Source organism: Natrix helvetica, assembly GCF_964273705.1.
Source record: "Natrix helvetica genome assembly, chromosome: Z".
In the NCBI taxonomy this organism is placed as follows: Eukaryota; Metazoa; Chordata; class Lepidosauria; order Squamata; family Natricidae; genus Natrix; species Natrix helvetica.
In genome coordinates this window covers 130,714,672-130,858,850 of record NC_138554.1, presented here as the reverse complement: position 1 = coordinate 130,858,850, position 144,179 = coordinate 130,714,672, and the positions used below count along the sequence as shown (strand labels likewise).

Here is a 144,179-nt window from a genome sequence, read left to right as displayed (position 1 = left end):
ATGTAAAAAATGCAAGTAGAAAAACGCAAGTAGAAAAACAGGGAACATCTTTGGTGGGAAGGTAACAGCGTTCCATGCACCTTTGGTCACATGACCACAGAAATATCTTTGGACAGCGCTAGCTCTTCAGCTTTGAAACAGAGATGAGCACCACCCCCTAGAGTCGGAAAGGACTACCACATATGTGCAAGGGAACCTATAGTTAAGAAAGGAAACTGTTGTTCCTTTTTGCGGGGGGCATGTAATTTACAAGTTCCAAAACATATAGATTCATGCAGAAACAAACAGGCAGTTCCTCTAACAGAGGATCCAAAAAGACTCTTCTTAATAGTCTGACATAGCTCAACATTAAGCAATCAGAAAAGATCTTCTGATATATCTTCATGCATCAGGAATTTATCAGAGAAGGCAGAATGATGTCATGCATTGGGCTGTCTTTGTTTCCACCAAAAACATTATCAAGTGTTCAGAAATGAGAAAACGGCCTCAAAAGCTCTTTTCTGAAATTTAGGATGTCCCTTTTTAAAATATTTTATATAACAGTTATAGTTCCTGTCATAGTTTATATTAGGAACTATAACAGGAACTAAAACACATTGTTTGAGAATAATTTAAACTTCAAAAAGAAGCACAATAAAGATGCCATAGAAACTTTGCTACGTGATCTGAAATTTTGAATTTCAGGATATTAATAGTAATGGAAAATAATTAGTACATTTAACTATCCCAAATAAGAAGAAATAGTTCAGGTAGATTGTTAATCACTCATAAATTTGCAGAAATAGCATTGGAAAAATACTATTGTTATAAAGCAGAAAGCTAAACGATAACAAAAATATACCTAAGTTCTGATCTCAGAAAGTCAATTTTTTGCTTTATCAAACCAGTTTTTAATTTGATAGCTTCAACAGAAAATAAACTTCAGAAATTCTGATACCAACTGATAAACCGAAAGCATACGGCAGAGAGAGAGAGAGAGAGAGAGAGAGAGAGAGAGAGAGAGAGAGAGAGAGAGAGAGAGAGAGAATGAATATATATTATAATTAGCCTAATGACATCAGTCAGAGAATTTCATGTAACTAAAGCTGAAAGTATGAATGAAGGAGTCTAATGCTACTCCATCTCACCTGCCTCACACCCCCTGCTGCGGAATTAATACTATAGAGACCCATAAAAGATTAATCAAGGTAAGCAATCAATAACTTCTCAAGGGCTAATAAGCACTGTCATGTTCCATGATATGTTGAGCACTTTATCATGTTTAACCATATGAAGATTTATGGAAAATCCATTGTTAAAACTAAAGGATGAGGTAATGCAGCACTTAGTAAATGAAGTGCAATTACAATTTATGCTTTATATTATACATTCCAAAGATTTGCAAAAAAATCATTTTCATTTCTCCCTTTTTTAAAGACCAGAAGCAGAATTACAGCCATGCTACCAATATGTTCTTTGTACAACTCAGCTAGAAAATCAAAACAGAATCCAAATTAATAATCCTTAAGAAACCTGCAAATCATGCTTTATTTTTTCAAAAGTGGAGAGGAATCCCAATATTTATACTTTGGTAATTATTTTCTTACACGACAAATCTAGAAAATATAAAACCTCTGATGATTGTAGAAGTCCTTTTAATTACCCATTATTCTGGAAGATGTGTGAACCACTTTAGTGAAGGTTTTGATGGCTTTTTAATAGCCCATAAAACCAAGGTCATGACCCATAGGTTCACTGACTGGGATCCTGTGGGCTTTTATACATCCTACCGTATATTATTAACGAAGGCTATTAACGTTTAAGAAGAAAAGCATTTTGTCTAATATACCAGTGCATTTGTTATGGCTTTTGATCTGTAAACAACAGGTTATTTATTCTTCATACCAAGTGTGCAATAAGTATTTATTTTACAGTTATATGTTTTAATTGATTCATCAGTGACTATAACAGATTTTAATAAATCAAATGCTATTCTGGCAGGAACTGACAACATTCTCTGGCCAGGTTCCAAATAACCATGAAATTACTCTCATGCATTCAAAACAAGCTCTGGACTTGTATAGATTATACATTTGTCTTCTGTCTGAAAATTAGTTCTTATTTTGATAATTTCTATAACCTTTTTCAACACATCACATTTCCCAAGACTGCTTAAGATGGATGTATTCACCTCAAGATCTAAAATGTTAGAAATTAGATTGTTTCAACTGAGCAATCTCATAGAACATTAGGGTGGGGTGAATTTCTTCAAACAGAGTTATCTTTGAAATATTCATTTGCATGAAAGGAGAATTGATTCAGAAGACCCAAGAAAAATACTCATGAATTATTGCATAAGCTTTCGATAGATCTATTTTGCCCCTATCATGGGAATATACGTTTTCACAGATTTCAGTTTCCAGCACAGATCTGTCATGATCTGTCAGAAGCCCACAACAATATATTAGGTAGGACAGGTTAAAAAATAAATAAATAAATAAAATATGAATCATCAATAGGTAAATTAAAACAAATTTATGTGTTTAATTTTACAATTTAGTCTCAGCCTGATGAATTAAAGCAGGGCTGGGGAACTATGGCCCCTTTATGGCCTGTGGATTTCAACTCCCAGAATTCCTGACCCAGGAATAGCAATCAACCAATGGAACAGAAGTTGCCTTCGGTAGTTGTGGGAGCTTAATCACTGGAGGCTTTCAAAAAGAGACTGGACTACTATCAGTCAGAAATGGTGTGGGGTCTCCTGCTTGGGTGGGGATTAGACTAGATGACCTGCAAGGTCCCTTCCAAATCTGTTATTCTGTTAAAGTACATTTCTTCCCTCACTCGGTCCCCTTTACACCCCAAGAAATTAGGGATAGTCCTTTCTGAGCCACATGCCTGCCCACATTCCTGCCGAGAGCTAAGTATCCTTCTATCTTACCTTTCCCTTGGCTGTGTTTCTTTGCCCTCCCTGGTCACTCCCACATATCGTTACAGATTGATGATAGGATAGGATAGGATAGGAGAGGAGAGGAGAGGAGAGGAGAGGAGAGGAGAGGAGGAGAGAGGAGAGGAGAGGATAACAGTATTGGAAGAGACCTTGGAGGTCTTCTAGTCCAAGCCCCTGCCTAGACAGGAAACCCTATACCATTTCAGCCAAATGGTTATCCAACATCTTCTTAAAAACTTCCAGTGTTGGAGCATTCACAATTTCTGGAGACAAGTTGTAAAGAGGGTGTTAAATAGTGCATCCATGGGAGATTAAAAATGTGAAGATGGCAGCTGCTACTACATTGCTAAAGTCTTCCCCTTTTTTAAGTGCACATAAATGAGCAGGGCTTCAGCCCTGTAAGCACAGCCGCCATCTTGACTTTTCTGACTTTTTATGGCTACCGTAGTTTTTAATATAGGCATGAAAAATTGGAATGTTGAAGCCGTAAAAGCCCTCTACATCATACATCTTATTACTAAGAAGACTCTTTAATTAATCTTCTAGCAATAAATGCACACTTTGAACACATCAAAGAATTGTTCATATATTGTTGTCTGGTGCATTGCATTACTCTTTATACTGGATTTCTGTACTGCCAATTCATCATTGCAAAATTCTGTGATTCCCAACATGTAAAATGGAGGTCCAGATCAGAGCCTTATTGAAGCAATATTCACTTACCAGGGCACTTGTCTGAAATGGATATAGAAGGATCAGCCCTGGAGCTTTTTGTAGGAATTAATGGGATCCTACTTTGAATTCTCTTACACCTGTCTCTTTAACAGGAGCATACTATGGGCAAATCTCCTTAACATTATGTGGACTTTTTGACATTGGCGATCAATCTTGCTGTCACTCAACTAGCTTCTGAAATTGGTACAATCCCACAAACATAGTATCAAGTGTTTGATTATTCTTGAATATATGAACCCAAACGTAAACGCATTTTGTAACAAGGCTAAAGTAGATGTCAGAAAAAACTTACCTAAGGTAATAAAAGACTTTAGATACAAAGGCATGCCAATTATTTGGACACCACAATTGATCTTAATAATGAAACTACAGTGGGTTTCAGAGTGGCAGACCATAATTATCTGGCTGGCACAGAGCCAGGTCACCAAGTGTTAACACCTTTGATCTTCAATTAGCCAACCCGTCACAAAAAGAAGGTTTTTTTAAAAAAAAATTATCACAAGAGTGAAAAGACAGCTGGGAGAGGAATGCTAACATTCTCCTTTCTGCATTTTATATTATTACATGTTGGGTATAAAGTAGGACTTCCTAAATATGGATTACCGAGGAGTGTTTTCAGTTTCTAAAATCATGGTGTATTATAATCTCATAATTTAATATTTTGTTTTAATCCAGGTCTGACACTTGCAAACCATTGAAATGGGCTTTTTATGAGCTTCTCAACTGACAGGAAATAGTGTGGATGGGAAGATTTTAAATTAGATTAGAATTTTTAAAAAATGATCCTATTGCCAAATATTCCTAAGGAAACCTACATATTGATAATACAGTACAACCCAAAAGGAACACTACACATAGTCCTCAACTTACAACCATTCACATAGCAACTGTTTGAAATTACAATGGCACTGAAAAAAGTGATTTACGATGGATTCTTGGACTTATGACCATTGCAACATCCCTACAGTCAGGTGATCAAAATTTGGTTGCTTGTCAATGGACGTTTATTTACAATAGTTGTAGCATCCTGGGGTCTTATGATTGCCATTTCCAATCTTCCCAGCCGGCTTCCAACAAAGAGAATGGAGAAAGCCGGATTCTCATAATGACCACAAGATTCACGTTAACAATTGCAGTGATTTGCTTAATATAAAATCAGGCACAAGTTACTTAACAATTGCCTTGCTTGTTGAAAAATCTGTTTGTTTATTTGTTTATTAGATTTATAAAAAAGATAAAGGTTCCCCTTGCACAAAAGTGCTAGTCGTTTCCGACTCTAGAGGGCGGTGCTCATCCCCGTTTCAAAGCTGAAGACCCAGCACTGTCCAAAAACGTCTCCGTGGTCATGTGGTCGGCATGAGACACCAAAGGTGCAAGGAAAGCTATTACCTTCCCACCAAGGGTGGTCCCTATTTTTCTACTTGCATTTTTTACGTGCGTTCAAACTGCTAGGTTGGCAGAAGCTGAGACAAGTAACGGGAGCTCACTCCATTACACGGCGCTAGGGATTCGAACCGCCGAACTGCCGACCTTTCTGATCGACAAGCTCAGCGTCTTAGCACTGAGCCACCGCATCCCTTATTAGATTTATAACCTACCTTTTATTCAGGAGAATAAGTTGATACTCTCTCAGCCTTATGAGGCAGTTCAGAAGGGAAGCACATTATCCAGATGACCTAATTTCACTTTATTAAAATATTTCTTCTATGTTGCATCATGCAATATTATGCAGTATTATGCCCTGATGATGTTACCTGGTGGGGTAATGAAACATCTGCAAATAAACCATCAAGCTCATTCAGTTCCAAGGACTCCATAGTGCAGACCTGAGCTAGATATATTTTCTTTTATTGATGCAGTTCTCTCTGCTCTACTTCTTCCCTCAACAACTTGTAAAAGAAGTTTGGCTGAGGGAGTGACTGGTTCCCCTGCCATCCAATGAACTTCCATGACTGAAGGTGGACTAGGACCCGAGTCCTAGAATCATTCCAAATCTAACATATTAACCACTCCACATATTAACCACACTGCTATTTCATTCATTCATTCATTCATTCATTCATTCATCAAATATATATGGCCACCCATTTCACAGAAAGTGACTGGCTAGTTTATTGATGGCTTATCAGCCACATTTAATAAACTGCCACATTGCTGGGAAGATCAGACATCAACTTTTGTTTCTTAATAAGCTTTTCCAGTATAAGCTTCTTTGTTTCACACTAGATGCCACCCTTACTGGTATCCAGATAGGAGACATGACCAGATGAGCTATTTCTACTTTATTATAAGGCTATATTAATAGACTAGGGACGCAGTGACTCAGTGGCTAAGATGCTGAGTTTGTCGATCAGAAAGGTCGGCACTTCGGCAGTTCCAATCCCTAGTGCCGCATAACGGAGTTAACTCACATTGCTTCTCCCAGCTTCTGCCAACCTAACAGTTCGAAAGCATGTAAAAATGCAAGTAGAAAAATAGGAACCACCTTTGGTGGGAAGGTAACAGCGTTCTGTGCACCTTTGGCGTTTAGTCATGCCGGTCACATTATCACGGAGACGTCTGGATAGCGCTGGCTCTTTGACTTTGAAGCAGAGATGAGCACCGCCATCTAGAGTTGGGAACGACTAGCACATATGTGTGATTTACACATTTACCTTTTTATATTAATAGAATCTTGCAAGTCTGAAAGTACAGTTATAACCCAATAAATCAGGGAGGTCTCTTCTGATTCTCTTACTTCACCTACTCTCCAACTACAGACTATGCTGTTTCTTATCTAACCGTTCCCTAAGAAGTCTCTTTGGATTCAGTCTCTCAAGATAATTCTCACACAATTACATCAGAACTAATCAACTCCTTTATTATTCAACTATAGGGCTGTTGGGAAAGCCATCCCTCCTTCCCCCTAGGTAATTTTGTTATTGGCTTGCTAGACCTATTACCAGAGGATCTCGTTTGATTATCTAAAGCAACAATCAATTCCCTTGAGAGACTGATTTTAATATTTTTACTTTATTTTATTTATTTCTTTTTTTTTTTTTTTGGTTATATTGGGTTTTTCTCTTTGCAAGCTGCCTCGAGTTATTGAGAGAAAGTTGGGTGGCCATATACATTTTCTTATATATGACTATCTCTCTACTCTACAACACAGAAATAGCAGCACTCCAAACAACTAGAGAAAGGAACAGCTGAATAGTATTAATCAGGATATAAAGAAGGTCACTTTCCTGAGATTCTCTTCACATGTTATTTTACTTAAATAAATGTCATGAAATTGTTTTAATTTGAATTGTCTTTCTTTTTACATTTGAAATTCATTTGTAAGTTCCCTCTTATTTCTTCCTTTCCAAAAATTAACTCTTTTTTATATGCAGAGATTTGGCAGTTGTGAACATTAATTCTCACACAGTTAAAAGAAACACCTTTTTAGTATAGATTGACCCCATAAGGTTATTACCAAACCAAAGAACTGGTGGAAACTATAAGAGAATTACTTATACTCCTTTGCAGAGAACAGATAGGAAAAGCATCAAGCTGAACTGGTATAAACAGAACTTACATTTGATACCTTATCAAAAGTTAATGAATCCCTCCATGGAACTTTGTACTTTGTTTTAGCATTGTGAGGAATGAAATGGGGAGTAAGAGAGTTCTTAGCCTGATCCAGAATGGTTGTTGGTACTTTGGACAGAGTGATGAAGGCACTTTCACAGATGTTGCTCAGTGGAGCTTTTCAAAGCCAACACATCTGCAAAGGTGGAGGATGCTAATAGGGCAACACTCTTACTATAACGCTGAGAGTTGCTCTCTGTTGGTCTTCTATTGCCATAGGGTACTCTTGGCTACTGTAGAGTACTCTTAGCTATTTTTCTGGCCAGAGGATCACGCTCCCCCTCCCCAAAAAAAGCACTGGGCAGAACGATCTGGCGACAGCCTCCTTCTCGGCGCTTTGGAGGCGCGGCAGCGGGACGCGGGCAAAGGCATGCGACGGAAAGGAGGTATCGGAAGCAGATACAGCGGGTCGATCCGCCAAGGGGGCAGCTGGGACGAAGCAACGAGCGGTACAGCTTAAAGGTGACCCAGCCCGCTTCCCACACCTGGACCGGGGCAGAAAAACTGAACTTCGATGCAGCCAAACAGGAGATGCAAAGCCGAGTGGACCGCTTCGCTGTAAGTCCCCTGCGAAATTTTGCAAGCCTTCCGAACCTGCTAGCACTTCTTCCCGCGAGTCCCGGTGACGGGCAGGGGGGGCTGCGTTTAGAAAGACTCAAATCTTTCCCCCCAACAAGTCTTTTCCCCGTGCAAGTAGTTTTCCCGAACTTCATTCGCTGCCGGTGATTGATGAATTCGAAGTAAGGTGCTGCATTAGGAGTAGGGCTAAGAAAAGCCAAGACCCTCTTGCCCCCAGGAAAAGCTTTGTTATAAAGCCTACCGCCCGCGCACCGCTTCGGATAAATCTATTAAAAATATGGCATCTTCCTCTCAGCCATCTGAGAAACTGAAAATTAAGCAAGATGATAGAGATGCCGGAGCTAACAAGCCCCCGGTCCCTGAAAATAAAAATGCCTTAAATGAAAAGCCTACTGAAGGTGTTCAGAGAAGAATAAAAGGCCAAAATCAGGATGAAGGCTCTCGAATAATATACCAAAAAGCTCTGCTGGGTGCATTTGGGGGAGAATTGCAAGTTCGAAGAAGAACTTCATCTATAAACGAAATTCATAAAGAAAGCTCTTCTGGAAAAGAGGAGCTGGGACCAGCGAAGAACCTGGGACAATTTTCAACAGTATCAAAAAGTAGAAGGCAAGAAATTGGAGAGCATTCACATCGTTTGGAAACTGCACCACAGGAAGATAACATTTCTGTCAAGCAAGACAATAAAGAACCATATTGGGCAGGTGGACCTGTAATGTCAGGTTCAGGAGGGAAAGCATCAAGATCCAAGGATGAAAAAAATATCCAACAGGCTCCCAACAATGTGAAAACTGTTTCAAAAACTTCTGGAGATAGTGTTGAAGAAGATTCCAAACCAATGCTATATTCAAAGCAAAGTTATAAACTATCAAGACCTGAATATGAATTGGAACCTCAACAGATTTCCAACGTTAAGAAGACTGTTACAGAAACAGGAAACAAAGCTAGGTATAACATGAGAGAACTTTCCAAGACAGTGATTACTTCCAAATACGTACATACAGGATCAAGTTATCAAAATGAACTTTATCAAGGATCAAATGACTCACATGTTCCGGTAAAAGAGAAAACGGATGTTCAACAGAATAAAATGTTTTGGAAAGAAAATTATGGACCAAAACACAAATTTAAAAGCAGTTTTTCACAAATTGGAGCGCACAAAAATACCCAAGTCTCTCCTACACAGTTAAGTAAAACTTCCAATTGGAATACTTTGGCTAGCCAAAGTAAAAAACAATATTGGAAATCAGAAGCCCATTGTAGATTGATCTCTGGAGATTCAAAATACGAAGGTGAAGAGACCAAGCAGAATAGTAACAATCAGAAACCTTTCGTAAATAGCTTTAGAGCTGGCGCAAAACAAAAAAACATAGCAAAGGACAAATGCATTCCCTCCACTTTATCTAATGCACAAAGTGATGCTGCAGAAAAGTTTGTGAACTTCCAGAAGGCAGTTGTTGCTGAATCCACTCTAGAACCAGTGTTTACAGGTGATTCAGAAACAGATCAAAAGTGTATAGAGCACAAGAAAGAACTTCCATCTGAAAATGATAGGTCTAACATGGAAGATGGAGGACTACTGGTTACCTATTCACAAGAAGATTCCATCTGTAATCATAAACTTTCAGAAATGATGGAAATGTCAGCATCAGCAATGGGATTTGTAATCTATCCTCCTCATTTCTACAGTCAGAAAATGAATGATTATTCAAAACACCGGACAAGCAATGCAAAGCCAACACATTGTTTTACAAGATCCACTGGAAACATTTCATATTCCAATAATCTCTATGACGTTTCTTTAGAAAGAAGAACAAATGCAGCAAAAGACAAAAAACCTTCAGTGGAAAGGGTGCAAGATAAAATGTGGTCATATGGTTCTTTACAGGACTACAAAGGGGGAAAAAGACCCCAAAATATGGAAAGGAGAACATATGTTCCCATCTTTTCTTCATCATGTAAGTCAGATTCTTTCACTATGCAACCTACTAATTGTATAGGCCAGGATGTGCCTATGAACTTTCCTAAATATTTAGAAGGCGGCTTTATTGACACACACTGCCATTTGGACATGTTATATTCAAAAACATCTTTCAGGGGAACTTTTTCTGAATTTAGGAAAAGATACAGCAGCACTTTTCCTAAAGAATTTCAGGGCTGCATAGCTGACTTTTGTGACCCTCGTTCTTTAAGAAACAACTTATGGGAAGATTTATTAAAGGAAGATATGGTTTGGGGGGCATTTGGCTGCCACCCCCACTTTGCTTCTTATTACACAGATCTTCATGAAAGAAATCTCATGCAGGCAATGAGACACCCCAAATCTATTGCCTTTGGTGAAATAGGACTGGATTACTCTTATAAATGTCGTACAGAAATTCCAAAGCAGCACCAGGTTTTTGAAAGGCAACTGAATCTAGCTGTTTCTTTAAGGAAGCCATTGGTCATTCACTGCAGAGATGCTGATGGTGACCTGTTAGAAATCATGAAAAAATGTGTACCAAAAGACTATAAAATACACAGGCATTGTTTCACTGGACGCTATAGTGTCATTGAACCACTTTTAGATTACTTCCCAAATCTAATGGTTGGATTCACAGCATTGCTGTCTTACCAATCAGCAAATGAGGTTAGAGACTCTGTTCGGAAAATACCATTGAACAGAATAGTGGTAGAAACAGATGCACCTTATTTCCTTCCTCGACAAGTGCCAAAATGTGTAAGCCAGTTTTCGCATCCTGGATTAGCTCTGCACACAGTGAAAGAAATTGCCTGCCTCAAAGAAGTGTCATTACCTGCCACTTTAGCTGTTCTAAGGCAAAACACCAACAAAATATATGACTTGTAAGAAGGTCAAAAGAAAGGAGGGAAACTAAGAGGAAACTCTTATAAAATGATTAGATCTCTTTAAATTTTATTGTGTAATGTAAGTATAGATTTGGGCTTCTACACTAATACTGAATACCCTTTCATAGCTTTTTTTTTTAATTCCACCAATTCTGTTACTTCCTTCTGCTGTTTAAGTGCCTCAGTGATAATTTCAGTTCTAATAGCTTTATGTTTAGTTGCTAATCCTTGTCAATGTTTTAATTTTTTAAAGAAAACAGTGCTCTTAAAACTGTCTAAACCTAAGTTTTTCTTCTGAGCTGCAGGCCTCTTAACTGCTGCAGTAAAAACATTACCTATTCATGTAACGTTTGCAGAAATAGCCTTAAAAAATATCTCTTGTCCTTTTTTTATTGGTTTTTTCAACATGTTAACCCATTTGCTCTTTTCAAAGATAAAATGAATGATGAATCATTTTTAAAGAAAAACTAATATTGTACAGTACATAAATATTGTTTACAAACACTGTTAGTGAATGACACAGGTGTCCCCTAGCTTCAGTCTGCTGAAATGAAAAATACCCACATACATGCAGAATAATAAAGCAAAGTTAAGAGATGAAATAGGATGTCAAGGTTATTCATAAAAAACTGACTGAGTTTTAATTTACATTTGGATTTTGTAATTTTAATCTCTTCAGAGAGTTCTTCATTCGGTAAGTGATTATATATTTGTATAATTTTATGTATTATTTTGACTTCGAACAACTTATTATCAACTTTCATTTTAATTTTTCAACTATGTCTCCAAGCCTATGTAGACCTCATTCATTCATGGAAATAAGGGTTATGGTTGAAACAGAATCATTCAATCTTTTGGGGTTTTTTGAAAATGGAAAAAATGTAAAGAATCTAGAACAAAATCTAAAAAAATATTCAGGCCAGTCACCACACCACCAATCAGGAAGTCTTCCCAGTATAGAGCTATTACTGCCAACATCACTGGCAAGTCATTTGTAAGAGCCCTACAGCAGGGGTGTCAAATTCAAGGCCCGGGAGCCAGATCCAGCCCGTGGGGGGCTTAGATCTGGCCCAGGGGGCCGCCCTGGAAATAGTAAAGGACCAGCCCACAATGGGCTCCTGAATACATGGCCCTCCCGAGCTCCATTTTCGCTGGCAAAGGGTTGCAGGAGCCCGTTTTCACTGACAGAGTGCTTGGGCGCCCACAGGAGCCCACGACAAAAGTGATGTTGAGCTGGCCATTTCCAACCTGATCATGCCCATCCCGGGCCCCCAAGGTCAAACACAACCCTGATGGGGCCCTCAATGAAATCGAGTTGGACACCTCTGCCCTAGTGTCTGGCTCCCAGCTGCATTAATTGCCATAAGGCTAAAATAAGTATCTATTTTCAGTTTCCTACAATATCAGTTTCTATTTTAAATTACAGGTGGTCCTTGACTTACAACCATTCATTTAGTGATTGTTTAAAGTTACGATGACACTGCAAAAAGCGGCTTATGACCACATACACACACACAACTATAGGTAGTCCTCGATTTACAACCATAATCGAGCGCAAATTTTCTATTGTTAAGTGCAACATTAGTTATGTGAATTTCGCCTCATTTTATGACATTTCTTGTCACAATTATTAAATGAATCATTGCAGTTGTGAAGTTAGTAACCTGGTTGTTAAGTGAATGTGGTTTCCCCATTGACTTTGCTTGTCAGAAGGTGGCAAAAGGTGATCATATGACCCCAGGACAGTGCAACCATCATAAATATGAGTCAGTTGCCAAGCATTTGAATTTTGATTATGTGGCCATAGGGATGCTGCAATGGTTGTAAGTGTGGAAAATGGTCATAACTCACTTTTTTCTGTGCTGTTATAATTTTGAACAGTCAATAAATGAACTGTTGTAAATCAAAGACTACCTATATTGTAGCATCCCCTTAATCATTGCTCAAAATTGGGGCACGTAGTAATGTCAGTTGCACTGTCCCAGTGATCACATGATAATCATTTGTAACCTTCCCAGCCAGCTTTGGACAAAGTCAATGGGGAAAGCCAGATTCATTTAACAACTGCATGATTCACTTAACAACTTCTGTGTTTCATTTAACAATTGTGGCAAGAAAGGTTATAAAATGGGGCAAAACTCACTTAGCTTAGCTTAGTAGTGGACATTTTGAGCTCTATTGTGGTTATAATCCAGGACTACCTATACTCTCTAGGTCACATTAATTATATGCATAAAACTGTTGAACTCTATATGACAATTTTAGCTTCACATGTTCATTCAGTTTTTCAGATGAAGTTTAAGAGTCTTCTTTCCAATTCTCCAGATAAACTTCACAACTTGCAAATGTGCTTTTTAAGCCAGCGACAGGATGTGTCTAAGAGATATCCATCTAAATAAGAGATTCTATGCTACAAAAATGCACACTCCCCAATTCCATCCACAGTTGAGTATCAGGGAATAATTGAATGTTTCTCTTTTAGCAAAGTTGACGGCCACATTCATTCTTCAGCTATTCTAATATAAAGTCTGCCAGCATGCTATGTCACCAATGCTTTACTGGCAAGGACTCATTTATCACAAGTTCCAAGCCCACAGTAAATGAAGTTATGCTTTCAAGAATGTTTTTTATGTAAAAGGGTGCTTTGAACCTAAAATTCCCTCAAAGCGGAGTCAATAACTGAAGAACTGAGGGAGAAAAAATAAGGGGGGAAAAAACAATTTTCAAACAAAATGAGAGGAGCAGTTTAAGGTGTTTATTTTAAACTGATTTTTCCAAATCTTTTTTGGATTTAACCTGCAAACCTATTAGCTAATTAAAGAGGAAACACATGGTAGGGTTGTTGTTTTTTTAACTTGTTGCTCCATTTTGAATTAACTCAAATCCCAGGAAGAACAACAAAACATTTTCTTTGTCCTGTTTAAATTAAGACCCAGGAAAGGCATGTAATTGTTTACAAACAGCTTAACTGCTTTAGTACAAATATTGCTTTACATCCTTATATCCAGTTTAAAAAAAAATCCATTTGGATTTCTTCAAAGAAATCTTCAAGGGGCAAAATGATTTGCAAGCAAGTTGGGATCAGTGCTACTGCTGGGCTTTAATTTATTTGTATAAATTAAGGGAGAAAAGCCTTTCAAGCAAACCAGGAAGAGGACTTTTTCCACATACTGGAAAGGACAGGGATATAACCATAGGAGCACATTCTTGTTAAGCAATTGGGAACAACACAGGCATGGAAAACAGCTGAGGAAGCAAGGGTTAACAAGTGAGGTCACTTGTGTTATTATGTCATTTCAACATTTATTGACCCAATGCATACAATACCATTGTGTTGTACTGGATTATTATTAAATGCTGATCTTAGAGTGGAGGCATTATATAATACATGTCCTTTGAAACTGTAAACAGCCTAGCAGCCCAATTTTACACCAATTGTATCGATTTGCACCAATTTTACACACTTCTCAAGGGAAGTTCCACATACACGCATAGTAAAGATATGCATAATGTTCACAGATTGAGAGAAGAAATCAATTTATCCAATGTCCGATGGCTATAGCTGCAATGAAAAGAATGAAATTGGCCCTTTTTTATTCTCTTACATATATTGTTCTCTCCTGAGGGGAAATCAATACGTTTTGCTAAACACACATTTCCCTGGAAGTTATTTCTGATACAGACACAATTCAAATAATATTTCTACAAATGGGACAGCTTAGCACTTTTAATAAGTAATATAATACTTTTATAATATAAATAATATTGTTGATCGCTCAGATTACCTCTAATCTACAAATTTACATGGGGTTAATAGGATAAATAGAGGCCCAGAGAATGGTATCTATCTCATTTGCTTAGGAAGGATTCAATAGGCGGATAAAAATGCCAAATTCATTCTAAATATCGGGCTAACTGTGTTATCAATCATAATTCCATAGTGATCTTCTGCATAAAACTTAAGAGTTAATTCAATCCACAGCATTTATATATTCCCAGTTCAACATCTGAGGCCATATCTTGTTCTGTGTTGTTTTTATTTTATGGCAATAGGGACATTTAACTCTTAAAAGCTTAATGGAAAATGTGCTTGTGGGGGCGTAAAGGATGTGGAAAGTGAAGGCTATATGTGTGTGTACACACACACGCACGCACACACACGCACGCACACACACGGAAAGAATATGGAAAGTAAAGGCTTTATATAAATATGTGTATATATGTGTCTCTGTATGTGTGTTTGTGTGCATTTTCTTTTCTTCTTTTTTTTGAAACCTGAGAACAAGCTGCTTATCACTGGATGGACGCTAGCTTTGATGCTGATGTAAAAATGTACAGAATGTGCCTAAACTCAATTAAGAATTGTCTGCAAAGGGAGAGAAATCACTTAACCGCTTCAAAACACTTCCTTTCTCCCATTCTGGAAGTGATCTTTGAACAAGAGGAGGGCAGGCAAGAGCTGTCCTTATTTCTGTCTCTTTGAAGTAAATTGCCTGCCGACTTAAACTATCATCTCAATGCAATTATATAATGTCCCCAGATCAAAACTGACAAAGAACATCATGTTTAGAACCAAATAATTTATTTATGACACTTCTATCCGTTTTTTTTTCCTTCAATGAAGAAAAGCACTGGCTTCATATAACTTTCTTGGCAAGGAGTCAGGAATTGTTTTCCTTAATCTGGACCAGGAGCATCCCCAGAGGGGTCAAAAAAGTCAAGATGGTGGCTACAATTGTGTAATCAAAGCCAAGCTGTTTTTACATGTACCACCTTAAATATAGATGGGGCTTCAATTGTAGGGTTGTGGCTACTATTTTGACTTTTTTTGACACCACCACCTTCCTGTGGATATCCCCCAGTGTAGATTAGGATATTCACTATCCCACATTACAAAACAAGATTGGGTGTGCAAAGGACGAAAGGATTTGTAGTCAAACACAGAACGGCTAGCAAATAAGTTATCTTATACTGTAATATATCAGAAGGTATTCCCATTACAAGCACACAACTTTGTTGTTGGCATTGCTTCATGCGTTAATAGTTTTCAAGGAGAAATGCATATACGTGCACATACTTACTCATAAACACACACACACAGACAGACAGACAGACAGACAGACATAAAATACTTAATTAAAAAGAATCACTTCATACCAACTAACAGGCTCTTTTTGTTATTATTTAAACTCGTATACCACACAACTCTCTATGACTCTGGAAGATTCACAACAATGAAACAAAGAAAATACGAAAGCATCAATAAAAGACAAAGGATAAATCTAAATGATTGCAAGACCCACAGACCAGAAAGAACGAAGTGAAGGGTCTCACTATCACCAAAGGCCTGGTTTCCCCAAGATTTTGGGGGAACCTTGTTCCAAACGGAAGGTGCTACTATAGAAAAGTAGTACTAATTTCCCTATGGTCATAGATCAAATAAGAGAGGCAGATACAATAATCAGGCAACATGGTTAAAAGAAGAGTCATAAAAGAAAAAGACAGAAAAAGAAGTAATCGGCCAAATTCAAACCCAACATTTACTAATGGTAATCATAACCTATCAGAATGAGCTGCTTTCATCAAGTTGTCATAAAGATATTCTCTGGTAATATGCAGAAAATATACTCTGATGCAGTGACGTGCGGTGAGGTTTACGCCTGGTGAGGCTGGTGACATCATCAGGAAAGCGGGGAATGGGACCACGTGTGCTGGAGGCTGAGGCTGCCTCAGTCTCCAGCACACGTGATCCCATTCCCCGCCTTCCTGAGCGCGCTCCGCCGGCTCACGCTCCCCAACAGCAGCTGCTTTTTAGTGCTTTTCTGTGCGTCTAGTGTTTAGGACATCCGGCTATCTACCTAAACGCCAGACGCACAAAAAAGCACTGAAAAGCACTTCGCCTCCAAGCCACTTCGTCTTGATGACGTTGCCGACGTCGCTGCTGGGCACGGCCAGACGGAGGTAACCAGAGTGGCGCCGAGGGGTCCGGGCGGACGAAAGAGCAAGCGAGCGAGCGATGGAGGATCAGGCAGCCTGATCCTCGGTCGCTTGTCCGCCGGACTGCCTTGGCGCCACTCTGGCTACCTCCGTCCATCCGCGCATGGCAGCTGCGGCGACATCATCAAGCCCCTGCCACTTCTGGACGTTGATTGCAGTCGCGAGGAGCGCGCAAAGTACAGCGAAAGCAGGAAGGTTATTGGCGCTTCCGAGAACCCTCCTGCCTCCGCCGGTTGCCCAGCTGGCACCACCCCACACACGCTCCTCCTCCCTCCTCTTCCTCTTATATATATGAAACTCCCTCGTGGATATTATTATTTTATATATTATTATTTCATGATGAGAGGTGAGGCTCTGCCTCCCCTGCCTCCAATGACCGCACGTCCCTGCTCTGATGTATAATTCATTTACACATTGAACAAAACAACACAGTTCCAAATGGCTGAGGCATCAAATTAATGGGGCAACAATAATGTAAATGGTTCAATGAACTTACTGTAAACATTCACATATCAAAGGCAAAGAGCCAATTCATATATTTTAAACATTAATGGGAATTGAATGAGAATGTATGAAAAATAAAACATAGTTGCTGTTATGCTAGCTATTTCTAAATGCAAAGAAACAAGTTGTATTAAGCTAACATTTCATTTCTCTATAGGTCCTATAGATTCTAGAGTCTTTTTTTAGGAGAAAGAAGAAGGGGAAGAGAATAGAAACAGCACATTTTAACAACTTGAAATTGATTTAGTTGATATAAAATATTAAAAATTGGAGAGGCTGACAGATGAACTTTCACATGCCCCACGTGGTTTTGTATAAAATATTCATTTTAGGCCAAGATGATGGAGAGACATCTATATAAATATTTAAATATATATACTCAACTGACATAACAAAATTCTGTTTAGCAATAATGGAAAAGAATGATGCTTAAATATAGGAAGAATAGTTGAAGAGCTAATTATCCACTGAAAGATGCTTGTCTCCTTCAATAGTACAGAAATTAAACAAATAATTTGTTCACCTGTAAGTGAAGTTTTAAAAAAGTTTAATTGCTATGGAAATCAGTCAATTCCACTCAAATTTAATTGAGCATAAAGAGTTTGCAAAGCACACACATGTTCGCTTATGCAAATGTGTGTGCATGCACGCGCGCACACACACACACACACACACACACAGCATCCTCTGTTGATAAAGAAGGAAGACAATGACTTTCACAGATGACAATTCTATAGGAGGAGGAGGAGCTTCCGAGGCAGATGGCGGCTGCCGTGTGAGCTCCGCAAAATTGCGGAGGGGTTTTCCATCTGGGAGAGGTGCTGCCGACCCCTAATGCTACTCTGAGGGTCGTGCTTTGTCGACGACCACCCCCCGATTCTGCCCTGGCCAGGAGGGGCCGGGCAGGGCGTTTGGGGCGGTCAGCTGGCTAGCGAGAAGCTGAAACACCGAAGGACGCCGAGGACGCCGAACGCGCCAGCGCTTAGGCGGAGAATGGAATGGAGAATGGAATGGAGTGGAGAAGGAGAAGGAGAACGGAATGGAGTGGAGAAGGAGTTATGGAATGGGTTGCTGGCTGTGGCTGTGGCTTCCCATCTGGCTAGTGAGAGCACCAGATGGGGAGCGTGGAGCGCGGAGCTGATCGTGGAGCGTGGAGCGCGGAGCTGAGTGTGGAGTGTGGAGTGTGGAGCTGAGCTGAGTGTCAGGCGGCTAGAGAGGAACGGAGGAACGGAGAAGAACGGAGATACGAAGTGGGTCTCGTTTGGCTGTGGTTGCCCGTCTAGCTGGTGAGAGCGCCAGACGTGGAGCATGGAACGGATCATCTGGCACCAAACAGAGAACGGAGTGTGGGAGGCGTGAGGGAGAAGCGCGGAGAGGCTGGAGAGACAGGAAGATGATGAGAAAGATTGCAAGTATGTCGGTCTGTTGGTGTGCTGGCGTGTTGGCGTGTGGGCGTGCTAGCCGGGGCGTTGGCCAGAAACCTGGAGGACTGCCTCGTTTTGTGAGAGGCGAGAAGGGAGATGGAGGAAGATCTGAACGAAGCAGCTATAGGAGGGGTGAGCCGGTTAAAGTCTCTCAGAGCAGAGCAGACACAACTAAAGGGCAAACCTAGAACCTAGGTTTGAATCCTTGATACTATTCTGATTGTGACCTTGGCGTTTGCTTTTAACATCTTTTTAAACATCTTTTAAATATCTGCTTTTTAACATCGTTTTAACATCTGCTTTGCCGGTTCCTACACCATCTTGAAACTCTCCTGAATGAAACCCGGGGAGGCGACTAGCCCATCAACTCACCCTTTTCATCTTGGGTCAGGAAAACCTTCTCGACAAACAAATGATTTTACATCTATTTCTTCAGCACCAGTTACCAACTAACTGTACCCCATGATTCCATTTCTATGTACACGAAGCCGGAATTACTGCGGCTGCGGGAATCCCCTTTCTCGCAGGTCTGGCCTTCAGCCCTTTCGAGGGCCCACCTTGAGGATGGGTTTATTAACCCTGAGAGGTGGAGGAAGCGCAAATTAAGGGGTTTTTTAGTAAAATATTTTTTAAGAATTTGTAGGGATCCTGGGGTTGGGGGGTGGGAGGAGGGGGGGGAACAGGTCAGGAGGGATGGTAGAGCCAGGCATCTAGGTGTGGTCGAAGGAGGAGGGAGCGGAGTGGGGGAGGAGAAGGAAGATAGCATTCCTGTGCAGGGCACTTTAATACCAACGGTCGTAGGGAGGGGCAGGTGCGAGGACAGTTTAAGAGCACGTAGTCGGTTGGGAGACCGGGGTTTTTGGTCATTCCCGGTCGTTTGTACCAACCCCTGCATACTAGGTGGTCAGGATCTACAGACCCAAGGCCTGAGACTGCTGTTATGCAATGCGAGGTCCGTTGTCAATAAGGCCCCCCTCATCCACGATCTAATTTTGGAGGGGGACCCGGACCTCGCCGGAATAACCGAGACCTGGTTGGGCCACGAGGGAGGTCTACCCCTTGTGGAAATGTGCCCTCCAGGTTATCGAGCATTTCACCAGCCTCGGGCCCAGGGAAGGGGCGGTGGGGTAGCAGTGATTATCCGGGAAGACTTAGAGCCGAGAGAGTTCACTGTGCCGCAGACATCCGGGTGTGAGTCCCTCGTCGTGAGATGGGGCCCAGGGAGGCAGTTGGGCCTGCTGATAGTATACCTGGCTCCTCGCTATACTTCAGCGGCCCTGCCCGAACTCCTTGAGCTGATCTCATCGGTGGCGGTTGAGACCCCCAAACTTTTAGTGATGGGGGATTTTAATCTGCCGTCGATGGGAGAAGCGTCTGAGGGGGTTCGGGAGTTCATGGCTTCCATGACAGCCATGGACCTGACCCAGTTAATTCAGGGCCCTACTCACGAGGGAGGCCACACCCTGGACCTTGTTTTTGTCTCTGGCCAGTGGACGAGTGATCTGGGAATAGGGGATCTAGACATTATTCCCCTGTCATGGTCGGATCACTCACTTCTCCGGCTGGACTTCCCTGGTGCCACCCCCCGCCGCGAGGAGGCGGAACTGGAAGGTATTAGATGGTTCCGCCCCAAGCGCCTGATGGAACCGGATAGGTTCCAGACGGAACTTGGGCCACCTACTGTGGACCTGACCCGCCCCCGAGTGGAGGACCTGGTAGACGCATGGAATAGTGCGACTACCGGGGCCCTAGACCGGGTGGCGCCTTTGCGGCCTCTCTTGCGGCGACGAACCACCCTGGCACCTTGGTTTACCGAGGAGCTAAGGGTGATGAAACGCCACAAGAGACGCCTAGAGAGTCGTTGGAGATCCTCCCGTTCCGAATTTGACCGAGCACAGGTACGAGCATATTTGAAGACGTACCTTGTGGCATTAAGAGCGGCCAAACGTCAACATTGTGCCGCTCTTATTGCGTCTGCAGATAACCGCCCTGCTGCCCTGTTTCGGGTGACCCGTTCCCTCTTGTTTGAGAGACCACGGGAAGCCCCATTACAGGGCAGAGCAGAGGAGTTTGGGAATTATCTACAGGATAAAGTCGCTCAAATCCGGATGGGATGGACCCCTTTCAGTGATTCAGTAGAGACGCCCGTTGCGAGTCTTGAGGGACCGCTTTGGGAGGAGTTCGACTCGGTTGCCATCGAGGATTTGGACAGGTTGCGTGGACGTCTGCGACCTACCACATGTTTATTGGACCCGTGTCCCTCCTGGCTTGTACTGGCATCCTGGGAGGTTACGCGCGACTGGCTCCTGGGCCTGGTGAACGCCTCGCTGGGTGAGGGTTCTCTACCGGCCGCCTTGAAAGAGGCGGTGGTGAGGCCCCTGCTCAAGAAGCCTTCCCTGGACCCAACGGACCTAGTCAATTATCGTCCAGTCTCCAACCTTCCTTTTTTAGCGAAGGTTGTAGAGAGTGTGGTAGCACAGCAGTTCCCACGTCACCTGGAGGAAAATGATTATCTAGACCCGCGCCAGTCCGGCTTCCGACCCGGGCACAGCACAGAGACGGCCTTGGTCGCATTGGTTGATGATCTCTGGAGGGCCAGAGATAGGGGTTGTTCCTCTATCCTGGTCCTATTAGATCTCTCGGCGGCGTTCGATACCATCGACCATGGTATCCTGTTGCACCGGCTAGAGGGGCTGGGAGTCAGGGGCACCGTCTTACGGTGGTTTGGCTCCTACCTCTCTGATCGGACGCAACGTGTGTTGACAGGGGAGCAGAGTTCGACCCGGAGGCCACTCACATGTGGAGTGCCACAGGGATCGGTACTCTCGCCTCTCCTGTTCAACACATATATGAAACCGCTGGGCGAGATCATCCGTGGTTTTGGGGTGGGATATCATCTGTATGCTGATGATACTCAGCTATACATTTCCACCCCGAACCACCCCAATGAGGCCGTCGAAATGATGTCCCGGTGTCTGGAGGCCGTACGGGTCTGGATGGATGGCAACCGACTAAAACTCAACCCTTCCAAGACGGAGTGGCTGTGGCTTCCGGCCTCCCGGTTCAACCAGGTGTTTCCATCTCTGGCCATCGGGGGCGTCCAACTAGCCCCCATGGAACAGGTGCGCAATTTGGGCGTCCTCCTGGATGCCCGGCTGTCCATGGATAACCATGTAACAGCCGTGGCAAGGGGGGCGTTCCATCAGGTCCGCCTGATGCGCCAATTGCGCCCCTTATTGGACCGGGATGCCCTACGCACAGTCACCCATGCGCTAGTGACGTCTCGCCTGGATTACTGCAATGCTCTCTACATGGGGCTTCCCTTGAGATGCACTCGGAGACTACAGTTGGTCCAGAACGCGGCCGCGCGGGTGATTATGGGGAGGACTAGGTACTCCCCTGTAACACCTCTCCTGCGCGAGCTGCACTGGCTTCCTGTGGTCTACCGAGTGCGTTTCAAGGTTTTGATTATGATCTTTAAAGCGCTTCATGGCACAGGGCCTAGTTATATGCAGGATCGCATCCTGCCCCACACATCCCTACGACCAATTCGCTCACACAGAGAGGGACTTCTCCGGGTGCCGTCCGCCAAACAGTGCCGGGGGGCGACACCCAGGAGCAGAGCCTTCTCTGTGGTGGGCCCAGCCCTGTGGAATGACCTCCCCCGTGACATCAGGATTACTTCCGATCTCCGCTCCTTCCGTGTACAGCTGAAGACCCACCTCTTTCAATTATCTGGCCTGGCTCAATCGTAATTATTCTTATTCCTCCTAACTGTTTTTAAATTGTATTTTAAACGTTAAATCTTAATTTTATATCGGGTTTTTACAATTGGGGTATTTTAATGCGGGTCTTTTAACTGTCTATATGATGTAAATTGTTTACCTCCTCCGAGTCCGTGTTTGTGTATCTGTATGTATGTTCTGTATGTACGCCTATGTGTTTTATATATTTTCTGTGTTTTATATGCCCCATTGTACGCCGCCCCGAGTCCTACTTGGAAAGGGAGCGGCTAATAAATTCAAACTTATTATTATTATTATTATTATTATTATTATAAGACAGAGATATTTGGGGAACTCAAGACAGAAAATATGAAAACTCTATTTACAATTAAAGTCTCTGCTATATGAAGCGAGCTGAGACAATCGTACTTGTATCAGAATAATAATCCTCCTTTTTCCAGGTAAAGCTAGGAATGGCTAATTAAGCAGACTTTTCTCAGCTAAAAAAATTCCCACACTTTTCACTCATCTGACTGACCATCTTGATATTATTTGATGCCATGTTGTTCAGTATGTTACTGAATTCTTTAATTGGCTCTTACCCTTTTTTCAGAATTAAGCTGAAAATTAAGCATATAATTAAGCCCTCCAAAATCTTTCAATAATGAGATGGGTGGCATATAAATTTAATAATAAATCATTTTAAAAAGCACAAGATGTCTGAGCTTCCTGTCATAAGCTTAATTTGGGAGAATAGGTGTAATTAAGGTATAGTCTAGTTTAGACAGTAACATTTCACTTTTGCGCAGAGACTAGAGTACAAAGAAAAGCACATGTATTATTTGTTATTTAAATGTTACTTAAATGTATATGTTGACTCCAGCAATTCTGCATGGTTTACAAGTTGTTAAAAGACTTAAAACCAAAAAGATAAAACAGAATACAAATGGTAGATGAGCCAACAAATCCAGATGAGAACAAAGAAAGAAAAAGAAACATTGCTCCAACTTCACTTTGATTCTTTGACTAATATCAAAGAAATAGTGGAAGAGAATCATTAAAGAAAGGATGAAAAAGGATGGACAGAATGAAATGTGAATGACAAAAATTAAAATATTTTAAATTTATTTAAATAATTAAATCGAATTGTTAAATTGCCCTACAGCAAGTTGTCGTGTGGCAAGTTGGCCGTAGTGAGTTGGCCATGGCGAGTTGGCCGTGGCAAATTGGCTGTGGCGAGTTGTCCCATTCCAAGCCAGAGCATAGAACAACTCAAAGAAGTAGTACAAGAACTTAAGATAAGGAAAGACTTGGCCCATAGAATCACCAAGAGTCAAGCATGACTGAATGAATAACAGCACCATCAGTTTTGAAGATTTTTCTTAACATTTTTTTTCAGTTGGAATGACAGTCATTTGATCTTTGTACTTCCCATTGTCCATTTGAGCAGCCATGCCTGTATTCAACCGTGTAGTCGAGAAAGTTAATCTCACTAAATGGCATATACAATGGAGTTTACAAAACCTCTCGAAAAACCAAATATGGATCAATGTATTGGTGACAGCTTCAAATAAGAACTTTTGGTGTTAATTCATTTATTCAGTGACATCATCATTACTCATACTGGGAAAACTTCCTTTGATCGTTTTTTTAAAAATTACTTATAATGTGAATGTAATTCAAAATGTGAAGTTTAAAAGACATCAATGTCAACTCTGGAATCACCAAAGCATGTCCTGAGATCTATTGAGCTGACACTTTGAATAAAACAGCTGCTACATGACACAAATGCTGCTTTTTTAAATGGGATTGTTTGCCTAGAAAAGCAAGCAAAACCTAGGCTGAAATGAGTTACCTTTTCATTGTACATACTGGACTGAATTCCTGGCTAATAAATTTCCCCACACCTTTGTCTGGACGAAGTGAGGCAAAGGTCTGCATTTTCTCACAAGCATGCACAAGCCTCATCCTAAGTCATATGGCTTTCTACCTCTAAATCTCGCCCTTTATTGACTTAAAGAGTTTGTCTGAGTGACAATGGACATTGTGGATTTGTTACTTCTGTCATCTTTTCTACCAGTGCACTTTGCTTCAGATCAAAGTTGAAAGCTCTTTAAAAAAATACACAAACCACAGTGACAAATAGCTTGCTTTGTTTGACATAGCAAAGCAAACAAGAAATTGCTTTAATTAACAAAAAAAAATCCTCTCTTTTCTGCCTTAACTCTGAAGGCTAAGATGCTAAAAACTACACGTGTATTTCATGATCAAGCAATTAATCTTTTTAATATTTTCAGTAGGTTAGCAAAAATAAAATCAACCTCTCAGTTTTAAGTTTTTTAAAACTCAGAAAATACATTTCTAGTTTCCTTAAAGGAGGCATCTTGACTTTTAAAACATTTTCTCTGTTTTAATATGTAAAATTACATACTATAAAAATCTATCTATAAAGTAATATATTAGAATATAACAAATGAATAAGATTTTTAAAAACTTAATTTATTTATTGTGGCATACCACAAATCTGGCTACATTTCATAGCATTGGAAAACAAAAACAAAATTCAACAATTTGAATTTGATCACAGAAATTCAATCCAGGTAAAATAGACCATGCGAATACACTGCTATGCCTTCTTTGACTGCACAAGATTTGGCTTGCTTTTTACAAAGCAATAGAGAACCATTGTTCCACAGATTTTTGGTGTAGGCAATATTTTCCAGGGTCATTGACGAAATAAATAAAATTAATTATTATTATTTATTTATTTATTTTATTGAACTTATTAGTCGCCCCCTCTCCCCACAGGGACTCGGGGCGACGTACAGAGCAATAATCAAGATAGCACCATAAAATCGTGCAGAGGAGGTAAAAAAGTCCATAAATAAGCATACTTACAAAGTTTAAAACCCCAAAAATATTAAAAACAAAATTTCCCATTGTAAAATGACCTGGGGTGGCAAGATAGTAACGTTATGCCAGGCCGGCTTGACAAAACAGGTAGGTCTTCAGCTTCATACGGAAGGAGCGAAGATCGGTTGTTGTCCGGATGTCTGGGGGGAGGTCATTCCAAAGGGTAGGGCCCACCACAGAGAAGGCCCTACTCCTGGGCACCGTCCCCAGGCACTCTCTAGAGGACGGCACCCGGAGTAGCCCCTCCCTGTGTGAGCGAGTGGGTCGCAGGGATGTATGGGGCAGGACGCGATCCCGCAGGTAACTAGGCCCTGTGCCATGGAGCGCTTTGAAGATGGTAACCAGTACCTTGAAGCGCACCCGGTAGGCCACAGGAAGCCAGTGCAGCTCGCGCAGGATAGGTGTTATATGGGAGAATCTCGATCTCCCCATAATAACCCGCGCGGCTGCATTCTGGACCAACTGCAGTCTCCGGGCGCACCTCAAGGGGAGCCCCATGTAGAGAGCGTTACAGTAGTCCAGGCGGGACGTCACCAGCGCGTGAGTGACTGTGCGCAAGGCCTCCCGGTCCAAAAGGGGCCGCAACTGGCGCACGAGGCGAACCTGGAGGAACGCCCCCCTTGCCACGGTCGCCACGTGATCTTCTAAGGTCAGCCGATCGTCAAGGAGGACGCCCAAGTTGCGCGCCCCTTCCACCGGGGCTAATTGCTCATCCCCGATGGTCAGCGATGGAATATGCTGATTGAATCGGGAAGCCGGGAACCACAGCCACTCTGTCTTGGAGGGGTTGAGCCTGAGCCTGCTGTCATCCATCCAGACCCGTACGGCTTCCAGACATCGGGTCATCACTTCGACAGCCTCGTTGGGGTGGTTTGGGGTGGAAATGTACAACTGAGTATCATCAGCGTACAGATGGTAACTCACCCCAAAACTACGGATGATCTCGCCCAGCGGCTTCATATATATGTTGAACAAGAGAGGCGAGAGAATCGACCCCTGTGGGACCCCACAAATGAGGGGCCTTGCGGTCGACCTCTGCTCCCCCGTCAACACACATTGCGTCCGGCCAGAGAGGTAGGAGTGGAACCACCGTAGCACGGTGCCTCCAATCCCCAACCCCTCCAGCCGGCGCAATAGGATACCATGGTCGATGGTATCGAAGGCCGCCGAGAGATCTAATAGAACAAGGATGGAGGAACAACCCTCATCCTTTGCCCTCCAGAGATCATCCACCAACGCGACCAAGGCCGTCTCCGTGCTGTGACCGAGTCGGAAGCCGGACTGGCGCGGGTCTAGATAATCATCTTCCTCCAGGTGACGCGGAAACTGCTGAGCCACCACACTCTCAACAACCTTTGCTAAAAAAGGAAGGTTGGAGACAGGACGATAATTTGCTAGTTCCTTTGGGTCCAGAGAAGGCTTCTTGAGCAGGGGCCTGACCACCGCCTCTTTCAGGGCGGCCGGCATCCGGCCCTCCCCCAACGAAGCGTTCACCAGCCCCAGTAGCCAGCCTCGTGAGCCCTCCCAGGAGGCCAGCACCAACCAGGAGGGACACGGGTCCAGTAAACATGTGGTGGTCCGCAGTCGCCCGCGCAACCTGTCCAAATCTTTGATGACAACAGGGTCAAACTCCTCCCAGCATGGTCTCTCAAGACTAGTCCCGGACGTCCCCACTGGAGCACTGGAGTGGGTCCAACCTCTCCGGATATGATCGATTTTATCCTGCAGGAACTCTCCAAATTCCTCTGCCCTGCCCTGCAATGGGGGGTCCCGCTGCTCCTGTGACAGAAGGGAGCGGGTCACCCGAAACAGGGCAGCAGGGCGGTTCTCTGCGGACGCTATAAGAGTGGCACAATACTGACGTTTGGCCACTCTTATTGCCACAAGGTAGGTCCTTATGTAGGCTCTTACCTGTGTTCGGTCAGCTTCGGAGCGGGAGGATCTCCACTTACTCTCCAGGCGTCTCCTAAGGCGTTTCATCGCCCTTAGCTCCCCGTTAAACCAGGGGGCCCGGGTCGATCGTGGCCGTCGGAGAGGCCGCAAAGGCGCCACCCGGTCCAAGGCACCGGCAGCCGCACTATTCCATGCGGCTACCAGGTCCTCAGCCCGGGAGCGGGACAGGTCAGCAGGAAATGGCCCAAGCTCAGCCTGGAACCTATCCGGTTCCATCAGGCGCTTGGGGCGGAACCATCTGGGATAGTCTGGTTCCGCCTCCCCGCGGTGGGGAGTAGCGCCAGGGAAGTCAAGCTGGAGAAGTGAGTGATCTGACCATGACAGGGGCGTGATGACTAAATGCCCTCTTCCCAGATCACTCGTCCACTGGTCGGAGACAAACACAAGATCCAGAATGTGGCCTCGCTCGTGAGTGGGGTCCTGAATTACTTGAGTCAGACCCATGGCTGTCATGGAAGCCATGAATTCCCGGGCTACCTCGGATGCCTTTCCCGTTGACGGCAGGTTGAAATCCCCCATCCCCCAATTGATTAATTGATGTAATATATCTAACTATTTTTGTAATTGATTATCTCTTTTATGTGGGTTGACAGATGGTTTTATTTTTTGTTAAATTATAAATTGACTTCCAGTCTTTCAAAGCAGTCAATATGGAAATCACTGGAGGGAGGGAAGGACAGATGGCCAGATTGAGTGATTGATTGATTGATTGATTGATTGATTGATTGGCTGGCCATATACTACCCAAAGTTAACTAATAATAGATGCAGTATTGCAAAATTGCAAAGGAAAGCATGAACCCATGTTTCATATTAAACAAATGCATAGTTTGCGTTTTTGTGATTTAGCATGTTAACACAGCCAGTTGTGGTTTATTCAATAAACAACAATGAAAACAAATCCTGGCTTAGTATTATGTATGAATTCAATGAGTACACTGGAAGCAAACTGTGCTAAGAAAATTAAATCTGAACTTCCAACATACCTTAGAAACAGTTATTTGTTCTTCATAGAACAATCTTTGTAATTTTTAACCTCAGAAAAAACACAAGAGTTTTTATGCTTGTTGTATGCATAAATGTTTATACACAGTGTTATCTGTCATATATTATTTATAATATTAATATAATCTTACTATAGCATTGTTGACTAAATGGTAGTAGAGATGTTAAAACGAAACACTTTGATCTAAAACCAAAGAAACACACAATTCATTGATTCACACTGTATTAGCCCATGGTTTGTTTAACAATTAGCTAAGTTCACACAACTTGCTAAGTTACATCTAGCAAACAATCTTATGGCTAAGCATAGAATTTGAATCCCACAGCTATATAATGTACGCCCATTAGATTTTAATTGTATGTTTTCTAAGCAAAATCCCCATCTCTCTCTCTTGCATAGCAAATTCCTGTTGATATTAAAATCAGTTTCAGAAATTATTTTCAGTAAGCAAAGAGGCAGCTGCTCCAAGAATGCTAATATTTTAATTTCACTCTATAGTTACCAATAATAGTATAAGTAATTTTATGCCACTCAATTATCCTAAGTGTTTTTCAGAACTAAAGCACAGGAATGATCACATACATTAAGTAAACAGAATTTGCAAAAAAATAATAATCAGAAAGCTTCTTGTTTATTATTATTATCATCATCAAACTTTTGAAAGAATAGTTTCAGTTCTTTGTTGATTATGTGTAATCAATTTGTCTTTACATGCCAGAGGAATGTTGGCTACATACTAAAAATAAAAAAATTGAGCCAAAAATCCTACTAGGCTAAAGTAAAATATTGGGATCCTCAAACTATATGATACTGAAATAAATATCAAACATAATAAATGAATAGTGGTTTATAAAATTCATATTTTAAAGACACACTTTAAGTCATTAAATGAAATAAGTGTAAAATGTAGAATACAGATTAAAAATTGTCATTGATAAAACCTATGCGCAGAAAGGTATATTGAAGTTTTTTTCTCAGAATGTTGCACAAACATGACTTAATCAGTTGTACAAATCCCATCTTTTCAAGTGGGAATTAAAATATTTCTGCATGCAAATCATGAATCCTATTTAGGACCAGGTGGTCTGAGAATGCTTTTTTCAGCTTTGTGTCCCCCAACTGTTTAAGTTTCAATTCCCTTAATTCTATGTCAACAGTCCAAAACAGCTGGATAGCATCCCAGAAAAGGTATCTTTAACAAGAAAGGGGAATATGTATGCTCAGGCAAAATGCAATTTAAGAAATTGTATGCAAAATTTGAGAAAATTTGGGTTTTAGGTAAAACATGGTTGATGTTTTAGTGTTTTGTGCAAACCTGCCAGTTCTGATTTAATTAATAGATTATGGCTAAATAAACCATGGTGTAGCATGCATTCTGTATGCCCACTCCTTTTTTTTAATCAATTCTTGCAAAATCTCCATTCCCGCCACATTCTGGGGCCAGCCAGAAGTGATATTTGCCGGTTCTCCAAACTACTCAAAATTTCCGCTACTGCTTCTCCAGAACTGGTCAGAACCTGCTGAATTTCACCCCTGTGTGGCACATAATGGATCTTGGTTAATCTCAATAAAGAGATTAAATAAAGTTGGACCTGGTTAGTCTTTAGATATATCTTGGGTAAGAAGTCAGTCAAAAAACTCATTGGGAACCATACAGTTTGGAAAAATCTGCACTGCCATGAAGTCATCAGGATTTGAGCTTCATTTGACAGCTGCTATTTTATAGTTCCTCATATTCAAAACTAACTGATTCCATATTGTCTCAAAATAAGTCCAATCCAAAGAAAAAGCTTTTTTAAAAAATTTTTGTTTCTTTTAATTATACCATCCCATTGCTGCACCTCATTTGGACAGTTTACAATAAACACACCAACATTTTTTAAAAATCCAATTTGAGTTTAAACATAACCAATAAATGGAAAATAAAGACATCATACCAACTAGGCAGCAGCCAGGGAGTGGTCAAAATCTAAGGTAACAGGAATCTGCAACCCAACAAGACAGACAAAAGATAATTAGAACTGCAGAAAAAACAATTACTACCAACCTACCTTCCATTGAGGACCCGTACACTACACGAGTCAAAAAGAGGGCTGTGAAAATATTTACCGACCCCTTGCATCCTGGGCATAAACTGTTTCAACTCCTATCCTCAAAACGACATTAGAGAGCACTGCACATCAAGACAACTAGACACAAGGACAGTTTTTTCCCAAATGCCATCATTCTGCTAAAGGATTAATTCCCTCACCCTCACCATTCACTAAGGTTGCATTACTATTATTATTAGTCTTCTCATTCTTCCTATCACCCATGTCCTCCCACTTATGACTGCAGGACTTTGTATTTATATTTATTGTTTCCTGATTGTTGATTTGTACCCTATGACTATCATTAAGTGCTGTACCTTATGATTCTTGATGAATGTATCTTTGCCTTTTTATGTACAATGAGAGCCTATGCACCAAAGACAAATTCCTTGTGTGTCCAATCGCACTTGGCCAATAAAGAATTCTATTCTATTCTAATTAGAGCACCATGAAGAAACTTGGGAAAACAGCCCCTGGCAGCCATGGGATGCCTCCAGAGAAAAGGATCTCTCACTGGTAGAGACTCACCTTTATTTCAAGTGAGATTCCCTTTATCCCAGGTCTCAAAGTCACCAAACCTGGGGGAGAGCCTAAGGGGCAAAGCTCACCCACCCACCAGTGGTGGGTTCCTACCAGTTCGGACCAATTCGGCCGAACCAGTAGTGGTTTGGCGGCCTGGGTCACTGGAACCGGTAGCGACCCAGGCCTGCCACACCCCCAAATCGGTTCCCCCGCAACGCCATCTTGTTTTTTATAGTACTATGCATGCGCGCTGCACGGCCACAAACAAACCGGCAGTAGCAGCTGCCGGAACCCACCCGCCACCCACCCACCCTATGTCCCAGCATCAGGCCTGAGGAAAGGAGAGGTACAGCCGCTACATTGTTCCGGGGCCCATAGAGCTCAAAGATGGCCCATGAAGAGAATTTTTTTTCAAAAAAAATTACAAAACCATTTTTTTAAAAAGAAAAACAACATTGGCTATATATTTCATACTCTATACTTCGTTTGTATAGCAAAACCGCCTTGCAGCGCCTTGTTTGAGATAACCTTTATTCATCTGAAACAGTTACTTATTAAGTTTGCAAGCTCAGTTTCATTTCATTTATAAATATATTTTATATTTCATTTCAGTTTATGAAGGGTGATGAAATGTCATCTCAAAAAATCTGGAGCTCAGAAACGTGTGTCCCTGTGTAAGTGAGGGGAAGGCCCATATTAGTCTTGTTCCAGCACTTAATAATCCTCTGGGCGGCCCTGCCCAGCATCATCCCTGCAAACTATCAAATCTGGTCTGCAAACACCCAGACGACCGCTAGATGGCTGCAAAGAGGCGCCAGAATTCTACCTGGATTCCCTCAGGTGCTGCTTAACAACCTTCGTACGTGAGGCCTCCATAGGGAGGGAGCGCGCGAGACAGCGAGAGGACAGGCAGTTAGGTCCCTGCGCGCGCGCCCCAAAGAGGCTCGTCCGGCCTTCCGGGGCTGTTGTGAATCTGGTTGCTTAGCAACCTGGTGAGCGCTCTAGCCGGGCAGCAGCGGCACAGCAAGAGCGGGTGAAATGCGTCTCTCTCTCTCTCTCTGCAGCGAAGGGAACCGAGTGTTTCTGGTTCTTGAAGGGAAAGAAGGAAGCCCTTCGGAATAATATTAGCTCCCGAAGCGCCTGCGGTGGCGGCAAGTGCTTTGGGGGCATTGGGGAGAGGAGCCGGAGGGGGGGAGGGGGGGTGAAGAAAGCGGAAGAAGTGCAAGAAATACCTATTCTATACATAGGGGTGTTTTTTTCTAAACTTGGGCATTTTGGGATGCGTGGACTTCAACTCCCAGAATTCCTCAGCAGGGAAATTTTGGGAGTTGAGGTCCATACGCCTTAAAGTGAGCATGTTTGAAAAACACTGTATTATAGCAGAGGTCTTCAAACTTGGCAACTTTAAGACTTGTGGACTTCAACTCCCAGAATTCTCCAGATAGCATAGCTGGCTGGAGAATTCTGGGAGTTGAAGTCCACAAGTCTTAAAGTTGCCACGTTTGGGGACTCCTGTATTATAGGGTGCCATTATCATTGTAGATGAGAGACAGTGTCCTAGCATGCTGCCTTCAAGGGTGGGATTGGGGAGTTTTCATATCCAAGGTAGTAAAGATTGGGGGCAACTGGATACACTCGTGTTCTTCAAATCCTCCACCAACAATGGTCGGTGTTGGAGTTGCAATCTCCAATGTTTGCATTCCCAGGTTTTTGGGAAGGACTCAATAGGCAGACAAAAAATTTCAAATCCAGTCTAAACATCTGGTTGACTGTGACAAACCATAGTATTAGGTTGCTAAGCGAGACATTGGTTAACTGAGTTTTGCCTCATTTTATGACCTTTCTTACCACAGTTGTTAAGTGAATCAAAATGGTTATTAAGTTAGTTACATGTTAAGTAAACCTGGCTTCCCCATTGATTTTGTTTGTCAGAAGGTCACAAAAGATGATCACATAACCCCAGGACACTGCAACCATCATAAATATGAGTCAGTTGCCAACTATCTGAATTTTGATCACGTGACCATGGGGATTCTGCAATGGTCGGTCCTAAATATGAAAAATGGTCATAAGTCACTTTTTTTCAGTGATGTTGTAACTTTGAATGGTCACTAAATGAATTGTTGTAAGGACTACCCGTACTTTTTTTTTATCCAAATCAATAGCAAATATAAACTCAGAACTGAACCTCTCTCACAAGAACTTTTACATTACAGAAATAGGTCACTAAGAACATATGTCAAAGTACAGTCCTCAACTTGCAACCACTTATTTGGTAACTGTTATCAGATTGAATGTAAAACTCTGTACAGATAGTCCTCGATTTAAAATCATTTGTTTAGAGATCATTCCAATTTACAACAGCACTGAAAAAAGTGACTTATGACCAGTTTTCACACTTAGGACCATTGCAGCATCCCCATGGTCATATCATCAAAATTCAATCCCTTGAAAATTGATATGTATTGTATTTATAACAGTTTTACTGTCCCGGGGTCATGTGATCATCATTTGTGACTTCAGCTAGCTTCCAACAAGCCAAGTCAATGGAAGAAGCCAGACTCAATTGCCACATGATTCTCTTAACAGCTCTGGCAAAATAAACGTCTTTAAATTGGGCAAAACTCACTTAACTGCCTTGCTTAGCAATAGAAATTTGGGGCTCAATTGTATTTGTAAATCAAGGATTATTTGCAAACACCAACCATATATTTTAATTGCCATGCTGTTTATAATATTCAGTGTTTTTAATTTGATGGTTTTTTGTTTGCTTGTTTTTAGGATTGTAGTAATTTGGTAGTGCGCACAGGACCTCTTTGTATATTGAAGATAAAGAAATTATCACTGCCTCCTGTTCCATGATGCAAAAGAAATATTTCAAGGTGCACATATCATCTCGTTGTAAAACACATGCTAAGAAAGAGCTTTGAAAATAAAAGCTTTATAAATAGGCCGATTTAATGCATATAAAATATTATCTACTGCTATAATTGTTTTAATGTGCAGTTGCTTTGGAAGGGAGAAGTAGCCTTAGGTTTTATTTTTAATTACACTGAAACAAAATATGTTTAGGCATGTCAAACTTTTATAGTTCATAATGAGTTTATTGCACACAATAATTATGTGTTCAGTAATTAAAAGTTTAAAATTGCTGCTATTTTATTTAATATAAATGATAAATCAAAGATTTCTTTTTGCCTTTATATAAGTTGAAGTGGGATGTGTCAAATATCAATCTTATGTTTCATATTGTGGTAATTGTATATTAGTAAGACTTCAAACATGGGAGTTGTATGGGCATAAAGGTTCTGTCAGGCTAAAAAAATCATTGGCTAAAGGCTGAATTTCTTTTGTTGTTTAATGTGCTGTACATATCATTCATATATAACAGTAATTTATAAAAAATAATTATGAAATTTTATTTTAGGGGAGTTCCTACAAACCAGAGTCTGTAGTACTTACTGCTGTGGCATTACAAGATCATATTTTACATGATCTCCAACTGCAAAATCTTTCATTAGCAGATCCTTTAAAGTCAAAGACATGGAATAAAATAAATAAATACAGACGTGTGAACAAAGAGAAAATCAAAGCAGTTATAGATACTGGATTAAAACAAACAAACAAACAGCCAAACAACCAAAATAACCCACAAAGCGAAGATCCAGAAAAAGAATATGTTCTTGATCCAAGTCCTCAGCCTCTGACTTTAGGTAAAAGCTTAATTTCCCAGTCTGTTCTTGTTTGATTTTAATAAATGTTTAATGCCTCTTGGGTATGGAAGGATTTGGTGGCATATGAATTTAATAAATGTAAATAATTGCTTATATTATAATAAATAGATACTTTTTCCATATGGCACAATAGCATCACAATTTATTTGAAGAGCTGCTTGTTCTTACAAGTAGTTTTCTCTGCTTTCCTTTTCAGCTTCCATTTGCAGCAGATAACTATTTCCTGGAAAGTTACAAGGGGAGAGGGGGAAACAGCAATTACTGTATTTCTTCTTTGCCTAAACATTTTGGATTCAGAGTTTTTCTATCTGTAAGCATTATATAAAAGTAACTCGGTATAACTTATTTTGGATGAGAACATATATGTGAACTGAATCACTGACTAATTTTAAATGATTAGAAAAAAATAACATTAACATCATTAACGTTAAAGACATTGCTGCTGACTGTGTCATTGATATCACATTTTCTCTTTGCATTCATAAAGAAAAATCTGAGAAACAGTAGGAATATATTGCATTAAATAACCCCTGAAACTATCAAAATCTTGTGAATCTATCTTAAATAAAAGGTAATGCCACCAAGTTAAGGAGAATTACTTAGAGAATAAATATTTTCTTTGCCTCTTGATATGTATGTTAAATTGATTTTCACTGTGATCAATAGCAAAAGATTTTACCATAGTGCAAGCACAAATATTTTTGCCATTAGGAAGGAAAGTCTTCATACAGAAAGAAGCGAGTCTACTACCCAGTGAAACTACATTAGCACCATCTAGAGTTGCCTTCTACTATAATTGGGATAAGTACTTGGGTAACACTTGCTTTTAGAAAAAAGAAAAATTAATTTACTAGGCTGGGCATAGTTTTTTATTAAAAAACAACCCTTCACCTTTAACTACCCTTTGCTCAAAAATTTACAGGTTATGTTTTTGTAATGATTTGGGGGCAAATCCATGAATAATGCCTGTAGCTAAACACCCAGCTTCAAATCAAGAAACAAGAGACTTACTGTATTATATTATTATAATAAAGTAGATGGATGCATAAGCTTCCTGCCTGGGGAAACAGGAGGGGCAGCAGCAACATATTATACTGTCATGAGATAATAACATTACATGGTCTGACTAATAACTAGGAAGAACTACCGAGCTGCTACTTTTACACTTTTTACATTTTGTTTACAAGAGTTTTCATCCTTTAAAATCACTAGTAAAGATCTCTGGGGAGCTAGTTTGATGCAAGAGTTAAGACACAGGATAGAAACTAGACCCGAGTCCCTTTTGGGAGAGGGGGCGGTCTAGAAATACGAAATAAAGTAAAGTAAAGTAAAGTAAGAAGATGGTATATTACTGTCCTTCCTTAGGCAAAAATCCATCTGCTTAAGCCCCCCACCTCCTTGGGCCAATACCCCTTTCTCAGTCTTTGAAGAAGGCAAGGGCAAATCATTTTTGCAAAGCATTTTTTAAAAAAACTTACAGCAACTTGTTAATCTAGGAGTCAAGATTGATTTGAAGATTGATTTGAAGGCAAACACACATAAAAATAAATGAATTGAGTTAGGCAACACTTTATGGCATGGTCAAGGCTACCATCTCATCCCAATGTGATTGCTGCCACTCACTCCAGCAGAAGAGGCACGCTGGGTCCATCAAAAAAATTCAGCAGGCAGGGTCCAGGAGATGAGCCTTTTCTGCCACGGCCACTGCCCTTTGGAACAACATGCCCCTTAAGATGGCATCTGCCCCCACCCTCTTGGCCTTTCAGAGGATCCTGAAACCTGTTTCTGCTACCTGGCTTGGGCCCCTGATGAGGGCATCCCACTCTGGACTTGTTTAGAAAATTAGAATCCCATCTCTACCCCATTTGTATAATAGTCCCTTTTTATCCTGGTTTTGTTGTTGTTGTTAATTGTAAAGTTTTAATTGTAATGCTTAATGTTTCATGATTCAATTGTGTTATATTGTTGTTTTATAACATTTTAAGACACTAAGAGTTGCTTGATATTGAGCTAGGTGGCATATAAATTTAATAAATAAGTTATCTCCTCCTGCCTCCTATTTTGCCTCCCATCCATTCTTTTTTTTTAAAAAGCAGCATGTTTCTATTTCAAGATTTGAAACAGGAGCTCTGCAATCATATAAATAGTTAGGCAGATGTAGAAGAGATATTTTTGTATAAGTGTGCTAATGCACATTGGTATGTTGATACTTTAACTGTTTGCCTCTGTCTGCAAACTGGAATATTTGATATGCACTAATGGAGGAGGATGGAGCTGCTGGGAATTGTAGTTCAATCACATTCAAATATTCACATATTTCCCAGCTTTGCCCTGTTGGAACACATCATTGCAGAACATTTAAGAACTATTAAAATCTGCTAAATCTTAAAAAAACATTTATGAATGTGCTTTAAAAAGTGCTTTGTTTACCTATTTTTATAATAAATCTACTTGTTCATTGAGTGGTCATTTTAAATCTAAATCACATCTATTCAGATAAACTCTTGGTTTCTGAGAAAATTAAAATGACCAAATTAGTATTTGTCTTTTAAAAAATACTACATTATGAAGTAGTTTCAGTGCTGAAGTGGGCAAATAAAAACAATTAAGTAACAAAATAGGTTTTAGAATCTAGGAAATAAGATATTAGGGTGGCCTGTTTAATTTGTTTATTTTGGGTTTTGCTCATTATCGCTCAGCCCTGCAAATATTCTTTCAGATAGAAACCCCAGTGTGGAATCCAGAAGTCTTGGTTGCCTGAGAAAAATGTGACATACCTGTCAAATTCCTCTGTCATATGGCACATCTGCTTACTTGAACAAGGGGAAGTAAATTTAGTTCCAATTCTGTACAGCGTATTGTGCATTTATACCTGGGAGTATCCCTTTTACACTATGAAATGCCTTTCTAAATAGATACGCAGAAGATTTCACTGTTGATGAAATAGAAGGTTATGCTAATATACTAGGAACGGATGAAATATGGATGTTTCTGTGCATTTGTATATGTTCTGGATATGTGTCGTTCTTTTTCTGTCAGTAGTGATCCTTGACAATTATTTACAAGAAAAAAATAAATAATAAAATAAATAAATAAATGCTCCTAAGAACACTCTCATTAGGTTTTATTCTTTCCATAATAAACCATCTCCAAAAACTGTACTTAGAATAGCAGAGTTGGAAGGGACCTTGAAGGTTTTTCTAGTCCAACCCCCTGCTTAGGCAGGAAACCCTACACCATTTCAGACAAATGGATATCTAACATCTTTAAAATGTGTTGGAGCATTCTCAACTTCTGGAGGCAAGCTGTTCCACTGATTAATTGTTCTCACTGTCAGGAAATTTCTCCTCAGTTCTAAGTTGCTTCTCTCCTTGATTAGTTTCCACCCATTGCTTTTTGTTCTGCTCTCAGGTGCCTTGGAGAATAGTTTGACTCCCTCTTCTTTGTGGCAGCCCCTGAGATATTGGAACACTGCTATCATGTCTCCCCTAGCCCTTCTTTTCATTAAACTAGACATACCCAGTTCCTGCAACCGTTCTTCATATGTTTTAACCTCCAGTTCTCTAATCATCTTTGTTGCTCTTCTTTGTCCTCTTTCTAGAGTCTCAGCATTAATGAAATTATTGTTATGAAATTACTTTCATTGAACCTGTGACATTTAGATTTATAATTAAATATGAGCTAGAAAGTATTAATTCAAGTTTATCCCCAAAGAACATTACTAGCCATAAAAATGCTTATGTTTCTGTAGAACTATTAAATATGCACTGCAACACAGAAGATCCTATATGGAATAAATTAAGAATTAATTTCATTTGCTGGACTTTACCTGCAGCTCAGAAATTTGGATTGGTGGAGCTTCCTGCTATGCCACTAACTCTAGACGACTGGGAATATGTGAAGCAACGATCCATAAAGCAAGGAGATTCTGTTCAACCCTGTGCTATATGCAAAGAAGAATTTGCCCTTCAGCCACAGGTATTTTATCTTCCTCTTTTAATATTATGGAATAGTGATAGAGCTCAATTTACAACTGGCTGCTTAACAACCAGTTCCAAGATGCCCAAGAGCCCTCCTCCATTCCAATCATTTCACCACATCTTAATAGCTTCTTCAGTTATATGGCGCCATTTACAACATTTTAATAGAATTGGCATTTACTTCTGGTTTCTGGTGAAACTTCATAGTAAGCAATCGGTTTCGTCATGTTTGCTTAACAACCATGGTGTTCATTTAGTAACTCATTTGCTGCAATAAAGGTAATTTCAAGTAAAGTCATGTGATGACCCACTTAACAACCATCGTGACTTACAACCATAATTGTACACTCAACTACAAATGTAAGTTGGGAACCCCCTGTATATCTGGTGGAACTGGAAACACTGCAATTTTCAACTTTGAAGAGATGTTTTCAGATATATAAGGGCACCTATGTAGCACCTGTCTGCAAGACATTAAAGCAGCTGCTGCTTTTTCCAATCAGTCAGTCAGTTTCCAGTTTCCCCACCAAAGCCACAAAATTCCAGATTGAATCCAAAGCATCTCATAGTCCTGGAATCTGGTAAAACACAAAAAAATTACCATTGGGAAAAATGAAATAAATTAACTTGTGTTTTAGTCATATGAAGTTAAGGGTTAGGGGACGGTAGTTTGTTATGTAAGTTGCTAATTTTCAGAGAACCTTAGACTTTCCTTTACCATGACTATGACATAATAAAAGCCAAAAATCCACTCACTCATCACAAAATCTCCAGAACCGTAAAACCTATAAACTTGAAATTTGGCACGTATGTTCCTCTTGGCTTCTAGGAGTTCGCCAAGAAAGGATTTTTTCAAAATGATCATCAGAACATTAGGATTTCTTATACAGTAATAAACATACTCTGATGCAAAATAATTCTACTCCCCCTCCCCATTGATAACAACTCCGTTCCAACTGCCAGTTGCCTCACATTCCGTTATTTCAGTTCAAATTGGCAGATGTTCCACTCCATCACTCAGGAGCGATCTGGGGCTCCTTACAGTACTAAACATCGGTACCTCACCAGAATATCTATGCCTTCCACCTATGGAAATTCTTTCCACTTTTTAAAGATTATTTTCTGCAGCTATCAGAGACAAGGACTTCAAGGTCCATCTGTTCTAGGAAGAAGATTGTCTCAGGAACTCATGATTCACCTTATGTCCTTGGCTTTTAGGGTGCCAGCTTGTGTCTTTTCCCAAAGCATTTTAACAATCATCGGGGGGGGGGGGAAATCATGCAGTGCTTACATATAAAATGTAATAAAAATGTAGAGAATGTAATTAATACTAATATGTTCTTTGTGCAATGAAAGTTTCTTTTTATTGTGCGTTTGGTAATTATAGTAGGAGGAAATTCTTGGTTAGATTGAAATTTCAAAATGGTTTTTATTTTTTCTGAACAGGTGTTGCTCTCTTGTTCTCATGTATTTCACAGAGTAAGTAAACTATTCCTCTTTATCAATTAATGGCATTAATACGTATCCTGCCAGTCTTCTAAGTTGCACATTATGGAGCTAATTATAATGTGAAATTGTATGTGTCAGAGTACATCTGTTGCTTTTAATTGTGTAATTAAAAATATAATTTTAGGATATTGCTTTGAGACTATTTTTTATCAAACAGTATAATTGTATATGGAACAAGCCTGCAAAACTCAATAGAGAAAAATGATTCAATAGATCAATTAGAAATAATCACAGATCACAAAGAATACCTGATATGTCAATCAACTCTGGCTTGTAATGTTGATTAGAAGCATTAGGGATGTTTTTTGGGTGGAAGAAAGGACAAAAGTAGGAATAATCACTTTTTGCAAATATGCACTGAAAAGGTTCAGTTACACGGTGATGGCCACTAAGCTTTTATACCCAATGTCCCAAAGATGCTTTTTTCAGGAGGCAACTGGACTTCCTTGTTTTTCTTTGAAAACGTTTTGCTTCTCATCCCAAAAAGCTTCTTCAGCTCTGACATCTTCAAAGAAAAACCAAAAAGTCCAGTTGCTTCTTGAAAAAGCAACTTTGGGACAACCATGACCTGATTGACTGAGAATCTCCATAGACATTTTGTATCCAGACTTAGCACTGAAATTTGTAATTTTGTAATGAATCAGGATAAGCAGCTTGCAAAGCTCTATTCATAAATGCATTTAATGGTATTTTATGAGCCACGATGGCACAGTGGTTAGGGTGCAGTACTTACTGCAGACTACGTCTGCTGCCTGCCAGCTGCCTGCAATTTGGCAGTTGAAATCTCACCAGGCTCAGCTTTCCATCCTTCCGAAGTGGGTAAAATGAGGACCCAAACTGTTGGGGGCCATAGGCTGATTCTGTAAACTGCTTAGAGAGGGCTGTAAAGGACTGTAAAGCGGTATATAAGTCTAAGTGCTATTGCTATCAAATGGACATTAGCTGTTTCAATCAGTCAATGCTAGGGTCAGAGAGTTAATCTGACTTAGGCATCTATTATACTAAAGTTGCTTGGATCTACTCTGGGTTGCTATGACTGGGCAGGTCTTATAGAAGTGAGTAATCCATAATGCTTGGTTATCTGGAAAGAGTTTCACCTGTTAGTACAGAGAAATGCAGAGATCCTTAGGTTAGTGAGCTTTTTCATCTGGATTCAAATGTTCCCTGATTGATCAAGTCCTTCTGTGAGGTAGTAAATGCCTCTTTGTAGGAGATGGTGGTTACTACTGCCTTGAAAGAGACACAGGTCCATCCCTGTGTCATTCTCATATTTGGATTCAGCAGTGTTGAATTACCTTTATCCAATCTCTAACCTTCCACTTTCAAGGAAGGTTGGTGAAAATACGGTAAATAGTTTCAAAGGGCTCTGGGGAATATGGATTATATGGATCTTTTTCAGTCATGTTTCAGGCCAGGTTATAATATAAAGACGGTATTGGTTGTGCTTGTGTTTGTGACCTCTGGACTCCTAGCACGCAGGGGTTAGATCCATTTTTATCCTCCTAGATCTCTTAGCATTTTTTATACCATCAGTTATGATAACCTTGATCAGTTTACTAGTAGTGCGAACACTCTTTTGCAATAGTTTTTCTTCCTCTAGGGCTGATTTGTCTCAATGCCGATGTGGAGAAGCAGCTTCAGTGTGAGATGTTTCAAGATTCTTCTCTCCCTCTCCCTCCCTCTTCCTTCCCTCCTCCTTGTTTAACATCTATATGAAACCATTGGATAAGGATATATTAGTAATATCAATATATTTGTTGTTAGTTGCAAAGTCATGTCCTAACGATTGCGACACCTGGACAACATTCCTCCAGGCCTTCCTGTACTCTACCATCCTCTGGAATCCATTTAAGCTCACGCCTACTGCTTCAGTTACTCCATCCAGCCACCACATTCTCTGTCGTCCCCTTCTTCTTTTGCCCTCAATCTTTCCCTGCATGAGGCTCTTCTCCAGTGAGTCCTTCCTTCTCATTAGGTGGCCAAAGTATTTGAGTTTCATCTTCAGGATCTGGCCTTCTAAAGAACTGACCGGTTAGATTGCCTTGCAGTCCAATATATTACTATCAGTATATCATACATCAGTATATCAATATATCAGGTTAAAATATCATATATTGTCATACATCTCTCCCCATGCCTAGACAAGTAATGGTGTCAAAGTACTTATCAAGTGCCTGGAGGTTATAAGGGACTGGATGGGAAAAACAGGCTGTAATTCAGCTGTAGCGAGTAGCTTGGGATTTGGGCTTCCTCAGATCTGGAGATTTTTCATTGTTAATTCTCAACAATTTCCCCAAGCTGAGTTGGTGCAGAGTTTGAGAGTTCTCCTGAACTCATAGCTCTTGCTTGAAGACCTGGTGACAACTCTGGCCAGAAGAAACTTTTGCTCAAATTCATCTTATGTCCATTCCTGGATAAGGAGTGTCTTCTCACTTTCTCACTTTCCAACTGGATTTTTACAATGCGCTTTAACATGGGGCTGCTCTTGAAAAATATTTCAACTGCTTCATGACACTGTGGTGTTCATTTTGGATGCACCAAGTTTGACCAAATTACATCTTTTGGATGCAATGTGACATGCTGCTTATCCCTTTAAAACCATTTATGGCACATGGCCAGATTATTTGCATAACCACCTATCTCCAAGGTCCTCTGCTCACCCACATATCCAACTGGTGTGTTTCAAGGATACTTGTATTAAACAATATCATCTGGGATGATGGAGATGTGGGGAATCTGCCTTATGGAACAACCACCCCATATGAGATCTGGATGCCCCCCAATTCTTCTGACTTTCTGAAAGGTTGCTAGCTGAGCCCCATATAGGCATCGTTTATACAGCTGAGCTTGTTATAAAATGCCTTGATTATTGTATTATGATTGTTTTAATTATGAGGATTTTGTTTTTGTTTTTAGATGCTTTATTATATTATTTCCATTAATTTCTGTTATCTGTCCAGAGTTTATATGTAAGTTAGGTGGCTGTATAAATTTTCTAAAATAAATAATCATATATCCAAATAGCTTCATAATTAGTTAGTGTTGAACTAACTTCTGTCCATCTATGCATGTAAAGATAAACAAGAATGTTAAACCTGCTTTTAGCATAGAAATGAACCCTCAGAACAGACTTACTATATTGCTGGTTTGTGAAATTCATCCCTCCATACACACAAACACACACACATACACAGTCAGCCAGTGAAACAGGTTGCCACGTGGAAATGTTTATTTTTTCTTTGCTAGAGTTCTTCAAATAGTAACTGGATGGTCATCCACCAAAGACATTTTGTGCACAGAGTATGGGATATTACTAGATGACCTCTAAGATGCCTTCCGTGATGCTATTGTCTTTCCTGAATCTACAAACTCTGGACACATAACTTTTATATCCATAAATCTTGGAGAGGAGCAAACTTAAGTTCAAACAGTTAACAACCAATATTATTTTTTTCCAGGCATGCCTGAAAGCTTTTGAAAGATTTTCAGCTAAAAAGAGCTGTCCAATGTGTAGAAAGACCCAGTATCAAACACGAGTAATTCACGATGGAGCCCGCCTTTTTAAAATAAAATGTGCTACGAGGTAAGAAAGACTGGCAAAAAACAAAGTTCATTTCCAAAAAAGGATATGTTGAAATTTTTACATGCATATAAAGTACTATATAGTTATGGAATAATGTAAGTCATTGGCTAGGTTTTAAAGCTTTAAAAAAACTCATCAGCACATCCAATAATTTGAATATCATAATGTAATATTTTCATGAAAATGTTCAGTTTGAACTGGAGATTAACATAATATTTTGGTCTCATTATAAGTAATGCTTTTTTAGATATACTCCAATCATGTGGTCCATGCCTTTGGTTAAATAGGGGTGATGCGAGTCCTGAACCCACTTTCAAACTAGTGACCCACAAAAAACCTATTTTCCAAGGTGATTTGAGCTAGGGCAAGTAACACATCAGTATTTTTTCACATATCTAGGAAATACTTTAGATATGTTTAATTAGTGTAAAGAATTATTGAACTAAAAGAAAATAGATACATCAGCATTGGACTATCTGTTCTACTAACAGGTGAACCTGCTATGTTTCCAATATACAGGTAGTCCTTGACTTGCAATGACTGATTTAGTTACCTTTCAAAGTTATAACACTGAAAAAGTGACTTCTGAATGTTTTCATATTTATGAAAAGTGACTTATGACCATTGCAGATCCCCATGGTCATGTGGTAAAAATTCACACACTTGGCAGCTGGCATGTATGTATGATGGTGGCAATGTCCCAGATCATATGATCATCTTTTATAGCCTTCTACATGCAAAGTCAATGGGAAAGCCAGATTCACTTAACCATGTGACTAACTTGATTACTTCAGCAATTCACATAACAGCTGTGGAAAAAGAGATCATAAAATGGGGCAAAACTCACTTAACTATGTTGCTTAGCAATGGAAATTTGGAGCTCAGTTGTAATTGTAAATCAATGACTATTTTGTACCTAGCTAGATAGTGACCAAATGAGATGGCATCAGTTGTGCAGAGCAAATATACTGAAAACTTACTCTTTGAGGCAAACTCTGCTGAAAGAGATCATGCTTTTTCCTTCATTCTTGCTTGCAAAAACTGGAAGCAGCCATAAAAACAATCTTCCAGTTTTGAAACTGATTACATTCTAGTTTCAGTGTTGTTATGTTGTGTTGTATAGTATAGTCTTTATTGTCATTGTACAAAATAAATACAATGAAGTTGTGTTGTGTTATGTTATGTTATTCAAAGACTTTTTTTATGCCGCAGAATTCAAGCTTTTTGGAGGGGACATATTGTTAGAAAGTGGTATAAAAATCTGAGAAAAACAGTACCTCCCAAAGATGTGAGATTAAGAAAAAAATTCTTCGAAGAAAAGGTAGGAAATTTTCATATTTCAAAATATATTACAATGCTAAAAGTCAAAACAAATTCACTGCTGGTCAAATCCGCAATCAGAACAAAATGGCCTGACTTTGTTCACAAGCTATCAGGGTTCCAAGTAACACCCCCAACAGAAATAAAAGGCAGGTGTCACATTGGCACCTCTGGGAAAACCTGAATCTGAAAGTTTCCAAGTTTTCCCCACCCAAAAGAAAGTTCAAGTCCCTGCCCAGCACCACCCGTGCTTGTTTCCTTCTTCCTCCACCCCCATGTTTAGACTAAAGCAACAGGATCTACTAAGCTTTTAGAGCCTTGAAAATACCAAGGAAAGTATATACAAGTAGTTCTCAATTTACAGTCATTTATTTATTGACTGTTCAAAGTTACCACACTGAAAAATTGACTTACAACCCGTCTGCATGGATGACCACGGTCATGGTCATCATCAGCATGCATTTTTGATAGTTGCAGTGTCCCAGGGTTCCGTCTTCACCACTTGTGAACTTCCCAACCAGCTTCTGAGAAGCAAAGTCAAAGGGGGAAGCCAGTTTCACTTAACCATGTGATTCACTTAACTATTGAAGCTATTTGCTTAACAACCATGGCAAAACAATAAAATACAGCTTTAGCTGTACAGATTGCTACAGATTTAGCAATCACCTTGCTTAACAATGGAAATTCTGGCCTCAGTTGTGGTTGTTAATTGAGGACTACCTGTAATTTATTTTCTTCCATATACTGAGTGCATATGGTTTCACATATGGATTAGAGCCAGTGAAGGAGAGCAGCTAAAGTGTCACACTACAACCAAAGAGATCCAGGTTCAAGTTCATCTTCTGCATGGAAACTCACTGGAAGACTTGTGGCAGTCTCACACAGACCCAGTCCAATCTCTTAGGCAAGGAGATGGTAAATGAAGGGAAAGTGCAATGGAAGCCTCTTTGAGCTTCTGGAGGAAGACTGAAATCTAACAAATGCATAAGAGAACCTGAAATGAATAAGAGTCCTAGAAAGGTGAAATTTGGAAAGAAAGTTTAAAAGCTCAAAGTGTGCCTTCCTTCCAGCTTGGTAGATGTATAGGGTTTATTATTACCTCTCTTCACGCCTGCAGAGGGAAAAAAAACATTTTCTCAGTCTCAGAGACCATCTCTGTTAACCCTGTCCATTTTTGAACCAATTTATTTGTCCTCAGACGGTCAAGCCTAAATCTAGCTGGATGTTTTGCTCTGTTTCTGCAAGGCTGTCATAATAGAAGCCATTTGGATATTCATTGGGAAGCTATTTCAAAAGAATGGAACTGCTTCTAAAAGTATATTACTGCCAAGCCTCAGTCCCCATCATCTCCCTAAAGTGGGAAATCATTAGCAGCTTTTTCTAGATAAAACAATTTATTTCTAATTGTTACTGTCAACCAGTGTAAGCGGATCTTGGGACCAAAAGCCATTAATTTTATTGTAATTCGGTTTTGAGTAAACATGCATTGGTCCATCTGGTTTATAGACTGTAAAAAAACATCCAAGGTTTCTGAAATATAAGTTTATTTTCTCAAAGGACAGCACAAAGTACTCATGGTTGCCTCTACTTTTTTAAAAAAAAGTATTCATTGATAAGAACATATATAGCAAGGGTCAAGTTTTGAGACAGATAAATTCCTAAGTTAGGTCCTGTGAGTTATCATTGTTGAATCACTAAATTGCTTTATTATATAAATCAATTAGAACTCTTGCTAATTTAGATCAAAGGAAAAGTTATTCTAAGCAATCCATGCTAATTTTTAACACTAACGTCCACAGAGAATGAAATGCTGCTGAATTTCCCTGGGTTAGATAACGAACCTCTTTGATTGTTAGCTATAAACAGTGCTTGTATATGTCATCTAATTGAGCCCCAAAATTTATTGCTATAATGAAATCTTTTCAAATGCATTCCATTATCTTCACTGCAGCTAAAAAAGGCAGCTATTGTTGCTTGAAACAAGGTATATTATTTATAAAATGGCACTGCTCACTCTTTCCTCACCATGTGACTCTTACCCAAAGTTTTTAATTTAAGTCTCACCAAACAACATAATGGTCTAGGAGTTTGTTTAGCCATTTGACTTCCTTTATCACATAGAGATGGCAAACATTCTGTTGCTAACTTGATGTGGCTCCAGGCAGCAAGCTAAGAGGATATTAAACTAGTAAAAGCTTATCAACTGATTCATTGATACGCTGTAAATTCCAGGCTTTTCATTTTACTTTTAAGTCAACACATTAGTAAGCAATTTGCTGACATCAAGATGGATTGCTTTAAAACAGCTCCCCTTGGCAGACAAAGTTCATTTTGATGCTTTTGTGTGCATCTTTATTTAATCATGTTCTTGGGCGTCACCTAAAACCTGTGACTGATTGTGCTTTACATACAGCTAAAAATATTTAGAATGCCTCCACTGTCATATGGTTTATGTTGAAAAGCACAGAGGTGACAAAGGAAAGCACTGAATTTGGATAGGGAATCATTTCAGAATAGACATATTCATGGAAAGTAAAATTTCTCCTTTTTTAAAATTGCAAGTGCTCTTTACACGTTAATTTTTTTAAAAGAAAAAATAAATGGTTTTAATGTCTGTTCTTCTCCTTCACATTGATATGGGGAGGAAGGTGCAGGTAGAAAACTGTGTGAGTCTAAAACGTACAAGTTTTAAAACAGAAAGCATGTTCTACTTATTCTTAACTATACACCACACGCCCATGTCTAGAATTTAAGCAAAGAAACAAAAAACAAGTCAGAGGAGAAAAAAATTAAGGATTACTCTAACTTTGCTTTCTGCAAATGTCTCCATTTCTTTATCTTACCTGAAAAAGTAAAAAGGAAAGGAGAATGCTGCAAAGCCGGTTCCCCTATTTAAACACAGACATCCTATTGCTGCTGCAAGATGCAATATCAGAACACACATAATTCAGTAGTGGTCGGAAATGATAAGCAACAATAAAAGTCATGAAAGAACTCTGGAGTGTTTCCCTGATGAAGAAATAGCTTTAGAAGAGGGTAAGCTGCACAGCCTATATGCCACCTAAGTGAGTCAGATATTGATAACAAATACAGGTAGTCCTCCTCGACCTACAACAGTTCATTTAATAACCGTTCAAAGTTACTGAAAAAAAGTGACTTATGATCATTTTTCATACTTTTGCAGCATCCCCATGGTCACATGATTTACTTTTGGATGATTGACAATTGACTCTCATTTATGATGGTTGCAGTGTCCCTGGGTCATGTGATCCTATTTTGTGACTTTCTGACAAATTCAATGGGGAAGCCAGATTCATTTAACAACTATGTTACTAATTTAAGAACTGCCATGAAAAATTGTAAAATGGAGCAAACTCAACTTTACAACTTTTTGTGCGCTGAACTGACAGTAATGCTGGTAGCAACCCACCCCTGGATTGAGGCTATTGTACGGCTCATTCTTGATAAGATATGTGCAGATATTTGAAAAGAATGCTAATAAAATATTCAGTACAGAAACAATTACTGGTTGCAAAACAGTGGGCACCACGGAGCATTGAAGCTGCATTCCTTTTTTGTGTGTATACAATGTGTACAACACACATCAAACCAACCAATACTTTACTTGGGTGATAATGGCATCATAATGCCCCAATTCACGTAGCTCATGACTGAACTGGGCACACCGAGGTTACCTAGAAGGGTAATGAAAGCATCTGCACAAACAACCGAAGTACTGAGACTGCACAATATCAAGTAGAGAACTACTGCAGGTGGTTCCAATGTGCAGTTGTCTGTGAGTGAATATTGGTGTGTATGTGCACATGCATATATTTGTTCCCTGACTAAAGAAGGGCCAAAGGTCAGTTGCAATGAAATACTTTGCATGCTGGATTCCATTTTTAGCATCCCTTGCAAAAAAAAAAAATCATGTGAAAATAAATAGTAGAATAACTGGGATGATCCAACACTCAAGTGTAAAATCAATTGTTCATTATTTTTTAAATTATATGGGGGAAGTTGGACTAATGCATGCGTCTTTGAGAATGCTTGTTCTTGCCAACCCTTTAAGTCTGAAAACCCATACACTTCATCCTTTCCTTCATACTGAATTTTATATAATCCATATATACATTTAAAAACTGATTAACATCCATAAACATGGCAATTTCGTGTACCTTAAGTTAAACTTGTGGACCTATTCATGAGTATTTATCCAAAATAAACAAAGCCACATGGCAGCAATTCTAGCAATTTATCTTACAGAGATATTGTAATTAATCTGATTTAATGTCCTCATTAAAGAAATTCCTGTTCAAGTTGTTCTGAACTCTTACAGTGACTTTTTAAGTTGTTTAATCTCTAAAGTTAAATTATATAACATGCTACGCGTTCTTTTTTTTCGAGAATAACGCCTATAGCTGCACTTAACATTTATTGCATCTGTAGAGCTGCATAGTACATGCTGTGCTGTTTACATGTAATCTATACCATTTAAGTGAAATGATTGATCTTAAACCAGGTAATTAAAAATGATCTTCCTTTTGAGATACTTGGTAATAATTCTGAATAATTTGATGCATCCCAAAAAAATGAGAGTTGGCATTCTTTTCATGCTGCAGATTTAGGTCTCATTTCCATGTACTCCAAGGACAAAGAGCAGGAATAAACCAACAGTGTATATGACCAGTATTATCTCAGTGTTCATGCAAGGTATTTAGGAATCCAAAACAATCTATTTATTTTAATCTCAATTCAGTACTTCTGTTCTAATCTAACACACGGAAAATATGCAGGAGACCCACAAAAACCACAATATTTCCAAATATTGAAAATATGCTTAGAATTTAATCCTAGAAAGTGCATTTTGAAACAGTCTCACAAAACATCTGCCTTCAGGGGACCCAGCTTGCAGGGAGAAATTGACAAGATCTGGGGAAGAAATGTGCAATGGAATAACCAGAAAGAGATCACATAAATACTCAAAAGTCTATTATATCTGATTGAATTAGGTTTAATTCTCAGAGTGGAGCCACCAAAATCAGTACAGAAGGTTTTAGTGAGTTCCATTAATTATGTTAAGTTTTATTCTCATTGTGACGGAATCTGAAACTATCATTTGTTTAGATGTTTACAATATTTTTGCTGATAATTTTTAAAACTATCCCAACATGAGATCTGCTATAGAATCAATATAGACCCACAAAATCAAGCAAATGATCTAGCTTGATTTCTGTGTCCACTCTCAAAATCCAAATGTAGAAGGGGAACAGATCGTCCTCAACATACAACAGTTCATTTAGTGATCGTTCGAAGTTATAATAACACTGAAAAAAGTGACTTATGACCTTTTTTCACACATAACGGCCATTGCAGTATCTTCATGGTCACATGATCAAAATTTGGATGCTTGGCAACCGACTCATATTTCAATGGGTAAATCAGATTAACCTAACAATCTATGTTACTAACTTAACAGCTATACTGATTCACTTAATAATTGCAGCAAGAAAGGTAATAAAATGGGGCAAAACTCAGTTAACAGATATCTCACTTAGCAACAGAAATATTGGGATCAATTGTGGTCATAACTCGAGGACTACCTGTAGGCTAAAGAAATAGTGAGCGAGTTCAATAGGCCTGAAGATACTTGGGGGAAAAGAATAAAATGGAGAAATGAGTATTGAAGCAGCCTGTATCAAGTATCCCAAATGTGTCCTTCACTACCTAGCAAATGAGAGTATTTAGAGTTTAAAAAAGCATGAATTATATAATATATTGTAGAGCTCCACTTGTTAAGCTATTAATACAATTTAATTCCCCTTCTACATTTGGATTTTGAGAGTTGGCACAGAAATCAAACTAGGTCATTTGCTTGATTAGAACTTTAAAAGAGGTTATTTGTTTCATTGTACTATTTGATGCAGAAATGAAAGCAACCACTATACAGTTTTCCAGAGTCTTGCTTTACAATCTCCTAATAGCAGATGCAGTAAAAAAAATTGGGATTTTGGCTTCGGCAAGCAAGTTTTGCTTATTGACACTCTCCCATAGGCACGCATCCACCCCATGCAAATGCAAACACAGAAAGAGAGAGAGATAGGATTCTTATTAGAGTTGTTTCACTTGAGCCACAAAAAAATATTTAAAATCTTACAAAAGTGATATATTTTGATAAAATGCTACACGAACTCTCTCTTTTTTTTTAACTCATTAATAGTAAAAATGTTTATCTCATCTTCCAGCTGACTGAGATTTGCCAGCGATTACTGAAATCCTACGATACTTGTATTGACGAATTCTTCTGCGAGATAGATTCCACTGTAGCTGCAAGTCATGAAATATTTCAGCAACTAGAGGAAAAGCTGGGCCCAGAGATACATGAAGTTGAATGGGAAAAAATTCAGATTCAGGTTGGTTTTTGAATAAGCAAATAACCAAGCTCTCAGAGAGCGTCAAGTAGAATGGTATGTGGTCACATCGTCTTATGTAAATTCTAGCCGTGGTTGTTCAGTACAATGTTGCGTGACTACAACTTGCAACTTCCTGCCAGCTTCTCCACTGCCTTTGTTTGTTGGAAGGGGATGTGGAGGTTGCAAACCATGATCATGTGTCTATGGGATGCTGCAACCAACGTAAATGTGCATCAGTTGCCAAACTCCCAAATTCTGAAAGAGAGAGAGAGATAGTTATGGCTACAATTTCCAGGACTGATTGTAAGACTAGCACCATACTAACTTTGAACAATTGCTGAATGAGCATTTTGTTACGGTCTGAGGACCCACAATAGTTACCAACATAGGTTTGTGGCTGAATCGGGACTTAGACTAATGCTGTTTCTGATTCAAGTCTACCGCTCCTTCCATTAAATTACATTTGTATATAATGCTGGGTATTTTGCTTGCTTAACAAAGACATTGTTGATTCTTGCCATATACCCCAATTTAGCTTTGGCAGCACAGATGTGATTTTTACCTTACTTCACTATTTTATTTTTGCTGTTCAGCTTTAATACTTTAATGGCCAAGAATTAAAACTGTAAACCAGGGTGTCAAGCTCAATTTTATTGAGGGCCGAGGAGGGGAGGAGAGCTGACGTCGCGACTGCATGATGTGCGATCTTGGTGCTCCGAGATCGCAGTTGAATTTCTGCCACTGGACAGTCCATTTGGACCTAAACCGTCCCGCAGAGACGGTGATTGAGAAGGGCACCTCCTGCTGATCTCAGGGACACTGCAAAGTCCCTGAAAGATGCAGAATAGCCCTTTTTTCCGGCAACAGAAATGCAGCTAATAAAGCTGCTGAAGTTAGGACAGCTCCAGAACGGGAAGAAAGCCGAAAGAGAAAGTGTGTCGAATTGGTGAGGAAATTTTATTATTAGAGGAAGAGACTACCCAAGAAAAAAAATTAAGTTAAGATTGAAGACAGAAGACTGTAGGCGGCGAGATTGATCTGCTTTGAACTTAGTGTGTTATCCAGTTTCTAATTATTATTTTTTCATGGATGGAACTTTTGCAGGGGCTCCCTATTTTTTAAACTGAATGGATTAATTCCTTCTTCTTCTTTTTTCACTTTTGCTTATACTTATGGATTAAAATTCTCTTTCTTTTTTATAATGCTTGATTTGATTGTTTTTGATCTCCATTTAAGGGGTTTTTTTCTTTCTTAAGCTTGGAATATAAAGAAGATAATTATAAAGAGGGTTGTAACAACAGGAGGAAAAGCAGTTACACTGCCACTTAGAGGCTGGATACATTGTTTTTTCTTCTTTCTCTTTGATCACTCAAGATTCAAGGTTTTTTCAGTTTGTTTACTGATAGTGATAGTAGGGAGAGCACAAGTTGTTTATACAGGTGCCTTTTAGAAGTTCTATCACCAGCTATTGGGGGGAAGACAACATTTTGACTTGAAAAATAATAAACGAACCTGTTTGAAGTTTATTAAAATAGCCTTGAACCCTATAGTGGCAGTGTCTGCAAAATTGAAAGAATGGCTCAGCAGGAAAAAGAAACTGTAACATTGCAAATTATTATGTTTGAAATTCAAAATCTATTAGTTGTGACAGAGAGAATTGAAAAGAGATTGGAGAATATGGAATACAAAACAGAAAAATCTGATGGAGAAACTGAGGATGTTTACCAAATGAAGAAAGTGGAGGACAGAGTTCAAAAGATGGAAGGAAAAAATGAGCAAAGAGATAAGAAAACTGTGGATACTGACAACAAAGTACTGACAACAAAGTGAGCGTAGTTGGTAATGGCAAGAGCGGAATATGGAAAGGGGAGATAGATGGATTGGACCTCTACCCCAGACTTCAAAGCACAGAAGAAGAAAAGACAGAAAAATTGACAGAGATAAGGAGAAAAATCTTGACAGAAGCACTAGCGATAACCAAAGATAAGCTGGTGGAAAGAACAGATGTTGGGTTTCAAGCTTTTATGAGATATGAAAGGAATAACATGTTGCCACGAGAAGTTTATACAAGATTTATTAAGAAAGTAACTAGAACATTAATGCTACAAATGGCAAGAGATATAAGACCTTACCATTATTGGAAAGATATGCAATGAAAATGTATAATAAAAAATTAAGTTAAATTTAGTTTACTAGTAGTTTGTATAAAATGAAACGACAATAGCTATAGGTAAATAATGATTAATAATGATAACAATACATATAGATATATTAGTTTGATAATATGAAATTTTATATAAACAACACATGGAGATTATGAGGAGGTTTAAAAGTTTTATCTAGAATATGTTATAAAGATGTATTGTGATTGGATGATTTTAGGATGATTTAATGGAATGTTATCATATAATCCTATTCTAGATTTTGAATATTATATATAAAAGGATGTAAAAACAATTATAGTCAAATTAAGGTTGAAATATAATAATTGTGAGATACATGAATATAGGTGAATTTAAAATATGCGATTTGATATGAAAAGCAGGTGGTGACTATGGAAGAGATGCAGGGAAATACTGTAATCAACTGACACACTTTCTACAATTTGTAACGGAAGATGGGTTTTTTATGTTTGTTTGTCCTTGTTCAAAAACAAATAAAAATTGTTTTAAAAAAATTATTGAGGGCCGCATCAGGGTTGTTTGACCTTGGGGGGGGATGGGCAGCTTGATGTCAATCATGTCAGGGGTGCCTGTGGTGGCTCCTGAACTCCATTTTTGGCTGCGACAGCTTCCTGCAATTCTCTGCCAGCGAAAGAGGAGCTCAGGAGGGCCGCCCACAGCACTCAACAGCCCCATTGTCACTGGCAGAGATACCACAGGCCACTCCTTTACTGTTTTCAGGGCAGCCCACCGGCCAGATCTAGCTCCCAGGCCTTGAGTTTGACACCTCTGCTTTAAAACTCTATTTGTATTTAAAATATTTTTTTAGTTTGTGAACAAATGAAGCATTTGACTTATTGTAACCAGAATTAATCTTCCCAAAGTATAAAAGACATAATAAATTCATAGAAGCAGCTTTGGTGCTCTGCACGCACTGCATTTTCTGACCTTCCCAACTTTTTTGTTTTAGGCTTTCCGACAAGATATTTCTGATTGTCCTATTTGCATTATGCCGCTGATGCAGCCAGCTCAGCTTCAGGATGGACTTTCCCCAGATGGCTATCATTCACGTCCCCGTCAGACAGCTCTGCTCTCCTGCTCTCACATGTTCCATAGTACCTGTCTTCAAGCATTTGAAGAGTTTTCTTTACGAAAAAGACCTATCTGTCCTTTATGCCGTTCCTGTTATCAGAAGAAAATTCTCAGCTAACGTTTAACAATTTAACATAAAATTATGAATATATTTGTAGGAGGCCTTAGTAGGAATAATATATCTAAATGTGTTTTAATTGCATTTCAGAGGGGGGAGGTACACAAATTATTTTTTTTCTGATGGGTGCACGTGTGTGAAAACCTAGGAAGTGCTATCCCTAGAGATATTCCAGCCATTCAGGTGGGATTCCAGTTCTGTGTCACTTCCACTGAACATTTGCATGCATGGACAGTCCCATAGGTGCCAATGGATTGTCAGAAAGGGAGAAAAGCTCCAAATCCCTGAAGAAACCTGGAGAACCAACTGAAACAAAACATTTCTTCATAAATTTTAAGCTAAGCTGAACATCTAATATTCCCTTCTCGTTTTGTGAGGCTTCTATCGACTAAAACAAAGGCTCTGTATGTACCTATTAGCTAAAGGCAACAGAAAGAGTAATTGATGGATTGTATAATGCTTTGCAAAGATTTGTAATTCTGGCTAGTTTCCTGATGGAAATCATTTTTCTATAGATCAGCGGTTCCCAATATGGGGCCCACGCCCCACAGGGTGGCAATTTGATTTTTAATGGGGGCAATTTGAACCTTGTTTAAACCAAGTTAATGGCCTTTTAGGCTTCCTCCACATGAGTAGAATTCACTTTTTGAGTAAAGTAAGAATTATATGTCACCGGGGGGGGGGGGGGGATCAGGATTTTAGAGATGCTTAGGTGGGGCATGGCCAAAAAAAGGTTGGGAACAACTGCTATAGATGTAGTGTCTCTATGAGACAGAGATGAGCTTTTTCTAAAGTTATTGTTTCACTGCCTCCTCTGCTCAATGTGTATTTTAATGCATTGTTTTGGGAAGTGGGAAGAGGTGTTCATCTTAATTCTATGCGACAGCCAAAGAACATAGCTGGTAATGAGCAAAAGAACTGATTTTGGAAGTGAAAAATAGGGACTCTTCTCCTGGATGTCAGGAGAGGCCTTTTTGCAAGTTCTTGTAGACCTTTCTAATGGAAGAACAGTGAGATCATATTTCAAGATGGGGGTAGGATTAATTAACTGAAGAAACCACTAACTTATTTGGGGTGGAGATGCTTTGCCTGGAGCTCAGTTTTTTTGTTTTGTTTTTTTACAATACTTGCAAGATTCTATAATCCTGATACTTGTTCGGGCTAAGGCAAGAATTGCATTAGTACAGCTGGAAGAACTCTCCTCACAAAATGTCTCAATAACAAAGAGTACCCCCTGTTCTCACATGGGTTTTGTTCAGTCCATTTATGCCTGAGATAGGCAATATGCTTTCTTTGATCAGGGGTTTGAGGATAATCTGTTAGAAGCTGCATGCCACTGGTGAATGAAGCCGAAGCTGAATGGGATTGCCTATCTTCCCCCCCCCCCAAGAACCCTTTTCTCTTGGTATCTGCTTCTCTGCACACTCTTGTATCTCCTCCCCACCCCACATTCTTCTGTGTCAGCAAAAGGAGATAGATTACTGTTTCCTGAGGCCCAGGTTGATTGTAGAAAAATGTATTTATTAAACTTGGGAAATTAGGTAGAGAGAAGCATATGGTTGTAACACTACATTATTACCTATCTCTAATTTAAACAGAAGAGTTTTAGAAATGGTAAGATTTTAGGGACACTGTTAATGTATCCAGAGGCCTCACTTCTGCAAAAAAGATTAATATTTTACAAAACCAATAACCCACGTTTCTTTGAAGAACTTTATCAAATACTGTAGATCGGCAAGGACAAATACTGTTTTGATATAAATAGAATACCTGTGAATTGGGACATGGCAGCTTTGTTACTTAACACTTTGTTAAGTATGCAAACATGATGCACACTCCAAGCTTCATACTCCCCATATGCAATTATAGATCTTGTTTTCAATAAAACTCCTTAGAATCAAGTCACAGAGAAAAGTCTTGTCAAATACTTTAATCAACACTAAACATCAAATGTATAGAAGTGTGAATAAAAAAGGGTGAGGGTCATCACATTACATCCCATTAAATCAAATGTCCTAGTTCATCTGTACTGCTGATTTAACCAATGTTCACTTTAACTTAGCTTTAAAAGGTGAATAGCAAAGATGTGCTCAAGTCATATCAACAGATCTGTCATAATGTGTCCACTCTGTACTATCAATCTATCGTGGAGAAAGCCAAACAAAGGCTCACTTGAAACGCTTGGCTTTGCATATTTTGGTCTGCTTTGATAGATACTCTAGTACATTTAAGGAAAGCATATTTGTGCTTAAGCCTCATAATAAATGAGGCAAAGGTTGATACCTGAAGATAACCGGTTACTTGACTCTAAGAGTCAAACCGCTAGGAATGCATTATCTATATTCAATGAATTATGAACCAAAATAATGTCTTTTCTGACCTTACAAAATATTTCTGAGTGTTTTTTTTTAAACACAGTTGTAAGTAAAAATGTCATTTCCAAAGTCGCCTACAACAGGTCATTTCACACAGAAAAAGCCAAGAACAAAGGAGTTCATAGATATATATCTTTTTGATGCCACTTATCTAACATCCATTTTCAAAATAACGTTATCATAAATCTGTGTATGGTGACAACAATGAACAACATTTTGAAAAGGAGATTCTATGCAATCTTTCTATACTAGAAAACAGGTGTGATGCAGAGGCAGGCAAAGGCAGAATATTCAAATACATGTCAATACACTGAAAAATTGAACTGATCACAAAACATCCAAGTAGATTAAATTCTCAACAGTAAAATGTTTTTTTAAAGGGGAATCTCTTTCAATTTAAGTATCATTAAGATAAATTAGTCTAGGATAACTATTTGTACTCAGAAGCAATGGACCCTTTAATCAGTGTCCATGTAGGAGATGCTTCTTCCATTGAGAATTACGATTTTTCTTTATGTGTTGTTAAAAATGACTCTTGCTGAAAATTGAAAATTCACAGTTTCATCTCACAAGGAGAAAAGATCCTAAATCACACCCATGACTAAATGAGTATATTTTTCCTGAATGTTGCCCTGAAATCAAGATTTCAAAGAATTCGGCTTACTTAGATAAAATTAATTTATTACAATAGCTCCTCATATTTAACAATATATTTGAATATTATCATGAAAAAGGGGCCAAGCTGACCTAAAAGTGATTATTACCATTTCAACTTGTGATAGTTCAATATTTGAAATCATTTCAATGAACTAATTTTGCTACAGCTTTCACTGTAGCAAATAACCCACTAGTGCAATTCATTCCAAATTCTTAGAATCTTCCTTTTGAGTATTTTATTTCACACTTCTATTGGTTATGCTAGAAAAATTCCTATTATATATTTGCTACAATTCTTACCTTCCAAATAATGCAAAATCCATTAATAGAAGAAACAGTATAAAAATTAAGAAACAGGTTTTTGATGTCCAAGAATTCCATAGTGGTAAATCAATGGAATTAATAGAAAACATGTTTATGAATCCTATGAAATTAGCAACATCGTAATCCAAAACACCTGAATTAAATATCTGGACATTGTGCAATGTATTTTAGACTATTTTGAGGCTTTGGGTTTACAGATATTTACAGAGATTAACAGTAACAGATAAACAGCAACAGATTTTCCATAAAGAGAAATGAAGTTACAAAGTCCCAATAAACTATCCTTGATCAAATAATTATACAGAGAATAGAATCAACTCCATTGGACCAAGTCATCACAGTGGTCTCTACCATCTCCCTGCCACGACTCACAGTACATTAGTAAACAAATGCAGCTTAACTTCCTTCTGCCTTTTTTTACAACTTCATGGGATTTTGTAAACTTCAACATTGTAGCAATATCCAACTGCATGCTGTATCAAATATACCATGTCTAAAACTCTGAACAAGAATCTTAAATTTTCATATTATAAACTAAGCAAAATGCTAGCTCATTTCTGTGTTCATAAAAAAAGTAGGCACACGTAGACATATGAACAACTGAAAGAACCAGGGTGGATAAAAATTGATTTTTAAAAATAATTTTAAAAATCAATTTTTTAAATTTAAATCAGATTTTTTAATTTAAATCAGATTTTCATCAAATTTATTTTAACAAAATGCTTTTGGAGTAAAGATCTATCTAAAGATAGTTTCCTATTTCAGATACATAAATAATTTAGTTTTATTCATAATGAAATGGAGCTTCGTTATGTAGCGTGAGGCTATATATTCTGCAATATTGGGACTGTTGGGGAGTCAACAGAAGGTCAGAGGAGGAGCCACTCGGGACAGAAATGACAGTTGCTCTTTAAAAATTACGATTTAAATCAAGTTGGTTTAAATTGCAATTTAAATTGACGTGATTTAAATTAAATCCACCCTGAAAAGAACTAATGAAAAAAATACCTTGTTCAGTGAAATAAAATACACTTTATCAGTCATAGGAATGGGCATCATTTAAAGACAACTTTGTGAAAATTGGGTGCAATTGTTTCCTTCTCAGAGTTTATACATATGTATATTTTATACACATTTTTGTTTGTATTGTTTAGCAGAGTATGACAATCACGTTTTTAGGCATGATTATACATATAATGATCAGAAATCTACAATTACTTTTTCCCAGGCTCAGATTTAGCACTGTAGTTCCGAGATTATGTTATTGCATAATCAGGGTTTGCAAAGGAAATTTTCCCTAGCAAAAAATGAGAGTTTACCATTTAGAACTAAGAACTTCTGTTACCTTAGATACAATCATAGTGCAAACTGATTTGATGGGTAGATTAATGTATTGATCCTGAGCCTTATTATGCTCTCACAAGTTTTCAAAATGCATCTTACTGGAAAAATCAACATCTTTGCCAGGTTTGCCATTTTCAGATAAAAAGCTCATCTCCGAAATTCATCTTCAGCCATATATTTACATGCAGAAGATTCTTGTCCTTGGATTCAGAAATCTGTATGAAGGTCTGTTCAAAGAGGAATGTTCAAGAGACATCTCCAGTTGACAGAAAAATTAAAGTAGATCGATCCAAGCAAGAAGAGTATGGTCCAATGCAACCAGATTTCTTCTGCATCGACCTGGATCCAAGGTATAAACAAGTAAGAGGAGTAGAAAACAAGTACAACGAAGTGAGAGGAATGTCAGGAAGCTGACTCATTTCCACCGACTGATTCACAGTGTTTTCTGATGCCCATTTACAGACGGCTTTGTTGTCTCGGAGTCTCTTGCGTTGTGCGAGAGATGCAGTTTATCTAAACCTACAAAACAAAGACTAAAGTTTATGTTTCATTCCTAACTGGCACTGCACATTATAAAACCAAAGTAGTAACCTGAACATAGTACAATCCTTATCAAGAGAAAAACCTCTGCTCACGGCACAGGCACAATTAAGGTAGTTAATTCCCCATCTTATTAAAAAGCATTAGGTGAAAGCATCAATTAACTAGAGGCATGGCCAAGAGAAGTCAACATCAATAGTTCCATCCAGTGACTATGGTGGAGTAAAGAAGTGTGTGGGTGTGGGTGTTTCTCTGATCCTCTGGTGAAGAAATAATACATACATACAGGCAAGGAAGTATAAGATGAATTATCAGAATTAAGTTGAATTTAATATGTGCAGGGAAGGAAGTGTAAGATGTATAAGGTTTCATTTGAAGAAGGGGGGGGGTGGACTAGAACCACGTGCCACAGGTGGCATGCGGAACCATTTGTCAGGGCACGTGAGGCGTTGCCCTGACAGCTGGCCAGTGTACATGCGAGCACTGGCCAGCTGAGTTCAGCCTTTTTTAAAGCCACTTTTTGCCCTCCCCAGGCTCCAGTCTTTATAGGAGCCTGGGAAGGGCGAAAAGAGCCTCCCTCCCCCCGCCCGGAGGCCCTCTGGAGGCTTCAGGAGCTTCCCTGAAGCCTCCAGAGCACGAAAAACCAGCCCTATGGGCAAACCGGAAATTCGGGAACTAACTTCCGGTTTGCTCGTAGGGTCGGTTTAAGCCCTCCGGAGCCTTCAGGGACCTTCAGAAAAAAACGACCCTACGAGCAAACCCTCAAAGGGTCATTTTTTGCCATTTGGAGGGCCTCCGGGGGGCAGGGGAAGCTCTTTTCACCTTCCCCAGGCTCCTATAAAGCCTCTGGAGCCTGGGGAGGGCGAAAAAAGCATACAAAAAATGGGGGGGAGTGCCTCTCATGCATGCATGCACACTGGGGGGTGGTTGTCAAGCATTGCATTATGGGTGCAGCATGCCTGTGCATGACCCCCCCCTGCACTCCCCCCACTTATGGAATGCGAGCCAAAAAAGGTTCACCATCGCTGGACTAGAAGATTTCCAAGATTTCTGTTTCTCTATTAGTTATAAATGAAAGAGCTAAAATGTATCTCAAAGAGTGCATGAAATCCATAGGTTGGTGATAGCATGAAGGTGAATAGTATTGGTAGAAGAACCAGAGATACGTTTTGGAATAATCTACAACTACCTAAATAAACTTGAAACTGCCTTTCCCACTGGGATTGGAAAGGGATTGTTTTCTTAGGTGGACAAAATTGATTTGGGGGGGGGGGGGGCTGGGAGGCGGAATGAGTTGAGAGAATGGCACTGGGAGTATCTGCTTAGAAAAGAATCTGCTTATTTCAAATAAGTAAAACCAGGTCTATAGTATTTACATACACACGAAGGAAAAGGAATATAAATATAAACATGATTGATTCATTATAACAAAAAATAGAGAATTAATGATGTAATGGACAGCTATGAATGTGAAACAAGCTATAGTCACATCTCCTAATTATATGCAGGTACTCCTCAACTTAATGACCATTTGAAATTACGATCCTGAAAATAATGACTTATGATCATTTTTCACACCTATGACTGTTGCAGCATCTCCATGGTCATGATTTATATTCAAATGCTTGACAACTGACTCACATTTATGACGGTTGCAGTGTCCTGGGGTCACGTGATCACCTTTCGCAAACTTCCGACAAGCAAAGTCAATGAGGAACTCTGGTTCACTTAACAACTGGGTTACTAATTTAACAATTGCAGTGATTCACTTAACAAATATGGCAAGAAAAATGGTAAAAAGAGACAAAACTCACTTAACAAATTTCTTACTTGGCAATATAAATTTTGGGCTCAATTGTGATTGTACTGTGTTTCCCCAAAAATAAGACAGGACCTTATTTTCTTTTGACACCTCCCCCCCTGAAATAAGCACTTGGCCTTATTTTCGAGGATGTCTTATTATTTTTGAGGTGCAGGAGGAGGCGACCATGTTCACCTCAGGGCTGCTGCTGCGGTGCAATATTTTGGGGGAGGGCTTATTTTCGGAGGAGGGCTTATTTTAGCGCATGTGCTCAAAAGCCTGATTGGGCTTATTATCCAGGGAGGTCTTATTTTGGGGAAAACAGGGTAAGTTGAGGACTACTGTATACATGGTTTTTAAAAAAACTAGAGTACCTTAGTAGAAAATATATTAAAAATGGGGAAATGGTTAAAGAAAATTTAAGACATAAAATGTTGGTGTATAAGAGCATGCTGCATACATGTCTTTTATAATTTATTCATATATATTTTTTCACATTTTTGAACAACCTTCTTCCCTCAGACAGGGACTCTGGCTGTTGTATAATAGTGTTAAAATATAAAAACAGCACCTAGGAATTTTAAAAAAAAATTAAAATAGAATTTAAAAGGTGCAAGGATGATTGAACCCTGTTAAATATAAGTAATGTATTACTAATAAATGTATATGGAAGGGAGAGTTGTATATGAATCAGAATTCAATGGGAATGAGGAATAGGATGGAAAAAGAAGTGACAGATGAAGAATGAAGAGGGAAGTGGATGTTAGCAGATTGAATATAAAAGTGAGTACAGATAGTCTTCAACTTACAACCATTTGTTTAGAGACCATTCTAATTTACAACAGCACTGAAAAAAGTGACATGAGCAGTTTTCACATAACTGTTGCAGCATCCATAGTCACGATCAAAATTCAGGCACTTGGCAACTGGCACGTACATTTGACAGTTGCACCGTCCCAGGATCATGTGATTCCCACCTTCCCAGCTGGCTTCCAGCCAGCAAAGTCACTGAAGGAAAGCAAGATTCACTTAACAACCACATGATTCTCTTAGCTACATGTCCTTTTATTTTATTTTCTTACTTTTTATTTCTTTGATTTTTTTTATTTTTATTTTGTGGTCCTGTTCTGGGCAATATTGCCAATATTGACAGGAAACGCATGCTTGTAGGTTATAGCATGTTCTGTATTAGCTATCTTTAAAAATATTTGAATGCAGCTTCTAGAGAGTATTACTGAGACCTTGTATTGCAACAGCTAAATTGGTCAATTTCAAGACAAAGTTATCTGAAAAATGATTTTGAGCCAACTGAATTTTCAAGGCCTCAGGAAAGGCCATATTTTTGCATTATGCCAAATTTCTTAAGCAGATGTGGCATGAATCTTTTTGGATTTGAGTTTGGTCCCAAATATGATTTCTTCTACCAGCAAAACATTCATATTCAAGGAGGTGTCACTAGTTGATTTCTTTTGAATAAAGAGTTTGGTTACAAATTTCACCATACTTAGACTAAACTAATTTCTCACAAAAAGTAGATCTCATAAGGCATCAATGCAGCTAACTAGTATGCAGATACACAGCAGGAAATAGCTAGGAACCTATTTAGGCCCACTTCCTGCCAACATGATAATGATCCAGATCTAAAGGCTGAGAAGACAATATTATGATGGCCTGTAACATCTCGTTTTTCAACTTATTTGGGTATGACCCAGTTTCAAGGTCAAGGGAAGACAGTGGTTTTGCCCAAGCACCTAATATCACTAGGAATCAGGCAACATGAATTTAGATTATGACTGATTGATCGATGATGGTGGTGATGGTGAAATTTCACTCGCTGGCAGAATCCTCTAAGTTGACAATGGATCCTAAAAAGTGACACTGGAAACCCTAAAGCTGAGTGCTGACATTGGTAATCACAGAATATCAGTCAGATGGAGGACTTTCTTATCTGCTTCAACTGATAATAATTGATTGGCGGGGTTTAGGAAGAGAGCTTTCTGTGTCGTTGCTCCTACATTGTGGAACAGCCCATCTCCAAAATGAGGTGAAAAAAGACCCCAGCTTGCTTACAGAAGACTCTGGACTCTTAAACTGTAAATGGGACTGAGGATACATTATCTTAAGTTTATTCTTCATTCTCCACAGCAGAGTCAATCGTGGAACAAACTGCCCAGTTTCATTAGAACTGTGGGGCTAAAAACTTAATTAACCAAGACTTTCAATATTTTAAGGTTATGAGTGCTAAATACTACAATGAATTTTACTATCTTTACTAGTTTTATTGATGTAGTTTATCTGCTTTGCTTGAATTTTTTATTATTTTTTATTTTATTACTATCTGCTTCGAGCAGTTTCTACCTGGTGGAAAGAAGGATATAAAGGTACCATTTGTTTCTGAAAAGTAAAGAGAAAGAAACTGCATTTATGTGTGTGTGCACCAGCGCATGCTTGAATGTGTGCATGCACACACACTCAATGTATGCTATGAATTTCCCTATCAAGTAGACAATAAACAGTTCTGAAACCAAGCTTTATATTGGGAACAGAAAAGCACTTAATAATTAATCATTCTTCCTAGCACAACCACGTTGGTAACCTCTAGCACAATTTCAAGTGTATAAATATAAAAAAAACTATCATAAAAGGAAGAGAAAGTGGATTACCTAATGCTTTGAGGAGTTCTTCTCTAACTGTAGAGGTGAACTTTCTCACCAGGCACAGGGTTGTCATGATAGCAAAAAGAAGATTGTAGGACAATACTATGTAGAAGTTTCCTAACCAGTTAAACCTTCCAAAGTCTCCAAGGAGATCAAACCTGGTGATGCCTAATAAAGGGTGAGGGGAGAATATATTCATAAAGTTTGTACAGATACTTAGGAATTTTAAAACAATCTAATACATGGCATATAACTCTTCACATAAAATTTGATAAAGCAAATTTAAACTTTAGGTATTTATACTCTCTAATTTTTCCTTTTCATCACTATTTTAAACTGCACTTCAAAGATATTGTCTACCAAACTAGGGGAAAAAAACCAATATCACAGCAGTGAGTATATTTATTTCATAAAATTGAATGAGATAGTCCTCCATGCCAAGAAAAAGCATAAAGGAAAATATTGATAATCTGCATAGCTTATTATCTTCCAAAAGATCTTGTCAGATCTCTGATGCTTATAAATACTTATAAAGATAAACTCTGCATTCAAATAAATGAAGAATAAAAGGGATTAAAAAGGAAATTTTGGAAATTTTGAGGAAGGAAGGAAGGAAGGAAGGAAGGAAGGAAGGAAGGAAGGAAGGAAGGAAGGAGAAAGAAAGTGGAGGGTGAGAGAGAAAGGAAGGAAGGGGAGGGAGAGAGATAGAAAGAAAAAGAAAGAAAGGAGGGAGGAAGGAGGGAGGGAGGGGAACAGAGGGAGGGAGGGAGGGAGGGAGAGGGAGGAAGGAGGGAGGGAGGGAGGGAGGGAGGGAGGGAGGGAGGGAGGGAAGGAAGGAAGGAAGGAAGGAAGGAAGGAAGGAAGGAAGGAAGGAAGGAAGGAAGGATCTTTACTGACAGATCAGAGATTGTTCTTTCCACTTCTCTGACAGGCAGGACTGAGTATTTTCTTTTGCAGTCCCTAGGTGGCGCAAGAGAGAAGCTTTTCTGCTAGTTCAGGGACTGAGAAGTGATGCAGATATGAAAGACCGGCACTGTAGAGATGATTCTCTGTTCAAAAACAACAAAAATCTTCTTTGCTAAGACGGGGAATATTCATGCACTCTATTTCACAGTAGGTCCAATGTTTCTTTCCCTACGATTCATAAAGAATATCTTTAGCCAGCGCTTATCACAGCAGTCCTCAACAGGATGGGAACAGACTTATGAAGAAGGCACTATTTTGCTGAAGGACACATCTGGCAAACAAAGCTTCAGTGGGGTTCAGCTTTTTAGTACTTCATCAAGGAAGAGACCAAGGACCAAGATACCACCATGTGCATGACATCCAATAAGCATTCATAGAACGGATCACAGCTGTGATTTCTGTGCTGCTATGAGAGCAGCAAGGTACAGGCTTTGCAGCTGTGGCTATGTAAATTTTTATTCACCTGGCAACAATAGTCAACAGAGACTTGCTAAGAGTACATGAAGAGATAACTAATCAGTTCAGGCCTTGGTTCTCTTGAGATAAAAATCTGACCACTCTTTGAATGGTTAGTCCAAATTGGAGGGAAAACAGCAATGAGACTAGGTATTTTAATGTATTGGATTTCAGCCTATGATAGAAATTTACTTGCAAAAAGTATTATATTTGAGAAACTGACATCAATGTAAGGCAAGATTTCCTTCCTCTCATCCAGTGACCAAAGATGCAAAACAATAAAGAGAAGAATACAAAAAAGATTTCAAAAAATAAGTAAAGGAAGAATAATTGAGAGCTCCAGAAGCAATGAGTTTTCCAGAAGTAGACTAAATCAGTCTCAGATGTTTTTCTCTATGGTGGATTAGGGGTTATAGAAATGAATTTTTTTTGTCTTGTATGTTCCAACTATAGCACAAAAACCTTGCTATTTCCCAACTGCTGTTTTCTTATGCTTTTACTTCCTACTTTATTGCTGATATTTTGTTTGGCACAAAGATAATGTAAAATGAATTTTACTAAAATCTTAACAAGACTTCCATGAATCTATAGGATTTCAGTTTTTGACAAGGGGAGAGACCAATGTAGCTAATATTTAACAAGATAACAATTTAACCCAAACACTTTCATAAAACCTTGACAGGAAACAAACCCATAATTCAGCGGTAACAATAATGCTTATTCCCCCATTGGCCTGAAATCATACACAAATGACTTCTATGCCTAAGAGAGAACCAAAAGATGTTGTAATTTTTCTTCAGTTGTGACCCACTCAAAGGAGCAATGCTAATCTCTGATTTTTAGCTAAGGGAGCCTGCGTTGTCTGAAAGATGTTTCCGTCATTATGTGCCAACACGAAAGTACGGAACACAGTAATCTTCCCGCAAAAGTGGTACCTATTTATCTACTCACATTTGCCTGCTTTCATAGTACTACGCTGGCATGAGCTGCAGTGAGTAACAACAGTTCATCCCATAGCATGGCATTTGGGTATCAAACCCAGCTTAGCTATTGCATTCCACAAGTCAGAACTAACATTCAGGCTTAGCCACTCATACTTTAATACCCTAACCACAAGGCCAAATTAGCTTGTTACTACTTCAACGGACTTATCAGGACCAAAATCGGAAAAAAATAACCGTCTATATATCTGTAACTCCATGGTGATAGATTCATATACTTAAATTACTGAGTCTGAAACTTTTTTTTACAAACTGCAACATAATTGTATAATTGAGTACCTCCTTCAGTATTAGTATTTTGTTTTCTAAAAGTGTAGCTGAACTTTCTTTAAAAGGGATATCTAAATTTGTTCAAGACTCTGTAAAAAGACTGATTTTAACCTTACCCAGTGTTCTTGACATAACTGGCAACGCTGAACTGAGAACTAAGATAGATACACAATTCCCGATTATCTGTTGAGACAAAAAAGATATTATTTCAGTTGAAACAAATAGTTTCTAATTGCCAAATAACAATGTTTAACTGAAGATATAAAGCAATATTTTATCTCATTCTGTCCACCATCAAATCCTCAGCCCCCCCCCCCCCTTGGCTTATGCAGCATTCTACTAGTAATAGTGCAAAACTAGGTTTATCAAATTTTCTAAAAATTCACAACAGGATAAAAACTTTTATTTTATTTATCAAATTTATTGGCTGCCCAACTTACTACAAGGTAACTCTTACAATATTAAAAGATAAAATGGCCTAAATAAAATACTACAAAAATATAATAATATAAAATACAATACCTAAGATACTGGGAGGGAGGGAGTAGGGTGTGCAGGAGGGAGGTGGGATCTGATATTAATCTATCAACCACCTCCAACATGAAGCCCCTTCTTTGTCAGAGCCAGGTGTTTAGGTTCTAAGGAAGGCCAGGAGGGTTGGCATGGACATCCAAGGAGGTCAAGATGCTCCAGAGGGCAGGTGCAAGACCAGAGAAGGCGCTTTTCCACAACCCTGCCAGCCAGAATTCCTGTGATGGCAGAGCAGGCAGGCCTCCTCTGCCATCACAGATGGGGTGGCCCAATCCCAGTGGGATAAGACAGATGAGGCAATATTGGACTTACAGTGAAAGAGCCAGTGACAGTTGTGACAAGGAATTGCACACCTTCATATGGGGCACCAGTTGTATCTATATTCCCCAATGGAGAAACATTTTAGATGGCTGCTTACGTCCTAGCCTGCAAGCACAAACATCACTCTAGAAACCATTCACTTGCATGTTCAAAACTAAGCAGGCAAGTATAAATTAATAATGTTCATAGATACTGATTGAACTTTGGACTTCAGTCTTTAAAACTGAGTGTACAGCTGCCCTTACCTGGCCTCTAAGCCAAATTTGCGTTTGTGCAGGTGCTTATGCAAGGAACATTATATTAATGGAGAATAAGGAAGGCAGGCAGGTCCCTGCTATAGCTAGGCAGTAATTTACCAACTGCTCTTGTTTTCCAAAGCGCAATCTTGAGGCTAGTAAAAGAATGTGTGTTGTCTTAAAAGGATGTAAAGAATTACAATAAACAAACAGGAGCTGATATAGCATTATTCTTTCGAAGAATCAGAAAATGCTGAAATCTCCCTTCAAGAGAAGCTCTACATACAAAGAAGTTGAAAAATCTGAAGAATATGTGGCTTACCATTTCTCTTTTTTCAAAATGCTGTATTATAAAAGGGCCGAGCAAACATAATGGCACTGCTCAACTGGTTTAATCAAGGGCCTTCTGTATGGTTGTTTACTTTCCCATTTCTGAGAATTCCTGGAAAGATTAAAGCAAATCTCACCCTCCCCCCCTACTTCGAATGCCTTTTTAAACAGAAAAAAAAATAAGAGGAAAAGAAATTGGCTCCTATTCATCTTGTTTGTAATGTTCCCCTATTTATGAAAACCTACTTTTAAGATCTCTCTTTTTAACATGTATGCAACTGTTGGTTACAATTATGTAAGTTCCTGAAAGTCAAAGCAGCCTCAGATTGAGAATTGCTGAATAGAATCACTTAATTCATTCAAATTAAAGGAATCTATTGATATTATTTGTAGTAACCAAGTGACACACACACACACCCCAAAAAAAGGGCGTGGGAGAATGACTCATCAGATTTTCTATGGCTAGCTAACTGCAATTTCGGGCCTTTTCCGACAGATTCCAAGCTATCCCAACTAAGCAAAAAGTTTGTTGATGAAAGTTTAAACAACTAATTACTGTTCAGAATGCAATTACCCTCTCACAGAATCAGGTTTGCTTTGGTAGAAGAAATGGGAGAAGAGGGAGAAGAAAACAGGATCTCAGGCTTTTTCACCCACCTTTGTCATAGTTGTGTCATCCTTCCTGGGGGTAAAATCTCCAAAAATACGTAGGCTATAAAAGCCAACAACAGAGGAAACCATAAGATAGCTGTGAGAATTAAAGGAAAAAAAAGAATTCCTAAAGAATGCAAGTTTCAGAGTCCTAAAGGTCTTTTAAGCCTGGCAAAGTATGCAGGAGGAGGGGGAAGAGAGAAAGAACATGCACTTTGAGTGCCTGGGAATAGCTGGCCTATTGTTTTCTCTGTACTAAGCAGGCATCTTAGTAAATTAGCAGCCTCCTAGAAAATTAGACAGAATACTTGTTAACAGACAAGCACGCCTCATGAAAGAAAGGATACAAAATCAAAATGATCTCAAGTGCTGCTCCCACGAAACCAAATGTGGACAGAGAGGCACTTCCTATGCCAGGCCCCTGCAAGAATTAAAAAAAAGGTATTAGACAGAGGATGCCATTCTTTTACTTATTTTTTTGAAGACTGAATGACCTTGGACAATTCAATTGTGTATCGTTTGTATTTTTTTATTAGCTAATATTGAGGCAGTAATAATCACCGCAAGCTTCAGCATTAGAAACGGGATTTTACCTAAAGAAGCTACCAGAATACAGTTTTGGGGGCATTTGACAAAAATTCAAATAATTTGATGATTAAAAATGCTGTGAGGGAACTAGAGAAATTTTAAAAGCAGTTCCCCTAATTAGATACTAGAATCTAATTATGTCCCAAAGGTGCTTTTTCGAGAGGCAACTGGACTTTGCAAAGAAGCTTCTTGGATGAGAAGCGAAATGTCTTCAAAGAAAAACCAGAAAGTCCAGTTGCCTCTCGAAAAAGCATCTTTGGGACAACTATGACCTGGATGACTGAGAAACTCCACAGACAGGTAGCTAATTATATTCTGTTTTTGTTTGTTCGTTTTCATCAATCTTGACTCTGGCAACGGCCTGGCAAGTCCATGCAATTTTCTTTGCAAAGATTGACAGAATGTTTTGTCACTGCCTCTTTCCCAGGGCTGAGAGAGAGTGAGTGGCTTAAGAGTGGCCCAAGTGGATTCTGTCCCTGAAGATGGATATAACTCAGAGTTTCCTCGTTTCCAGTCTAAGTTTAACCACAACACCAAAATAGTGTTTGCATGTGCAGATTTAATTCTTTTAAAAGGTTTTCAGGCTGCAAATCTGCAAATCTGCTCACTTACTATTTGCTTTCTTTGGGGAAATTTAGTTGTAAGTGTGGTAAACTAGACTGTGTAATCAAATTTGTCATTAGTGATATTGCAAAAGGAAAAGACCTTACCCTTGATCCCTTCGGCATTGCGGTTTCATCAACCAAGAGACATAGAATATTGCAAGCAACTAAGAGCACTGAGATTGCCTGAAAAAGAAGAAGCAAAAAATCCAAGCGTGGGTGCAGGCTTGTGCAAAAAACGTTTGCTCCATTTTGCAGCAATTGGCTTGAACACTCCTGAGATTTAACAAACACCATAGAAGAGACAAACTGCAATTCCTTTTTTTTTTTTATGATACTCAATTCAGACACGTGCCCAGAATAAATTACTATCTTCAAGAGGCCAGGTGGGTCTTAAGCAATGTAAAGAAATTAGAGCTTACCGTTTCAATTAGCAGTAGGATCATTACAGCTGGATACACAAGGTTCCTTTCCCAGGCAGAGGCCTTTTTCCGCCGCTCTTTAAACAGGAGAAAATGTTATGGTGGCTTGAGACAAATACATACAATCCTTTTAAAATTAGAAGCTCTGTAGCCATAATCTTAGCCAAACAACCAAAAGCAGTCCAAGTATTCTGTGAGATGGACCACTAAAACTTCAAAAGCAAATTGGCCTATTTATGTACTTTCAGCTCGAACATCCTATCCTGCCAGCACCAGATCCTCTACAACTCACTACATTCTTCCCACTCCCCAGCGTAAGTAGTAAAGCCGTGTTTCTCAACTTTGGTGACTTTAAGATGTCTGGACTTCAACTCCCAAATCCTCCAGTCAGTCATGCTGGCTAGGAAATCCTGGGAATTGAAAGCCACATGTCTTAAAGTTGCCAAGCCTCAAAAGCACTGTAGTAAAGCTTAAATAAATTATTCTGAAAAAATCTGCTCCCCAAAGTTGAGTAAGGTTCTTTTTTTAAATAAAGTTCTTATTAGTTCCACTAATAAGGTTTCACTTTTTTTTTTATGTGAGCACTTTAAATGGAACATCTTTCAAAGATCTGATCTCCTGGACTAGAATCAAAAATGGAATACCTCAGCAAGAGACAAGATACCTTGAATTTCTTCTAATCTGACTTAAATTATTTTATTTACAAATGGAGGTAAGTAATAGCAGAAAGACAGTATGAAGAAAACCCCCAAAGTGCTTTTTCAAGAGGCAAGTGGACTTTCTGGCTTTTCTTTGAGGAGGTTTTCACTTTTCATCCAAGAAGCTTCTTCAGCTCTGACTGGATGGTGGGGAATGGAATGGATGAGAAGCTAAACGTCTCCAAAGAAAAACCAGAAAGTCCAATTGTCTCTTGAAAAAGCACCTTTGGGACAACCACGACCCTGGATAACTGAGAATCTCCACAGACAGTATGAAGGAAGCTAACATCCCAACAACATTTACTTTTTAATATACCTTTTCATAAGAATTCTTCCTTGCAAAATCAGGTAAAAATTAAGTTACCTAGAACCCCAAGATTGGTACCAAATAAATTTAATAATAGTAAAAATGTAAAAATAAACACAACACTTTAGTACAAATATGAATAGAACACAAAGTCGATTAAGAATGTCTCCTGGTAGGGCCAATTATAAGATGAGGTGGCTACTGTCTAAAATGGGGAAATAACACTAATGTATGAAAGATAAGCTTGTAGGAAACTACTAGTATCAGAAGCATTATGTCTCTAAATTCCAGATTGTAGGGGAAAAGCAACCAAAAAAGAAGCCTTCCTGTGATATCTGTGGCAGTCTCAATGCCTTCTAAAGCCTAACATGAGACACAGAATGCTGTTTAAACAGCTCTTTGATGTGCCGTGACATGGCTCTTCCTATAATTTTACTCTGATTTTACACAGGTTCCATTACTATGGACAGCATGGCAGCCATCAGTGGTTAACATACTGGGCTTGTCAGCTGGAAAGTCAGCAGCCCAGGTTCAAGATCTGAGCACTATGCAATGGGGTCAGCTCCCTTCCTCACTCCGGCTCCTGCCAATGTAGCAGCTCAAAAACATACAAATGAAAATAGATAAATAGGCATCACTTCCGTGGAAAGGTAACAGCGCTCCATGACATCATGCTGACCACATGACTGTGGAAATATCTTTGAAAGCTGACTCAATGGCCTTCAAACAGAGATGAGCACTACCTCCCCTATAGTCAGCAACGACTAGTAGAGTGAAATCTGCAGGGATTCCTTTACCATTTCCTCATTACTGTTAGAAATGATGCTGATTTAAAAATAAATAAATAAGGAAACAGTACTCAAAATAAGAATAATATACTGGTGTAAAGAGCCATGGAAATGTCTTGGAGAAGGAATCCAGGGGCCATTAGAGGAAAAAAATCCCTGATTCCCTCAGGTATAACAAGAGGAGACAAAGATTTGCAAGACTTTGTTAACATAGCAGAGTTCTAGTCTTCTTGTGGAATCTGTTTCTAGATCTGGTCCACCTTGGAGGGTTGACATTCTGGAATGTCTTAAGTATTACACTAAAAGGATTTTTTCCCCACAATATATGCCTAAAGTATTTTTTGTAAGAACAGCAGATAATACTTTTTCTGATATTTTCAGAAATAAAAGAGGTTTTACTCCAAGCTAAAGCACAGTAGATACCCCCCCCCCAATGAAGCAATTACCTAATTTTGTTTTCATGCTCTTCACATTATTCAACTCCTGCTCAAGTTGTTTTGTATTATACTCCACTGCAGAAAATCCTCCTGTGCCAAAACAAAAATACCTCTATTAAAATATTCCACAACCACTTTGCTAACTACAAGAGAAAAAATAGACTAAGGTAAGGAAAATGTTCCTCTAAAGTATAAATCTTGCGCTCTAATGAGTTTTCACTCCCATTACAATACAGTTTCTTAGATGAAACAAAGTTATGGGTTAAAGGAAGTGGTTTTGGTATGTGGGGGAAAATAGACAAATAAGCAAAATTCATTTAATTAAAAAAAGAAAAAAGAACTGGGGTACATGCTCTGGTAGTCGTTTAGCCATTTCTAAACTACCAGAAAGTGTGGCCCAGTGTTGTTGTTTTTTAATTAAATGAATTTTGCTTTAAAAAATCCTGACAAAAAATAGTTTGAGACTTCTTTGAAATCTCAAACCAACCTAAACAAAATTCACTTTTCATATGTTAACTAAATTCATTCTTTTATATATCCAAATATTTGGATGCTCAACTGTGAGCTTCTGTCTTAAATTTACATATTCACCACTTATATGGGAAATGCATCAGATTCTTAATATTCATCTTAACTTTTTTTAAAATTATAACCTTTACAACATCCACTAACCCCTCCACACACCCCAAAAATGATAGCAACATAGAACAAATCCTGGTAAATTTCCAAGGAATGAAGCAACATTTTAGAGCAATCAAATCACATCTCGGAAGACGGAGCAAATTATTGAATGCAAGTTATACAAAGCAACATGGGTTCTCAACTTTATTTCAAACAAGCTCAAAAGTTTAATGACTGCATTGTCTGGACAATAAATCAAACTGGTAGACAGAACTTGTTCAGACTAGTCATGAAAAATTAGAAGGGATTCTCCAAGAAAACCACAAAGCAGCTCATTTAAGGTCAATTTAACAGTATTATTTTGTTTTTCTTCGGTCCCAACATAATATTTCAGTACCTCAAAGGAAATTGTAGGAGTATCTATTTGCATTCCCTGTAGGTGATTGGCAGTTCAACTCCAATTAGTTCAAAATTACACTGTTACTAGTGTGCAATAAAAACAACACCTTTCATCTTTCTTACATAGGTTAGAATACCTTCAGAGCTAATAACTTTGATCAAATAAGAATTTTTGATCCTGCTCCACCCATCTCCTGGAATTCAGGAAAACTAATAGCTAAAAGCAACTTTTCCTTTTTAATATAAAGAAAGTTTGAGCTTTATTCTTTTTGTGCACAAATGACGTGGGTATTGAAATACAATACGGAAGAAACACATTTTCTCTCCGATTTCTTTAATAACAAAACAATTTATGCAGACTAACCACTGCAGGGATAATTTTTCTTCCTCAAACTTCCTGTGCCAATAAAATTATATGAAATTTGAAGTTCAAAAGTACACACTTTCCTAATTCCCTATACTATGGTTAAAAAGTGAAAATTTTAAAACATACAATTAATGGTAATTCAGGATTCTGCAGTTTGATTCCTATTAACACAATACTGAATTAGACTGGATTCTAATTTACTGGCTAGAAAACTATTAAAATTACTTCCAACATTCCTTCTACTCCTCAAGAGGAGGGGGTACTGCAATCCTTTATTTATAGTATAATCTGAGTTTCTGCCAAAGTATGATTTCACATCTGTGATATGTTCTCAGTTTGATCTTATACAATTTTTTTTAAATTCTTTATTTTACTTCTCAGGACATATAAACAAAAGATATTCTACCCTATGGCATCATTCTGCATGGACTGTGGTTTCCAGAGCACCTCCAAAAGTTGCCACAGAATAACTTTAAACTTTATTGAAGGATCAAATGTTAAAATGCATGAAAAAAAATTCCATTTGCAGAATTCTGCTTTTAGTTTACTCAAAATGAATGATTTAACTGCATATAAGTAAGTTACAGAGCAAACCTTTTCACAATTTGTTATGATTCAATATTGCACTTATTTTACAATACAATACAATACAATACAATAGGAGAGTTGGAAGAGACCTTGGAGGTCTTCTAGTCCAACCCCCTGCCTACGCAGGAAACCCTATACCGTTTCAGACAAATGGCTATCCAACATCTTCTTAAAGACTTCCAGTGTTGGGGCATTCACAACTTCTGGAGGCAAGCTGTTCCACTGATTAATTGTTCTGTCAGGAAATTTCTCCTCAGTTCTAAGTTGCTTCTCTCCTTGATTAGTTTCCACCCATTGCTTCTTGTTCTGTCCTCAGGTGCCTTGGAGAATAGTTTGACTCCCTCTTCTTTATGGCAACCCCTGAGTTAGTGGAACACTGCTATCATGTCTCCCCTAGTCCTTCCTTCTATTAAACTAGACATACCCAGTTCCTGCAACCGTTCTTCATATGTTTTAGTCTCCAGTCCCCTAATCATCTTTGTTGCTCTTCTCTGCACTCTTTCCAGAGTCTCCACATCTTTTCTACATCGTGGCGACCAAAACTGAATGCAGTATTCCAAGTGTGGCCTTATAAAGTAGTATTAACACTTCACATGATTTTCCACAAAGACTTCCAAAAAGTACTAATAAAAGATAACCAGTGTTTATAATTTCTGTATAATTTTGTTTCTCGTGTTAATTTGCTATTCATTTTCTACTGTATTGGTTTATAATGGCTTGGAATATTTAATTATAAAAGAACTGACATAATACAATATGCCTGGGCTACAATCAGTCATTACACAGATGCTGAAAAGGAGAATATTCTTTCTTATTTATTTATTTATTTACCTGGTGGTTTTTTATCCCACATTTATTACTTTATAAGTAACTCAAGGTGGCCAATATAATCCAAGACACCTCCTATTTTCCTCCCAAGAACAAACCTGTGAGGTGAGTTGGGCTGAGAGAGAGTCAGACCCAAACTCACCAAGTGTGCTTTCATGGCTAAGGTGGGAATAGAATCCACATTCTCCTAATTTTTAGGCCAGCAATTTCACCACCATGACAAACTGGCTCCAAACTGATACCAAACTTATGGTGTTCAGGATTTTGGAAACTAGCATCCTCTGTAAATGTTGGAGCATAACTTCCATCACACCTAAATGCAATAGTATAAAAGCTAGGCTGTATTAAACATACTTACCACTTAGCCTTCTCATTATAGCTTCTTCTTCTAGAGTAATAATATATATCTGTTCATCCAAGTCTTCAAGAATCTATGTTCAGATATACAGATAACATATCAGATAAAATATTTGGAGATTGCATACAATTTACTATGAATAAGAGAGAAAAAGAACTAGTCTTTAAAAAATAACTGGATATATATATAAGATCAATGTGAATTGATCTTCATTTGTCTAAAGTGTCAAGCTTCCCTGTTTAAACAGGGCTCATTCAAAGTTGAAGCAATCCAACTAAACAGGAAGGATTTTTTTTAAAAAAAAATTAAGTGCTTTTTAAAAACCACTTTGCTATAATATCTGCAATTTCACTCTGTGTGTTGGGTAGACTGGGCCACACAAGTGATAAGCAAGCATGCAAATTTAAATTTGTACATGCCCAGGAGCTAGGTTGCACATGCAAAACTATCCACTCCCCCCTCCACTGTTGATGTCGCCACTGCCGGTCCATGGAGCCAAAAAGGTTGGAGACCATTGCCCTAAAGGACTTACAGACATATGTTAGATAATAATTTTAACATTAACTATACTTACTGTTGGCTTTACAAGCAATTGTCCCATCACTGTAAACATACGGGAAAGTCCTACTGGTGTACAAACTGTAGACAAACACACATATTATCTATCATCTTTGATTCATTGTCCAAAATTACAAAAAAAAAAAAAAAATTAAAGCTAAATACCTCCGATCTTTTTGAAGAAGTTGAGTTAGCATATTAAATACACAGCTATAATTAGGATTAAGCCTTACACTTTACATCTAATTTACATTTTTACCAAACCAATAAACTGTCTAATAGCATATTCTATAAAATAGTTCCAGAAAAAAGAAAAAATGGTAGATTAAATTGTTATTGTATATTAGTCAATAATAAGATGAAGGCAGTTTCCCCTGTGGTGGGACAAATAAATTCATTCATCTCAGTTTTCAAATGTAAAAAATTAGTGCCAAAGAAGGTATTGAAAACTCAGTTGATCTTTAGCTTGATGACACAATTAACTTCATTTGTTTATTGAAACTTTTTATCTTCTTGAACATGGAAGGATCTATTTTAAATTCACCATACAATGTTTGCAACAGTAGTTAGATCGGTTGATATGCAACATCAGGTCAGTTCCCTGGATTTTTAATTAAAAAGCAGTTCACAAAAATACTCTTGTAATATATTAATCAGTATTAAACTGGGGTGGTGGTGGTAATAATGTATGTGTGTTTCTTAATGTACTTTTAAAAATATCTTGTTTTTTATCTTTTTTTGCCTTTTTTTAAAGAAAAAAAATAAAGTTTTGTATTTGAAGTTTTATTTTATTTGAATAAAATAAAAATAGAAAAAGGTACCCCACAAAAATGTAATATAAAAAATCTTGGACTTTAAACATCTCATATTTGAAAACTTGGAAGTATATAGAAACATATAAAACTGACAGTAGAAAAAGACCTAGCTGTCCATCAAGTTTGCCCTTTAAGGGTTTTTTAAATTTTATTTTATTCAATTTTTTCCAGATGATGGACCTGGGCAAGTTCACTCTATCAAACCTATAATTCTTCAGAGTTCATTTTGCAGACATATCTAAAGTGCTCTTCTTTTCTTTGTACTAAAAATGTCACTTTGCACAGATCAAACATGACCATTTATTAATCCTGCCATATTTATAAGAAGTTACTGTTATTGTGATATAGTGTGTGAAATCCACCTGGAGTTGATAACTTACAAGAGACAATTCCCATATTTCTATGTACTCACTGTTGTAAACTAAAATCATTTAATGTTTCTACTATCTTACATTCTATATTTCCTATTTTATGCTTTTCATAGTTTTGGTATTGTCAGAATTTCTCTATTCTGACCTAGGTATTATACACTGATGTAAGTATTATAATGTTACATTTTGGTGTCTAATGCTTAATACACACATGACTAAAAAACTGGAAAGAGACAAGAATGGTTAGGCTTTAGAAGAGGGGAATGAGAGAAGGGATAAATTGTTTCATAAAACCTAAAATTATGCTACGGTGCTTCTTAAATCTTTTCTTATCATGACTATTTCCTACTTTTAAAACCTATGGAGAACCCCCAAAGAGCTTTTGTTTATATGTATTATATTTATTGAGATGTATCATTTTAAATTTTAAATTTGATTCATTCACAGAAATATGTTGAATCATGTAAAAATAACAAGATTAAATAGATATTAACGATAAAAAAAACCCTACATGTTTTTTAACAAATAAAATATGAAAAGAGACATTGTTTTATATCTTTGCAAATATATTCAATATATGGCAAATAAATTTGATTTTGTAGGATTCTGAGGTGGTTGTGGAGACCTCAGGCTACATTTTACGAAACACTGCTACAGAGGTTTAAAATCTATTCTTTCTTGATCCAAAAGACAGAATAATAGATTTAAACTACAGGAAGAGACATTCCAAATAATTTCTATAATATATAAGAATGGTTAAGAGTGGTTCAAAATTGGGAATCAATGACCCAGTGAAATGTTAGGCTTCACTTTACTAGAGGCCTTCAGCTGGAGACTATATTGTCTGGTGATTTACATTGCTTTCTTTATTGTTTAAGATTTCATTATTACTAGTCCAACATACATTTGGGCTGAACCAAATTTTAAATATTACTCCTCCTTCTTACTTGATTTATTTATTACTTATTTATTTACGGCTTCATTTAGTTTTTTTTAAGTAACTTTACTGTGGTGTGGCATCCATCGGAACCCTGACGTGTGTGTAATTTATTTTATGATTGATTGTTAGGTACCAAGTTTATCATTACGGCCTGAAGGAAGGATATGAGTGTTTAAACTCACCATGAATCATACGAAGCTAGGTGAATTATTAGCTGCTTCACACCATTATGTTCCAAGGGATTTTTGAAACCCTGGAAGTAATGAGTTAACTATTTAAAAAGAATATAAGTATTTTTATCAGTGACAGCTAAAGCAACACATTTTAGAAAACCCAGGTTTTACAGACTAGGCCAAATACTTAGAAGCACGGCAGTTCCTGCGAAGAATCTCACTTTGAAATTTTAAAACAACTGCATCCTTAGAAGACCTTTTTAACTGTCTCAAAAGTTTCCCCTGGCAATCCACATGTATTTGCACCTTGGCCAACTTGTACATACAACCACCAACAAAATGGCTGTGCACACAAACAGACGTACAAATAACTAGGAGATGTCTTCAAACCAGTTAATTCTACCAAAGGACAAAGTTTTTTCAGCAAGTTGCAGAGATATGTTTTCACTGTGCTAATTGTTAAAAAGTGCCTCTTTCAAATGCTTTGCAGGGCACTAAGGCTGAATAAAGTATATTCACACAGAAAACAGCAAGTGTCTGACACCTGCATTGGAAGGCCAAAAAGTCTTACTAAATATTATTTCTAATATATGTATGAAAAACTTACGAAGAAGTAGTAAACACCCCATCAAAGATATACAGGAATATAAATAAGGGAGGTAGAATTCCCAAAGATCTGAAATGAAAAAATACTTTATTTAGTACATTATTTCATCCAATATACATAAAAGTATTAAAAAGAATGTGTTAGTCTATTCTATTACCAGCCTCAAATATGCAACAACATTCTTGTTAATAAAAATATAGTTGATTGAAGACAATCACTATCACTTCAAATGATTTCTTTTATAAAATAAAAAAACAAATCTCTCTGAGAAACACATATCATCCAGAAGATCCAATCTCAACTTCTGGCCAAAACCAAAACATTTTCTCTTGCTCTCAACTGGATTACAACTTTTCATTAGCATTCCCTACATTTTTTCAATTTATGATATTTTTGGTTCTGAGATTAAGAAACAAATAAATAGTCACTGTATCCCATGTAGCAATTAGCTCAAATCCAATCCCAAGTGAAACATAAGATAGAAAGAAATAACAATATTTAAAAAGCTTAGAATTTAAGTTAGCCTATAAAAAAAGTTTTGTTTTGTCTAATGGCCACTCAGTTACCTTTCTTTAGAAAAGCAGAACACAGAAAATATTTTCTTACCATATAAGGACTCCATACTTGCAGCATCATTGTCTATGAGAGCTGAAGCTACCCATACAATTCCAAGAATAAGCAACGCAAGAAGAATGAGCATAACAAGAGTTTCCAAAATACGTGCTTTGATTCCCTGTTTTTTTAAAAAATGCACATAGTAAACAAGAAATAGACACAAACATAGACATATGATATATTGATACTCACTTTCAATGTGCATTTTTGAGAAACTAAACTACAATTGAAATACCTTGGAGAAAAAAATATGTTGCAATCCTTAATAAGTATCATCTGTACTATTTTTATTTATTTCCATTGAAGTTAATCATATTAGTTTCCCTACGGCCTTTTTTTCATTAAGACATTCAATTTGACAACTATATCAGCAAGCAATACTTTGAATTTCAAACAAATAATAATAATAATTTTTTTCCTATAATAGCAAATTACTCTGAGAATTAATATGTACACTATGACAACTTCAGTTACAAATTTTCTTACAACAATGCTTACAAAAGTTATCTGCTCCATATAATAGTATCAAGCAAAAAAGCCATTACGAAATCCAGAAAACAAGTTTTTTATATATATAGAAGAATCACCCAAATAACTTCAACTTCTATTCCCACTTGTATAGTAAGTAATGTACTTAGCACAGGTACATAAACGATGCCATAAATAATGTAACACTGCTCCTAGTTCTGATTAGTTGAAGAGATGTGTTGTTATAGAGCAAAAGACAACCAACTCACATCAGAACTCCCAGTCCAAAGTTTATGGTGCCAAAATGCTAACAGAAGGGCTCCAAATCGACTTGTTAAGTACAGGAGGTCCTCAAGTTATGACTATCATTGAGCCCAAATTTATAGAAATAGCAATAACAGTTAGACTTATATACCGCTTCACAGTGCTTTTTTAGCCTTCTCTAAGCGGTTTTACAGAGTCAGCATATGCCTCCCCCCCCCCCAACAATCTGGGTCCAAATTTTACCAACCTTGGAAGGATGGAAAGCTAAGTCAACCTTGAGCCTGGTGAGATTTGAACTGCCAAATTGCAGTCAGCCGGCAGTCAACAGAAGTAGCCTACAAAACTGCATTCTAACCACTCCGCTACCATGGTTCAAATTTATGTTACTAAGTGCAACATTTGTTAAATGAGTTTTGCCCCCAAAATAAGGCTTATTCCAAAAATAAAATCTAGCTTGATTTTACACGTGCCCAACAAAAGCCCTACCCCACCCAAAAATAAGCTCTAGTTAAGGCACAGTCCCACTCTGTTGCACCTGATTGCACGAAGTGGGGTGAGGTGCACAGGTAACAATCAAGCTAGGGTGGGGGTGGGGTGTGGAGCTGCCCTACGTGCCCCACACCCCCTTACCTTAGGACAGTTGCAGCCAGGCTTCCCACACCCCAACACCTGTCTCACCTTGCCAGCCCACCTCTTGTGTGGACGCTTGCTGCTGCTTGCACATGGCACTCCCCGACCTCCATTTCACCATCAGAGGCCTTTCCAAAGGCTTCTGATGGTGAAACAAAGGCAGGGGGCACCATGCCCGTCAATCCAGATCTAATTTCTCAGCTGTAGAGGCCTCTGATGGCGAAACAGAGTCCAGGGGGTGCTGCGCATGAGCGGCGGCAAGCAGCTGCAGAAGAAGTGGGCTGGCAGCTGCAGCAAAATGAGGCACTGGAAGTCATGCTCCCAAAATAGGACCTGATGTCTCTTCTGGAGGGGGAAAAAAGAATAAGACAGGGTCTTATTTTCCAGGAAACCTGGTAGCAGGTTTTAAAATGTATTTTTGCATATTGTGAAGTAGCCTTGCCACCAGGCTTGTTAAAATGCTACCTTAATTTTATACCCCGTGCTTTCATAAATGTATCTGTTCAACAACAGTCTGTCACTTCCATATTAAAACATAAGGCCATCCAGTTTCAAGGCTGACTCATCCTTCCATGGTGGGTAAAATGGGGACCCGGATTGTTGAGGGCAATATGCTGACTCTGTAACTGCAGCCCTTAGAGAGGGCTGAAAAGCAGTGTTAAGTGGTATATAAGTCTAAGTGCTATTGCTATTTTTAAACAAAAAATATCCTGAGAATTCAATGTAGAAAATATACCAGTGATAGGCTTAGTTGAGATGCAGCACCTGGTGAAATACTGCTGTATCTTTTTGTAACAAATATTAAGATCAAAATATTATGCAAGCTAAATTTCTTTTAAAAACTCCAAGCAGGATTCTTCCTTTTTGTTTCTTCAATATCTGATTTCCTATCATTCACAGTGCTCTATCAAGAACATCTCTGTGCCATTAACACTAAGCAGCGCTTCCTTAATCCTTTATTTCCAGCAATTTATGGATCGTCAATAGCAAAAAACAAGCAATCCTAATCCCAAAAGTGGTTTTTCAAAACGCAACTGGACTCTGTCTTTCCCTGAAGATGTTTTGCTTCTCGTCCAAGAACTAGAGAAGCGTTTTGGATGATAAGCAAAATGTCTTCGAAGAAAAACAAAGTCCAGTTGCCTTTTAAAAAAGCACCTTTGGGATAACCATGACCTGGATGACTAAAAATCTCCATAGACAATAAGCAACGCTAACGAAGGAATGCAATGAAACGTCATTAAGACATATTTCTTTTGACTTCCTACTTGTCTTTCTATCTCTTTAATACAGAAGGCCTGATCCACATTAGCTAGAAAAGGGGACAAAGCCATCTGGTCATAAAATACAGTACAGTTACTTTTATGTACGTTTGCCAAAAGGAACATAAACCAGAACAATTTGAAACTGTGAAACAAGATAGAAGTATATCAAAACAATATATGTTCCTCTTTCATTGCGCTGTTATTTTGCTCAGCTTCATAGATTGGCCTCTTCACTTCCATTTGGCCTACTTACCATGTTTCTCTGTGTTTCTTTTGACCCCCAAAATAAGCACTTGACCTTATTTTCAAGGCAGCCTTATTTTTTTTGAGATACAGGAGGAGGCGAGCATGGTCACCTCATGGCTGCTGCTGTGTTGCAATATATTTGGGGAGGGCTTATTTTCGGGGGAAGGATTATTTTAACACATGTGCTCAAAAGCCCGATTGGGCTTATTATCCGTGGAGGTCTTATTTTCAGGGAAACGGGATTTAATTTTAAAAATTGCTATCAAACATTCTCTTTTGATGTTCTTGGTTAAGCTCTCAATCCACAGATTTTCTGCACTGGGTAGCAAACCCTGAGATATCTGGATGCATGACACAACACAGTTCTAAAATTACTTTCATAAGAATTTCCCAAGTCTTCCCATCATACAACTCTTAGATTTATTTAGAATTCTTATGCTTCCATTTGTATAGGCAGAAGAAATCTGCTTCAACTTCTTCTTCTTTTTGCCAAATAACCTAGTATAAGCGATAAAAACTCTTCCATCTACAGAAGATACTTTCTGCTTAGGAAAGAACCTTTTGCTTCAAAGCCCCACACCACCAATTGTCTTTTTACACGGTAGACACAATTGGTCAAATAGAACTACAGTGGTACCATGGTACTCAACTGCTTTCAAATTCATCAAAGTTGTACATATTTTGAGGTGAAAAGTTTGTCCGGTAGTCATTGTTTGTTTGGTACTCAATGTATCGATATTTGTCAGTGTTGGCTGCCTTGTGACTCACTACATTACTCCTTATGGGGGGAAAAATTGGTACTCATTATTTTTGGTACTCACTGCACCTCCCGGAACCAATTAACGATGAGTTGAGTACTGAGGCACCACTGTATCCAATATATCTTTTTTCTAAGTGGTTGGGGGTGGGGGGACACAATTAAATCTCTTTTTTCAAAAGTGCAAGTTATCCCAACCCCCTTAGGTCAAAAATATTCAACTTGAATTAACAGAATATTTTGACTAAAATCCTAGAAGGAACCATATTCAATTTAATTTCTCAAGCAAACACTACACCTATCCATGATGAGTAACCAATTCCTATATCTGAATCTTGATGTTATATTCAAAAAATTTATTTAAAAATTGGCAAAAGGAATTGATATGAGGCACTAGAAGAATCTTATGTTATAATGAATGAACACCATTAAATAGCATTTAAAAACTCACAAATCCATCACTGAAAAGCAAGATTGAAATGCCTCAAACAGCAGAGATCCCCAACGTTTCTGGCTTTGTGAACTGTGGGGGAAGGAAGGGGAGGGGAGGGGCCGTGCTCACCAGCTGTTTCCGTGGGCCAGCTGAAAACCTTTCACGGCCCACTAGTGGGCCACTGCACACAAGTTGGTGACCCCTGAGCTACAGGTCAGCCAATACATGTAATCCTCAACTTACAATCATTTGTTTAGTGAATGTTTAGTTACAATGGCACAGAAAAAAGTGGCTTATGACCGTTTTCCACACTTACAACCATTGCAGCATCCCCATGGTCAAATTCAAATACTTGGAAACTGGTTTATATTTATGATGGTTGCAGTGTCCCGGAGTCATGTGATCTCCTTCTGCACTCTTTTGACAAGCAAAGTCAATGGGGAAGGCAAGATTCACTTAACAACCGTGTTACTAACTTAACAACTGCAGTGATTCACGTAACTATGGCAAGAAAGGTCATAAAATGAGACAAAACTCATTTAACAACTGTCTTGCTTAGCAACATACATTTTGGGCTCACAGGTGGTCATAAGTCGAGGACTACCTGTACACCAACTAGTGCATCCAACTTTTCCCTAGAGTCCAACTTCAGATATAGGGATTTGCATCTACTTACCTGCACAGCTGCGCATGTACTTACTACCAAAGTCTCCTTATATTACCTGTACTATTAATTGCCTGACTCCCAGTTGTTGGGAGAACGTGATTAGAAAAATTGCATTCCATTCATGTCCTATTTGTGGGCTTTAGTATAATGGCTATCAGAATGTTAGAGTGAACTAAATGTGTTTTAAAGATATTCAGCATGGATCTCGTGTTCTTGAGAAACCCTTTCATGAAAGGAATAAAAATGAATTCTATTGGCAAGGATAAAGGATAAATAAGAAAACATATCTGAAGACCTCCCATTCATATCTCCTGCTCTTTTTCCTATGATTAGTGCTCTAACAGTATAGAGAATTTGAGTCCACATTAGATTTCTCCCAGATTTTTTTCAGGTTAGTTGCCAAATTGTTTGATTTCTTGATATAACTGAAAACTTCTACAGAAAATCAAACATTCCAAAAACAGTAGAATAAATGTATGCTGATAAGATTTATTGTTGCTTTATGAGTACCAGACTGATTAGGAACTTAAATCAGAAATCTTGGTTTGGAAATTATAAAATAAGACTTCTTGATTATTTTTATCTACTTGAATAGAGTAAAAAGGTAAGAAGCTAACAATGTACTATCTCACCAAACTGTACATTTGCAATGAACTGGGATAAATCAGCTCATGTGGTTTATTATATATATTATCAAAATGGAACAGGAAACTCTAATTGACAAGGTTAAATGAATGCTGGAAAAAAGAAAATAGGATCAAAATCAGCCTGACTGCATTTTGAATAAACTGACATGTAATAGTCACAAATGTATTATGAATTTATTATTCAAGTTAATGCCCGTTAAAATCTGAGTGCTGTCAGTATTTAATGATCCATACTTATACATGTGTTTCCCCTCTTTCAAACTGATACATATACTTATTCAATAGTAGAAACTATACTAAAAATAATTAAATACTTGCAATTTATTCATAACTCTAATGTAAGCAAAGAGGTTTTTTTACTTCATTATCATTTTTTACTACTATACATTAAAAAAACCCTTAGATAAATCCTTGACTTTTAACCATTCATTTAGCAACCATTTAAAGTTATAATGTCACTGAAAAAAGTAAATGGCAACTGGTATTTAAATTTACAATGCAGCATTCCAATGGTCAAATTTTGTATTTTTGATGGCTGCAGCATCTTAGGGTTTTATATATATATATATAGACAGCCACTTGGGATCTTCCCACTCAAGCTTCCCACAAGCAAAGTCAGCAGGAGAAGGCAGATTTACTTAGCAACTGTGTGATTCATTTAACAATTGCAGTGCTTCCCTTAATAACCATGCCAAAAAGGTCATAAAATTTGACACCTCACTTAACAGTTGTCTTTCTTAGCAACAGAAATTCTGGTCCCAATTGTGGACATACATTGAGGACTACCTGTATTGTAAAGGTCCAATTCTATTACCTTTAGCTTAAACATAGTAGCTTTAGCATAGATTTTTAAGATCCTTCCCTTTTTTAAATAAAGCTTTGCCAGTGATCATATGAGATCAATAAAGAAAAATATTCGTAGCTCAGGGTTGAAATGGGGACTCCTGGGTGCTCTCTGAACTTCGGTGTTTTCTTGCAGATGTTTCATTACCCAAATTAGGTATCATAGGTACCAATTAGGGGTGAGGTTTGTGTCAGTTCATATTCTGGTGCCCCCCCCCCCCCACACACACACATCAGTGTTGATGGGAAAGATCTTGGAAGTTCTTTGGTTGAGCTGTTTACTGTTGGCTTGATTGGCATTTCTTTGACTGGGATATTGATTGTTGTTATGATGTTAATCTTGGAGTTAAATCTATGCTCATCTGGATGCTGATTGCTGATGGGAAGGTATTTTGGTCTTTTTTATCTCCTTTTAGCTTGTTGATTGTCTATTTTGCATGGTATGTAGCTATTGTTTATGTCAATGTGTCTATTGACATGGTTATTCCAAAGGTGCTTTTCAAGAGGCTTTCTTGTTTTTCTTTGAAGATGTTTCTCTTCTTATCCAGGGAGCTTCTTTAGCTCTGACTGGATGGTGGGGAACGGAAGGATTTATATTCCTTGCAGACAGCTGGTCATTGGCATTCTTTTAGAGAGTCATAGAGGTCACTTGGAGGTGTGTCTGTGTCACCCGAGTAATGCAAATGGGTGTGGAGCCTTCTTGGAACTGCTGAAAGTATGTTGTGGAGCTGTGCTTTCTGCAGGATGCTTCAATTTGAGATGCAAACAACACAGTCTCATTCCCAACAGCCTGTGCCTGTGTTCAATAGTGATGAAACACAGGGCAGAAAACATACTGAAGAAAGCACAGCGCCACAACAAAGTCCTTTCAGCAATTCCAAGAAGGCTCCATACCCATTTGCATTACTTAGGTGACCCTGAGGACATAGATAAACCTCCAAGTGGCCTCAGTGACTCTCTAAAAGAACACAAATGACAAGTTGTCTGCAAGAAATATAAATCCTTCCGTTTTCACCATCCAAGTCAGAGCTGAAGAAGCTTCTTGGATGAGAAGTGAAACACCTTCAAAGAAAAACAAGAAAGTCCAGTTGCCTCTTGAAAGAGCACCTTTGGGACAACCATGACCTGGGTGACTGAGAATCTACACAGATGTTGACATGGTGATGATGTTACCAATACTGTGACAAAGCATCTGTAAGAAAACAACCAAGAAAGCAGCAAGTACTCCCTCCCATCACATGGTATTTCTGATATCCAATTCACTGAATATATAACAGCTACGCACCTTTTTTAAGCCAGCAAAGCCTTCTGACTCCAGAAAGAAGAAAGCAAAGGGCATCAATATAAACAAACAAAGATTAGAAAAAAGGGAAGCAAGGTTCCATAAACCTAAACAAAACAAGAAAAGAAAAATATCAATGTATTGTTTCTCAAATACAGTAGAATTTTAAACATATCTCAGAAAAAAAATACTTTTAATGACGATTGTGTTTACAAGATCTTGACGATCTTTTAAGATGTAAACACAGTAATTTTAGATGGTCTTTCTGGTTCTGTAGCTGTATTTTTCCATGTAAAGTATTTATCCACAAATTAAAATGCATTCTCAAATGCTGACCAGACGTGCTTGGTGATTGCTAGCTTTCATAATATGTTAGCAGCAGAATCACAGAATTTCTCCTGACCTGACATATTCACTGCTCTTAAGATTCTAGATATTAGAGCTATGTATGCTTCATGGAGTGTTTCAAGGTGTTTCAAAATTGGTGCAAGTCTTTTCAGGTTTCTAAAAGCAAATGCAGCTATTTTAAGGAGTCACAGTTGCCTCTTTTACATTCCCATACTCCCAAATAATTTTTAAAGGATATTATGTATCAGACTGAATGGCAAATGCAAATGTTAATCTTTCTATCATCTACCAAACATTGCCTGATTCTTTGAAAGTTGCTACTGGTAGCACAACTGAGTCATTTAAAGTTCTGAATAAGACCGTGACACAAGCAGTTTAGGCAAAAACTATGCATGAAAAAAATCCTTCAGAGAATATCCTGCATGAGTAATCTGGTTTATACAATAGCAGAGTTGGAAGGGACCTTGGAGGTTTTCTAGTCCAACCCCGTCCCCACCCCCAGACTATTATACTATGTCTGATAAATTCATAAATACTTGACACAGATTTACATACCTATCTTTGAACCATCATAACAATCTTCTGAAGTAGTTATTTAACATCAAAAGAATGTGTAACACGATGGAAAAAATGAGATAAGGGTTGTTGAATGTATTAGAGAAAAATATAAATCTGTCCAATGAGAAAACTACAGCGTATCTGGCATTTTATCAATAAGCACAAAATTCTTGCCAGCTTCCGTCTGATGCAATATCGGATTAAAATATTTCTTACTAAGAAAAAGTGAAATTAAGCATTTCACCAGCTCTGATAAAGCCTCAGCCTTGCCTACAATACTTTGAGGAATGAAAAGGTATACATCCGTGGGCAATTTGTACTATATTCTATCTCCATCTGCTGGACACACATGAAATAGAAAAAGTAACATTAATATTTGGCAAATGTATTTTTAGAATTTCAGGGCTTTTTAATCTCCTCCCTTTTCCCCCTTTGTTTTGTCTACTGAGATTTAAAGCTGAACCTATATATGATGTGAGGTCTTTCCATTTTATAATTACTTTAAAACAACACATATATTGGGTTTCAAAATGATTGTATAGAAATGGCACAATCATTACAATATGATTTTGTTTAAATCTACAAGTTCAAACTCATGTACATTAGGTTTAAACAATTCTTAAGATTTTGAAAACAATTCCAAGTGGAATAATAGCTGTATCAGTTATTTCATAACCAATTAACAATGAATACCAAAGTACCCCTGTATTCAGACTTTATATAATGTTCATTTTCAGTATTTCAAGATGCTGATTATATTATTGGCTATTTAAAAAATTCACACACAATTTCCTGATACAGCTTCCAAATTCTATTAAAATAATCAGATCCCATACATCATTCATTTATTAAACATCTTCCCAGGTGCCATGTGTTTCTAGTCTACTTTATTTTCACAATCGTCTTCCATGCCTATCTGATAAGAAGCATATATAGGTAGTCCTCAACTTACGATGACAGTTGGGACCAGAATTAAGAAAGATGATTGTTAAATGAGTTTCCCCCAATTTTATGATTTTTTTGCCACAGCTCTTAAGCAAATAATTGCAGTTGTTAAGTGACTCATGTTGTCATTAATCAAATCTAGTTTCCCCCATTGATTTGCATGTTGTAAGGCAGCCAAGAAAGCCACATTTGGTGATCAAATGGACCACAGACCACCTTGCAATTCTCAGAAATGTATACTGGTGCCACGTGCCCAAATTTTAATCATGGTAGGAGGGTACTGCAATGGTCATAAATGCGAGGACAGGTCATAAGTCACTTTTTCAGTGCCGCTATAACTTTGTTATAAACTGAGGATTACCTGTATCCAACCTTTAAAAGCAATCACAAGCTATAACATATTACATTTTAAAACAGTAATATTACATGACATTATACTAACCATGAATTAGAGAACCATTCAACCACTGGATATAGTAACTTTGTGGAAAAGAAAGCAGAATCTCATTGCTGATTATTGAAAAAGGTAAGAGGAGCACGGCACCCGCTGAAACTGCAAGAGTAAAAGTGCTCAAGAACAGCCTGAAACACAGAGAGGCAGTATTTTTAGTCTCTATGGAGCACTTTTAAAACCAACAGAAGTTTAACCAGATATTTTATTTAAAAGCATGAGTAAGCTACTATGCTTCAAGTAGAATAAATGCTGCATAATTTACATCAATTGAAGATTTTTTTTCTACAAATATAATTGAACCTATGTTAAAAAATAAAATCCTATGAGGCTGATAGCCTAATAAATGCTGGTTCACCATATAGTTATTTATATTTCACCTACAGGATTAAATTATGTACTTAAAAATATATGTTCTCCACATACTAAGCCTGCTCAAGGAAGAAATATCTGTCCAGAGTTAATGGAAGCACTCCCTCTACTGGAGAAGACCAGAACTGGGCATATTAATTCCCCCAAAATTAGACACATTATCTCAAAAGTCAAGGACCTCAGCAGCTTATTCTGTCGGCAAATGGGTGCTAATCTTTTTCAGATATTTATTCATCACTTTGTAACAGCTTTGTTCCCTCTGGTGAACTCAATTTGTTTTTCTCACTATGTACATGTAAATATCCAAACTAGACTGTGTTGTTTCTCTGTGTCATATAATATATGTGAGTATCTGGGCATATGAATAATCTTCTCTCTCTCTCTCTCTCTCTCTCTTCCTCCATCCATCCATCCATCCATCCATCCATCCATCCATCCATCCATCCATCTATCTATCTATCTATCTATCTATCTATCTATCTATCTATCTAGTTTGTCATGTTTATGTAGTGTATTAGAGGTGGTGAACCTTTGGGAGCTGTATGCAACAAAATTCTTCTGGAATTGTAACTGTCTTCTAGAAAGACATCCAGAAGAATTGCAGGAACTCAAAGCACTGAATGTATGTAGCTTTGAAGTTACCGGTTTTGCTCCAAGAGCTTGATAGGGTTAAAATATAATGGTTTGTTTTCTATATGCGGGAAGAAACATCCAAGTGTATTTTGTAGAGTTATGCCCAGTTCAAAAATGTTTAAGGAGACTCTGGTACAAGCACCGCATTTCATATGTGCGAGGATGCTTAGGCTTCTGTGTGAGAAGGAAAAAGGATTCAATTCTTTAAGGAATGAAAAGATTTTAACAGGTATCAGAAAGCTGTTTGATCAAAGAAGTCTGAAAACACTTCTAATAATTCATTTTGAAAATATTTTGAGAAAAATAGAATATTTTGAACACTGATTTTTTTTTACTGTAAACTTTTGATACACAACAGTTACCAGAGAGTTATTTAGTAATGGCTTCATGACTTTTCTACAATAAACATATATCTGAGAATCTACACTCTTAGAAATCTATTCTTGTTAGCTGAAAAATGCCTCCATTTGGTTCAAGGTCTGCCTCTAATACTGAAGCACTACACTGGTATCATAACTGACATTTAGCAGGTTGCAAAATATTTGTAGCCACAATGCAATCTTTAGTCTAGTATAGATGAAGGATCTCCTTCCATTAATAGTTAGAGGTGGGCAAATCCAAAGATCATACTTCATCCTAGGCCCAGATGTAAATCATAGACTTAGTTCCATATTCAAGCTTTGAACTTACTCAATAGAAGACTCACAACGGTTAGATAATGCGTGTATCTTTTTTACAGCCAGGAAAGATGTCATATATAGCAGGGGTGAGTTCCGGCAGGCACTACTGCTGGTTCGCTCATGTGTGTGCTGCACACGCATGCTTAATGTGCACTGCTCGCGCATGCACAATACAATTAAAATTATTCTGCACATGCACAGAACTGAAAAACAATATGGCGGCACCTATGGCCTACCATACCCCCGAACCGGTTCCAGCGACCCAGGCCGCCAAATCACTACCAATTTGGCCAAACCAGTCCGAACCGGTAGGAACCTACCACTAATATATAGACAAAAAATGGCTTGCAGCTGCATACAGAAATCAGAGCCTGTGTAAAGTTTTAAATTCTAGATTTGTTTTCTGGATTTCCTTCCTGAATTAATAGATACTTGGCCACTCCTTTGATCACCTTGGAAAGAACTTGATCTACATTGCTGTAACCTGGGAAGAGCTGGCTCCCTTGTCGGTTTATTTATTTAAAGAAATTAAAGTTGGGAATGTTTGAAAGAATATTTTAGAGAGATATAAAGGAATGATAGTGATATCTCATGGGATGGAACTGAATTAAATGCCATGTTAGTATTCAGTAAAATACTGGATGTCATTGTTAAAAAAGAATACGGTCGCAATTCAAATCACGTACAGAAACTGTTAATGGGGTTTGCTTATGGGAATGATTGTGTACATTTAATATATATGTAAAGACTATATTGTGCCAGATGATAAAGAATATTGTTCTATTTCCCTATACAATGGGAAAGGCACAATACCAAACACAGAAATTAGAAAGGAGTTGATTTAATGTGTGATTGGGATGGTGTGTTTCACAGAATTATGATCAAAAGGGTGAAAAGGGTAACAATAAGCAAAATTTGGAAAGCTCTGTGTACGTTTTCCATTAAAAATCAAACTGACTGTTACAGTGGGTTTCAGAGGAATTGAGGATTGCCATTGGTTTATTACGGACAAAACCCAGAGCAAATACATAATCTAGTGTACCTTGGTAGAATGTTTATTAAAGACAGGGTGACAGATGGACAAACGTTAAGATAATGCAAAGGTTGGAGATTAGTAGTGGGTGGTGCATTGGTGGTTCAAAGAATGATTTTTTGTTGGGGGAAAATGGTTGTATATTGTACCCCTTTTAACTACATGGAAGTGAGAACTGTGTTTTTCAGGAGAAACATAAAATCAACTGAATAATGCAGTGGGAACTGAGTATTTAAATCTGTGTTAACACAAGTTGAAAAAAAGGATTGAAATTATTAGGTGCTGACTGAATGTGAGGTGAATACAAAAATGAGGGGCCAGGACAAAAGAAATACATTGAAGTGGTGTGGTCAAATAGAGAGAACAAATGTAGATCAGATTGCAAAACAAATGCATAAAAGAGGAATCAATGAGTGAAGAGGAAGGGGAAGCCTGAGAAAGTTATGGTTGAAGAGAGCTGGTGAAAGAGATGTTTGAAGGACAAAAGACCATATCTGAAGGAGTCTGTCCATATGGTGGAAGGGAGGACAGTTCGAAAGAACAGAAAGATATGGAGGGAAGTATTGAGTACCGTGTTTCTCCAAAAATACGACATGTCCTGAAATTAAGACCATGTCAGATTTTCAAGGAGGCAGAAACATAAACCCTCCCCTGAAAATAAGCCCTAATGAAGGGGTGGGTTTAGCCAGAACAGGGGGCAGCCCTTCCCTTCCCCGGTCACCTCAGGGCTTCTTGGTCCCTTAATCGGATCAGCTGGGCTGCTCCATTCACAAAACAGCTGATTCACGGGTGCCGCTCAGGCCTCTACCTCCAGCAAATTCCAGTCGCTTTTGCAGCCAACTGCAGCTGCAAAAGAAGCTGGAGGCAAAGCAACACAACCCAAATGCCTCATGCCCTCCTTGCCTAACGGTGACAGTCACAGCTTGCAATTCCGTCCACGGAACAGGAAAAGAAGGCATGGAAATCAATACACCTGGGACATCGGAAGAAGCCATGTGAGGAGACGCTGCTGCCGAAGTGCAGGAAATCTCCCTCCCCCTCCTGCAGATCGTCCTTTCAAAGAGGAGTATCACCAGGATGAAGGCGACGCAAACGCCACCTTCAGCCACCTCTTCGTCCTGGTGAAACTCCTCTTTGAAAAGACGATCTGCAGGGGGCGGGGGCAGATTTCCTGCACTTCGGCAGCAGTGTCTCCTCGCAGGGCTTCTTCTGATGTCCCAAGTGTATGGATTTTAATGCCTACAGGAGGTCACTTCTCACCTGCATATTTACATTGAAGGCTCGAAATGGGGCGTTTTTGCAAATGGCTTGAAAATGGGGAGGGAGATATTCCTGCCTCTCCCCCTGTCCTGAAGGTCAGCACAGACTGAGAACAGGATAAGAGACAAAATCTCCCCTCCCCATTTTCAAGAGGTTTGAAAAACACATTCCAATCCGTCACATTATCCAGGATTGCAGGATTGAAGGCATGCGGGAGGGAGGATTTTGTCTCTTATCCTGTTTTCAGTATGTGAGCTTCAGAACAGAGGGGGAGACGGGAACATCCCCCTCCATGTTTTCAAACAGTTTGCAAAAATGTTCCATTTCGAGCCTTCAGCATATTCCAGGATTGCAGGATTGAAGGCTCGGAATGAGGCATTTTTGTGAACAGCTTGAAAATGGGGAGGGGGGATTTTCCTTCCTCTTACCCTGTTCTGAAGCTCAGCCCAGACTCAGAACAGGATAAGAGGCAACCCTCCTCCTTTTTTCCTGGCAATTGTTCTTTCCTTGGGATCTCAGCGCAGACGCACATCCCCCAAATGCTCGTTCCGAAGCCTTCTCTGCGTCTGTGCAGAACTCCCAAGGAAAGGATGGTGTGTGTGTGTGAGAGAGAGAAAGAGATCCCTAACCCACCCACCCCGCCCAAGGCAGCCACATCCCTCTACTAACCTGCTTTCCTGCGCCATTCTCCACAGCCATATGCAGGGCAATAAAAGTAGTTTGTGGGACTACTTCCAACTTTGCGAAATCTTTTTTTTTTTTTGTGAGAACTTGGAAGGTGTTTTCTGCTATTTTTTTTACCTTAGGCACACAGATTACTTTTCTTGTCCTGTACCTGGAGCGGAGAATGGAGCTGGAAAGCAAGTTAGTGGATGTGGCTGCCTTGGAGGGGGAGGGTGTGTGTATGTGTGTTCATTCGTTCTACCAGGAAGAGCCTCCCCCCACGAGGCCAGAGCAGCAGTCAGCTGGTTCGGCGGCCAGCAAGCAGGGCAGGCGAAGGTCAGGATGCAAGGAGAACTTCGGTCATTGTGGCCGCAGACAAGCAGGTGGAGAGGGTGGGGCTGGTGGGTTTGCTGCTTCCTGCACCTGAAAAATAATAAGCCCTCCCCCTCTAATAAGCCCAAGGCCATATTTCGTAGGTCAAAAAAATATAAGACTCTGTCTTATTTTCGGGGAAACACAGTAGTTTGGACAGACACTTGTTTTAACCATCTTTTCTTTTCTCTTTTATACCTTTAATTCTTTAGCTTACTCTCTCTTATTCATTTTCTGTGCTCTGTATAAAATCCTTACCTGAAAGGGAATAGATGATAAATATTGATTGATTGACTAAATTTATTGGTCACCTAGTTTACCCACAGGGTAGTGATAATCAAGACATTTCATAGATGTTTCAGAACAAGGAATAATGGAATTCAGAAAATAAAAACACCTCAGTTATTAAATATTCTATTATCAAAAACTGATTATAAAAAGTAGATTTTTTTTCAAATTTCCACATGTGTTTTAAGTTTAGGGTTTAGGATAATAACAAAATTTGAATGATTAGTCACATGAAAAGGGGAAAAAGCTAGTTCTCATAATAGGCAAGGAAGCATGTACCTTATTCAGAAAGGGAAATTGTTATCAAAGAAAAACTACTTGTTCTTGCAATGAAAGGTAATGACCATGACAAACAGCTGTCAGAAATGGCAAGGAAGGAAGTAGCTATTTTCACTAATTTGCAAATAATTTTGAGTTATAACGTCTTGTTTACTGTCTAAAGTTTGCATAAAGCAATTAAACCAATACTTTCATTTTTATAAAACAGGAAAAAAGCTTAAACTATGGCTCTCATGTTATATTTGTGATACTGTATACCAGGGGTGACAAACATGCGGCCAAAATAAATGAGGCTCTTTGCCTCTTACCATTATTTAGTATACTGTGGCTCGGATCGCGCGCTAAACCCGGAAGTACGGTCGACGGGACGACGCTTGCCTCCGCTCCACCAGCTCGTACTTCCGGGTTTAGCTCAACAGCGCCCTCTGCTGCGCCCAAAAAATAATGCTTCAAAGTCTAGCACAGGGACTATTGAAACATTGTTAGGCTAGGAGAAATTTATATTAAGAGTTATAGATGTTAAATTAGCTTAGAAAATGGGATCAATGTGTTATTATTAATCTAAGAGAAATTTATATAGTGTTTGCTGGGAGGAGAGGGGTTATGAGTAATCTATTTTAAGATGGGGGGAGGGGAGGGGGCAAAGTGTTTGGTATAATATTTGAATGTGAATTTTTGCGGGGGGGTTGGGGGGTATAGCATTTGTATGAGATTTATATTGTGTGGAGGGGGGGTGAAAAGGGGGGAAATTTGTTTGTACAAAACGTCTAGCACAGTTGCTGCAGGATTCCGGTGAGGTTCTAATGATTGCTCAAATTAATAATAATGGTTGCATATTGAAGCTCTGGGTTCAGGAGCAGCAGAGTTTTAAATAGGAGAAAACATTTAATTGAATTTCCATGGTTAGTATATTTCCCAAAATTCTACGAGTGTTTTTCTCACAGCCTGTAATTGTAATAGATATCAAAGATAATCCAAACTCATATATATATTATAATACATATATTAGGAAGATAATATTAGGACCAGGCTTTACCTATGTATAGGTTGTACTCGATTTACAATCACAATCTCGTCACTGAGCAAAGCAGTCATTAAGCGAGATATGTGACTGCTTTGTTTAATGACTGCAAGTGTGGCATTCCTGGTTGTGGTCATCAAGTAATCTTGTAGGTTGTTAGGTGGACAGCGATTCCACTTATTTATGGATTTAAAAGTTATACAGCAGCTCTAATGGGTTTATAAAAATTTATAACAAAAAACACCTGACTGAGCATGTTATATATTATGTGTTTAATATATTATTGTTAAAATTATATGCTTTTGTGTGAGTGTTTGTCTGTTTTGGCAGGTCACTGCGTGGTGTGGCTCTCTGACTCTCACAGTTTAAAATTTTGGCTCTTTTTGTCGAACTTGTTCGCCACCCCTGCTGTATACTGTATAAATATTTCACATTTTCAGAAAGGTATATAACCAATATAAATTAGTGTTTTTGCTATAGCTAGCATACAAAGGCTGGCAAATTTAAATATATATCAGAACCATAACAATACTGTAAAGCAAATCTTCCAAAAGGCAATGTTTGTTGTCCATTAATAATCCAATAGGATAATGCATGATCGTATTACACTTAACTAAATAGCCATTCGTACATGTTTCTCACATTCTGATAGAAGGGATTACCATGCAAACAGCAGGGAAATAATTGCCAGCCATTATTTCTAAAGAACAGGAAGTACAATTCTTTATCCAATCACCAAAAAAGTTTGTACAAAAATACAAATTAACAGTTTTTTTTAAAAAAATAATTAAAAATAACTAATTATTATAATCTACACATTACTGATTTAGTTAAAAAAAAAACCTAAACATCAGCATCTATTATTACATTACTGATGATGTATATGTAATTTCCAAATGAACCTGCATAGTTTAACAGTCTGTTTGTTAAAAAAAAATCCATCAAACCTTGGATATAGACCATAGAGAATATGGACAAAAATGAATTTTCACTTAGGGCTGAATATGTCTCCAAAAGACTGGCATCTGATGAACTTTCACTATTTTATACATATCTTTTTTATTTATTTTCCTTTTAACTATTACATAATTTTACTGGAACTGTTATCTACCTTCATTAAGGTAAAGGGATAGATAAAATATTTTTACATAAAAATCATTAAACGGCTAATAATTTTAGAAGTGCATTCCATATTTCAAGCCTTTTGACCTTCTATGAAGATAATCTGCATCAAACTTGGAACTTACTCATTAAAACTTTTGTACCTAAATCACATTGTTTTCAAAAGATTTACCTTAAATAAAACTAAATCTGGAAAGAACAAGCTATCTTCACATATGCTCCTCATATACCTTTTTTGTTCGTACATAAATGTGAGTAAAATAGAGTGGTGCGGTGGCCTAGAGGGGGAGCTCTCGCCTCACGATCAGGAGGCTGTGAGTTTGATCCTCAGTAGAGGCAGATGTTTCTTTCTCTGGGCATGACGACAATATATCTGTGAATGTAACTCCGCATTCGCGACAGGAAGGGCATTTGGCCAGTAAATACTCACACCTATTCAGTTTGCCAGACGGAACCCCACAAGGGATTATGGGGTCATTAAAAGGAGACAATGATAAATATAAACTAAATAGCTATGCAAAATAGATGCTAGTATTGTGCTTTATTTAGAAATGCGTTCCAATGTAAACATTCAGAACTACTGTCATCAGCAATACTTATCATCCTAAACTATAATTTTTTTCTTGAATTGCTATATTTGAATAGTTCTGAAATCTACTGAGATATACATACGAAATTCTATTGACAATAGCATCTTCATCCTCTTGTTCATCTGAAAAAAAATGCATATTTTAGATTACATTTGGTACCATGGCCATTGTTAAGGGTTTCACTTCTTGTCTAATAGCAATTGGCAAAGAGAATATGTAGCATGATCAAAATTAAAAATCTACTTATCTTTCATTCTAATATTTGGCTGTTCTTTCACAAATTTCAAATTGATGGTAATTTGCAGGGGGGGAGGGGGGTGTTACTGTTATCTTTCAAAGGACTCTACAGTTGATGTTCCACCAATGTTTGCATTAAAATATTCTTTCCTAAAAGGCTTAGCATTGGAATTGCAAGCTGCTTAGCCTTAAGTACTTGAGAATTACTTACTTGGACAATCATATAATATTGCATAATACTCTATCATACAGTAGAGTAAATTAAAAGATACTATTATCAGGACTTAGAAATGTTCATCACCACAGAGCAGCAATTCAATGCAGATTAGATACACTAAAATGAGAATGGCAATGCATGTTTTAATTCACATCCAAAAGAATAAATAGACATATGCTCAAGCACAACCTGATTTATTCTCATTGATTTCAATCCATAAATTTGAAACATTCAATATTCAATGGTCACTATTCAAAATCTTGCATCTGGTTTGCAAATCTTGCATATCCATGTGGAGGAAAACATGTATGTTGTGATGACACTTAGAAAATAAAGCTTGCCTCTAATACAATGAAGGAGGAAAGCTACATTTAATACTCATGAATAGAATTTAATATTACATTCTTTAAACTATATTGATTTATTCACATAACGTAGCTGTAAATTACATTAGCTATTTTGAATTCTTATTTTACTAGTGGCATCACATTCACGCAACTATTCATGAAATATAAGCAAAGCACTTGTAAGTAATTTAGTAGCTAGGTGGCGATATAACACAAAAATCTTGGTTTTCTTTTGAACAGACAGAGGCCAGGGAAAATACACCAGAAACTCTTCATTTAACAAATCAAAGAAGGTATCAGTTAAAATTATGTCCTATAAATTGGTTTTAGGACACTGTTATTTTATATCATGTAGCTGTCCTACAGAGTTCAAAAGGAACATTTCTGAACTGTCATGGGTGGTCCAGATCTAAAGAAATCCCTGATTATATGTTTTCCTTGTATTCGTTTCATAGACTAGTCATTCAATAGAATTTTTTTAAAAATCCTACCTTTAGTGATCAGAAAGAGAAAGCTAATTTACTCCTTAAAATATATACTGTATGTATAAGATAATCAATTGCAAACAACCATAAAATCAAGCTACCTAAAGTATTAATTTGGTAACCCAACTCATTTCTTATCAGATGCAAAGTCTTCCCAGCAAAAAGAAATTTGCAGCATCTAAAAAGGGTCTTAGTTATGCACATTTTAACAAGCAAGAATATTCTTGCAAGGGACTCTCAAGCAGTCAGCTAAAGTGTAAGGGATATGCAGACAGAAAGCTGGAATAGTTATTCTTTTCATACCACATAGCATCAAAGAGCATGTAGCCATGGATAGCTAGTAATGTGGCTTCACAAAATTGTAATAAAAATATATTTTAAAAAAACAAAGGAACACTGTTCCTCTGTCAACAATACTAAATAACTCACGCCATGACCATCAAACATCCAAAACATCTGCCAGGCTACCCCCCCTCCTTTACATGGATGATCTGAAGCTGTATAGAAAAACATCATCTGACATAGAATCACTGCTCAGCACTGTCCATATATACAGCCAAGATATTGGAATGGAATTTGGACAGACAAATGAGCTATGCTTGCCATCAAATGGGGAAAAACAAGTGAAAATTGGAGGAATCAAGATGGAAATAACATCAAGATGATCAACACAAACACCTTTCAAGCTGACAACATCGTGCAACTGAAGTCAAGAAAAAGATTAGAAGTAAATACATCAAGAGAGTGAAGAAGATCCAATTCAGTGGACGAAATACCATCAAGGCAATTAACACCTGGGATATTTCAGTCATTAGATACACAGCTGGAATAGTGGACTGGACTCAAGTAGAACTAAAAGCCCTGGATAGGAAGAGTAGAAAAATAATGACAATGAATCATGTCCTGCATCCCCAGAGCAACATTAACAAACTCTACTTATCTAGGAAAATACAGGTAAAACTCGAAAAATTAGAATATCGTGCAAAAGTTCATTTATTCCAGTAATGCAACTTAAAAGGTGAAACTAATATATGAGATAGACACATTACATGGAAAGCAAGATTTGTCATAATTTGTCGTAACATTTGTCATAATTGCGATGATTATGGCTTACAGCTCATGAAAACCCCAAATCCACTATCTCAGCAAATTAGAATATTGTGAAAAGGTGCAATATTTTAGGCTCAAAGTGTCTCACTCTAATCAGCTAATTAAGCCATAACACCTGCAAAGGGTTCCTGAGCCTTTCAATTGTCTCTCAGTCTGGTTCAGTAGGAATCACAATCATGGGAAAGACTGCTGACCTGACAGTTGTGCAGAAAACCATCATTGACACCCTCCATAAGGAGGGAAAGCCTCAAAAGGTAATTGCAAAAGAAGTTGGATGTTCCCAAAGTGCTGTATCAAAGCGCATTAATAGAAAGTTATGTGGAAGGGAAAAGTGTGGAAGAAAAAGGTGCACAAGCAGCAGGGATGACCGCAGCCTGGAGAGGATTGTCAGGAAAAGGCCATTCAAAAGTGTTGGGGACTTTCACAAGGAGTGGACTGAGGCTGGAGTCAGTGCATCAAGAGCCACCACACACAGACGGATCCTGGACATGGGCTTCAAATGTCGTATTCCTCTTGTCAAGCACTCCTGAACAACAAACGTCAGAAGCGTCTTACCTGGGCTAAAGAAAAACAGACCTGGTCTGTTACTCAATGGTCCAAAGTCCTCTTTTCTGATGAGAGCAGCTTTTTGCATCTCATTTGGAAACCAAGAAGCCAGAGTATGAAGGAAGAATGGAGAGGCACACAAGGAAGGACCCAGAGTATGAAGGAAGAACGGAGAGGCAAGCAAGATGCTTGAAGTCCAGTGTGAAGTTTCCACAGTCTATGTTGATTTGGAGAGCCATGTCATCTGCTGGTGTTGGTCCACTGTGATTCATTAAGTCCAGGGTAAACACAGCCGTCTACCAGGAGATTTTGGAGCACTTCATGCTTCCTTCTGCAGACGAGCTTTATGGGGATGCTGACTTCATTTTCCAGCAGGACTTGGCACCTGCCCACACTGCCAAAAGCACCAAAACCTGGTTCAATGACCGTGGGATTACTGTGCTTAATTGGCCAGCAAACTCGCCTGACCTGAACCCCATAGAGAATCTATGGGGCATTGCCAAGATAAAGATGAGAGATATGAGACCGAACAATGCAGAAGAGCTGAAGCCAGCTATTGAAGCATCCTGGTCTTCCATAACACCTCAGCAATGCCATAGGCTGATAGCTTCCATGCCACGCTGCATTGAGGCAGTAATTGCTGCAAAAAGGGCCCAAACCAAATACTGAGTACATATGCATGCTTATACTTTTCAGAGGTCCGATATTGTTCTATGTACAATCCTTGTTTTATTGATTGCATGTAATATTCTAATTTTCTGAGATGGTGGATTTGGGATTTTCATGAACTGTAAGCCATAATCATCACAATTATGACAAATCACGGCATGAACTATCTTGCTTTGCATGTAATGAATCTCATATATTAGTTTTACCTTTTAAGTTGCATTATTTAAATAAATGAACTTTTGCACGATATTCTAATTTTTCGAGTTTCACTTATAGGTGGGCATGGAATGTTGCAAGTTTATTCAGATGACTGAAGAAGAAAAAAAGGTATTAGAAGAATATCTGATGGGCAGTGAAAAAGATGCACTGATGCTAGTAGACTAGGAAAGCTTACTGAATGCTGGAAATGGCCTGCCAAATTCACTATTCAAAATGGCGGCCGCCTCAAAACAATGTCCAAATGGCAGCTGTGCTCTCTATAGTGTCGAGCCTCATTCCCTTGTTGACCGGAGCCCCCGCGGAAGCCTCAGCCGATGTTCACCCAATCCGTTCACTAGCCGATTTGCTAGCATCTGCGGTGCCTTCGCTCCACTCTAAAGTGCCTTTAAACTTCAAACGGAGCTTTGACAGCTCCGCGCTATTGGCTCCGAGCCTCGTGCAAGGCTGCAAGGAGCCTGAGGTGCTGCCCAAGATAAAGGGCCTTTGACAGTTGTCAAAGAGATCCAAAGTCTTTTTTTTAAAAACTGCTGCTATGGAGTAAATCTTCTGCTGTAATGAAGAAATGGTTGAAGAATCCAAGGTAATAACTTTAATTTCTCTGCTCATTGACTGAGGAGAGTCTAAGTCACTACTATGGGCTTGACTGAGTTGAGAAAAACTGAGGCAATCAAGCCAAGTGGGCAGACAAACTGAAGTTGAATTCATGCTTGGATTCTCCAAGCAGCACACAGGAGAAGATAAAGTATTACATGACTGGTAAATTAAAAACAAACAAACAGGTAAAGCAGATAATAGCAAGACTTGGCAATGACTAAGGGCAGGAAAGTTATAGAAAGAGACAGAGGGGCTAATTCTGGTTGCACAAAAGAACCCTAAATTACTCTGGGGCTTTAGAATTCAAACATGCAGGCATTTGTCACATAACACACCAGACTTGTCATTAACAAAGACAAAAAATTCTGGATAGTGGATGTGACAGTACCTGGAAACAGCAGAATATAAGAGAAGGAAGTGAAGAAGATAATTAAATACAAAAACCTGCAAATAGAAATTGAAACAGTGGCAAAAGAAAGCAAATGTAGAAACAATAATAATAGGCACTTGGAGTGCAATTCAAATACAACTGGAGCACCACTTGAACTCCATCGGTATTGACAAATTCACCATCGGTCAATTGTAAAAGGCAGCTTTATTTGGAACAGCTTACATCCTGCGATGATACCTCTAATGCCATAAAACATCAGCCTCTGCCTATCCCAGGTCATTGAGGACACACTAGGTGGATAAAATCCAGTGTACACATCTGGCTGACTATGCTTATATATTTTATATGTGGCGCAAAACAATTCCTCTTCACTCATTAAGGCTCAGGCAAGCCAAAGTTTCCCTCTAATGGAGAAAACCAACTTAATTTTAGGACATTAAGGTATTTTTTTAAAGGGTAAACTGAATAATTTAAGCACAAAGTATACATATAGCAAGCTAATGAAAAGAGTTCGAAGAATGAAGAAGACATTAGAACCACAGGTCCAGAAGAAGCCTGCATTAAGCCTAGGGCAGAAGAAAGTAAAAAAGAGACTCAGACTGACCCACTCTAACTCCCTGGGAGTAACAGGAAGGGAAGAGAAAACACAGGTAAACTTACAAGATTCTATTTCTATAGCCTATATATCAATAAAGTATGGTTGTAGTATTCCTATGGAGTCAGTTTCCTGTTCTACTCATAAGACTAACAACAAGGACTTCTTAAGGTCCTCTAACACTGCAGCAGATTGCTTGATTCCACCCAGCCACAATAGGGTGCTAATAAGAGTTATACACAATTTGTCAACAGTAGGCATACATGCAAAATGCTTTGTAGTTTAAATGGGCAATGGCTATCCTAATTCAATTTTCCAATACAGGTAGTCCTTGAAAGTTACAACTGACTCATAAAGGGAATTTATAACCCAGATTTAAAGTTCTGATAGTTGGGCCTCCTTCGCAATCACGTGAGTTAATTTTGGGTCCTTGCCAATATGATCACATTTAGGGCCATTTGCAGCATACTCTGGCCGTGTGATTGTATTTTATGATAATTTTGCCAAAACCTAGCACTTCTGATTTTCAGGAAAAATCACACCCATAGGGAACCATTGGTTCATTTAACAAACACTACAAAAAAGTCATAAAATTGATCATGACCAATTTACCACTGTTACAATATACAATAGTGGGTAGGTTCCATTATGGCCGTATGTAGAAAACTACATGTATAGGCCTGAAAAATAGAAAGACTGGAACAGACTGAGTATCTCCTGCAAAGGTTTTTTGCTTCCACTTTTTCTCTTAAGGTATAAAAAAGTATACAGAATTTGTCCCCTATAGCAGACAGGAACTTGTAAGTTAATAGGAAGTTTCAGGAACAGTGACTCCCTGATTGTGAGATAAGTATCTAAATAGCTTATAAATTACACTTACGTTATGTGTAAAGTTATAACTTAAATTAAAATATATAAATGAAAAAGTAAGTTAAAAGATACAAATGAATTACTTAAGAAAAACAGGTTGACTCTAACTCTATTGGGATATATGCAAGCAGAATACGAACACAACATCAATTCCCCAGTGTGGTTTCCCAGCAAATGTATTTTAGAAAAAATATTATTTTAAAAAAGTTAATAAACTGAAAGGGTTCATAATGAAATAAATGCAGATTGGGAAAAGATAAGGAAATGGTGATGCAATTTGTTTGGCTACATGCAATTATAGTAAAATACTTATTCCATAAATAAATATGTATCCTTTCTAACTTATTATAATTTATTATAGAAAATATATGAATATGAAACGAGTTACCTGCTTTCCTCTTGTATCTTCTGATAATGAAGTAGGAAACAATATACAATATCGCAAACAAAAGAAAACAGATCTGAAAGAGAAAGTTTCACAGTTGAGGCAACAATTTCTGAAAATATTAGAATGGAACAAATTTTAAAACAAAAATGCTTTTATAAAATAAATGTAGTCCTCGACTTATGACCACAATTGAGCTCAAAATTGATGTTGCTAAGTGAGACATTAAATGAATTTTACCATTACCTTTCTTGCGACGATTGTCAAGTGAACTACTGTAGTTGTTAAGTTAGGAGCATGGTTGTTAAGAGAATCTAACTTCCCTATTGACTTTACTTGTTAGAATGTTGCAAAAGATGATAATAGAATAGAATAGAATAGAATAGAATAGAATAGAATAGAATTCTTTATTGGCCAAGTGTGATTGGGCACACAAGGATTTTGTCTTTGGTGCATATGCTCTTAGTGTACATAAAAAGACAAAGATACATTCATCAAGAATCATAAGGTGCAGCACTTAATGATAGTCATAGGGTACAAACAAGCAATCAGGAAACAATCAATATCAATATAAATCATAAGGATACAAGCAACAAAGTTACAGTTCTGCAGTCATAAGTGGGAGGAGATGGGTGATAGGAACGATGAGAACTCCAAGACACTGCAACCATCATAAATATGTGACAATTGCCAAGAGTCTGAAGTTTGATCACTGTAGCAAAAGGAAGCAAACATAGAAACAACAGTAATAGCAACTTTTGGTGCAATTCAAATACAACTGTTACATCACTTGAACTGGTATTTCTGTAGCTGAATTCTAATCAATATTGATGGTGGAAAGAGCAATCTAAGATTCTTGCTACTCAACATTTCCATGAAGTTATTCATCAACATAGAATGACCATTGGCTTATCTGAATGGTCATTCTCTAGGTGCTGCGGGAGTGTTCAAGCATGGGTTAACTTCAGCTTGCTGCCCAAGGACTGAGTTCAAAGTTTGTGTAGCCATGCCTCTTGGTCCCCTCAGAGGCTCAGTTTTAAAAAAATGAAGAATACATTCCAAAAGGAAGTTATATATATTAATGTTCTATGTCCTCAAAGTTGGTACACACGCACCCATGGGCGACCCCAGGGCAGGATTGGGCACTTCCACAGCACCTAGAGAACGACCATTCAGGGAATCCAACGGTCATTCTCCTACGCGCTGCTTGGAATATCCAAACATGGGACATACCCAAGTTATGTAGTCCCAGGGTGGGAAGAAGAAATGTCCAGGCCCGCGGGAGTCACGATAACCCGTTGTAAAACTCTTCTCCCGAAGGAAGCCTCCGCAGAAGCAAAGGCATCCAGTCTGTAGTTCCTCACGAAAGGAGATGGTGACGACCATGTCGCAGCCCTGCATATCTCCTCGATGGGTGCTTGCGTGGCCCACGCGGCCGAGATCGCAGCATTCCTCGTTGAGTGTGCTGTAATGCGAGGAGGAACCGGTCTATCCTGTTGCTCATAGGCCAGCTTGATACATGCCCATATCCAGCATTCCATGGTAGAAGATGAGACTTTCGTGCCCATGGAAACGGGCTGAAAAGATACAAAGAATGATTCCGACCTGTGAAAAGAAGCAGTTCTTTTCTTATATATGCGCACAACACGACGAACATCAAGTTTATGCCGCATGTGCTTCCTTGGAGGTCTGGGTCGTGGACAAAAATCAGGAAGAATCACCTCTTATTACGTGTGGAAGATAGTGCTGACTTTTGGCACAAACACAGCGTCCAGTCTGAGAATGACCCTGTCCAGATGCACAACGCAAAGGTCCTCTCTGACTGAAAGAGCAGCTAGTTCGGAAATCCTACGGGCTGAGGTGACAGCTATAAGAAAGGCCGTCTTGAGAGACAGGTGACGCAAACCGACGGATCAAAGCGGTTCGAACGGAGCTGCGGTCAGAGTCTATAGGACGACTGACAAATCCCAGGTCAGGTATCAGTGAATTGTAGGAAGGCTGAGGTTGGTAGCCCCCTTGAGGAAGCTACAAACCTGAGGATGTCTACTAAGGGACAGATGTGAGTCCATGGACAGTATGGTGGCCAAGTTTGCCGTCTGCCGACGGAGCGTGTTGGTTGCGAAGCCTTTGTCCAAGCCCTCCTGGAGAAAATCCAGAAGTTGCGAAATGGTTGTGGAAGTGACAATAATGTGATGAGACTGGCACCAGGTTGAGAAAGCAGACCAAGTCACCTCGTAAATTCTGTCAGCGGAGGGCCGCCTGGACACCTGGATGGTACGGATGACCTTGTCAGAAAATCTGCTAAGCCTCAGGAGGTCCCCCTCAAGTGCCCCTGGGGGTCTGGATGTTGAATGGCCCCTTGGCTGAGGGAGATCTGCTCCTGAGGTATGCGCCAGTGCTTGGTCACCAACAGGCTGACAAGGTCAACGAACCAGGACCTCCTCGGCCAGTATGGTGCTATGGGCAACATTTACGCTTCCTCCGCCAGAATTTTCCTGATCACCAGTGGTATCAAGGGAAGAGGTGGAAACTCATACAAGAGGCCGAGAGGCCAGCGACTTCGTAGGGCATCTGTCCCTTCCACGCCAGAGCACTGAAACCTGGCGAAGAACCAGGGAAGATGCGTGTTGGCAGGGGTGGCGAACAGGTTGACCCTCGGGAGGCTGAACCCTCTGCGGCTGCTGATGGAACAATGATGGATGGAGTCGCACTCCGAGTTGTTGATGGTAGTCCTGCTCAGCCAGTCCGCGGCCACGTTGTCCCTCCGAGATGTGGTCCACTCGCAGCGATGCCAGGTGACGCTCTACCCATCGGCCCAGTGCTTCCACTTCTGCCATCAGGGCCTGAGGTAGAGTGCCACCTTGGTGGCTTATATATGCCTTTGTGGCAATGTTGTCAGTCAGTATTAGGACATCGCGGCCCTGGATGTGATGGTGAAAATGACGCAGGGCAAACCTGGCGGCCCAGAGCTCCAGCCAATTTATGTTGTGGGTGAACTCCGTCTGCGTCCATCTGCCCTGAATTACGTGATTCTGGAGATGAGCGCCCCAACCGTATAGGCTGGCGTCCATTGTTATGACCAGGTGCTCCGGTTCTTTGAAGAAGGATCCCCGTAGCAGGGCCTCTGACTGCCACCACCTGAGTGACCAAACCACCCTTGGAGGAAGGTGCACCACTCTCCTGGAGTTGCTAGCCTTGCGTCTCTGGATTGGTAAGAGGAACCATTGGAGCTCTTGTGCATGCAGACGCACCCAAGGAACCACTGAAATGCATGAGATTAGCTTTCTGAGCAACTGGGGGAGAGAGAGACGATGGATGCTGACTCGGCCACTCGGATGAGTCTCACCAGAGATCTAATGCTCCCATCCACCCGCTCCTGTGTGAGAAAGACTTTGCAGCTCCTGGAGTCAATCACTGTGCTGAGATGCTGAATTTTGTATGTTGGAGTCAGGTGGCTCTTGTCGAGATTGACTGAGAACCCGTGGTGTTGGAGAACGCGGATGGTGATATCGAGATCTCTTTGGGCTTGCCCCCAGGACGACGAGTGAATGAGAATGTCGTCCAGGTACCATTCAAGTCTCACTGGGAGAGATCGGAGAAGCACTGCAATGGCGGCCAGAAGCTTGGTAAATGTCCTTGGGGCTGACAACAGGCTGAAGGGGAGGGCTCTGTATTGATAGTGCTGGTTGGCAAACTGGAACTTCAGGAACTTGCGGTGCGCTGGATAAATGGGAACATGCAGGTACGCCTCCTTCAAGTCGATGGAAGTTAGGAGGTCACCCTGCCTGATGCAACCCAGTATGGTCTGAAGTGACTGCATCTTGAAGCACTTGTACGCTAGGTGGATGTTGTTTCTTGAGGTCCCCCTGAAGACTTTGGGACCAGGAAGAGGATCGAGTAGAACCCCCTGCCCTCCTGACCCCTAGGGACCTTCTCAATAGCCGCTATCTCCAGCAAATGTCCTATCGCCACCCGCATCAGCTGGCACTTGTGGGCACACTTGGGAATGGGACAATGGACAAAGGTCCGTGGGGGAAATGAGAGGAATTCCAGGGTCAAGCCGTGACAGACCGCATTCAGAATCCAGTGTCCATTGTTGTCTCCTCCAATTGAGCGGCGTATAGTTGGAGACGACCGCCTGTGGGAGGGGACCGATAACCGTCATTTTAACTTCTGAAAGGAACGGTTGGAATACCCCCCTCAGAAGGCCTGCGGTTGCCCTGCTGCCTGTTCTTGTTCCTGTAAGATGACCTGTCTTGGGGACAATCCTGAGATTGGGAGTATGACCGATTAAACCCCCCACCCGAGGAGGCTGGAGAGTCTGCATTCCAAAAGGGCTGCCTACGAAAGGACTGACCCTTGTGGTCTGGCTTTTTGGTGACCGCTGGTAAGATTTTACATTTATCCTTGGATTCAATTAAGACTGAGTCCAAGGCCTCCCCAAAAAGTTTTCCCCCTTTAAATGGAGCAGAAGCGAGCTTCCACTTCGCCTTCATGTCCGCCTGCCAGTGGCGAAACCACAGCAGACGGCACGAGGTCACATTGGAGGCGAGGGCTCTGGAGGAAAACTTTGTGGAATTAAGTGAGGCATCAGCAGAGTACTCGACAGCCGCTATGATTTTATTGACATCCTGTCATACTTTGGTATCTCTCGCCGGTAGGCTAGACAGCAGTTTGCGGAGCCAAAACAGCACTGCTCTGCTAAAGTAAAAAGAAGAAGATGCTCTCATGGCCCATGCAGTGGCCAGGTGAGTTTTATGAGAAGTCTTCTCCGCCCTCTTGTCCTCAGCCTTAAGTCTTCCAGCAGGTCGGCTGGAAGCAATGAATTGGAAGTTAGTGCTACAATGGGGTCATCCACCTGAGGAAGCTTTAAGAGATCCTAAAGGCTACTCTCCATAGCCTGAGGAGTGGTCTCCTTGAAGAGCCCTGCACTAGGATACCGGGGCCCTGATCAGTGGAAGTCTTGTCTGCCTGAGCTGGGAGACCAATTTGGGTGGCAGAAGACCTGGCCTTTGTAAGGATAGCCCTAAACATAGAGGGCTTGAATAAGCCTGAGAAGGTAGGTGTATCAGGAAGAGGATTTTCATCCTCTAAAAGATCAGGAGCGTCCTGCTCACCTTCCTCCGCCTCCGACACCTCACTGACCCCCGAAGGAGCCGGGGAGGCATCTCTAGCTGGTGGATTCTTAGACCCAGCAGCATAGGCCCTGCTCGGATTGGTGGTCTGAATGGGCAATTTGATGCCTAACTGTTGGATGCCATCCGCAATCCCCTGGGAAATCACAGGTGCGACTACATCCTGCATTTCCCTGGACAGCTGAGGCCCTTGATCCCTAGGCGGGCTTGGTCCAGCCCCAGATGGAGACAAAGATTCCTCCTCCTCTATAATGGAGCATACCTCATTCATGGACTCCTCAGCCAGAGAAGGACAGGGGCACCCAAAAGATGCCCTAGAGGGATTGGGCCAAAGTCCTCTTCACCTGCCAGGGATGGGGACCTATCTCGCTAGAGAGTGGGAAGGGAAGAACCCGCTAACTCCTCCCTGGGTAGAGAGGTATCCCCTGCCTGTGTTTAGGCTGATTAAGCCTTTTGAAATTGCTTTTCAGGGCCCCTTTGGTGCCTCTCAGCCATCTTCTCAGCAGCTTTGGACACCTTCTTGGGCTTGGGTTGCTTTCCCTCGGATGGGCACACAGCCCCTTCACCCTTAGCAGCAGGATTGAGCCTGCTGCGCTTACTAGAGGTGGGTCCTGCCTGGGAATTCGCCTCAGCTTCAATGATACTGGCCATGATGTCAGGCACAGATGCAAGACTGGCTTGAAGAGCTGGCAAAAGAAACGAGGCTTTAGAGCCGAAGATGGTGTGGCCGCATTGAGAAGGGGGCCTTTAGACGTTGTTAATGTCCCAGCGAGAAGCAAAGGCAAGACAAAATGGCACCGGTCAGATTTGTCCAAGGCATTCGCAGATCCACGCTATTTCTAAATACCAGGGAATGGCCAGGCAATAGCCAAAGTCCGTGCAGCTGCTTGATGAAAGTCCTGGGGAGGGGGAGGCCTGTCTGGAGATCCGGAACGAGGCCAGTTGATTAGGACCCCTCCCAACGGCGATCTGCTGAGGAAACAGGCTGCAGCGGCTTGAAACGCCTCAGGAACAAAATGCACCAATTTTTTCTTCTTCAAAATGGCCACCACGCGCCTGGAGCAGCACCAGGGAAACTGTTGGCTATTCCGAAGACTTAGGAGAGCTCTGGCTATCTACCAGTCCTCCAACAGCTTCTTGGGGGACCCTGACTGTTTACCTGTCCCTAAAGGCTTGCCAGCAGCCGCTAGCAAGCCTCCCACGGTGTTGCTGTGATCGCGGCAACGCGAAAGCCAGCCATGCTCCAGGCAGCCTGTTTCGCGCGTCTGAAGTAATGAGACAATCCACACTCTTGAAAGATTGAAAGAAAACAATAAAGGAATCTAACCTAACTGAACACAAAAATAATAAAGGCTACACTACACTGACTTGGAGAATCCAACCTGCTGCTCAAGGACTGGAATTCCCCAAAAAGCATCCTTTTAGGGTGACTGAGTTTTTTAAACTAAGCCTCTGAGAGGAGCAAGAGGCACGGCTACACAAACTTTGAACTCAGTCCTTGGGCAGCAAGCTGAAGTTAACCCATGCTTGGACACTCCAAGCAGCGCCTAGGAAAATCTAGTACCATCTAATGCTGATGACACCCAGTTGAACAATTTAACCTTAAACTGACAAATGATGCTGTAGAGGCCCTGTCATATTGCTAGGAGGCTGGGGGGGAGTCTGAAATTTGAGTGGTTGTAGGTGCTGTACTAAGCAATTCCAAGGAACTTTCAGCTTAGTCTTGGACAGGTTAGCACTCTTCCAAATAGTGTGTTCAGTTTGGAGTGACAGGTCTGTACAGGGGCAGGTGGCAACCAAGGCCAAAAGAATCTTTACCCAAATTTATGTTATGAGACAATGGTACCGATTCTTGGTTTAACCATTGATATTTTAATCATCTCACTCTTAAACTACCGCAATGCACTTTACATGGAAGTGCATGTAAAGAAGCTACAAGCAATTGGAAAGCATGACCTGTTATAGGTGTATCTCAATACAACCAGGTAACAGCAAAGACAGACTTCAATGGTTTCAATTCTAAGTGTAGTGTTTTTACTGGGTTCTTCCATTTTACATGCATTCCTTTTTCTATGTGGATATTTAACGGTATTATTTTAAAAGTAGTTGTTGTTTTAATCAATGCTTTTCACGCTGGCTGAGAATTACAGTTTCAGTTTCAGAACCACTAAATAATTTTCAGAAGGGTTATCCTCTATATTCTAGCTTTCACATGGAAGGTGTAAGGCAACTGCAACTTGCTATGATAAGACATAGTTATTATTTAAAAATGTACGGGCTTTCATTGCTGAAATAGTCCATCTATTTCCTGAATAACATAATATCTGATGTATAAAAACTAGCTATCTGAATTGTATAATTCCATTAAAAGATGTATGAGACGCTTCTCTACATATACATTTCTATGTACTTCACTACATGCTTTGCAGATAGGAACATGTAAGCAGTTGTTTCATATTAACCCATAATTTAAGTTGGACTGACTCATCCATCATTCAGACAGACAAGGTCTGGGTGAGGCAGCTTTTACGAATAAGGTTCTACATTTGGGGGGGGGGAATGAAATGCACAGGTACAGTATAGGTGGTACCTTGTTCAACAGTAGTTACTGTGAAAGGGATCTTGGAGTCCTAATGGACAACCATTTAAATATGAGCCAGCAGTGTGCAGCAGCTGCCAAAAAAGCCAACACAGTTCTAGGCTGCATAAAAGGGGGATAGAAGCAAGAACACATGAAGTGTTAATGCCACTTTGTAATGCCTTGGTAAGGCCACACTTGGAATACTGCATTCAGTTTTGGTCACCACAATGTAGAAAAGATGTGGAGACTCTAGAAAGAGTGCAGAGAAGAGCAACAAAGATGATTGGGGGACTGGAAACTAAAACATATGAAGAACGGTTACAGGAACTGGGTATGTCTAGTTTAATAGAAAGACTAGGGGAGACATGATAGCAGTGTTCCAATATCTTAGGGGTTGCCACAAGGAAGAGGGAGTCAAAGTATTTTCCAAGGCACCTGAGGGTAGAACAAGAAGCAATGGGTGGAAACTAATCAAGGAGGGAAGCAACTTAGAACTGAGGAGAAGCTTCCTGACAGTTAGAATAATTAATCAGTGGAACAGCCTGCCTCCAGAAGTTGTGAATGCCCCAACACTGGAAGTCTTTAAGAAGATGTTGGATAGCCATTTGTCTGAAATGGAATAGGGTTTCCTGCATAGGCAGGGGGTTGGACTAGAAGAGCTCCAAGGTCCTTCCAACTCTGCTATTGTATTGTATTGTATTATGAATCTAAATAAAGAAGATATGATGACAAATAACATGAGGAGATATATTCAAAATGTACATAATTGCCTTATATTCAAAATGCACATAATTGCCTTTTTACTGATTTTTAATTTGATATTAATTCTTAGCAATTTAAATGCCACCATTGCTACCTAGTTTATACGGTTTTTTATTTTGTATTTTATATTATAATATATGCTTTTATTCAAAATATATGATTATATTCAGATTGTATTTTTAAATTTATTTTAATGTAAATCATCCAGAGAGCTCCAGCTATTAGGCAGTTTAAATGTTTTAATAATAAAGCTAGATAGCTGTAGCATTACATTCACTAATGTAATGTATGAACATACATAATAGGAGTCCTGACTGTACTTGGGAATTCATTTTAAAATTGTCATAAAAGTGGCTTAACTAGGATTGATCCCACTTTATAGTACTTAATAATGCAATGCATGTAATTTAATGTAATAACTATAATGATAAAAATAATTCTATAATAGCAAAAAACAAATTGCATATTAATTGGATTTATACATCATCTTAGGCCCTAATGTATTTTGCTTAGTTTCTGCTTAGCATACCATTTGCTTCACACTTTTAATGTAAACGAAATTGTGCAAACCCAGGCAGGGTTGGAGTATCTACACTTTGACATTTCTACCTCTAATGGGCTTAGAAGACAGTGATTTTAATTTGTTCCATCTCTGTTCACTCTTTTTCATCTTAGTAGACAGTGATTAATCCAGGCCAATTTAAAAGTTTGCAGGAAGTCCAATGCCTAACACTTTATTTATTTAGCAGAAAAAAATATTAAATTCAAGAAAGAGGAGAATAGAAAAATGTTATCTGGATCCTGTTTTGTCCCATGGAATATATTACTGTTAGGGAAGAGAGCTGAGAAGACTCAAAGGAAATATTTCTTCCATTTCAAAAGGACAATCTCAGTCCAACATATATTTCAGAAACAATTAGAGAAATAGAGCACAACAATGATGAGAACTATCTTGAATGCATCTGGGTAAATGTTAAAGGAGGGGGAAATGACATTGCCACAGGTCTATACTACAGGACATCCAACCAAGCAGAGGAAGTAGAGGAACCTTTTGCTAGTCAGCTAATTAAGGCATGAAGGAAGAACACCACAATAGTAATGGGGGATTTTAACTACCCTGACATCAACTGGGAAACAAACTCTGCACCAAGTGGAAGATCCAACAGGTTCCCTAAAACCTAGCAGACAACTTTGTTTCCCAAAAGGTAGAGAAGGGAACAAGGGGATCAGCCGTATTGGACTTAACTCTCACTAACAGAGAGGAAATGATAGAAGGTGTTGAAGCTACAGGAACCTTGGGGGCAAGTGAATACTGGAATTGAACATTAAGCAAACACAAATAGTAGAACAAAGTCAAACTAGAGTATTGGACTTTAAGAGAGCTAATTTCAATAAACTTAGAAAGGGTTTGAGAATAATTCCATGGATGAGAATCCACAAGGGGAAAACAACTCACGAAGCTTGGATAATTTTGAAAAACGAGATTATAAAAGCCCAGTCTATCACAATACCAATGAATAAGAAAAATAACAGCTCCCCAAAGAAACCAGCATGGCTGCATAAAGAACTCTCTGACAAATTAAAAGACAAAAAGGATAAATATAAAAAGTGGAAAGAGGGGGAAATAACTAAGGCAGAATATCAGCAAATAGCCCGAGCCTGTAAAGATGAAATGAGGAAAGCTAAGGCTCACAATGAAGAAAGGCTTGCCACAAAAGTAAAAAATAACAAAAAAGCTTCTTCCAACATGTTAAAAACAAGAAAAAGGTCAAGGGAACAATTGGTCCATTGCTGGGAGAAAGTGGCAAAAAGGTGACAAACAACAGGGAGAAAGCAGAACTATTTAACTCATTTTTTGCATCTGTCTTTACACAAAGGGATAAAACAGTCCAACCTATTAAAAACAGCACCACAAAAATCAGATTAGGAACACAAGCTGAAATAGGGAAGAAAATGATAAGTGGGCACCTGTCTACCCTAGATGAGTTCAGATCACCAGGACCAGATGGATTACACCCCAGGGTTCGGAAGGAACTGGCAGATGAGATCTCAGAACCACTGAACTATATCTTTCAGAGATCCTGGAGCACAGGGGAACTGCCAGAGGACTGGAAAAGAGCTGATGTGGTTCCCATCTTCAAAAAAGGAAAATAATAGATCCAGGAAATTATAGACCTATCAGTCTGACCTCAATACCAGGGAAGTTTCTGAAAAAGATAATCAAGCAACAAATTAGCAAACATCTAGAAGTAAACAAAGTAATAGCCAAAAGCCAGCATGAGTTTGTCAAAAACAGATCATGCCAGACTAATCTTATTCCATTCTTTGACAAAGTGACAAAATTAGTGGACCAGAGGAATGCCATCGATATAATATAGTTGGACTTCAGCAAGGCATTTGATAAAGTAGACCATAACCTACTACTAGATAAAGTAGAAAAATGTGGGTGAGACAGCATCACCACCAGATGGATTTGTAACTGGCTGACCAACCGCACTCAACGTGTAGTCCTCAATGGAACTGTATCTACATGGAGGAAAATATGCAGTGTGGTACCACAAGGCTCTGTTTTAGGCCCAGTACACTTCAACATCTTCATCAATGATTTGGATGAGGGGATAAATGGGGAACTCATCAAATTTTCAGATGACACCAAAATGGCAGGAATAGCCAACACTCCAGAAGATAGGCTTAAGATACAGAAGGATCTTGACAAACTTGAACATTGGGCACTATCTAACAAAATGAAATTTAATGGTGAAAAAAGTAAGGTTCTACATTTAGGAAAGAAAAACAAAATGCACAGGTACAGTATATTTGGTACCTTGCTCAACAGTAGTAACTGTGAGAGGGATCTTGGAATCCTAGTGGACAACCATTTAAATATGAGCCAGCCGTGTGCCAAAAAAGCCAACACAGTTCTAGCCTGCATAAACAGAGGGATAGAAGCAAGAACACATGAAGTGTTAATACCACTTTATAATGCCTTGGTAAGGCCACACTTGGAATACTGCATTCAGTTTTGATCACCACGATGTAAAAAAGATGTGGATACTCTAGAAAGAGTGCAGAGAAGAGCAACAAAGATGATTAGGGGACTGGAGGCTAAAACATATGAGGAACGGTTGCAGGAACTGGGTCTCTCTAGTTTAATGAAAAGAAGGACTAAGGGAGACATGATAGAAGTGTTCCAATATCTCAAGGGTTGCCACAAAGAAAAGGGAGTCAAACTATTCTCCAAGGCACCTGAGGGTAGAACAAGAAGCAATGGGTGGAAACTAATCAAGGAGGGAAGCAACTTAGAACTGAGGAAAAATTTCCTGACAGTTAGAATAATTAATCAATGGAACAGTTTACCTTCAGAACTTGTGAATGCCCCAACACTGGAAGTCTTTAAGATGTTGGATAGCCATTTGTCTGAAACGGAATAGGGTTTCCTGCCTAGGCAGGGAGTTCGACTAGAAGACCTCCAAGGTCCCTTCCAACTCTGCTATTGTATTGTATTGTATTGTATTGTATTGTATTGTATTGCATTGCATTGCATTGCATTGCATTGCATTGCATTGCATTATTGTATTGTATTGCATTGCATTGCATTGCATTGCATTGCATTGCATTGCATTGTATTGCATTGCATTGTATAATTATTCAAATTAAAGGATTTGAGTTGGAAGTTGGATGCCAAACTGCATATTCTCTTTAACTCAATGCCTCTTGCTGCAGTTATTGATTTGGAGATGAATGTAGGTAGACTCAACAAATGCTACAACCTTCCTCTAAAAACTCTTCTGACAACCCACCACTATCTCAGCATCATTACACATGATTGCCAGTTTGCTTCTGAATCCAATTCAAGGTGCTGGTTTTGACCTTTAAAACTCTTCACGGCATAGGACCAGGTTATTTGAGGGACCATCTTATCCCAACTACATCTATTCATCCCATCATATATGGTATGAGAGGCAAGCTGCGGGTCCCATCTATCAGGTAAATACAAGATGGGCCCCAGGAACAGATCTTCTCTGGCATGGTACCCACCTTATGGAACATTATCCCTCCTGAAATGTTATCTTCTCCATTCCTACTTATTTTCTAGAAGTCCCTCAATACCTGGTCATATCATCAGGTCTGGAGGTGGCTCCTTTGCTGGTCTAATCTCTTGTATGTTTTTATTTCAATATGTTTGTTTTTGACATGTTTTACTTTTTGTTATACATTCCCCCTGAGTCACTTTTTGTGAGATGGGTAGTCATATGAATTTAATAAATAAATCTATTAAAAAGAAATACACCATAGTATTCATAAAATTTAAAAAAATAAAATTTCAACTGAAACTACAAATATTGAGAATAATTCTAGAAGGTATAAATGAAAAAACATTACAGCTTCAAAGACAGTTTGATCTAGTGGTTAAGACACCAGGCTACAAACCAGAAGACTAAGAGCTCTAGGCCCTTTAGGCATGAAAACCAGCTTGGCAAGTTTTGGACAGTCACTCCCTTTCAGCCCAACCCACCTCACAGAGAAAAAAGGGGTGTTAGATAGTTTCAATGCTCACAGCAGAAGAATAAATCTGGGAAAATATATTCCACCAAGGCAAAACTAGTGTATACTCATAATAGAAGTTTCACTAAATTTAAGCAGGAATGGTTCCTCCTTAGAGAACACATTACATAGCAAAGCAGATTTATACATCTGAAATACAATTTCTGTGAAGAGTTAACATACTAATTAAAAACAGTAGATGAAATCATCGAAATAGATATAAACTAAAATTTCCTATGTTTAACATTCAATATTAAAAGCCTAGCATAAATCTTTAAGGGTTGGTTAGTAATTGTGGGAAAAAGAATGGAAGAGGAGGAGAATATCTCATCAAATTCTCCTTCACAAGGTTTTTACCTTGTTCTTTTTTTTTTATTCTGCATTCTGTATTTTTACTCTTTAGTGTTTTATACAGGTAGTCCTAGATTTACAACCAGGTGCTTAACAACCATTCAAAGTTACAACAAACTAAAAAAAAATGTTATTTACAACCCATCCATGAAGTTACAATTGCTGCATCACCTCTGCAATCATGCGATCACTTTTCAGATAATTAGCAACTGATTCACATTTACAATTGGTTGCAGTGTCCTGTGGTCATGTGATCACATTTTGCTATTTTTGCCAAAAGTCATAAAATTGAGTCTAGTAATGTGTTGACTTATGACTATACTAACTTATGATCTAATTATTTATCTGAGTCTTCATGTATATACATAAATATAAAAATAGAAGGGGATATAAAGTAATAAAAATTGTATTTGGTAACAAAATGTACATATGAAATTCTGCTTTTATGCTTCACTGGAAAACTAAGAGCTACAGTACTAGTACAATATCATATAAACTAAAGTCACCAATAAAAATTAGTCCACACATAGCCATAAAATAGTAAGACTGAAGATTAATTATATCAAATAATATCAAAGTGCCCATTCAATTTTTTAATGGGGATGTAAGTACATCAAGGCAAATGACATTACTACAAAAGCCTAAAATTTCCTTTCTCCATTTACTGCATTACAATTTCTATTGTAAAATCTAAGTCTTTTTAAAACATAAATTATTAATCTTAATATTCTTAAATCCTATATAAAAGTGGACAAATATTCTGCAAAGCAGAAAAAGGATTTTAATCATGATCATGTCCCCACATGCCTTTAGCATCACAAGCGGGAGGAAGAGCCAAAAGGACAACTAAATTCTAATCAATTAACTTTTAGTGTGATTTAATCCTGATAATAAGACAGTGATGTAAATAGTGAAGAGGAAAGGGATTTCACAGACATTCTACAAAAAACATATTGAACAAGGTATAGGAAAGGTATAGCCAAATAAGTCCAAAGTTCCATTTTCTAAGTTCCTTAGCTTTCATTTAAAGAAATAAAATGTTTTCAGAAAAAAAGCATTGCTAGGAATAACTAGGCCCTCAGAAATAAAAATGGAAATATTCTCAGCTCTTATTAATTGATATGAGAGGAAGCATTTAGCAGATGTTGACTGTTCACTAAAAAGCTATGCACAGCTGGAACTGACTAGTCTTGGATGGGAGACCACGGGAAATCTCAGGACTACTGGCTAGATTGAGAAATAAAACAATTCCAGAAAAAAACCAGTGACAGATCACTTGTGTATTGCTGCCAAAATATTACATGACAATATTTACCGTATGTAGCAACCAGAAATGAAGCTTGACTTGAAAAAGATCTCCAATTGGCAGGAAATGCAAGGCAATTCAAGGCTATCTTAACATCTAAAAGAATAACAGAATAACAGAGTTGTAAGGGACCTTGGAGGTCCTCTAGTCCAACCTCGTTCAGACAGGAAACTCTAAACCATATCAGACAAATGGTCATTCAACTTCTTAAAAACCTCCAGTATTGGAGCACCCACAACTTCTGGAGGCAAGTCATTCCACTGACTTTCTCCTTAGTTCTAGATTGTTTCACCCCTTGATTAGTTTCCATCTATTGCTTCCAGTCCTGCCCACAGGTGCTTTGGAGCAGTGGTCACCAACTAGTGGTCCTCGGACCACTGGTGGTCCATGAGAAAATTTTGGTGGTCCACAGAAAAAATATTTGCATTTTTTATATTGCACTAAATACTATTTATCCTTTTTAAAAAATCATATCAGTGGTTTGCGGGATTTAAAATTATGACTTCGGTCCTTGAGGTCCGAAAGGTTGGTGACCCCTGCTTTGGAGAACAGACCCCTTTTCACAATAACCAAACTAATGTTTTTACCTTGTCTATTTCTTTATTCTGCCTTTTGTATTTCTACATTTCTACTGTATTTTGCCCAGGTAAACAAATAAGATTTGCTGTAAAAAACCACAGACTTTACAAATATATTTCATGTACTTCTAGCCTGAAAGGTAGGCTTGAAATATAAATAAAAAAGTTCCATGTGACTGGACATGGCTGGAAAACTAATTTTATCACAGCATCTTGTTATCAGTCAATAACGTCAAAATTATAGAAGTGTTGTAAGATTATTAAAAATGTGCTTTACATTCCTTTCCTGTTAAGAGAACATGAGCAATAAAATTAATTTCCCAAATCGCTGTGGAATGAAAATGATGCAGTTGTATGAAACTGGGGCAATAATCACAAAACTCCTTCCTTTTAACATGCTTCACATTTCTAAAAAGGAAGTGTTAAGGACAACAAAACACCCTTCACTTCAGATTCATTCTTAGAAAAAAAACTACACGTTAATCACATACGTTGATTTGAATGAAGGGTGTTTTGTTGTCTGCACAAGAGAACCTAATCAACCAGGGCAATGGGATTTATGAAATGGCAAAATGTCAATCTTCCACAAGCCCTGCTATGTTATCTCATTTTTAATAGTTTTTAATGAGTTTAAAATATGGCATACAAAGAAAATATTAGGGAAGTTAGGGAAAGGAAAGGGGAAAAGGGAAAGGGCAAAGGGAAGTGGATAGTGGGTGAAAGCAAGAGGGAAAGAAAAAAATGCATTGACTTCCGACTCCTTTGGTGTAATAAAATAAGGCAGTAACATCTAAACTCAACTTTTTACATTTACATAATAATATAAACTAGCCATTTCTATAACAACAAATTTATCTAATCAGTAAAACCAAAATCAAAGTTTCAATTTTTTTCCACCTCAAGCACAAAGTCCAGGAGTAGTTTTCTAGGTAGAAATAAAGGTATTTGTATTTTTTTCTTTAATCAAAACAGTCAATTTAGCCATCTCCATCAGTTTTTGCAGCCATTCGTTGATTCATCCATTTTGCAGCCATTCACCCATTGAGGTGACCTTCCATTTCTGTGCATAAAGTAGTCTTAAATAAAGTATACAACATCAGAGTTCCATTTTTTTCCAGGTCTTTTTCCATTAAACCCAAAAGAAAAACCTCTGGTTTTCTTTCTATATTTTAAGAATTTTAAGAAAATCCTGCCATATTATCACATGATGGGGGGGGGGAAGAATGGATCCCTAGGAGGGGTGAGCAAAGAAAGCATGATAACACTATTAAACTCAGCGGTCCCCTGAAGTCATATTGAGAGTCAGTGAATGACTTTGGTCCAGTCACTCTCACATACGCACCTCAAACCTCTCATTAGTGGATGTTGTGAGGAAAACAGGAGGAGGAAGGAATATTAAATATATTCCCCACCTTGAATTGTTTGAAAAAAAATATAATAAAGGCAGGGTAGAAATAAACAAATAAAAATAAATACCTATCTGCACAGTTAAAATGAAGAGGCTCCAAAATTGGGCAGTAGTGCTGTAGGAAGGATTTCAAGGACAGCATCAGGAATTGCTCAGAAGACCTGAACTTCATGGTCAGTGGACTAGAGGAATTGTGGAATGAAATCAAAGTTGTTAAGGATGAATCTGAAGAAAAGCTGCCAAAGACTAAGAAACAGAAAGCAAATTACATGCCAGAACAAGAGTGGAAATTGCTGAGAAGAGAAACAAAAGCCAACAAAAATAAAGTTCTCAGGAAGAAACTTAACAAAGAATTTCAGACAGCGGATAGAAAAGATTACAATAGCTGTAATGGCACTGGAAGATGGAAATAAACATTAAAAACAAAGAAGGTCTTCCAAAAGATCTAAAAACTGAAAAAGAAATTCCTACCTCAAATTGTTAGGGTATAAGAAACTAGTGGACCAGTAAGAGCCAATTTTAAAACAATTCAACAAACATGGAAAGAGTATTCTAAAATTCTCTACAGCAGGTGTCAATTTCAGCACTTCAATCATTACCAATTGGAAAGTTATTGGAACTGATGCCATTTCCACAGAAATATGACAAGCAGCAGAATAATTTATAAAGATTTTAAACCAACAAGACATAAAATTTGGAGAATAACAGTCCTCAACAGATTGATAGAAATCAGTCTATATATTAGCACCAAAGAAAGTAGACACAACAGAGTATGCAAACAACAATACTATACAATATACTTAATTTCACAAGATAACAAAATAATGCCTAAGCTCAACTAACATAAATTAAAGCTCTATATAGAAAGGAAGATGCCAGATGTTAAAGCTGGTTTTAGGAAAGGCCAAGGAACAAAAGATATTATTGCTGAGGCGCAATAGATGATTGAGAAAGTCAAAGAATACACAAAGAAGTGAATGTCTGTTTTATTATGAAAAAGGCCTTTGATTGCATCAACCATATCAAGCCATACAATGTAGGAATCCCAGAACATCTTGCTCATGCAAAATATATACAGAAACAAGGAAACCATAGACTGCGTAGACCATGGTGAAACAGACTGGCTCCAGCTTGGCTAAGGAATGGGACATAGTTACCAGTATAAATACGGTTGCATAGTCTCCCCAAATTTATTCAGAATATATTGAGGGAAGACAGATTAGTACAAGATGACTGTGCTTTTAAAATTGGAGGAACAAACATCAGTAATTTCTTCTGTAGTGATGATACGATGCTACTCTGATAACTTGCAAATGAACTGCAAGCTCTAGTAATGAAAGTCAAGGAGTGCAATGAAAAAAAAATCGGACTGCAATGAAAGAAAAAGATCAAACCAATGATAACAGGTATAAGTTTAAGTTTCAAAGCCTTTATTGTACATCATGTATGCAACAAAATTGGTTTAGCCTCTACTGGTGCAGTCCATACAAGAATACAAGAAGTATAGCAATCCAGCCTTAAAATTGATAGTGAAGATAGTGAAATGGCGGTAGCTTCTGCCTTTTAGAACTGATTTACAACAGTAAAGGAACCAGCAGTCAAGAAATACACTGCAGACTAGCACTTGATAGAGCAGCCTCAAAGGCCTTGGAAAAAAATATTCACATGTGTCTAAACCTACAAAGATCAAAATTGTGCAGGGAAATTTCTCATGACACTAAAAAACTGAAAGTTTGATTTTAAAGCAGCAAGATAGAAACGATATTGACACTTTTCCATTTTGGTTTTGGAGAAGGTCCCTGAGAATATCATGAACACCTAAGAAAACCAACAAGCGGATTGGTGAAAAAATTTACCTTTTGTTATATGTGTTTTTATGTTGTACTCCAGGGGTCTCCAACCTTTACCATTTGAAGACTTGTGGACTTCAACTCCCAGAATTCCTCAGCCAGCAAGCAAGCTGGCTGAGGAATTCTGGGAGTTGAAGTCCACAAGTCTTCACGTGGCCAAGGTTGGAGACCCCTGTTGTACGCCACCCTGAGTCCTTTGGGAGAAGGGCGGCATATAAGTCCAATAAAACCAAACCAAAACCAAACCAAACCAACTGAGCTACCATTCATGACACAAATGATTTTGCTCAAATTTGCTGTTTTAAGACATATAACACAAAGAACCAGCTCAAGAGAAGTCTAGAATGCTAAGAAAGTTAGGAGGAAAGAGAATAGGAGACCGACCAACAGTAAAGCAAATGGACTCAAGTGCAACAGCAAAGGGTAGACCCGTGATGGCAAACCTATGGCATGCATGCCACAGGTGGCACGTGGAGCCATTTGTTAGGGCACGCAAGGTGTTGCCTTGTCAGCGCCAGCTGACTTCAGCTTTCATTTTGGGCAGTCTTTCGCCCTCTGGAAGCTTCCCTAAAGCCTCCAGAGGGCAAAAAACAATTCAACGTGCAAAACGGAAATTCGGAAACTGACTTTTTAAATGTTTTGCTCTCTTGGTGTTTCACCAAGAGATGCATAGCTACAGCTGAATACAGGCTACACTAACTTGCCCACTAGAAAGCACTACAGATTCCTCCTTTTGACTTAATAAGATATGGCAAAAAATGACAACATGAATTAGAAAAATCTCATAAAGCTGTTTAAAAGCTTATGTAATCCACTATGTAGTGTCTATACAGTGAAACAATGCAAAGTTGGATAACACAAACCAGTCAGAATAATTCACTGTAACATTACAGTTAAAAACTCAATGTACACAGGAATTAGGAGATTGATTTAGAGCATATAATATATCAGGAAGATGGGACAAATTACGTTCATTTGCAATTGATGGTAATATCATTCAGTGTGGTATAAATGTAATCCTCATTGAATGACCACTCTTTCAACAAATGTTCAAAGTCGTGATGATGCTAAATGAGGGGCATTTATGACCGGTCCTCACAGTTGCGGACACTACATTCTCCCCACAATCACATGATTGTGTTTTGGGCATTTGGCAACCAGCTCACAATTTTGACAGTTGCAATATCCCATTATCACATAATCATCCTATTTGACCTTCACTGAAAAAATTTGACAAGCAAAATTAATGGAGAAGCTAATAGGAAGTAGCAAATGACGCAGGATGCTGCCAGGTACAAGATTCACCTAATAACACCAGCTGTGACTATTGCAACTAATGTTATAAGTTGGTGCAATCACACAACATAGAATTTTATCAATGTGTTACTTAGCAACAGAGTTGCCATTCCTAATTACCATTGTTAAGTGAGAACTGCCTGCAATGATTAACCTATGGGATTATTAAAATTCAGGAAGCTAGTAAAAGCTAATATACAATGTTACACGTGGCATAGACTTTTACAAATAAATATAATAAAAAGAAAAAATGGATTACATCTATATTTCTCTTTTGGATGAAATGTGAAATGTGAAAGATAATATAATCCTATCAAACTAATGAAATGCATCTGCTACAAGCATGATATGGAAACAAAAAGTCACATTTAGCCATTGTGCCAGTAAGAGACTGGGTAAACCATTACTTTGATAGTTAAGATTAAGTTAAATGATGATCTGACTCAATATGACATAATATTATAAAGCAGTTTAACACCAAGATGAAAAATAGATATTAAATGAAACCAGAATTCAAGCCAATCTTTTCAGGAACAGAGCATAGGAAGAGAACCTTCTCTGCAATTTTTCCTGTCCTTTGGAATATCCTCCTTCGAAAAATGGAGGTCTTTTAGAAGAGTTTGAATACAGGGCCCTGATTATTTGCTTGGGGCTCACAGAGAAGTAGGCTATCTTTGGGTTGGCTAGTGCTTTGAGGCCCTTTTCTAGCTTTTTTCATTTTAATTATTATACTCCTGTTTTAAGTGTCCCCTACAAAAGGATGGTCTTTATATGATTTTCAGCTTTTAATTGTACACTCTCCAGAGTTACTCGGTGAGATGGGCGGTCTCTAAATTTGATTTAAAAAATAAAAATAAAATTACATAATATATAAATATATAATTTTCTTAATCTGGCATAATATTGCAATATAATATCTGGTAATCTTTATTCCCCATTCCTAGTACTATATAGATTTCCCATGTTTTCAATTATTATTTTAAAGATGTTTATCCCACCTTAATTACTTTGTAAGTAACTTAAGGCTGCAAACATATAACATCCACCACATAATTTTGGTGTAAGAGTTTAAGTGATTTCATCATATGTACCAAGTTTAGTTTCCATATATACCACAAACACATCTAAGCATGTCGCTTGTGGCAAAAGTTTAATTACTATACTTATGTTTGTGAGCCAAATGTTTATCAATAGTAAAATTTTCCATTTTGCCTGTTGTCTTAAATCTAGTAGAAATAAAGGTAGTACTCAACTTACAACCATTCATTTAGTGACCGTTCAAAGTTACAATGACACTGAAAAAAGTGACTTTTGACCCTTTTTTCACATTTACCACCTTTGCAGAATTCCTGTGGTTTTACATTATCAAAATTTGGACGCTTGGCATTTATATATGACAGTTGCAAAGTCCCGCGGTCATGTGATCTTTCGTGATCTTCTGACAAGCAAAGTCAATGAAGAAGCCAAGATTTACTTATAACCATGTTAATAACCACCCAGTGATTCCTTAACAGTGGCATGACAGGTCATGAAAGCGGGGCAAAAGCCGCTCAACCACACTTCTACTTAGCAACAGAAATGTTGTGCTCACTTGCTGTTATAATTCGAAAGAATATCTGTACGATGCTAAGTGGGTTGGGAGGATTGCAATCCTCCACTCTAAATTCTACTTCAATTGGAAAGTGTGAAACTATTGAACTCTGTATTGTTTTGACTGCTTCTCTCCTGAGGTTCCAGAGCATGAAAATAGATATCTTGACCTGCAGAGGGTAGAAGTGGCAACAAGTAATCACATTCTTATTGCATTTTGTCCTCCCAACCAATGCACACAAGGGGAAACATTGCATTATTAACTTCCAGGTTTTTTTATTAAAAAAACACCATAAACACTTTGCACAAGTGGTGGTGAACCTGTTTTCTTAAAAGGGAGAGGAAAGAGAGAAAGTGACTTTGAAGGCCTGATGGGGAATTAAGCACACTTTAAGAAGGGTGGACTTCTACTCCCAGAATTTTCCAGCCAGCATGGGGAAACCAACTTTAAGATAGGCGGAATTTCCTGACAGTGAGAGAAATTAACTAGTGAAACAGCTTGCCACCAGACGTTTTGGGTGCTCCATCACTGGCGGCTTTTAAGAAGAGACTGGACTTAAATGGTTATATGGCTTCCTGCCAGAGCAGCAGGTTGGACTATAAGACCTCCGAGATCCCTTCCAACTCTGTTATTCTGTTGAGAGTACCTAAAGTGACAAGGGAAGACTCAAAGCCAAACGCAGCCATGGGTGTTTTGCAAGAAAGGGTCTCCCCCTCTCACCCCACGCGGGCAGGCCGGGGCTTCAGGTGAGTCGCAGCCCCCGCCTCAGCCGGTGACAAGGGGCGCAACGGACCAGCAGCAGCTGTAGCCCGCCGTTCCGGGGCGACTACGCACCGTGTATTCCCGCACTTGGCTGTGGAAGTTCTGCTCGCGGATGGTCACTTCGTCCGCGTCCATCCTGTCATAGCCCTCGCCGGGCAGCCCCCTCCAGCAATGGCCGCTGCTGCTGCCCCCGCGCCTCCTGCCTCTCAGGCGGCAAGCGAGGGACCATGACCGGTGGGCAACGCCTGGTAATAGGGACCCTCTTCAGGCCGGGAAGCTCGGGCCCAACACGCCTCTCCCGGCGGCGAAAACGACAACAACAACCACCGCGGTAGAGGCGGCAGCACCGCGCGCGGCCCCAACGTCCCGACGCCGCCCCACCCCGCCCCTTCCCTCGCGCGGGGCGTATCAGCCCGCCCTGCTGCGGCGGGGAGCGCGAGCGCTGAGGAGAGCGGACTCACGGGAAAAGTGCGCCTGCGCAAACGTTGACAAGCGGTAGGGGCGCAGCGGCCCGTGGGCTGGTCAGACTCGAAGGGGGAGGAGTCGCTGTTCGTGGTGGGCCGGGGCTGATCGTCGCCGAGGACCAATAGTAAGGAAGGAGGCGGAGCTTCGGTGCTCGGCGGGGCGCTGAAAGTAGGCGCTCTTTTTTTTTGTTCAAAAAAATATGTCTTAAGGATGTAGATTATACGGAGGGATTATTATAAATAATCAAATAAAGAAAAGATCAGACTTAGAAGCAAGCAAGCACATCTTTTATTATGCAATGTAGCTAATTTCCTGTTCCTCACTTTGTAACGTCATTCTTAAAAATCTTAGTAAAATTACCAGGGGTTTTATTACTTCACACACTTAGTCCTAGGTATGTTCTATATTAAATTTATAATTAAAATTAACTTCACCCATAACCCCAGCGCTCTTAAAGTGGGATTCTGGCGATGGTAAATATACAAATATTTGTTGGAAGTGCAAGAAAGAGGTTGGAACATATAAACATATGTGGCGGGATAGTGCACAAAAATATGGAACATAGTGTTTACAGAAATTAGAGCACTGCTGAATGTAAATTTAGATATGTCACCATGGTTTGCATTACTGTTGCTGGTGGAAAAACAGGATATACCGTAAATGAAACCAAAAAGGAATTGATTGTAAATTTGATAATGGCAGCTGGATTAGTGATGGCTAAATATTGGGGACAATATTGGGATATTCCAAAAAATGAGTGGTATAATGAAATTTGGAGAATGGCAACAAATGATAAATTAACAACAGAAATTAAATTTTTAAAAAAAGGATGATTAAAGCAAACAAGTATAATGAAATATGGGGGGATTTTATAAAAACAGTGTTGGTGGAAAGCAAAGGGAATAAACCTACTGAAGAATATGTTTTGGAGGGGATAAGGACACAATTGGAATATATTGCATACCTTTTAGTTGTTATAGAAAAAGAAATATAAGGTGGGGAAATGGTCTCCGGGGGTCGGGGTGCACTGTAATATTTGTATTTTTTCCTTTTTTTGTATTTAGATGTATATGTACTCTGTATTGTTTGTATTTTTTAAAAAAAATTAAATGTTTTTTTTAAAAAAGTGGAACTCTGGGTTTGTTTGTTTTCTGAAGAGCCAGTGGAAGGGAAATCTGCCCTGCTCGCTGTAGGGAAAATACTTGGGAGATTGAGGGTAAAATTTATTAGTTGGGGATTGTGATACACGAAGCCAAAAGCTGACAAAATTTGTTATTGATTTGTGAATTTATAAGCCTCTTCAGTCAAGGCTACTCTCAAGTGGACTAACAAAGAGCAACACATGTAGACAACACAAAAAGTAGCACATCATAAAAAACACACAGGTTGTCTATGGACCAAGAGATGTGCATATTCAGGCACAGTGAACTAATGTTAATTGTTGACAGGAATCCTCGACTTACAACAGTTCATTTAGTGAACATTTGTAGTTTCAGCTGCACTGAAAAAAGTGACATGACCATTTCTCACACTTATGACCATTGCAACATCCCCATGGTCATGTGATTTACATTCAGATGCATGGCAACTGACTCATATTCATGACGGTTGTAATGTCTTGGGGGGTCATGTGATCCCCTTTGCGACCTTCTGACAAGTCAATAGGGAAACCAAATTCACTTAACAACCGAGTTATTAATTTAACAACTACCATGATTCACTTAGCAAATGTGGCAAGAAAAGTCATAAAACAGAGCAAAACACGATAAATTTCTCACTTAACAACATAACGTTTGCGCACAATTGTGGTTGTGAGTCGAGGATTACCTGTATTTGTGGTATTGCTCATGATAATATTGGATATGAGTAGATTGATTTGCAGCACGCACAGCCTGTGAACCCAACCTTTGCAGTATGTAAAATTGTTCCCCAACTAGGAGTCTTTGATATGATGTAGAACAGTGGTGGGTTCCAGATCTCGGTGTAACCGGTACGGTGTAACAGGGCCTGGTGTCCACCACATGAATGTGCGCAGCGCACACATGGGTCCTTACCTCCTGCGACGCGCTGCGACACATTCGCAACACTCCAGCTGCTCGGTGGAGCATCGTGCAGGCGCCATATGCCCCATGCGCATGCGCAGAAGTGCCGAAGAGCTCAAAAACCGGTAAGAAACTCAGGTGGGCCGTCCAGAACACCGTACCGGAATGGTATCCAGTGCTCCCGGCAGGCACCAGTACGGCCATACCAGGGTGTACTGGTTGTTACACACCACTGATGTAGACACATAGGTGCAGTTTTGTTGGCAATATACATAAAACACTATGTTTGTATCCTACTTTTATTTTTCTAACAACTCAAGACAATGTGTATAACGCTTCCATCTACTTTCCCGACCACAACAATTTTATGATATAGGTTGAGTTCTAAGTCAACCACGTAAATGAAGATTCCAGGCCAAAAGTATCCAAAAAGATTAAATCATAGCAACTGGACCAAAGTTCATTAAAACTGAGATGTTCCATTACTCATCCAAGTAACTTTTTCAGTCAAATGAAAATTTTGGATAGGCAGCGAGTCAGAGAGTATGGCAAGAGTATGGTTTATTCCAACTAAATAATATAATAAAATTTGGTCCAGTTGTCATGAGTTAATCTTTTCAAACTCAACCAGTTTTCAGGCCCGCAAAGGACTAGAATTCAGTGTTCCAGGTTCTATTACGTAGCACCTTAGCCCCGTGATGGCGGACCTATGACACATGTGCCACAGGTGGCATGCGGAGCCATTTCTCAGGGCACATGAGGCGTTGCCCTGTCCAGCACGCATGTGCAGCTGATTTCGGCCTCCATTTTCTACCATTTTTCGCCCTCTGGAGGCTTCAAACTGGAAGTCAAAAAACGGGCCATTTCCAGACTTAAGTATCCCAAAGATGAGTGTAGGCTTTCAGATTTTCTGGAGCTTTGTTGTTTGAGGTGAGATGCTGTAAACAAACAAACAAAAACATTTTTTTTCTTTTTTTAAAAGAAAAAAAATCTAAAAACTGGGTCCCATCTTTCAGGCATGAGTGCTGCAAGATGAAGGTTGTAGCCTTAAAATATGACTTGATTGTGTATCTTAGCAATCAGAGAAGTGGGGAAGGATGTGTGCAGATAATCCTCGACTTACAACCACAACTGAGCCCAAAATTTCCATTGTTAAGCAAGGCAATTCTTAAGTGAGTTTTGCCCCAATTTATTGTGGGAAGTTAGCACCCACCCCTCTCCTGGGAAAATGAAATATTGTAGGATATATTAAAAGGACAGAATATTTCCCCTAAAAGGGAGGCAGAAACTCAGCTCCCACTCCTCCCCAATCTTTGTCAATTGGCCATTAAGGCCTGGGCCAGTCTATGCAGTGACGTGCAGTCAGGTGAGGCAAGTGAGGCACAGCCTAACCTCTCATCATCAGGGCAGCGAGTCATTCGATGGGAAACTTGCCTTTTGGGAGAAATGACCCAGCTTGGCTCCCACTTTCGATCTGCCGCCCAACGACCGAACGGAGAAGCGAAGAGGCAGGAGAGGCAAAGCAGGAGCCAAGCCGAATCATTCCTTCCAAGAGGCAAGTTTCCTATCGAATGACTCGCTGCCCTAGACTCGAGGCTCCAGTTCAGCCTGCGGTGCTTGCAAGACTCCCAAGCTTGGCACCAGAGAGCCGCCGTGAGAGAGGCTGGCCAGCTTGCCCGGGCGGCGGCAGAGGTTCCCTTTGTTCTTTCGGGTGCGGGAAGCGGGGGGGGAGAGGCTTCCTCCACTCCGTCCGCTCCCCATCTGCGCTGCCCTCGCCCGACAAGCGCGCCCCGGATTCCGCGCAGCTCTGGCAGGCGGTGCCGTGACCGAATCCCAGGGCGGAGGGTGGCAGGTCGCAACTGAGCATGCCTGACTGTGGAATTCTGGGAGTTGAAGTCCACAAGTCTAAAAAAATTGCTGCCTCACAAGCTGTAAACCTCACCGCACGTCACTGAGTCTATGCTACATAACAAAGATCTACCTCCTTCAGGCAGAGCCATGGGAGGAATTGCCCAATGCCCCTTCATTACATCATCAGCCAGCAAGGCTCAACCAAGCCTGGGACACAGACAACCTACAAAGTTACCCCTGCGTGGCCCCAGGGGAGTCTGACAACCAGTCAGAATACAAGTTCAAATTCAAAAGCCCAGAGAGGGCATAAAACCCAGGGGCTTTCAGCATCTCTGCCCTTTTTTTCCTTCGCCCAAGATCTTCAAGGCACGTGATCCTGTCCACCATTAAAACCAACTTTCCAAGCCACCCCCATGTTTCCAACGTCTTTCTTCCCACTTGGAACTGAACCCAGGTGGACATTTCTTCCAACCTTATATCCTTTTTTTGCCACAGTGGTTAAGTAAATCAACAGAATCGTTTAAATTAGTAACAAGGTTGTTAAATGACTCTGGCTTCTCCATTGACTTTGCTTGTCAGCAGGGCACAAAATGCCCTGATCCTGGGATACTGCAAATATCATAAATATATGCCAGTTGCCAATCGCCTGAATTTTGGTCAGATGACCATGGCAATTCGCAATGGTCACAAGTCACTTTTTTAAATATTGTAATTTTGAATGGACACTAAATGAATGGCTGTAGGTCCAGGATTACCTGTACTCTCGCCCGACTCTGAAAATACAAAGGCCACGTATTTACTGCACTATATACTGTAGAAAGTTATCACCCAGCCCTCTCCCAAAATGAAATATCCTAGGAAATATTGAAAAGGCAGAATATTACATTTCCTTGGATGTGAAAAGGGGGAAACATGTTTTAAAGACAAAGTAGCTCCCTGCAGCTTCCTGCCACCGCCCCCTTTGTCAATGGGCCATTAAGATCCCTAAGCCAGTCCCTTTACATAATAAAGAGTTCTCCCCTTCAGCTCCAGGGTGATGGGATTAAGGCATGATTAGCCTTTAGCCACTCACCACACGACATCTGAGAACTCAACCAAACCTGGATTCAAAACACAGCCTAGAGAGTTGCCCCTGCATGGCCCCATGGGAGTCTGACAACCAATCAGAATACATTTCTTACACAGGAACAGGAAACAGATAGGTGGGTCTGAACAGATTATAAAAAGCTCAGCAAGCCCCTCCTCAGGCCCTTCTCTTCTTCTCCACCCAACATTGAAGCATTTGATCATCTTTTCTGTTCAGGACTCTAGCAATGTGGTCCTGTCCACCATTAAGCCATCTTTCCAAACAGCCTCCATGTTTCCAGTGTCTTCCCCACTTGGAGCTGAACCCAGAAGGACATTTCTTTCAACAATACAATCTGCCTTCAGTAGTTTAGAATCTCTTCTGGTCTCTTTCCCAAGTATGATTGATTAAAGTTTTCACATAAATTCAGAATTGTGTTTTTAGTATATCTATTCTAAAATGCTGAGCTTCTCAATGAGATTTCTTTAGCATTTCTTTTTTTTTAAATCCTTCCCATGCCAAAAAAGAGAGAGAGAAATCTTTGCACTTGCTTTCTGATGCACAAACCTTTGGAAATTGACCCTGAAGTCATCAGGGTAAGAGCTTCAAATATCATAAAAAATGAGATTTATAGTACATTTCCTGAAGCAAAATGGCCCTTTCCATGTTTCTTTTTTCCCACTGAATTTCCATTGCATGGAAAATGCATCCATTCCCCATCAATAACAATTGTACTAAAAATCTATAAATTTAAAATGACAACCTTTTAAAAGTGCAAAGAGGATAATCTTAAGAATTGTAGTCATTGTGAATTCTCTTGCAGAACAATTGAAACATTGGACTAAACAGTTTATAAACTTGGTGTGTATTGAAACACATGTTTAATGTTGGCATATGTAATTTGTTTAGTATGAACAGCTTAAATAATTTTCCAGTTAGTTTATGTTATTAGTGTTCATAATTATGGAAAGCTAAACTGTGCAACCAGTGTGCTTCAATCCACTCCAGAAAATGAAAGAGAGGAAATAGAAGAGATAATTGGAAACGAACCAAAGAGAGAAGCAACCTGGAATTAAGGAGAAACTTCCTAACAGTGAGGACAATTAACCAGTGGAATAGCTTGCCTTCAGAAGTTGTGGATGCTCCATCACTGGAGGTTTTAAGAAGAGACTACATAGTCACTTATCTGATATGGTATAGGTTCTCCTGCTCCAGCAGGGGGCTGGACTAGAAGACTACCAAGAATGCGATCCCAGAATGGGATCGCATTCTGCCCCATACATCCCTGCGACCAATTCGCTCGCACAGAGAGGGACTTCTCCAGGTGCCGTCTACCAAACAGTGTCGGGGGGCGGCGCCTAGGAGCAGAGCCTTCTCTGTGACGGGCCCAGCCCTGTGGAATGACCTCCCCCCTGATATCAGGACTACCTCTAACCTCCGCTCCTTCCGTGCAAAGCTCAAGACCCACCTCTTCCAAGTAGCTGGCCTGGCTCAACCATAGTTTTACCATATCGCTCCTGACGGGTTTTTAAATTTTGTAACTTAATTGAGGGCATTTTAAATTGTAAATTTTAATTCCATTTTATTTGTCTGCTACCTCCTCCATGCATAGGTATATGCATATGTATATGTTTATTTTATCTGTATATGTACTGTTTATATTTGTATATTTTATGTGTTTTTATTGTACGCCGCCCCGAGTCCTTCTGGAGAGGGTGCGGCTAACAAATAAAATTTATTATTATTATTATTGTTGTTGTTGTTGTTGTTGTTGTTGTTATTATTATTATTATTATTATTATTATTATTATTATTATTATTATTATTATTATTATTATTATTATTATTATTATTATTATTATTACCCAGCTCTATTCTATTCTAAATATTCCAGTTCAGTTAAAGTATACTGTTAGATATTCACTCTAGCTACCCGAGTTTCCATTCTGGTCCTCTGTTCTGGCGGTAACAGAGGTTTAATCCTATTGGCTAAGAGGTCTGACAGCCCCCTATAAAAGGGCTGCTGTCAGGCCAAGCAGTTACTGGATTGTACATATTTGTTCCTCTGTAATAAAGAGCTGTTGTTACGTTAAGCCTGTGTCTGCCTTCTCATTACCCAATCTAACACTGGCGACGAGGATGGGATTGAGAGGCAGATAGGCTAAGAAACTAACAACGAGACATCGAGCAAGTAGATCCAGCCTGGAGCTTCGGCACGACATCGAGCTACCATTTTGAGTGGCAAATTCGAATCGCCTCAACCAAGAATGGCCATGCACGCCCCGCCAACTCCGTATGACCCAGTGGCCGAACACTGGGAACCGAGTCCCCATCGTGGGCCAAGGCACCTTCCGGGTATGCTTCAAGGACTTCTGTGCCATGTTCCCTGTGACTGTGGCCAGAGCATTCCTGCAGAGCCTCCTGGAGATCGATTGGTTTCAAGCCCTAGGGTTGGAAGTGACCAGGATCAACTCCGTGAAAGACGATGGCGCCGAGGCCATCTTTAAGGAGTTCGAGGACGTCTTCGGTTCCGGCCTCGGTAAGTATGTGGCGACGCCAATCTCTTTTAGCTTGGACCCCAACATAGCGCCTATCAGGCTTAAGCCCAGAAGAGTAAATTTCGCTCTTCACCCTAAAATTGATAGGGCAATTGATAAGCTCATGAGCCAGGGAATCCTAGAGCCAATCGACCATGCGTGTTGGGAGACCCCTATTGTGACCCAGGTCAACCCTGACGGGTCAGTCCACATATGCGTGGACTATAAATGTACAATTAACAACGTGCTACAACAAAGCGCATACCCTGTACCCATTGTACAGCACTTATTACATTCACTAGGCCCAGGAAAAATCTTTGCTAAATTAGACATGGTGCAGGCATACCAACAGTTGCCTGTAGATGGCGCCACAGCAGAGGCTCAAACCATTGTGATGCACAGGGGTGCATTCAAATGCCACCGCCTGCAATTTGGACTTAGTATCACCCCTGGACTGTTCCAAAGAGTCATGGAACGGCTTTTGCAGGATATACCATGAGTCGTCTCCTATTTCGACGACATCTTAGTATCGGCTGCAAATAGGGCACAACTTTTAAAAGGAGTAAGAATGGTTTCGACCAGAATTCGCGAAAAAGGCCTCCGGCTCAAAAAAGAAAAATGCAAAATTTATGCACCAAGGGTTGAATTCCTGGGGTACATGATCGATGGCTCTGGGATTCACCCGACATCACAAAAAATAAAAGCCATTCAGGAAGCCCCCACACCCCGCACTCAAGCCGAGCTGCAGGCGTTCTTCGGGCTCCTTAATTGCTACAGCATCTTTCTCAAACAGAAGGCCACCGTCACTGAACCATTGCATCATCTCCTGGCCAAGAATGCCAAATGGTCCTGAGGCCGAGCCGAGGCCACCGCATTCGCCGCGGTCAAGCACCTTCTGACTGCTGACTCCCTGCTGGTCCAGTACAGCCAGACCCTGCCATTGGTGTTAACCTGCGACGCATCTCCATTCGACGTTGGTGCTGTCCTCAGCCACCGCATGCCCAACGGCAAAGGAGCCCCTATTGCTTTTTACTCACGAACCTTGTCTTCTGCGGAAAGAAACTACAGCCAAATGGACCGAGAGGCTTTGGCTGCAGTAGCGGGAGTTTAAAGGTTCCATGAGTACCTTTACGGCCAGGATTTCGAACTTGTGATGGACCACAAGCCATTGTTGGGACTACTGGCTGGGGACTGACCTACTCCGGTGTCGCTGCCACCTCGCATGACCAGGTGGACTGTTTTCCTGGCTGCTTACTTCTACAAATTGATCCACCGCCCTGGTTCCACATTGGGACACGCAGATGCTTTAAGCCACTGTTCCCTACCCGAACTGCTCGCTGACCCCTCTCCCGAGACACCGGTTCTACTTATTGACTGCCTGGACACTGGACCTGCCTCGTCCAATGACATTGCCCGTCATTCTGTGAAGGACTCCACCATTAAGCAAATCTTGAACTGGGTGTGGAGGGGGTGGCCCAAGGGGCCTGTTGGGGCCGAATTTAAAATGTTTTTTACTAAACGGAATGAGTTGTCGGTAATCAAAGACTGTTTACTGTGGGGGGACCGGGTGGTTGTTCCAAACAAACTGTGCAAGGCAGTATTGGAAGCTTTACATGTGGGGCATCCTGGAATTGTCAAGATGAAGTATTTGGCGAGTCAACATGAAGGGGATCGACTTCTGGTTCCGGCTGTGGATCCCGACGGGCAGGCATTGCTCGCCCCGCGCACTTCTGGTGGGCCCCCCACTGATCCGGGGGGCACAGGACGCCCTGGAGGGGCTCCTGCCAAGGGGGCAGCGTAGCGGGGAATCCCCCGTGTCAGCGGAGGCCGGGGGAGGCTCCCCGCATCGCCCTAGGCACCGGGAGGCAAAAGGGGAGGCGCCACGGCGTCTTCGGGATGAGGCAGCTGGAAGAAAGCAAGATCTGAAGGACGCAGCTGCTGTGTGGTAAGGTGGAAACTTCCCCCCGTTCCTTTACTTGGCTGAAAGGGAAAAAAAACTGCCAGCTCTTTAAAACTGACTTTCAACTTGTTTTGGAGAAGCATGACTGGAAGGAGGGGGATTTCCCCCCCCCCTTGGACAAGCGGCTTTAAACGGTTTTGCTCTCTGCCCCCAGAGGAGGAGGTGGGGGGGAGCCATGCAACGGAATCACGCTCATAGCAAAGGCAGATTTTGGACTGCAATTGAGTAAATGAGGTGATGATCTGAAAACTTTGAAAATTTGGATTTTGCCTTCTGATCCTGGAGCTGGCAGGGCAAGATGGCATACTTCCGTTGTCTTCATGGACACTGAAACGTGACTCCACCCATAGAAACTTCAGGCATTTTGTCTTTGTCTCCGTGACACTCAGATAAGTCTCTTGTTACATTGGACTCTGGGCTTGGAACAAAGGACTTTACTACTCTATTGCCAGGAGCTGAATATAGAAAAGGTTCCTATCTGCTTGGACTCTCTGCCTCGCGAGCTCCTCGGCGGTTTTCCTCCCTAATTGTTTCCTCTCTGTATTGACATTGTTATCTCTTTGCTCATTATAATGCCACCCAAAAGACCACCCCCGGGGAAGCTGGGTTTTGCAGTCTCCGCCCCGACGTCCTCAGCGTCCAGCCCCAGTGGACAACAGACTTTAACCTCCCTGCTTCACCCCAAGCCTTCTGAGGTGGACTTTCAGCAGATGTTCCAACAGATCTTAAAGGGACAGGAGGACTTAAAAAATCAATTCAAGGAGATGAATGAACAGCTTAGAGAGAACCAAGACCGGGCGATTAATAACTCACAGAGATTGGATCTTTTGGAGGAGGAGACGGCTGAGATGAGGGGTGAGGTGGGGGGGGGGTGCAGAAAGGGAACAAAGAGTTAGAGAACCACCAGATTAAAATGGAATTTGAAAGAATGTCCTTTTTCCTCAGGTTTCAAAATGTGATTGAGGCAGATGATGAAGATTTAAGGGACATTATGATAAACCTTTTGGCTGAATACATTAAAAAAGACAAACAACAGATGGGGTGGGACCTGGACCTGGTTTATAGAGTAAATTCAGCATACGCTAGACCACATAATGTTCCAAGGGAGGTACACATTAAATTCCTTAGAAAGACTACAAGAGATGAGATTCTGAGTGCACAAAGGGGGCAAGCATTAAAATACCAGGATTGAGAAGTAACCATTCTGAAACAGATCCCTAAGAAAGTGAGAGAGAGAAGAAATAACTATTCGTTATTAGCGAAGAAATTATACCAGAAAGGGGTGTGGTTCAGATGGTTGATGCCTGAAGGTATGCTAATTTTCTGGGAGGACACAAGAGTTAGAATCAACACAACCATAGAGGCTCAGGCCTTTATGGAAAAAAATGAAGCCCTCCTAGACAAATCTGATGATACTACACCAGACACACAGGACATGGGAGGGGCCGGAGCTCTGCTGGTGGGGGGAGAAGGGGCAACGTCGAGAAAACTCAGATCACAAAAATGAACAAGAAAATCTGTTTGATGTAAAATGACTGAAATTATTTGAAGATAAAAGTTTATATGCTGACAGATACCATTGACTTGTAATAATCTAATGTATTAATAAATGAAATTTATTAATACATTAGATTATTACACCCCGTATAAGTACGGGGGGAGGGATCACCTCCTGCATATTGTAACTGCCAAAATTTGTAACTTATTCCACTACCCTTTTCCTTGTCTATTTTTCTTAAAAATCAATAAAATTTTGTTTAAAAAAAAACATGAAGGGGATCACGGAGCGTGAGCCGCGGTCCCCTTCATGTTGACTCAGGAGTCAGGAAGGAGGGGAATGGGACCACGCTCCGCGGTCCCCTTCATGTTGACTCAGGAGTCAGGAAGGAGGGGAATGGGACCACGCTCCGCGATCCCCTTCATGTTGACTCAGGAGTCAGGAAGGAGGGGAATTCCCCTCCTTCCTGGGGACCACGGCACACGCTCCGCGAACCCCTTCATATTGACTTAGTAAGGCAGGGAATGGGACGTGCGGAGGAAGGAGGCTGAGGCTAGAGGAGCCTCCTGCACACGTGGTCCCATTCCCCTCCTTCCTGACTCCTGAGTCAACATGAAGGGGACCACGGAGCGCTCCCATTCCCGACCATGTGTGCAGAAGGCTCCTCACCGCCTTTTCCCTTCTCCCTTTTTTTTTAATTTTCATGATGAGAGCGGTGAGGCTCTGCCTCCCCTGCCTCCCCTGCCTCCCCTGACCGCACGTCCCAGCCGATATATCATATACTTCCCTAACACACAAACCATGGATGTCATCTCCAATGTTGTATTATCAAAATCAAAAATAACACTAAAGATGATACCACAGAAGAGAATATATGTAGATCAGGATTGAACTGTATGGTCCTTGGTGCTCTTTGAGCTTGGTTGTTTTCTTGCAAACATTTCATTACTCACTTAGGGTACTAGAAGGCTGTGGAGTTTGTGAACTCTCTTATAGCACTGATGTTGTTATCTAGTTAGGCAATGAAACATCTGCAAGAAAATAACCAAGGTCAGAGAGCACCAAGCTCATAATCATCCTTATAGCAGCTATTCTAAGATATGTTAGATTTCAATTCCCAAAATTTCAATTCCCTGTCAAAATAGCCAAATCCCATCTATGCCAGATTGAGGTTGGCTACCTTAACAATATTCTGTTCAAACCTCAATTCTCTGCACATATATTAACCTACTGCTCTGATTTTTTTAAAAAATATATCTCCCGTTCCAGAAATGGTAGAGGTCTTCTGAAGGGCATGGAAGTCAGGTGACTCTTATAGACCAGCCAACTTGTCATCAATATCAATACTTTCCAATTGCACCTTGATTTACAAGAACCCAACAATTGTAATAATTAGCCCAAAGCAGAGTGTCTGTTTGAAAAGTTGCCTATTTCATGCTTTTCTCCGAAACAACATAATAAATTAGACACCGGTGGTGAGATATAGAAGAATAGGCCTTCTCAAAGACATACAGTAGCATGGATATAGTACTAAGCAATTATCTGGACAGTTTATATTAAACCTACAACTTTCTACTTGGTGTAGAGTTGATCATGTATCAAATTCCTCAATAATTGGGTTACATGGAAACCCCAAGATTTTGCTTTTTTTGTAAAAGGCCAAAGAGAAGAAACTGGCTCTATGCAAATTACATAAAAAGTGGGGGACCATGAATTCTAGCCCCACCTTCAACATGAAGCTCCTTGGATGAGTTTAGGCCAGTCACTTTCTCTCAGCCCTACAAAGAGGCAAAGCTTCGCCAAGAGGTAATTGCAGGGACTCTTGTCCACTTATCCAGGCAATCTCTAAGGAACTGGACACGTTTAAAGGGAAGGAAAAAAGTAATTGGCTTATTCACCAACATTCTAATCATGTGTCCTAATTTTTTTATAGGATAACTAGCTGTTAACCTGGCGTTGCCCGGGTATTTATTTATCATAATCCTGTATTAGACAGGAAAAGCCCTGATTTCATCTCCCTTACCAGAGGGCCCCCTTTGTGGAGTACTGTGAAGCTGTTACCATGGCACTGTACACTAGAAACCATTTTACGGCAGTACGGTAGAAGCCATTTATGGCATAACAGCTGTATCTTAACAGAACAGACACCCCGAAGGGTGTTAGGGGTGTCTTACCCCCACAGTATTTGTTTCCAGGGAGTAAGTCATTTGTATACTAACTTTGGTTGAAATTGCTCAAGACATTCCACAGTTATGCTGGAACATAGACACACACAGCCATTTTTATATATATATAGATTATTATTGTTTGCAAGTCTCAAATTTTGTGGCCAGTTGCTATCATGATAATTATCTTTTTAACTGAGGATTAATCAATCTCTGGTCTCGATTAAAAAAAAGAGTATTTATGTCCATCATTTCAGGTTCCCTTCATTCATGTGTCTGATTATCTGACAGGATTAAAGAAAACTTCCATTTACACATTCAAACTCTTTTTTAGCAAATGAGTTTACACGTCACAGATAAGTTTTTATATGATGCCTAGCAACCAGAAGATTTATTATATTTAATGTTGCAATTTTGTCTGGATTTTGGAGGGGGAGATTGATTTGGACAATTTATAAAGGATTTTAAAAGAACTGAAGCATGGTTCTTTGCAACTTTCTGACCGGACGCAGCGTGTGTTGACAGGAGAAGAGAGGTCGACCCTACGCCCCCTTACTTGTGGGGTGCCACAGGGGTCGGTCCTCTCGCCACTCCTGTTCAACACATATATGAAGCCGCTGGGTGAGATCATACGTGGTTTTGGGGTGGGATACCATCTGTACGCTGATGATACTCAGCTGTACTTTTCCACCCCGAACCACCCCAACGAGGCCATCGAAGTGATGTCCCGGTGTGTGGAAGCCGTACGGATCTGGATGGATGACAACCGACTCAAGCTCAACCCTTCCAAGACGGAGTGGCTGTGGGTACCAGCCCCCCGGTTCAGCCAATTAATCCCATCATTGGCCATTGGGGGCATTCATCTTGCCCCCGTGGAGCGGGCGCGCAATTTGGGCGTCCTCCTGGATGCCCGGCTGTCCATGGATGACCATGTGACAGCCGTGGCAAGGGGGGCGTTCCACCAGGTTCGCCTGGTGCGCCAATTGCGCCCCCTACTGGACCGGGATGCCTTGCGCACAGTCACTCATGCGCTGGTGACGTCTCGCTTGGACTACTGTAACGCTCTCTACATGGGGCTTCCCTTGAAATGCACCCGGAGGCTTCAGTTGGTTCAGAATGCAGCCGCGCGGGTAATTATGGGGAGTACTAGGTACTCCCATGTGACACCGCTCCTGCGCGAGCTGCACTGGCTTCCTGTGGTCTATCGGGTGCGTTTCAAGGTTTTGATAACTATCTTTAAAGCGCTCCATGGCTTAGGACCTAGTTACTTGCGGGATCGTATTCTGCCCCATACATCCCTGCGACCAATTCGCTCGCACAGAGAGGGGCTCCTCCAGGTGCCGTCCGCTAGACAATGTCGTGGGGCGGCGCCTAGGAGTAGAGCCTTCTCTGTGGCGGGCCCAGCCCTGTGGAATGACCTCCCCCCGGATATTAGGAATACCTCTGACCTCCGCTCCTTCCGTATTAAGCTTAAGACCCACCTATTCCAAGCAGCTGGCCTGGCTCAACTTTGATCTAACCATATCGCTCCTGACGGGTTTTTAACCGGGTATTTTAATTATATTTAATTTTTAGGGGTTTTATATTTTGTATTTTAATTGTTTTTATCAATCGACCTCCTCCTTGTGTATGTCTCAGTGTATGTTTTTGCTTTATGTTTGTTTTGTGTACATATTTATTTCGTATGTTTTGTTGTACGCCGCCCCGAGTCCTTCGGGAGAGGGTGCGGCTAAGAAATAAATATATTATTATTATTATTATTAAATGGTACATTTCTTCCTGAATCTGGACAGCATACATGATATGAAGTAGACATGCAGCTCCTGCAAAAATGCGCTGAAATGAATCGCATTTTCAATTCCAGTGGAAATGAAAATGTTAAATAAATCCCTTGATGTGTGGGCAAGTTTTTCTTCCACTAAAATGGATAAACGGCAAGGGGAGCATAGATAATCCTCAACTTACAACCAGAATGGAGCCTGCCCACTAAGATCATAACGGTGGTCAATGCACAACAGACCTGATTTTATTACCATTTTGTGCTGCAGTCGTTAAGCAAACAGACAATAATTAAGTGAATCCACTGTTCACTATGGAGAGTATTCACTAGAAACCAAAATCCAGTTTCTCCCGTTGACTTTGCTTTTTTGGAAGACCCACGAGAAGGTTACAAATGATGATCACGCAACGACACTGCAACCATTATAAATGCAAGCCAGTTGCCAAGAACTCAGATCGTGAGCACATGACCATGTGGACCCTGCAGTGGTTGTGATTCTGAGGACTGGCCATAAGTTACTTTTTTCAGCACCCTTGTCACTCTGAACGGTCGTTAAATGAATGGTTGTAAGTTGAGGACTACCTATAGTTGGAGGAGATTGCGCTTGTCATCCTCATCACAGAGACCACACAGAGATGTTTGGGATTTCGTCGTAATCCCCAGCCAGCACAACTCTAGCATTTTATGTGGATTTCACCGGTGGCTTCTTTTAGACCTAACATTAGGCTGGGTTTAGAGATCCAATAGAGCAGGGGTGTCAAACTCAAGGCCCATGGGAGGGTCCCGCGGGCCTTGAGTTTGACACCTCTGATCTATTGGATCTCTAAACCCAGCCTAATGTTAGGTCTAAAAAGTGCTTATGTTAGGTGCTTAGATCAGGCCCTCGGAGCTGCCCTGGAAACAGCAAAGTGGCAGTCCGCGGTGCCTCTGCCAGCAAAAACAGAGTTTGGGAGAGTCGTGCACGTCCCTCCCAAGCTCCATTTTCAGCTGCAACAGCCTTTTGCAGCTCTCTTCCAGTGAAAACGGAGGTCCGGAGTCCATTTTCTCCAGCAGAGGGCTAGCAAAACAAATTAAAACAAAACAAAATGTTTCCCCTTTTGCATTTGAGCATCAAGAAGGGACCGGAAAGGAGAAAAGGAAAGAAAGAAAAAGATGGGAAGAGAGCAAGGAAGGAAAAGAAGGAAAGAGGGGAAGAAAGGAGAAAGGAGAATGAAGAGGGAAGGAAAAAGAAGGGAAGGAAGGAAGGAAAGTCCCAACTTGGCACTTGGCTACCACAGGTGCCCATGACATGAGTGATGTCAAGCTGGCGACGCCCCCCCTCAGGATTGTGTCAAAAACAACACTGATGCATCCCTCAATGAAATTGAGTTTGATACCCCTGCAATAGAGGGTGCGATGGATCAACAGTTGCCAACTAGAAAGCTGACAGCCCAGGTTTAAGACCTGACTGCCACATGATGGGGCGAGCTCCTGTTATTTCCCCAGCTCTCACAAACCTAGCAGTTTGAAAGCACGGAAATTAGAGTAGGTAAACAGTATTCTGTGTGCCCCGGGTTTATAGTCATGCTGACCATGTGACTAGG

The 144,179-nt window shown here is 39.6% G+C and overlaps 3 protein-coding genes across 6 annotated transcripts; 2 read left to right on the top strand and 1 right to left on the bottom strand.

Moving 5' to 3' along the window:
• Positions 1-8,132: 8,132 nt before the first annotated feature.
• On the top strand, positions 8,133-10,927 carry LOC309401609 (putative deoxyribonuclease TATDN2; the record flags this gene model as incomplete). The annotated part of the gene is made up of 1 exon (XM_081970676.1): positions 8,133-10,927. One exon carries the CDS (start codon positions 8,133-8,135, stop codon positions 10,701-10,703), a length of 2,571 nt encoding a protein of 856 aa, XP_081826802.1. The 3' UTR covers positions 10,704-10,927.
• Positions 10,928-31,776: 20,849 nt separating this feature from the next.
• Positions 31,777-56,526, top strand: RNF32 (ring finger protein 32). 3 transcript variants are annotated; one of them, XM_081932333.1, is made up of 9 exons: positions 31,777-31,827; positions 33,617-33,717; positions 34,263-34,548; positions 38,405-38,547; positions 39,996-40,028; positions 43,517-43,641; positions 44,854-44,962; positions 51,207-51,374; positions 54,507-56,526. In XM_081932333.1, exons 2-9 carry the CDS (start codon positions 33,694-33,696, stop codon positions 54,744-54,746), a joined length of 1,128 nt encoding a protein of 375 aa, XP_081788459.1. In that variant the 5' UTR covers positions 31,777-31,827; positions 33,617-33,693; the 3' UTR covers positions 54,747-56,526. The 3 variants fall into 3 exon arrangements, with proteins under 3 accessions (XP_081788459.1, XP_081788458.1, XP_081788460.1); XM_081932332.1 differs by lacking the exon at positions 31,777-31,827 and adding an exon at positions 31,881-31,980; XM_081932334.1 differs by lacking the exon at positions 31,777-31,827 and adding an exon at positions 33,394-33,440.
• A 1,255-nt stretch (positions 56,527-57,781) lies between these two features.
• On the bottom strand, positions 57,782-127,628 carry LMBR1 (limb development membrane protein 1). 2 transcript variants are annotated; one of them, XM_081932330.1, is made up of 17 exons: positions 127,305-127,625; positions 105,071-105,143; positions 98,485-98,524; positions 90,081-90,220; positions 87,791-87,894; positions 80,280-80,406; positions 79,674-79,742; positions 76,784-76,848; positions 76,210-76,282; positions 73,058-73,138; positions 70,819-70,895; positions 70,505-70,582; positions 69,554-69,627; positions 69,213-69,303; positions 67,254-67,320; positions 64,451-64,612; positions 57,782-59,965 (listed from the first exon to the last, which is right to left on the bottom strand). In XM_081932330.1, the coding sequence occupies exons 1-17, from the start codon at positions 127,365-127,367 to the stop codon at positions 59,880-59,882; spliced, it is 1,470 nt and encodes a 489-aa protein (XP_081788456.1). In that variant the 5' UTR covers positions 127,368-127,625; the 3' UTR covers positions 57,782-59,879. The 2 variants fall into 2 exon arrangements, with proteins under 2 accessions (XP_081788456.1, XP_081788457.1); XM_081932331.1 differs by lacking the exon at positions 64,451-64,612 and having other exon boundaries at positions 127,305-127,628.
• Between the last annotated feature and the right edge of the window lie 16,551 nt (positions 127,629-144,179).

Excerpts from the sequence above, each read along its gene's own strand:
- RNF32 (XM_081932333.1), top strand. The coding sequence starts at position 33,694 with ATGATGCAAAAGAAATATTTCAAG. Across the intron at positions 38,548-39,995 it reads AATTTGCCCTTCAGCCACAG|GTGTTGCTCTCTTGTTCTCA; the intron begins GTATTTTATCTT and ends TTTTCTGAACAG. Across the intron at positions 44,963-51,206 it reads AAAAATTCTTCGAAGAAAAG|CTGACTGAGATTTGCCAGCG; the intron begins GTAGGAAATTTT and ends CTCATCTTCCAG.
- LMBR1 (XM_081932330.1), bottom strand. The coding sequence starts at position 127,367 with ATGGACGCGGACGAAGTGACCATCCGCGAGCAGAACTTCCACAGCCAA. Across the intron at positions 69,628-70,504 it reads CAATGCCGAAGGGATCAAGG|GGGCCTGGCATAGGAAGTGC; the intron begins GTAAGGTCTTTT and ends TAATTCTTGCAG. Across the intron at positions 67,321-69,212 it reads ATGACACAACTATGACAAAG|ATAATCGGGAATTGTGTATC; the intron begins GTGGGTGAAAAA and ends TTGTCTCAACAG.